This window comes from Delphinapterus leucas, chromosome 13 (assembly GCF_059928025.1).
Source record: "Delphinapterus leucas isolate spDelLeu-1000000601 "Yukka" chromosome 13, BTC_Dleu_Yukka2, whole genome shotgun sequence".
Lineage (NCBI taxonomy): Eukaryota > Metazoa > Chordata > Mammalia > Artiodactyla > Monodontidae > Delphinapterus > Delphinapterus leucas.
Window position 1 is genome coordinate 25,362,073 of NC_143141.1, and position 126,822 is coordinate 25,488,894.

The 126,822-nt window shown below is 37.0% G+C and overlaps 1 protein-coding gene and 1 non-coding gene across 9 annotated transcripts; both read left to right on the top strand.

The window, feature by feature from the left end:
- The first annotated feature begins 42,447 nt into the window (after nucleotides 1-42,447).
- On the top strand, nucleotides 42,448-115,600 carry GCFC2 (GC-rich sequence DNA-binding factor 2). 8 transcript variants are annotated; one of them, XM_022563029.3, is made up of 18 exons: nucleotides 42,474-42,813; nucleotides 47,137-47,262; nucleotides 63,607-63,828; nucleotides 64,737-64,837; nucleotides 77,992-78,107; nucleotides 87,070-87,256; nucleotides 89,500-89,623; nucleotides 90,621-90,702; nucleotides 91,159-91,271; nucleotides 92,035-92,234; nucleotides 93,925-94,075; nucleotides 99,870-99,994; nucleotides 106,026-106,102; nucleotides 106,728-106,829; nucleotides 107,588-107,654; nucleotides 109,606-109,752; nucleotides 112,816-112,940; nucleotides 113,772-115,600. In XM_022563029.3, exons 1-18 carry the CDS (start codon nucleotides 42,519-42,521, stop codon nucleotides 113,887-113,889), a joined length of 2,478 nt encoding a protein of 825 aa, XP_022418737.2. In that variant the 5' UTR covers nucleotides 42,474-42,518; the 3' UTR covers nucleotides 113,890-115,600. The 8 variants fall into 8 exon arrangements, with proteins under 8 accessions (XP_089779042.1, XP_089779044.1, XP_089779045.1 ...); XM_022563030.3 differs by having other exon boundaries at nucleotides 42,475-42,795; XM_089922916.1 differs by lacking the exon at nucleotides 109,606-109,752 and having other exon boundaries at nucleotides 42,448-42,813.
- Nucleotides 103,660-103,763, top strand: LOC115804167 (U6 spliceosomal RNA). Its single transcript, XR_004025020.1, has one exon. It is a non-coding gene; the product is annotated as a U6 spliceosomal RNA (small nuclear RNA).
- Nucleotides 115,601-126,822: the final 11,222 nt, after the last annotated feature.

Below are 126,822 nucleotides of genomic sequence, written 5' to 3' on the forward strand. Positions count from 1 at the left end.
GCAGGGTTTTTAATATGTATGGGTGTTGAATTTTGATGAAAGCTTTCTGTGCATCTATTGAGATGATCATATGGTTTTTCTCCTTCAATTTGTTAATATCATGTATCATGTTGATTGATTTTTGTGTATTGAAGAATCCTTACATTCTTGGAATAAACCCCACTTGATCATGGTGTATGATCCTTTTAATGTGCTGTTGGATTCTGTTTGCTAGTGTTTTGTTCAGGATTTTTGCATCTATGTTCATCAGTGATATTGGCCTGTAGTATTCTTTCGTTATGACATCTTTGGTTTTGGTATCAGGGTGATGGTGGCCTTGTAGAATGACTTTGCAAGTTTCCTTCCTCTGCTATATTTTGGAAGAGTTTGAGAAGCATAGGGGTTAGCTCTTCTCTAAATGTTTGATAGATTTCGCCTGTGAAGCCATCTGGTCCTGGACTTTTGTTGGTTGAAAGATTTTTAATCACAATTTCAATTACAGTGCTTGTGATTGGTCAATTCATATTTTCTATTTCTTCCTGATTCAGTCTTGGCAGGTTGTGCATTTCTAATATTTGTCCATTTCTTCCAGGTTGTCCATTTTACTGGCATACTGGCTTCTAGTAATCTCTCATGATCTTTGATATTTCTGCAGTGTCAGTTGTTACTTTTTTTTCGTTTCTAATTCTATTGATTTGAGTCTTCTCCCTTTTTTTCTTGATGAGTCTGGCTAATGGTTTATCAATTGGGTTTATCTTCTCAAAGAAAAAGCTTTTAGTTTTATTCATCTTTGCTATTGTTTCCTTCATTTCTTTTTCATTTTTTTCTGATCTGATCTTTATGATTTCTTTCCTTCTGGTAACTTTGGGTTTTTTTGTTCTTCTTTCTCTAATTGCTTTAGGTGCAAGTTTAGGTTGTTTATTCAAGATGTTTCCTGTTTCTTAAGGTAGGGTTGTATTGCTGTAAACTTCCCTCTTAGAAATGCTTTTGCTGAATCCCATAGGTTTGGGGTCATCGTGTCTCCATGTGTTTGTATTTTTTACAGATCTTTTCTTGTAATTGATATCTAATCTCATAGCGTTGTGGTCGGAAAAGATACTTGATACGATTTCAATTTTCTTAAATATACCAAGGCTTGATTTGTGACCGAAGATATAATCTATCCTGGAGAATGTTCCATGAGCACTTGAGAAAAAAGTGTATTCTGTTGTTGTTGGATGGAATGTCCTATAAATATCAATTAAGTCCATCTTGTTTAATGTACCATTTAAAGCTTGGGTTTCCTTATTTATTTTCATTTTGGATGATCTGTCCATTGATGAAAGTGGGTTGTTAAAGTCCCCTACTATGAATGTGTTACTGTCGATTTCCCAATTTATGGCAGTTAGTATTTGCCTTATGTATTGAGGTGCTCCTATGTTGGGTGCATAAATATTTACAATTGTTATATCTTCTTCTTGGATCGATCACTTGATCATTATGTAGTGTCCTTCTTTGTCCCTTTGAATAGTCTTTATTTTAAAGTCTCTATTTTCTGATATGAGAATTGTTACTCCAGCTTTCTTTTGATTTCCATTTGCATGGAATATCTTTTTCCATACCCTCACTTTCAGTCTGTATGCATCCCTAGGTCTGAAGTGTGTCTCTTTTACACAGCATATATATGGGTCTTGTTTTTGTATCCATTCAGCCAGTCTGTGTCTTTCAGTGGGAGCATTTAATCCATTTACATGTAAGGTAATTATCAATATGTATGTTCCTATACCCATTTTCTTAATTGTTTTGGGTTTGTTATTGTAGGTCTTCCCCTTCTCTTGTGTTTCTTGCCTAGAGAATTTCCTTTGGCATTTGTTGTACAGCTGGTTTGGTGGTGCTGAACTCTGTCAGCTTTTGCTTGTCTGTAAAGGTTTTAATTTCTCCATCAAATCTGAATGAGATCCTTGCTGGGTAGAGTAATCTTGGTTGCAGGTTTTTCTCCTTCATCACTTTAAATATGTCCTGCCACGCCCTTCTGGCTTGCAGAGTTTCTTCTGAAAGATCAGCTGTTAAGCTTATGGGGATTCCCTTGTGCATTATTTGTTGTTTTTCCCTTGCTGCTTTTAATATGTTTTCTTTGTATTTAATTTTTGACAGTTTGATTAATATGCCTTGGTGTGTTTCTCCTTGGATTTATCCTGTATGGGACTCTCTGTGTTTCCTGGACTTGGTTAACAATTTCCATTCCCATATTAGGAAATTTTCAACTATAATCTTTTCAAATATTTTCTCAGTCCCTTTATCTTTCTCTTCTTCTCCTTGGACCCCTGTAATTCGAATGTTGGTGCATTTAATGTTGTCCCAGAGATCTCTAAGTCTGTCCTCAGTTCTTTTCATTCTTTTTGCTTTACTCTGCTCTGCAGTAGTTATTTCCACTATTTTATCTTCCAGGTCACTTATCCGTTCTTCTGCCTCAGTTGTTCTGCTATTGATCCTTTCTAGAGTATTTTTAATTTCATTAACTTTGTCGTTCATCATTGGTTGTTTCATCTTTAGTTCTTATAGGTCCTTGTTAAATGTTTCTTGCATTTTCTCTATTCTATTTCCAAGATTTTAGATCATCTTTACTATCATTATTCTGAATTCTTTTTCAGGTAGACTGCCTATTTCCTCTTCATTTGTTAGGTCTGATGGGTTTTTATCTTGCTCCTTCATCTGCTGTGTGTTTTTCTGTCTTCCCATTTTGCTTCTCTTACTGTCTCTGTGGTCTCCTTTTTGCAGGCTGCAGGTTCGTAGTTCCCGTTGTTTTTGGTGTCTGTCCCCAGTGGCTGAAGTTTTTTCAGTGGGTTGTGTAGGCTTCCTGGTGGAGGGGACTAGCGCCTGTGTTCTGGTGGATGAGGCTGGATCTTGTCTTTCCGGTGGGCAAGTCCACATCTGGTTGTGTGTTTTGGGGTGTCTGTTGACTATTTTGATTTTAGGCAGCCTCTCTGCTAATTGGTGGGGTTGTGTTCCTGTCTTGCTAGTTGTTTGGCATAGGGTGTCCAGCACTGTAGCTTCCTGGTCATTGAGTGAAGCTGGGTGTTGGTGTTGAGATGGAGATCTCTGAGAGATTTTCGCCATTTGATATTATGTGGAGCTGGGAGGTCTCCTGTGGACCAGTGTCCTGAAGGACCAGTGTCCTCCCCCACCTCAGAGGCACAGCACTGACTCCTGGCCGCAGCACCAACAGCCTTTCATCCACACAGCTTAAACATATGCCATCTTTTAACAGATAAGAAAGCCACAACAGATTTTAAGACATTCAATTATTTTTTTTCTTTTCCTCTGTGCTCAGTCTAATTCCACTTGCTCATATGGGTCTGCATTCGAAGGCCTCATCCCCTGCACTTCAGGCCAGACTTTCACCAAGACACAGGTTAATCAATCAAAAATTAAATACAAAGAAAACATATTAAAAGCAGTAAGGGAAAAACAACAAATAACATACAAAGGAATCCCCATAAGGTTAACAGCTGATCTTTCAGCAGAAATTCTGCAAGCCAGAAGGGAGTGGCAGAACATATTGAATGTGATGAAAGGGAAAAATCAATAACCAAAATTACTCCACCAAGCAAGTATCTCATTCAGATTCGATGGAGAAATTAAAACCTTTATACAAAGCAAAAACTAAGAGAATTCAACACCACCAAACCAGCTTTACAACAAATGCTAAAGGAACTTCTCTGGGCATGAAACACAAGAGAAGGAAAAGACCTACAATAACAACCCAAAGCAATTAAGAAAATGGGAATAAGAACATATATATCAATAATTATCTTAACTGTAAATGGATTAAATGCTCTAAACAAAAGACATAGACTGGCTGAATGGATACAAAAACAAGACCCATATATATGCTGTGTATAAGAGACCCACTTCCGACCTAGGGACACATACAGACTGAAAGTGAGGGTATGGAAAAAGATATTCCATGCAAATGGAAATCTAAAGAAAGCTGGAGTAGCAATTCTCATATCAGACAAAACACACTTTAAAATAAAGACTATTACAAGAGACATAGAAGGACACTCCATAATGATAAATGGATCAATCCAAGAAGAGACATAACATTGTAAACATTTATGCATCCAACATAGGAGCACCTTAATACACAGGCAAATGCTAACAGCCATAAAAGGGGACATTGACAGTAACACAATCAAAGTAGGGGACTTTAACACCCCACTTTCACCAAAGAGCAGATAATCCAAATTTGAAAATAAATAAGGAAACACAAGCTTTAAATGATACATTAAACAAAAGTGACTCAATTGATACTTATAGGACATTCCAACCAAAAACAACATATACACTAACATATATAAAATGGATAACTAATAAAAACCTGTTGTATAAAAAAAAAATTAAAAAAACAAACCCAAAAACAAAAGAATACACTTTCTTCTCAAGTGCTCATGGAACATTCTCCAGGATAGATCATATCTTGGGTCACAAATCAAGCTTTGGTAAATTTAATAAAATTGAAATTGTATCAAGTGTCTTTTCCAACCACAACGTTATGAGACTAGATACGAATTACAGGGAAAAATCTGCAAGAAATACAAATACATGGAGGCTAAATAATACACTACTTAATAAACAAGAGATCACTTAAGAAATAAAAGATGAAATTAAAAAACACCTAGAAACAAATGACAAGGAAACACCACGAACTAAAACCTGTGGGATGCAGTAAAAGCAGTTCTAAGGGGGGAGTTTATAGCAATATAATCCTACCTTAAGAAACAAGAAACATCGCAAATAAACAATGTAACCTTACACCTAAAGCAATTAGAGAAAGAAGAACAACAACAACAAAAAACACCCAAATTTAGCAGAAGGAAAGAAGTCATAAAGAGCAGACCAGAAGAAAATGAAAAAGAAATGAAGAAAACAATAACAAAGATCAATAAAACTAAAATCTGGTTTTTTGAGAAGATTAAAAAAAAGTGGTAAACCATTAGCCAGATTCATCAAGGAAAAAAAGGAGAAGACTTAAATCAACAGAATTAGAAATGCAAAAGGAAAAGTAACAACTGACACTGCAGAAAGACAAAGGTTCACAAGAAATTACTACAGGCAACTATACACGAATAAAATTGACAACCTGGAAGAAATGGACAATTTCTTAGAAAAGCACAACCTTCCGAGACTAAACCAGGAAGAAATAGAAAATATAAACAGACCAATCACAAGTACTGAAATTGAGACTGTGATGAAAAATCTTCCATCAAACAAAAGCCCAGGAGCAGATGGCTTCACAGGCAAATTCTATCAAACATTTAGAGAACAGCTAACACCTATCCTTCTCAAACTCTTCCAAAATATAGCAGAGGGAGGAACACTCACAAACTCATTCTACGAGGCCACAATCACCCTGATACCAAAACCAGACAAAGATATCATAAAGAAAGAATACTACATGTCAATATCACTGATGAAAATAGATGCAAAAATCCTCAACAAAATACTAGCAAACAGAATCCAACAGCACATTAAAAGGGTAATACACCATGATCAAGTGGGGTTTTTCCCAGGAATGCAAGGATTCTCAATAGATGTAAATCAATCAATGTGATACACCATATTAACAAATTGAAGGATAAAATCATATGGTCCTCTCAATAGGTGCAGAAAAAGCTTTCAACAAAATTCCACACTGATTTATGCCAAAAAACCCTCCACAAAGTAGGCATAGAGAGAACTAACCTCAGCATACTAAAGGTCATATATGACAAACACACAGCCAACATCATTCTCAATGGTGAAAAACTGAAACCATTTCCACTAAAACCAGGAATAAGACAAGGTTGTCCACTTTCACCACTATTATTCCACATAGTTTTGGAAGTTTTAGCCATAGCAACCAGAGAAGAAAAAGAAATAAAAGGAATCCAAATCAGAAAAGAAGTAAAGTTTTCAGTGTTTGTAGATGACATGATACTATACATAGAGAATCCTAAAGATGCTACCAGAAAAGTACTAGAGCTAATCAATGAAATTGGTAAAGTATCAGGATACAAAATTAATGCACAGAAATCTCTTCCATTCCTATACAGTAAGGATGAAAAATTTGAAAGAGAAATTAAGGAAACGCTCCCATTTACCATTGCAAAAAGAAGAATAAAATACCTAGGTATAAACCTACCTAAGGAGACAAAAGACCTGTATGCAGAAAAGTATAAGACACTGTTGAAAGAAATCAAAGATGATACAAACAGATGGAGAGATATACCATGTACTTGGATTGGAAGAATCAACATTCTGAAAATGACTATACTACGCAAAGCAATCTACAGATTCAATGAAATCTTTATCAACCTACCAGTGGCATTCTTCACAGAACTAGAACAAAAAAACTCACAATTTGTATGGAAACACAAAAGACCCCAAATAGCCAAAGCAATCTTGAGAACGAAAAACGGAGCTGGAGGAATCAGGCTCCCTGACTTCAGACTATGGTACAAAGCCACAATAATCTAGACAGTATGGCAGTGGCACTAACACAGAAATATAGATCAATGGAACAGGATAGAATGCTCAGAGATAAACCCATGCACATATGGTCATCTTATGTTTAATAAACGAAGCCAAGATATACAATGGAGAAAAGACAGCCTTTTCAATAAGTAGTTATCAGAAAACTGGACAGATACATGTTAAATAATGAAATAGAATACTCTCTAACACCATACATAAAAATAAACTACAAATGGATTAAAGACCTAAATGTAAGGCCAGACACTATAAAACTCTTAGAGGAAAACATAGGCAGAACACTCTATGACATAAATTACAGCAAGATCCTTTCTGACTCACCTCCTAGTGTAATGGAAATAAAAACAAAAATAAACAAATGGGACCTAATGAAACTTCAAAACTTTTGCACAGCAAAGGAAACCATAAACAAGACCAAAAGACAACCCTCAGAATGGGAGAAAATATTTGCAAATGAAATGACAAAGGATTAATCTCCAAAATTTACAAGCAGCTCATGCAGTTCAATATCAAAAAAACAAACAACCCAATACAAAAGTGGGCAGAAGACCTAAATTGACATTTCTCCAAAGAAGATATACAGACTGCCAACAAAAACATGAAAAGATGCTCAACATCACTAGTCATTAGAGAAATGCAAATCAAAACTACTATGAGGTATCACCTCACACCAGACAGAATGGCCATCATCAAAAAATCTAGAAACAATAAATGCTGGAGACGGTGTGGAGAAAATGGAACCCTCTTGCACTGTTGGTGGGAATGTAAATTGATGCAGCCACTATGGAGAACAGAATGGAGGTTCTTTAAAAAACTAAAAGTAGAACTACGATATGACCCTGCACTCCCATTACTGGGCCTATACTCTGAGAAAACCAAAATTCAAAAAGAGTCATGTTCCAAAATGTTCATTGCAGCTCTATTTACAATAGCCAGGGGCTTCCCTGGTGGTGCAGTGGTTGACAGTCTGCCTGCCAATGCAGGGGACACGTGTTCGTGCCCTGGTCTGGGAAGATCTCACATGCCACAGAGCAGCTGGGCCCGTGAGCCATGGCCGCTGAACCTGTGCGTCTGGAGCCTGTGCTCCACAATGGGAGAGGCCACAACTGTGAGAGGCCCGCGTACCACAAAAAAATAAAAAATAAAATAAATAAATAAATAAATAAAATAATAATAATAAAATACAATAGCCAGGATATGGAAGCAACCTAAGTGTCCATCAACAGATGAATGGATAAAGAAGATGTGGCACATATATACAATGGAATATTAATCAACAATAAAAAGAAATGAAATTGAGTTATTTTTAGTGAGGTGGATGGACTTAGAGTCTGTCATACGGAGTGAAGTAAGTCAGAAAGAGCAAATACCATATGCTAACACATATATATGGAATCTAGAAAAAAATGGTTATGAAGAACTTAGAGGAATAAAGACGTAGACCTAGGCAATGGACTTAAGGACACAGGGAGGGGGAAGGGTAAGCTGGGATGAATTGAGAGAGTGTCATGGACTTATACATCCTACCAAATTTAAAATAGATAGCTAGTGGGAAGAAGCTGCGTAGCATAGGGAGATCAGTTCAGTGCTTTGTGACCATCTAGAGGGGTGGGATAGGGAGGGTGGGAGGGAGATGCAAGAGGGAGGAGATATGTTGATATATGTATATGTATAACTGATTCACTTTGTTATAAAGCAGATATTAACACACCATTGGAAAGCAATTCTACTCCCATACGATGTTAAGAAAAAAATAAACATCACATTTTTCACAGAACTAGAACAAATAATTCTAAAATTTGTACTGAACCGCAAAATACCCAGAATAGCCAAAGGAAACTTGGGAAAAAAGACCAAAGCTGGAGGTTTCCTACCTCCTGGGTTTAGATTATACTACAAATTCACATTAATCAAAACAGTATGGTATTGGCACAAAAACAGACACATAGGCCAAAGGTATAGAATTGAGAGCTCAGAAACAAACCCATACACATACGTTTAATTAATGTATGACAAAGGAGGCAAGAATATAAAACAAAGAAACACAGTCTCTTCAATAAGTGGTGTTGGGAAAACTGGACAGCTACATGTAAAAGAATGAAATTAGAATATTTTCTCACAGCATATACAAAACTAAACTCCAAATGGATTAAAGACATAAATGTATTATGAAACCATAAAACTTCTGGGAAAAAAAAACATAGATAGTACACCCTTTCACATAGGTCTTAGCAATATTGTTTTGGATCCATCTCATCAAGCAAGGGAAAAAAGAGCAAAAATAAACAAATGGGACCTGATCAAACTTAGAAGCTTTTACATAGCAAAGGAACCTGGAAACAAAACAGAGATGCAACCTACTGAATGATGTGTCTGATAAGGGGTTAATATTCAAATTATATGAAGAACTCATACAACTCAATATCAAAAAATCAAATAACGCAATTAAAAATTGGGCAGAAGACCTGAATAAGCATTTTTTCCAAAGAAGACATGCAGATGGTCACCAGGCACATTAAACGATCCTCCACAACATTTCATCAGGGAAATGTGAATCAAAACCACAGTGAGGGACTTCCCTGGTTGTTAAAAACTGGCCTGCCAATGCAGGGCACATGGGTTTGAGCCCTGTTCCAAGAAGATCCCACATGCCATGGAGCAACTAAGCCAATGTGCCACAACTACTAATCCTGTGCTCTAGAGTCTGTGAGCCACCGCAACTACTGAAGCCCATGTGCCTAGAGCCTGTGCTCTACAATAAGAGAAGCCACTGCAATGAGAAGCCCACACACTGAAACAAAGAGTAGTCCTCAATCGCCACAACTAGAGAAAGCCCGCATGCTGCAATGAAGACCCAAAGCAGCCAAAACTAAATTAAAAAAAAAAAAAACACACAGTGAGATATCACCACATACCTGTCAGAACGGCTATCACCAAAAAGACAAGAAATAACAAGTGTTGATGTGGATGCAGAGAAAAGGAAACCCTTGTACACTGTTGGTGGGAATGTAAATTAGTGCAGCCACTATGGAAAACAGTATGGAGATTCCTCAAAAAACTAAAAATAGAGCTACCATATGATAGAGAAACTCCACACCTGGATAATATCCAAAGAAAATGGAAACACTAATTAGAAAGATACATTTGCACCCCAGTGTTCATAACAGCATTATTTACAATAGCCAATATGTGGAAGCAATTGAAATGTCCATCAACACATCAATGGATAAAGAAGATGTAGGGTAGAGATATAAACATAGATGGAGATATAGATATATAGATACATAGATATGAAATAGAATATTGCCCATAATAAGGAGTGAAATTTTGCCTGTTGCAACAACACAGATGGACATGGAGTGTATTACACTTAGTGAAATAAGTCAGACAGAGAAAGATAAATACTGTATGTTTTCACTTATATGTGGAATCTAAAAAATGAAACAACAGAAGGGCCAGCCTATGGAGCCCACATAGGGGGAATACCTAGAACATATATCTCTGGTGAACGGAGGTAAGTGTGCTGTCGGTCTGCATAGGACATCTCCTACACAAGGTCACTTCTACAAGATTGTTAAATATAACCAAACTATCTAATTAATAGAAATAAATACAGAGAATTAAGCAAAATCAGAAGAAAGAGTAGCATGTTCCAAATGAAGGAACAAGATATAAATCCCAGAAGAACTATATGAAGGAGAATAAGCAATCTACTCAATAAAGGGATTAAGGTAATAATCATAAAGTGTTTAATGAATTTGGAAGAAAAACAGGTGCCACAGTGAGAAGTTTAACACAGAGTTAGAAAAGAACCAAACAGATCTAAATTAAACTGAAATTAAAAATACTATAGAAGGAACCAACAGCATATTAGATGGTACAGGTAAATAGATCAGTGAACTGGAAGACAAAATAGTGAAAATTACCTAAGCTGAGCAGAAAAAAAAAAAGAGGATTTTCTTAAAGGATAGTTTGAGATCTCTGGGACTATATCAAGCACACTAACATTTGCATGATAGGGGTCCCCAAAGGAGAATAGAGCAAGAAGAGGGCAGAGAACTTATTTGAAAAAATTAATAGCTGACAACTTCCCTAACCTGGGAAAGGAAACAGACATCAGAGTCCAGGAAGCACAGACATTTCCAAACAAGATGAACCCAAAGAGGTACACACCAAGACACATTATAATTAAAATGATAAAAATAAAGAGAATCTTAAAAGCAGCAGGAGAAAAGAAAAGGAAAAGAGTGCTCACGTGACACTATTAGTGACTTTTCAGCAGAAACATTGCAGGCAAAAGGGAGTGGAACAATATATTCAAAGTGATGAGAGGAAAAAATTTACAACCAAGAATACTCTATCTGCAAGGCTTTTATTCAAATTTGATGGAGAGATCAAAACTTATACAGACAAATAAAGTTAAAAGGGTTCAGCATACAAAACTATCTTTATAAGAAATCATGAAGGGACTTTTCCAAATGATAAAGAAAAGGCCACAAGTGGAAGCATGAAAATTACAAAAGGACAAATCTCACTGGTAAAGGCAAATAGAGATAGTAAATCAGCTACATATAATCCAAGTACTAAGGTAAAAAGGCAAAAGTAGTAAAATCATCTATATCCATAATACACAGTTAAAGAATACACAAAACAAAAAGATGCAAAATATGATGTAAAACACAATAAATGTGGGGGAGAGGAGTAAAAAAGCAGGATTGTTAAAATGCTTTTGAAATTAAGAGATCAGTAACTTAAAATAACCACATATATATAGATTGCTATATATAAACCTCATGGTACCCACAAACCAAAAATCTATAATAGATACACACACATTAAAGAGAAAGAAATGCAAAATAACAATAAAAATAGTCATCAAATCACGAGGGAAGGAAGAAAATGAAGAAAGGGGAGAAAAGGACTACAAAAACAGCTGGAAAACAATTTACAAAATGGCAATAAGTACAATCTATTAATAATTACTTTAAATGTAAATGGACTAAATTCTACAACCAAATGAAAGATTGGCTGAATGGTTTGTTTTTTTTTTTAATTTATATGTTGCCTGTAAGTCACTCACTTCAGATCTAAAGACACACACAGACTGAAAGTGAAGGGATAGAAAAAGGTACTCCATACAAATAGAAACAACAAGAAAGCTGGAGTTGCAGTATCTATATCAGACAAATTAGACTTTAATGCAAAGACTATAATAAGAGACAAAGGACATTACAAAATGATAAAAGGATCAACCATTCAAGGAGGTATAACAATTCTAAATATGTGTGCAACCAACGTAGGCAAAACTAATAATATAAAGCAAATATTAGCAAATATTTGGGGAGAAATTGACAGTAACACAATAATAGTAGGAGATTTTAACAGCTCAATTACATCAATGGACAGATCATCCAGACAGAAAATTAGCAGGGAAACACTGGCCTTGAATGATACATTAAACCAGGTGGATTAGTAAATATACATAGAACATTCCATCCAAAAGCAGCAGAATACACATTCTTTTCAATTGTACATGGGATATTCTCCAGGGTAGATCAGATGTTATGCCACAGAACAAGTCTCAATAAATGTAAGAAGATTGAAATCATACAAGGCATCTTTTCCAGTCACACACTATGAGATTAGAAATCAACTACAATGAAAAAAACTACACGAAAACCCCACAAGTGAAGGCTAAATAATGTGCCACTAAACAAGCAATAGGTAACTGAACAAATTAAAGGAGAAATCAAAAAATACCTGAAGACAAATAAAAAAAGAAACACAACAATCCAAAATCTATGGGGCACAGCAAAAGCAGTTCTAAGATAGAAGATTATAGGAATACACACCTACCTCTGGAAGTAAATATCTCACATAAAGAATCTAACCTTATTAGAAATTAATAAAATACAGACTAAAAAAACACTAGAAAAGATCAATGAAACTATGAAACTTTTCTTTGAAAAAAATAAATTGATAAAACTTTAGCCAGGCTCATCAAGAAAAAAAAAGAAAGGGTCCAAGTAATAAAATCAGAAATGAAAGAGGAGAAAGTACAAACAACACCACAGAAATACAAAAAAAAAAAAATCATAAGAGTCATAGTTATATGCCAGAAAATTGGACAACAAAGAAGATATGGATAAATTCCTATCCAAAAGGCCAAGACAGGACACCTTCACAAGGTGAACTCTAACAAACATTTAAAGAAGAGTTAACACTTATTCTTCTCAAACTATTCCAAAAAAAGAAAAAAACTAAAAACAAGTGAGAAAGGAATGCCTTCAAACTAATTATATGAGGCCAGGATCAGCCTGACACAAAGACCGGACAAAGATACCTTCTATGGCTATCAGCATAACTGATGCCTTTTTGGGCCCTTACTGTTTCTCCTATCCTTTTGTGAACCCTATCCAGGACTGTGCTGTGTGGCAAATCACTTCTCTGTCACCAAGAGCTTTGTAGTTAATAGATATTGTTCAATAATCATTAGGACCAGGTAGCCTCTATGTTCTGTTTGTCCCCAAGCAATGATGAAAACCTTCCATTATGTATCACCAGCCCCTACGAAACTAGTTACCTATTCATAAATCTTGTCTTAGGACAACACACTCTATATGAAAGAACCTACCCACATTCCCTAGGTTAACTAAAAAATTGTCCCAGTGACCTCTCAACAGTGTGGAGAACAGCTGCAAATGCTTCCAGATCATTGTCTGCCTAATCCCTAATCCACCCTGTGAGTAAATTATCCTATAATAAACTGATCCATTGATTATATGGAGCTGCATGACTCATTTTTTGGTCTCAAGATGCCTTCTGAGTTTGGTGGGCACTTTCTGTTCCCTCCATCCTCAAACATATCTCAGAAGGAATATTTATAGGCCAATACCACTGATGGACATAGATGCAAAAATCCTCAATAAAATATTAGCAAAACGATTTCAATAACACATTAAAAGGATCATCCATCACGATCAAGTGGAATTTCTCCCAGAGATGTAAAGCTGGTTCAATATCTGCACATCAATCAGTGTGATAGTGAGAACTTTCCAAGATGGTGGAGGATTAGGAGGATGTGGAGTTCATCTCTCCCCACAAACACAACAAGAATACATGAACAAATGGAACAGTTCTCACAGAACACCTGTTGAACACTAGCAGAGAACCTCGGACACCTAAAAGGACAAGAAAGATCCCCACATAACAAGGTAGGACAGAAGAAACAAGAAGGGAAAAGGAAGAGGATAGGAAGCAAGATGAGACCTGCAGGGAGCTGAAGTTGAGGACAGTTCCCACATCTGAGGAAGCACCCTCACTGGCGGAGAGATCAGCTGGGACAGAAGGGGAGCCTCAGGGGCTTGGAGGATAGCCCAGCAACTGGTCTGTGGCAGGCATGATAGAGTGAGACCTACACAGATGGTCCATGCCACAGCCCTGTGCACCCCAGGCTGAGATGGTGTCTGCCAGTGTGCACTAAGACTAGGTGCTGGAACGTGGGGTTTGGAGAGCAGACCCAGGGAGGTGACTGCTGTTGGCTGTGAGGATGCAACCTGAGGGGATGGGAGTGAGGAGCTCCACAACCAGGAATGCTTGTGGAGGAATCCCAGATCATCACAGAAGCAAAGCACCACTGTTGAGTGACATACAAAGGGCAGAGCCGCCATTGCAGCCTCTCTCTTCATGCACCAGCCCCTTCCTCTATGGGCATTAGGGAGGGTTCCCACCAAAGGCAGCTCACACACACCTGCCATTGCCTCCTCCTCTCCCCCAATCCCCAGCCTGGGCAACACGCTCGCCCTTATCACTATCTAACGGGCGCATGCATTCCAATCCCTACCCCCACACTCTCCTGCCCGGGCTGCTCACTTGCCCCAGTGGCTGCCTGAAGGGCTTGTGCATTCCAATCGTTACACCAGCACCCTCCTCCCTGGGCAGCCTGCTCACTCCAATCGCCTCCTCAGCTCCTTCCTGCCTGACTGGCTCATGTGCCCTGGCAACCTCTGGAACAGACTCTAGAGAGAGGAGCACATGCATCCCCTCTGAGGTGGGGATGAAACCACAACTGAGACCCAGGGGCCATATGACTAAGGAAGAAGAACTGAAGTCACTCCTCACAGCTGCACAAACCACAAAGTTACACCTCCACTGAATTTAGGGCTTCCTAAATTCAGCACCTGCAAAACATCCAAAAGGGCAATTGCTCCTGCCCTTTTGGTCAGGGTCTGGCTTTAGCAGCTATGGGCTTTGTGGGCACGTACGCACGGGAATTGGGCCAGGCCAAAGTCTGAGCTGCCTCCATAGTTCCCACAGCAGGTCCAGGTGCACAACCACTGCAGTCCTGGGACCTGACCTCAGTGGATCTGCACTGGTGACCTTGTGAAAACAATACCTGAGAGTCACCAGGGCCAATTGCTGGCATACCCACTGTTAAGGTGGGATCAAGAGCAGTGCCAGCACAGTGTATTTTGTGAGCCTGTACAGCAAGCAGAGGGGACACAACACAGAATATTCAGAGGTGCACAGCTCCAGAGGAGGAATACTCAATGGCTTCTCTCCCAGTAGAAATGCTCCAATCCTGCCTACCTCACACCACAGATCAGAATCACAGCAAAGAAACAGATCTGGTGGCCTCTACTCCAACAACTCGGGAGCAGACTCCACCCCTGAGAGGGCAGTGACAACCACAGAACAAATGGGAGGCCCCACTCAATATCTACGGCAGGATCTGGTCACCACAACACAAATCAAACCCCCTATCAAGGGGATAAAGACACAAGCCTCTGGACCAACCTTGCTCACCAGGGTGCAGACACCAGCAGTAAAAGGAAAGGAGACCAGAAACACAGTAAGTTTGACGAAATGAGAAGACAAAGAAATATGTTGCAGATAAAGGAACAAGATAAAAACCTACAAGAACAACTAAATGAAGAGGAGGTAGGCAATCTACCCAAAAAATAATTCAAAGTAATGATAGTTAAGATGATCCAAGATCTTGGAAAAAAAATGGAGGCATGGATAGAGAAGATACAAGAAATGTTTAACAAAGACCTAGAAGAACTAAACAAGAAACAGAGGTGAACAATACAATAGCTGAAATAAAAAATACACTAGAAGAAATCAATAGCAGAATAACTGAGGCAGAAAAATGAATAAGACCTGAAGGACAGAATGGTGGAAATCTCTGCCATGAAACAGAATAAAGAAAAAGAATGAAATGAAATGAGGACAGCCTCAGAGACTTCTGGGACAACATTAAATGCACCAACATTCAAAATATAGGGGTCCCAAAGAAGAAAACAAGAAACCATCTGAGAAAATATTTGAAGAGATTATAGTCAAAAACTTACCTAACATGGGAAAGAAAATAGTTAATAAAGTCCAGGAATACAAAGAAAAAATATTAAAATCAACAAGGGAAAGGCAACAAATAACAAAAAAGGGAACTCCATAAGGTTATCAGCTGATTTTTCAGCAGAAACTCTGCAGGCCAGAAGGCAGTGGCATGATATATCTAAAGTGATGAAAGGGAAAAACCTACAATGAAGAATACTCTACCCAGCAAGGCTTTCATTCAGATTCAAAAGAGAAAGCAAAAGCTTTACAGAAAAGCAAAGGCTAAGAGAAATCAGCACCACCAAACCAGCTTACAACAAATGCTAAAGGAACTTGTCTAGGTGGGACACACAAGAGAAGAGAACAAAAGATGAAGGGAAGGAAATAGACCTACAAAAACAAACCCAAAACAAGAAAATGGCAATAGGAATATACATGTCAATAATTACCTTAAATGTAAATGGATTAAATGCTCCAACCAAAAGACATGGACTGGCTGAATGGATACAAAAACAGGACCCATATATATGCTGTCTACAAGACAACTCACTACACGATGGAAAGTGAAGGGATGGACAAAGATACTCCATGCAAGTGGAAATCAAAAGAACCCTGAAGTAGCAATACACATATCAGAAAAAATAGACTTTAAAATAAAGACTGTTAACAAGACACAAGGAACGGCATGACATAATGATCAAAGGCTAAATCCAAGAAGAAGACATAACAGTTGTAAATATATATGCACCCAACATAGGAGTACTACAATATATAAGGCAAATGCTAGCGGCCATGAAAGAGGAAATCAACAGTAACACAATAATAGTGGGGGACTTTAACACCACACTTACACCAACGGACAGATCATCAAGACAGAAAACCAATAAAGAAACACAAGTCTTAAATGACACATTAGACCAGATAGACTCAATTGATGTTTATAGGACATTCCATCTGAAAGCAGCAGAATACACTCTTGTCAAGTGCACATGGAACATTCTCCAAGATAGATCACATCCTGGGTCACAAATTAAGCCTTGGTAAATTTAAGAAAATTGAAATCATATCAAGCATCTTTTCTGACCACAACTCTATGAGATTAGAAATCAATTATAGGAAAAAAAAAACACTGTAAAAAACACAAGCACATGGAGACTAAACAATATGTTACTAAACAGCCAGTGGATCACTGAAGAAATCAAAGAGGAAATCAAAAAATACCTAGAGACAAATAACAATGAAAACATAATGATCCAAAACATATGGGATGCAGCAAAAGGAGGTATGAGGGAAGTTTATAGCAATACAATCTTACCTCAAGAAACAAGAAAAATCTCAAATAAACAACCTAACCTTACACCAAAGGAACTAGAGAAAGAAAAACAAACAAAACCCTAAGTTAGTAGAAAGAAATCATAAAGATTAGAGCAGAAATAAATGAAATAGAGACAAAGAAAATAATAGCAAAGATCAATGAATATAAAAGCTGGTTCATTGAGAACACAAAACTGATAAACCTTTAGCCAGAATCATCAAGAAAAAAAAGGGAGAGAGCTCAAATCAATAAAATTAGAAAAGAAAAAGGAGAAGTTACAGTGGAAACCACAGAAATACAAAGGATCATAAGAGACTACTACAAGCAACTATGCGTTAATAAAATGGACAACCTAGAAGAAATGGACAAATTCTTAGAAAGGCACAACCTTCCAAGACTGAAGTAGGAAGAAATAGAAAATATGAACAGACCAATCATAAGTACTGAAATTGAAACTGTGATAAAAATCTTCCAACATACAAAAGTCCATGACCAGATGGATTCACAGGTGAATTATATCAAACATTTAGAGAAGAGTTAACACCTACCTTTCTGAAACTCTGCTAGAAAACTGCAGAGGAAAGAAGACACCCAAGCTCATTCTACGAGGCCACCATCATCCTGATACCAAAACTAGAAAAAGATATCACACAAAAAAATTATAGGCCAATGTCACTGATGAGCATAGACACAAAAATCCTCAACAAAATACTAGCAAACTGAATCCAAAAACACACTAAAAGGATCATACAATGTGATCAGGAGGGATTTAACCCAGGGATGCAGGGATTTTTCAATATCTGCAAATCAATCAACGTGATACACTACAACAACAGATTGAAGAATAAAAACCAGATGATAATCTCAATAGATGCAGAAAAAGCTTTTGGCAAAATTCAACACTGATTTATGATAAAAACGCTCCAGAAAGTGGGGCATAGAGAGAATCTACCTCAACATAATAAAGGCCATATATGACAAACCCACAGCAAACATCATTCTCAATGGTGAAGAACTGAAAACATTTCCTCTAAGATCAGGAAAAAGATGAGGATGTCCACTTGTGCCACTCTTATTCAACATAGTTTTGGAAGTTTTAGCCACAGAACTCAGAGAACAAAAAGAAATAAAAGGAATCCAAATCAGAAAAGAAGAAGTAAAACTGTCACTGTTTGCAGATGACAAGATACTATACATAGAGAATCCTAAAGATGCTACCAGAAAGCTACTAGAGCTAATCAATGAATTTGGTAAAGTTGCAGGATACAAAATTAACGCACAGAAATCTCTTGCATTCCTACACACTAATGATGAAAGTCCTGAAAGAGAAATTAAGGAAACACTCCCATTTACCACTGCAACAAAAAGAATAAAATACCTAGGAATAAACCTACCTAAGGAGACAAAAGACCTGTATGCAGAAAACTATAAGACACTGATGAAAGAAATTAAAGATGATACAAACAGATGGAGAGATATACCATGTTCTTGGATAAGAAGAATCAACATTCTGAAAATGCCTATACTGCCCAAAGCAATCTACAGATTCAATGCAATCCCTATCAAACTACCAATGGCATTTTTCACAGAACTAGTACAAAAATTTTCACAATTTATATGGAAACACACAAGATGCCAAATAGCCAAGTCAATCTTGAGAAAGAAAAATCAGGCTCCCTGACTTCAGACTATACTACAAAGCTACATTAATCAAAACAGTATGGTACTGCCACAAAAACAGAAATATAGATCAGTGGAACAGGATAGAAAGCCCAGAGATAAACCCACACACATATGGTCACATAATCTATGACAGTGGAGGCAAGAATATACAATGGAGAAAAGACAGTCTCTTCAATAAGTGGTCCTGGGAAAACTGGACAGCTACATGTAAAAGAATGAAATTAGAACACTCCCTAACATCATATACAAAAGTAAACTCAAAATGGATTAAAGACCTAAATGTAAGCCAGACACTATAAAACTCTTAGAGGAAAACATAGGCAGAAAATTCTAGGACATAAATCACTATTGGACCCACCTCCTAGGAAAATGGAAATAAAAACAAAAATAAACAAATGGGACCTAATGAAGTTTAAGAGCTTTTGCACAGCAAAGGAAACTATAAACAAGACAAAAAGAAAACACTCAGAATGGGAGACAATATTTGCCAATGAAGCAACTGACAAAGGATTAATCTCCAAAATATACAAGCAGCTCATGCAGCTCAGTATCCAAAAAACAAACAACCCAATCCAGAAATGGGCAGAAGACCTAAATAGACAGTACTCGAAAGAAGAAATATAGATTGCCAATGAACACATGAAAGGATGTTCAACATCACTAATCATTAGAGAAATGTTAATCAAATCTACAATGAGGTATCACCTCACACTGGTAAGAATGACCACTATCAAAAACTCTACAAACAATAAATGCTGGAGAGGGTGTGGAGAAAAGGAAACCCTCTTGCACTGTTGGTGGGAATGTAAATTGATACAGCCACTATAGAGAACAGTATGGAGTTTCCTTAAAAAACTAAAAATAGAACTACTGTATGACCCAGCAATCCCACTACTGGGCATATACCCTGAAAAAAACATAATTCAAAAAGAGACATGTACCACAATGTTCATTGCAGCACTATTTACAATAGCCAGGACATTGAAGCAACCTAAATGTCCATCAACAGAGGAATGGATAAAGAAGATGTGGTACATATATACAATGGAATATTAGTCATAAAAAAGAATGAAATAATGCCATTTGCAGCAACGTGGATAAACCTAGAGACTGTCATACTGAGTGAAGTAAGTCAGACAAAGACAAATATGATGTGATATCGCTTATAAGTGGAATCTAAATAATGTACAAATGAACTTATCTATGAAACAGAAATAGAATTACAGATATAGAAAACAAACTTATGGTTACAGGATGTAAGAGGGGGAAGCATAAATTGGAAGATTGGGACTGACATATAGACAGTACTATATGTAAAATAGATAACTAATAAAGGCCTACTGTATAGCACAGGGAACTCTACTCAATACTCTGCAATAGTCTATATGGGAAAAGTATATTAAAAAGAATGGATATATGTATATGTATAACTGATTCACTTTGCCGTACACCTGAAACTACGACAACATTGTAAATCCACTATAGTTCAATAAAAAAATTTAAAGTATTACCAACTGTAAGTGTGATAATTTTATTGTGGCTATTTTTTTAATAATATAGTCTTTATGTTTTAGACATACCTGAAATATTTTGGATGAAACACCATGTGTGTGACATATTTTGAAATAATGTGTAAAAAGACTAGATGGGAGTAGAGATGAAACAAGTTGTCCATGAGTTGAAAATTATCAAAGCTGAATAATGAGAGTTCATTAAATTCTTCTGTGTACTTATTATATATGTTTGGAAATTTTCCATTATATAATTTTTAATTAAATTAGGTCAATTGGATAGCCATATAAAAATTAATTTGACTGTCATCTCACTCCATACCCAAAAAATATCAACTCCAGGTACATTATAGATCTATATCCATAATATACTATCAGAGACTATATTTTTGACCTTGGGGTATATAGAAAGATTTCTAAAATAAGACACAAAAAGCACAAAAGATAAAGGAAATGATAATTAAATTGCTTTACATTAACATTAAAAATTTAAGAATTTCTCTTCACACACACAAAAAACCAAAAACCATTAAGAGAGTGAAAAAGCCAAACACAAGGTGGTAGAACATATTTGCAATATGTATAACAGTCAAAGGGCTCATATACATAATACATAACAAATAGCTATGTGCCATTAAGAAAAAAACAAGCAATAGAAAATGGATGAGATTTGAATAGGAAAGTCACAAAAGAGGAACTTTAGGTAGGATGTATGTGTGTGTGTGTATGTGTAATACATACATATATATTATATATATTATTTATATGTATATATTAATAAGGGCTCTTATTCATTAGTAATCAAGGAAATTCTAATTAAAGCCATTAGGACCCAGAGGACTAAAAGTAAGACAATTGACAATACCAAGTGTTAGCAAGGATAAAGAATCATGAAAACTTTTATACATATAAATTTATGGAAGTATAAATTTAGGTGGCTACTACCTTGGAAAGCTGGCATTTTCCACTGAAATTAAAGATATGCATAATCCATGATCCCAACATTTCACTCATAGGACAATACCCAACAGAACTGTGTGAACATTACCCCGAGACAGGTATAAGTTTTAATGACTATATTATTTGCAATATGGCTGTGAGATGATAGATATATATTTCTATTATAGGTCCCTATGGAGCCTTCCCAGGAACAGATCCCCATGTCCCCTGCCTCTTGTTTTTAGGAGAGCTTTAGCCTCCTAAAACCTTCCCTGAATGCCAATGAGCAAACTTAATCAGAGAAATGCAGAAACTAAGGAAAACAGTCAAGCAAGAAACAATAATAGTAGTTTAGCCATAAGACAAAGTCAAGCACTTCTAGTTCCTTCTTAAAGGTTATAGATAATATCCTGAGCCATATCCTTGAGTTGTTTTTCAGATACTAAAACCCCCAACAGGTGAAAGAAGTTAACTGCTGACCACCAGCATGTAGACCCCAGACCAGCTGGAACTAGAAGGTTGATGATGTTGACTCTGAAATACCACTCAGTTACCTCACCACCAACAAATCAGAATATCCATGAGCTGATCAAGCACCCTGCAACCCTCTTCCTCACCTTGCATTTTAAAACCTTTCCCTGAAAGCCAACAGGGATTTTGGGTCTTCTGTGTATGTGCCTCCCATTCTCCTTTCTTGGCCCTGCAGTAAATGCTGTACTTTCCTTCACTACAACCCAGTGTTGGTAAACAGGCTTTGCTGGGTGTTGGGCGAGTGGACTCAAGTTTGGTTCAGTAACAGTCTCTACTCCTGGTTCCTGGCACAGAGCTCCTGAAATCCTTGTACTTTCCTAAGTGATAAGAGCATGAGGAGCATTTTTGTTCTAATACTTGGTCTTTGACCCCAGTTCCTTACACAGGGCTCCTGAAAACCTGGGTTATAGGAGTGTCTTTTGTTCTAGTGAGGTGACTCTGGATGGGCTGCTGGATCAGGGTCAGTCACAGGGAAGACCAAGCCATGATTAGAAGTTTGAAATTTTTAGCCCTGCTCTCCTCATTCTCTTGAGAAAGGAGAATGGCTGAAAATGGAGTTAATAATCCATTGTGCCTATGTGATGAAGCCCCCATAAAAATCCCAATTATATGGGGTTGAGAGAGTTTCCAGGTTAGTGAACATATCCAAGTACTAGGAGAGAGACACACCCCAACTCCAAGGGGACAGAAGTTCCTGTACTCAAAACACTGCCAGACCTTTCCCTACATATCTCTTCATCTGGCTGTTCATCTGTATCCTTTATCATATCCTTTAGCAAACTGGTAAATTTTTCCCTGTAAGCTGTTCTAGCAAATAATTGAATCCAATAGGGAGAAATCCATGAGAACCTTTGATCTTAAGCCAGGTCATACAGAAGTTGTGGGTAACCTGGAGACCTACTACTTGAGATTGGCATCTGAAGTGGGGGATAGTCTCATGGGACTGGGCCCTTAACCAGTGGATCTGATGCTATCCCCAGGTAAACAGTGTCAAAATTTGGTTTAATTGTAGAATATCCAACTGGTATCACAAAATTGTTTGGTGGGAGAAACTCCCAAACACTTAGTGTTAGAGCATTGTAAGTGTGGTAGTAATGTGAGAGTAAAGGGAAATACAGGAGGATAACTGTGTTCTTCCTTACACAGGAGGGAAGGACTGGGCTCTTTTCCTTAAAACAGTGGTAAAAACCTAAAAACTACCAAGCATCAACATTATAATAGATAAACTGTGGTATGCTCATACAATGAAGTACTGCACAGCAATAAAAACCATTTTGGGTTTACAGTTACACAGAGAAATGTGGAAATATAATACAAACACTATTAAGCAAAAAAGAGAAAAAGTCCAGGCCCAAAACAATAAACACATGGTGATTCCATTTATGTAAAGTTCAAAAACACAGACAAAACTACACCATAGTGTTTAAAGACGCATGCTTAGGTGGTAAAACGTTTTTTAAGCAAGAAAGTGATTACTATAAAATAATAATAATGATTACTTTGAGAAGCAGTGAGAGGGAAATGGGGACTGAAAGGGGGGCCATAAAAGAGATTGCTAGAGTGCTAGCAATGTTTTGTCTCTTTAATTTGATGGTGGTTACAGAGGGACTTGCTCTGCAATAAGTCCATGACCTGTACATTTTTGTTTTGTGTATTTTTATGGACGTATTTCACAGCTCATTGTAGGAAATAAAAACTCAATTTAAAAAAACTCCAGTTGAGGCACTGAAAAGAAGCTTGGACTTAGAAAACTGATTGTTGGAATAGAAGCAAAGCTCTAGAATTTTTTTGTCTAGAATTAAGGGGCAAAAGATTCAAAATGAAGAAAGTCACTCATGATCACCCTTGACACTGTTCTTTGTTATATCTTTTCATCTTACTAAATTGCCATGTATATTGATCTTAAATTGATTGCAATGCATGAACAGGCTGTGGTCACCACAGCATGAGCTATTTCACATTGCTGCATTTCCTTGAGGAAAGTTGCCCTTGTGATGTGTCATGTAGTAGCTGAAACAAAAGGCTTCAGATTATGCTGCCTGGATTTAAATCACTGTCCCATGACTTTCTAGCTAGTACTTTAACTTGGGAACTTTTCTTTTTTAATGTAAGTCTTTTATTGAGGTAACACTGGTTTGTAACACTACATAAGTTTCATGTGTACAACATTATATTTCAACTTCTGTATACACTACAGCATGCTTACCAAAAAAAGTTTTTCCATTCATCAGAATACAGTTGACCCCTTTACCAATTTCTCCTTCCTCCTACCTCTCTTGCCCCCTGGTGACTACTATTCTGTTCTCTGTATCTATATGGGGGGGGGTTGTTTGTTTGTTTTGGTTTGTTCATTGATTTTCTTTTCTTTTTTTACAGTCCATATATGAGTGAAATCATATGGTATTTGCCTTTCTCTGTCCGACCTATTTCACTTAACATAATACCTTCAAGGTCCACACATGTTGCTGTGAATGGCAAGATTTTATCTTTTTATGGCTGAGTAGTATTTCACTGTCCATCCTTATCCACTATCCATGGATGGGCACTTAGGTTATTTCTAAATAGCTATATTATATATGTTATATATTATATAAATATATATGATATTAACTCCTTACTGGTTATGTGATTTGCAAAATTTTATCCCTTTTAGTAAGTTGCTTTTCATTTTGTTAATGGTTTCCTTTTCTGGGCGGCAGTTTTTCAGTTTGATGTAATCCCATGTGTTTATTTTTGCTTTTGTTTCCCTTTCCTAAGGAGACATATCCAGAAAGACATTGCTAAGACCAGTGTCAAAGAGTATACTGACCATGTTTTCTTCTAGGAGTTTTGTGGTTTCAAGTCTTACATTCAAGCCTTTAATCCATTTTGAATTGATGTTTGCGTATGCTGTAAGATAGTGGTCTAGTTTCATTCTTTTTCACTCTGTCCAGTTTTCCCAATACCATTTGAAGAGACTATCCTTTTTCCATCATATGTTCTTTACTCCTTTGTGCTAAATTCACTGAAAATATATGTATGAATTTATTTCTGGGCTTTCAATTCTCCATTAATATATGTATCTGTTTTTCTGCCAATACCATGCTGTGTTGATTACTATAGCTTTGTAGTATAATTTGAAATCAGGGAGTATGATACCCCCAACTTTGTTCTTTTTCTTTCAGATTGATTTCACTATTTAGGGTCTTTTATGGTTCCACATAGATTTTAGGATTTTTTGTTCTATTTCTGTGAAAAATGTCATTGGGATTTTGACAGGAATTGTATTGAATCTGTAGTTTGCTTTAGATAGTTATAGGCATTTTAACAATGTTAATTCTTTCAATCCATGTGCATGGAATATCTTTTCATTTCTTAGTGTTTTTTTTCAATTTCTTTCAACAATGTTTTATAATTTTCAGTGTATGGATCTTTCACCTCCTTGGTCAAATTTATTCCTAGGTATTTTATTTTTTTATGTAGCTGAAAATGGGATTGTTTTGATTTCTTTTACTTTCAGTTTGTTGTTAGTGTATAGAAATACAACATATTTTGTATATTGATTTTGTACCCTGTAATTTTACAGTATTTCTTTATTATTTCTAATGGTGTTTTGGTGGAGTTTTTAGGGTTTTCTACATATAAAACCATGTCATCCACAAATAGTGATAGTTTTACTTCTTCCTTTCTAATGTAGATGCTTTTTATTGCTGTTTCTTGTCTAACTGCTCTGATGAGGACTTCCAATACTATGTTGAATAAGAGTGGTGAGAGTGGGCACCCTTGACTTGTTCCTGATTGTAGAGGGATAGCTTTCAGTTTCACAATTGAGTATGATGTAAGCTGTGGGCTTAACATATATGGTCTTTATTATGTTGGGGTACATTCCTTCTATACCCATCTTATTGAGAGTTTTTATCATAAATGTGTGTTGAATTTTGTCAATGCTTTTTATGCAACTATTAAGATAATCATGTGGTTTTTACCTTTCATTTTGTTAATGTGGTATATCATGTTGATTGATTTGCAGATGTTGAAATATCCTTGCATCCCTGGAATAAATCCCGCTTGATCATGGTGTATGATCCTTTTAATGCATTGTTGTATTTGGTTTGCTAATATTTTATTGGGGATTTTTGCACCCATGTTCATTAGAGGCGTTGGCCTGTAATTTTTTTTCTGTGTGTTGTCCTTGGTAGTTTTGGTATCAGGGAAGTGTTGGATTCATAAAATGAGTTAGAAAGCATTCCCCCTTCTTCAATTTTTTGGAAGAATTTGAGAAGGATAGACATTAAATCTTTGAATGTTTGGCATAATTTACCTGTGAAGCTGCCTGATCCTGAACTTTTGTTTTGGGGGTGGTTTTTGATTACTGTTTCAATCTCCTTACTTACTTACTCTTACTAGTGATTGGTATATTCAAATTTGCTATTTCTTCATGATTTAGTCTTGGAAGGTTGTATGAATTTAGCTATTTCTCCTAGGTTGTCCAATTTGTTGTTGTGTAGCTATTCATAGTATTCTCTTATAACCCTTTGTATTTCTGTAGTATCCATTGTAATTTCTCCTCTTTTGTTTCTGATTTTATTTATCTGAAACTTCTCTCCTTTTTTCTTAGTGAGTGTAGCTAAAGGTTTGTCAATTTTGTTTACCTTTTCAGAGAACTAGCTCTTAGTTATATTGATCTTTTCTATTGTTTTTGTAGTGTCTATTTCATTTGTTTTCACTCTGATCTTTATTATTACTTTCCTTCTGATGACTTTGGGCTTCATTTGTTCTTCTTTTTCTAGTTCCTTTAGGTGTAAAATTAGATTGTTTATTTGAGATTTTTCTTATTTCTTGAGGTAGGCCTTTATCACTATGAACTTCCCTCTTAGAACTGTTTTTGCTGCCTCCCACAGATTTTGGTATGTTGTATTTTCATTTTCATTTGTCTTCAGGTATTTTTCAATTTCTCCTTTGATATCTTCATTGACCCAATAGGCTGTTGTTTAGTCTTCACATATTTGTGATTCTCCCAGCTTTCTTTTTGTAGTTGATATGTAGTTTCCTACCATTGTGATTGGAAAAGATGCTGATATTATTTCAGTCTTCTTAAATTTATTGAGACTTGTTTTATGTCCTAACATATGGTCTCACCTTGATTCTCAAGGTTCCATTGAGAAGAATTTGTATTTGCTGTATTTGGATGGAATGTTCTATATTTAAGGCCATTGTTTTCTTGTTGACTCTCTGTCTGGATGGTCTATCCATTGATGGAAGTGGGGTTTTAAAATCCCCTACTATTATTGTGTTGCTGTCAATTTCACCCTTTAAGTCTGTTAATAATTGCTTTATATATTATGGTGCTCCTGTGTTAGATGCATATATATTAATAACTGTTATGTCTTCTTGATGAATTGTCCCCTTTATCATAATATAATGTCTACCTTTGTCTCTCGCTACATTTTTTGGCTTGCAGTTTATTTTATCTGATATGAGTATGGCTATACTCACTTTCTTTTGGCTGCCATTTGCTTCGAGTATCATGTTTCATCCTTCTACTTTGCACTTATGTTTGCTTTTAGAGCTGAGATGAGTCTCCTGGAGGCAGTACATAGTTGGAGCTTGTTTTTTAATCCATCTATCAGCTCTGTGTCTCTTGATTAATGAATTCAACTCATTAGTATTTAGGGTGATTATTGATAAATGGGGACTTAGTACTGCCATTTTATCTTTTGTCTTCTGGTTACTCTATATCTCTGTTGTTTCTTTTTCCTTGTGTTTTTGTCTGCCATTTTGGTTTGGTGACATTTCTGTTTCCTCTCTTTTTATATTGCATGTCACTGCTTCAGATTTATGTTTTGTGATTACCATGAGGTTTGTATAAAATTTCTCATAGATAAAATAGTCATTTTTCTGCTGATGGCATCTTATCTTCATTTGCCTTTACTGGTTCTGTCCTTTTCTTCTGCCTCTTTTATGTTTTTGTTGTTTCAAATTATCCCTTTTTATGTTGTGAGTTCATTACCAAATTGAAGTAGCTATAGTTATTTTTTCCTGCTTTCTCCCTTTATCCTATAATTGTTTAACAACCTATTTGGATACAGAGTTGCAAGTTTCTGATTCTGTCTATTTATCACCCTACTCAAAGTTTTGTGTACATTTTTGCCTTTTCATTTCAGGTAGAAGAGCTCCTTTCAACATTTCATGCAAGGCAGATCTAGTTGTGATGAACTCCCTCAGCTTTTATTTGTCTGGGAAAGCCTTTATCTGTCTTTCATATCTGAAGGATAACATTGCTGGATAGAGTATTCTTGGCTAACAGTTTTTATCTCTCAATATTTTGAGTATGTCATTCCATTCTCCTAGCCTGTTGAGTTTCTGTTGAGAAATCTGCTGATAGCCTAATGAGGGTTCCGTTGTAGGTTACCCCCACCCCACCTGGCTGCCTTTAAAATTCTTTCTTTGTCATTGACTTCTGACAGTTTGAATATGTGTCTTGGAGAAGGTATTTTTGCATTAAGGCAATTAAGTGTTCTTTTAGTTTCATTGACTTATATACCCATTTCCTTCCCCAGGTTTGGGAATTTTTCAGCTATTACTTCTTTAAATCAACTCACTGCTCCCTTCTCACTCTCATCTCCTTCTGAGATACCTATTATCATTATGTTGTCCTTCCTAATGGAGTCAGATAGTTATTGTAGAATTTCTTCATTTTTTTGATCTTAGCTCTCTCTCCTTTTCTACCTGTATCATTTCTAGATATCTATCTTTGTTCTTGCAAATTCTGTCTTCCATATGGTCTGTTTGATTTTCGGTGCTGTCTAATGCATTCTTAATCTCATTTTTTGAGCGCTTCATCTCCAGAATTTCTGTTTGGTTCTTTTTCAGAGTTTCAGTCTCTTTGATAAAGTATTCCTTTGTTCATTAATTTTATTCTTGAGCCCATTGAACTGCCTTTCTGAGTTTTCTTAGAGCTCATTGAGTTTCTTCATGTTATTAATTAGATCAGAATTCTGGAGAATTGTCATTTTCTTTTGCAATACTCTGTTATTGTGTTTTTTCATGGTGTTTGATGGGTTGTTCCTCTGCCAGAGCATTTGAAGTAGTGAACACTTTTCTTCTTTAGGTAAAGTATTTTCTACTGGATTCTAACAACTCAACAAGTTAGTAATTAGAGGTCTTTATTTTCCTTTTCAGTAAGTGGCACTAGAGCACAAGCTTTTGATATCTCTTACCTGAGCTGCCTCTGGCTATATTTGAGAATCCACCTTCTTTCTACCCTCCACCTCCTCTTCCAGAGGTGTTGCCAATGGCCTCATTGTCACTGTTTGTGTCTCCAGGGTCACTGGTGCCTTGCTGCTGCCAGTGTTGCTGCTGTCAATGGTATCACCACCTAGGGCACTGGGATGGCAGATGCCTCCATCACATCCAAGTTTGCCTGGGTCACACAGAGGGAGATGAAGCGTGGCAGGTAGAGCCATGGTCACAGGCACTTCTGCCATATCCAGGGTTTTTAGGTTTGGGGGCGCCAATGCTGTGGGCAGGGAGCCAGAATTGTGGGCACCTCCACAGCTGGAAGGACAAGGTCACAGGCCCCACTGCTGCTTTTGCTTGGTTCCCTGTGGCCACAGATGTCACTGTGGTCAGGATGCTGGAGTCACATATGCTACCTCCCCTGCTGCTACCAGGCTCTCTGGGGCTCAGTCTCCATGGCCAGAGGGCCAGGATTACAAGCACCACCTCTACTTTTCCCTGGTTCTGTCTCTTCTATGTGTTCCAGTCCACCCACCTTTAGATGTACAGATGTGTGGAACTCTCCAGCATCTTGGTGTGTTGGGAAAAGAAACATTTGTTGAGTCAGGGATGTTTTATTGTTGTAGATTAAAGGGGGAAGATTAAAAGAGCATCTCACACTACCATGATGCTGACATCTGTCCTAGGGAGCTTTTCTTAATTTTTCTCTTTGTTCCTCTGTTTCCTCATCCAAGAAAGCAGGGATAATGCTCCAACTAGTAAGGATGCTATGAGTATAAAATGAAATAATATATGTTAAGTGCTTGTCATAATACCTGACACATAGTAGTTGCTCAATAAATTTTGGCTGCTATTATTATTTTATTGCCTACCAAAAATTAGTGCTTTTAAGATCTCACTCTTATAAGAAGTGAAACTAAAACAATTCCCTACTGAGATCAAATATGCTTTCTGGTCCCTAAGTTAAACAATTCTGAAAGAATTATATTTTCCTGTTTTTCATGCTAAATAATACTGGGCTGAACAAAGATATTTGTTACCAGAAGCACCCGCTCCTGGAAGTTAAGACTGTGAGCCAACTAAAAACAGCTTACTTGTCAAGATTAACAGCTGGCTCAAGAAGATTGAAATCATATAAAGTATCTTTTCTGGCCACAGTGGTATGAAACTAGAAACCAACAAGAGGAAAGCTGGAAAATTTATAAGTGGAAACTAAACAATACACTCCTAAACAACCAATAGTTCAAATAAGAAATAAAAATTTTAAAAAATCTCAAAACAAATGGAAATGGAATTACAACACACCAAAACCTACAGCATGCTGCAAAAGCAGTTAATAGAAGAAATTTTATTGTTATAAATGAATATATTAAGAAAATAGAGAGATCCCAAATAAACTACATATCAAGGAACTAAAAAAAAAGGACAAACTAAGCCCCAAAATAAGCAGAAGGAAGGAAATAACAAAAATCAGAGTAAATGAAATAGAGACAGGAAAAAATAGAAAATACTAACAAAACTAAGAGCTGTTGTTTTGAAAAGATAAACAAAATTGACAAACTTTTAGCTAGACTAACCACAGGGTGGGGGAAAGAAGACTCAAATAAATAAAATCAGAAATGAAAGAGGAGACATTACAAAAGGTACCACAAAAATACATAAGATCATAAAAGACTACTATGAACAATTATACACCAGCAAATTGGATAACCTAGAATAAATGGATAAATTCCTAGAAAAATATACCTTACCAAGACTGAATCATGAAGAAATAGAAAATATGAACAGACCAATAATAAGTGAGGAGATTGAATCAGTAATCAAAAACCTTCCAACACAGAAGTGTCCAGGATGAGATGATTTCATTAATGAATTCTATCAAACACTTAGAGACGAATTAAAGCCAATCCTTCTCAAACTATTTCAAAAAAAAAATGAAGAAGAGGGAACCATCCCAAACTCATTTTAAGAGGCCCTAATGCCAAAGCCAGCTAAGGTCACTACAAGAAAACTATAGACCAATATCCCTGATGGATATAGATACAAAAATTCTCAACAAAATATTAGCAAACTGAATTCAACAACATATTAAAGAGATCATGCACCATGATCAAGTGGGATTTATCCCCAGGATGCAAGGATGATTCAACATATGCAAATCAAAAATGTGACACACCACATTAAATAGAATAAAAGGTGAAAACAATAGGATCCTCTCAGTAGATGCAGAAAAAGCATTTGACAAAATACAACATCCTTTCATGATAAAAAAGCCCTCAACAAATTAGGTATAGAAGGAACATACTTCAACATAATAAAGGCCATGTACAACAAACCCACAGCTAACATCATACTCAACGGTGAAAGAGTGAAAGCTTATTCTCTAAGATCACAAACAAGACAGATGCCCACTCTCACCTCTTATTCAAAACAGTAGTGAAATTCCTAGTTAGAGCAATTAGACAAGATAAAGAAATAAAAGGTATCCAAATCAGAAAGGAAGAAGTAAAATTGTCATTATTTGACCTTATATATAGGAAACCCTAAAAATTATACATGCACACACATACAAACACACACAAATTATTAGAAAGAATACGTAAACTCAACAAAATTGCAGAATACAGAATCAACACACAAAAATCAGCTGCATTTATACACTCTAACAATGAACAATCAAAAATGGAAATTTGGAGAACAATCCCATTTACAATAGCATCAAACAGGAAAAAATACTTTGGAATAAATTCAACCAAGGAGGTAAAGACTTCTACACTGAAAACCACAAAACATTGATGAAAGAAATTAAAGAAAATACCATAAAGGGAAAGATATCCTGTGTTTATGAATTGGAAGACAATATTGTTACAATGTCCATACTACCTCCAAAGAGTCTACATATTCAAAGCAATCCCTATTAAAGTCTCAATTTTTACAGAAATAGGAAAAAAATCCTAAAATTCATCTGGAAGCACAAAACACCCTGAATAGCCAAAACAACTCTATGAAAGAAAACAAAGTTGAAGGCATCACATCTCCTGATTTTTAAACCTATTGCAAAACTACAATGATCAAAAGACTATGGTACTGGATGAGGGGAAGATGGCGGAAGAGTAAGACGTGGAGATCACCTTCCTCCCCACAGATACACCAGAAATACATCTACACGTGGAACAACTCCTACAGAACACCTACTGAACACTGGCAGAAGACCTCAGACCTCACAAAAGGCAAGAAACTCCCCACGTACCTGGGTAGGGCAAAAGAAAAAAAGAAAAAACAGAGACAAAAGAATAGGGACGGGACCTGCACCAGTGGGAGGGAGCTGTGAAGGAGGAAAGGTTTCAACACACTAGGAAGCTCTTTCGCGGGCGGAGACTGCAGGTGGCGGAGGGGGGAAGCTTCGGAGCCGCAGAGAAGAGCACAGCCACAGGGATGCGGGGGGCAAAGTGGGAGATTCCCGCACAGAGAATCGGTGTCAACTGGCACCCACCAGCCCAAGAGGCTTGTCTGCTCAACCGCTGGGGCAGGCGGGGCTGCGAGCTGAAGCTCGGGCTTTGGTTGGAGCGCAGGGAAAGAACTGGGGCTGGCAGCGTGAACACAGCCTGAAGGGGGTTATTGCGCCACGGCTGGCCGGGAGGGAGTCCAGGGAAAAGTCTGGACCTGCCGAAGAGGCAAGAGACTTTTTCTTCCCTCTTTGTTTCCTGGTGCGCAAGGAGAGGGGATTAAGAGCACTGCTTGGAGGAGCTCCAGAGACAGGCATGAGCCGCGGCTAAAAGCGCGGACCCAAGAGACGGGCAGGAGACGCTAAGGCTGCTGCTGCTGCCACCAAGAAGCCTGTGTGCGAGAACAAGTCACTATCCACACCTCCCTTCCGGGGAGCCTGTGCAGCCCGCCACTGCCAGGTTGCCAGGATCCAGGCACAACTTCCCCAGGAGAACGCATGGTGAGCCTCAGGCCGGTGCAACGTCATGCTGGCCTCTGCCGCCGCAGGCTCGCCCCGCACTCCGTGCCCCTGGTTCCCCCCGGCCTGAGTGAGCCAGAGTCCCCGAATCAGCAGCTCCTTTAATCCCGTCCTGTCTGAGCGAAAAACAGGCGCCCTCTGGCGACCTACACTCAGAGGCGGGGCCAAATCCAAAGCGGAGGCCCTGGGAGCTGTGAGAACAAAGAAGAGAAAGGGAAATCTCTCCCAGCAGCCTCAGAAGCAGCGGATTAAAGCTCCACAATCAACTTGATGTACCCTGCATCTGTGGAATACATGAATAGACAACGAATCATCGCAAATTGAGGAGGTGGACTTTGAGAGCAAGATTTATGATTTTTTCCTCTTTTCCTCTTTTTGTGAGTGTGTATGTGTATGCTTCTGTGTGAGATTTTGTTTGTATAGCTTTGTTTCCACCATTTGGCCTAGGGTTCTTACCGTCCATTTTTTCTTTTTTTTCTTCTAAATAATTACTTTTTATTTTAATAACTTTATTTTATTTTACTTTATCTTCTTTCTTTCTTTCCTTCCTTCCCTCCTTTAGACAACGAATCATCCCAAATTAAGGAGGTGGACTTTGAGAGCAAGATTTATGATTTTTTCCCCTCTTCCTCTTTTTGTAAGTATGTATGTGTATGCTTCTGTATGAGATTTTGTCTGTACAGCTTTGCTTCCACCATTTGTCCTAAGGTTCTATCCATCCGTTGTTTTTTTTATTAATTTTTTTCTTAATAATTATTTTTTAATTTAATAACTTTATTATATTTTACTTTATTTTATTTTACTTTATCTTCTTTCTTTCTTTCTTTTTTCCTTCCTTCCCTACTTCCTTCCTTCCTCCCTCCGTCCCTCCCTCCCTCCCCCCTTCTTTCTTTCTTTCTTTTCTTCTTTCCTTTGCTTCTTCCTTCATTCCTTTCTTTCTTTCTTTCTTTCTTCCTAATTCTACTAATTCTTTCTCTCTACTTTTGCTCCCTTTTATTCTGAGCCGTGTGGATGAAAGGCACTTGGTGCTGCAGGCAGGAGTCAGTGCTGTGCCTCTGAGGTGGGAGAGCCAACTACAGGACACTGGTCAACAAGAGACCTCCCAGCTCCACATAATATCAAATGGCGAAAATCTCCCAGAGATCTCCATCTCAACACCAGCACCCAGCTTCACCCAACGACCAGCAAGCTACAGTGCTGGACAACCTATGCCAAACAACTAGCAAAACAGGAACACAACCCCACCCATTAGCAGAGAGGCTGCCTAAAATCATAATGAGTCCACAGACACCCCAAAACACACAACCAGACGTGGACCTGCCCACCAGAAAGACAAGATCCAGCCTCATCCACCAGAACACAGGCACTAATCCCCTCCACCATAAGCCTACACAACCCACTAAACCACCTTAGCCACTGGGGACAGACACCAAAAACAATGGGAACCATGAACCTGCAGCCTTCAAAAAGGAGACCCCAAACACAGTAAGATAAACAAAATGAGAAGTCAGAAAAACACACCGCAGATGAAGGAGCAAGATAAAAACCCACCAGGCCTAACAAATTAAGGGGAAATAGGCAGTCTACCTGAAAAAGAATTCAGAATAATGATAGTAAAGATGATCCAACATCTTGGAAACAGAATGGACAAAATGCAAGAAACATTTAACAAGGACCTAGAAGAACTAAAGATGAAACAAACAACGATGAACAACACAAGAAATGAAATTAAGAATACTCTAGATGGGATCAATAGCAGAATAACTGAGGCAGAAGAACGGATAAGTGACCTGGAAGATAAAATAGTGGAAATAACTACTGCAGAGCAGAATAAAGAAAAAAGAATGAAAAGAACTGAGAACAGTCTCAGAGACCTCTGGGACAACATTTAACACACCAACATTAGAATTATAGGGGTTCCAGAAAAAGAAGAGAAAAAGAAAGGGACTGAGAAAATAATTGAAAAGATTATAGTTGAAAATTTCCCTAATATGGGAAAGGAAATAGTTAATCAAGTCCAGGAAGGACAGAGAGTCCCATACAGGATAAATCCAAGGAGAAATATGACAAGACACATATTAATTAAACTGTAAAAATTAGATACAAAGAAAGCATATTAAAAGCAGCAAGGGAAAACAACAAATAACACACAAGGGAATCCCCATAAGGTTAACAGCTGATCTTTCAGAAGAAACTGCAAGCCAGAAGGGAGTGGCAGGACATATTGAAAGTGATGAAGGAGAAAAACCTGCAACCAAGATTACTCTACCCAGCAAGGATCTCATTCAGATTTGATGGAGAAATTAAAACCTTTACAGACAAGCAAAAGCTGACAGAGTTCAGCACCACCAAACCAGCTTTACAATAAATGCTAAAGGAACTTCTCTAGGCAAGAAACAAAAGAGAAGGAAAAGACCTACAATAGTGAACCCAAAACAATTTAGAAAATGGGAATAGGAACATACATATGGATAATTACCTTAAATATAAATGGACTAAATGCTCCCACCAAAAGACACAGACTGGCTGAATGGACACAAAAACAAGACCCATATATATGCTGTCTACAAGAGACCCACTTCAGACCTAGAGACACATACAGACTGAAAGTAAGTGGATGGAAAAAGATATTTCATGCAAACGAAAACCAAAAGAAAGCTGGAGTAGCAATTCTCATATCAGACAAAATAGACTTTAAAATAAAGACTATTCAAAGGTACAAAGAAGGACACTACATAATGACCAAGCGATCGATCCAAGAAGAAGATATAACAGTTGTAAATATTTATGCACCCAACATAGGAGCACCTCAATACATAAGGCAAATTCTAACAGCCATAAAAGGGGAAATCGACAGTAACACATTCATAGTAGGGGACGTTAACACCACTCTTTCACCAATGGACAGTTCATCCAAAATGAAAATAAATAAGGAAACACAAGCTTTAAATGATACATTAAACAAGATGGACTTAATTGATATTTATAGGACACTCCCCCCAAAAACAACAGAATACACATTTTTCTCAAGTGCTCATGGAACATTCTCCAGGATAGATTATATCTTGGGTCACAAATCAAGCCTTGGTAAATTTAAGAAAATTGAAATTGTATCAAATATCTTTTCCGACCACAACGCCATGAGACTAGATATCAATTACAGGAAAAGATCTGTAAAAAATACAAACACATGGAGGCTAAACAATACACTACTTAATAACAAAGTCATCACTGAAGAAATCAAAGAGGAAATCAAAAAATACCTAGAAACAAATGACAATGGAGACACGACGACCCAAAACTTATGGGATGCAGCGAAGCAGTTCTAAGAGGGAAGTGTACAGCAATACAAGCCCACCTTAAGAAACAGGAAACATCTCGAATAAACAACCTAACCTTGCACCTAAAGCAATTAGAGAAAGAAGAACAAAAAAACCCCGAAGTTAGCAGAAGGAAAGAAATCATAAAAATCAGATCAGAAATAAATGAAAAAGAAATGAAGGAAACGATAGCAATGATAAATAAAATTAAAAGCTGGTTCTTTGAGAAGATAAACAAAATTGATAAACCATTAGCCAGACTCATCAATAAAATAAGGGAGAAGACTCAAATCAATAGAATTAGAAATGAAAAAGGAGAAGTAACAACTGACACTGTAGAAATACTAAAGATCATGGGAGATTACTACAAGCAACTCTATGCCAATAAAATGGACAACCTGGAAGAAGTGGACAAATTCTTAGAAATGCACACCCTGCCAAGACTGAATCAGGAAGAAATAGAAAATATGAACAGAACATTCACAAGCACTGAAACTGAAACTGTGATTAAAAATCTTCCAACAAACAAAAGCCCGGGACCAGATGGCTTCACAGGTGAATTCTATCAAACATTTAGAGAGCTAACACCTATCCTTCTCAAACTCTTCCAAAATATAGCAGAGGGAGGAACACTCCCAAATTCATTCTATGAGGCCACCATCACCTTGATACCAAAGCCAGACAAGGATGTCACAAAGAAAGAAAACTACAGGCCAATATGACTGATGAACATAGATGCAAAAATCCTCAACAAAATACTAGCAAACAGAATCAAACAGAACATTAAAAGGATCATACACCATGATCAAGTGGGGTTTATTCCAGGAATGCAAGGATTCTTCAATATACACAAATCAATCAATGTGTTACACCATATTAACAAATTGAAGGAGAAAAACCATATGATCACCTCAATAGATGCAGAGAAAGCTTTCGACAAAATTCAACACCCATTTATGATAAAAACACTGCAGAAAGTAGGCATAGAGGGAACTTTCCTCAACATAATAAAGGTCATATATGAAAAACCCACAGCCAACATCATCCTCAATGTTGAAAAACTGAAAGCATTTCCACTAAGATCAGGAACAAGACAAGGTTGCCCACTCTCACCACTCTTATTCAACATAGTTTTGGAAGTTTTAGCCACAGCAATCAGAGAAGCAAAGGAAATAAAAGGAATCCAAATCGGAAAAGAAGAAGTAAAGCTGTCACTGTTTGCAGATGACATGATACTATACATAGAGAATTCTAAAGATGCTACCAGAAAACTACGAGAGCTAATCAATGAATTTGGTAAAGTAGCAGGATACAAAATTAACGCACAGAAATCTCTGTCATTCCTATACACTAATGATGAAAAATCTGAAAGTGAAATCAAGAAAACACTCCCATTTACCATTGCAACAAAAAGAATAAAATATCTAGGAATAAATCTACCTAAGGAGACAAAAGACTTGTATGCAGAAAATTATAAGACACTGATGAAAGAAATTAAAGATGATACAAATAGATGGAGAGACATACCATGTTCTTGGATTGGAAGAATCAACATTGTGAAAATGATTCTACTACCCAAAGCAATCTACAGATTCAATGCAATCCATATCAAACTACCACTGGCATTTTTCACAGAACTAGAACAAAAAATGTCACAATTTGTATGGTGACACAAAAGACCCCGAATAGCCAAAGCAATCTTGAGAACAAAAAACGGAGCTGGAGGAATCAGGCTCCCTGACTTCAGGCTATATTACAAAGCTACAGTAATCAAGACAGTATGGTACTGGCACAAAAACAGAAAGATAGATCAATAGAACAGGTAGAAAGCCCAGAGATAAACCCACGCACATATGATCACCTTATCTTTGATAAAGGAGGAAGGAATGTACAGTGGAGAAAGGAGAGCCTCTTCAATGAGTGGTGCTGGGAAAACTGGTCAGGTACATGTAAAAGTATGAGATTAGATCACTCCCTAACACCATACACCAAAATAAGCTCAAAATGGATTAAAGACCTAAATGTAAGGGCAGAAACTATCAAACTCTTAGAGGAAAACATAGGCAGAACACTCTATGACATAAATCACAGCAAGATCCTTTTTGACCCACCTCCTAAAGAAATGGAAATAAAAACAAAAATAAGCAAATGGGACCTAATAAAACTTCAAAGCTTTTGCACAGCAAAGGAAACCATAAACAAGACCAAAAGACAACTCTCAGAATGGGAGAAAATATTTGCAAATGAAGCAACTGACAAAGGATTAATCTCCAAAAGTTATAAGCAGCACATGCAGCTCAATAACAAAAAAACAAACAACCCAATCCAAAAATGGGCAGAAGATCTAAACAGATATTTCTCCAAAGAAGATATACAGACTGCCAACAAACACATGAAGGAATACTCAACGTCATTAATCATTAGAGAAATGCAAATCAAAACTACAGTGAGATATCATCCCACACCAGTCAGAATGGCCGTCATCAAAAAATCTAGAAACAATAAATGCTGGAGAGGGTGTGGAGAAAAGGGAACCCTCTTGCACTGCTGGTGGGAATGTGAATTGGTACAGCCACTATGGAGAACAGTATGGAGGTTCCTTAAAAAACTACAAATAGAACTACTATATGACCCAGCAATCCCCCTACTGGGCATATAACCTGAGGAAACCATAATTCAAAAAGAGTCTGGTACCAAAATGTTCATTACAGCTCTATTTACAATAGTCTGGAGATGGAAACAACCTAAGTGTCCATCATCAGATGAATGGATAAAGAATATGTGGCACATATATACAATGGAATGTTACTCAGCCATAAAAGGAAACGAAATTGAGCTATTTGTAATGAGGTGGATAGACCTAGAGTCTGTCATACAGAGTGAAGTAAGTTAGAAAGAGAAAGACAAATACCGTTTGCTAACACATATATATGGAATTTAAGAAAAAAAAATGTCATGAGGAACCTAGGGGTAAGACAGGAATAAAGACACAGACCTACTAGAGAACGGACTTGAGGATATGGGGAGGGGGAAGGGTGAGCTGTGACAAAGCGAGAGAGAGGCATGGACATATATACACTACCAAACGTAAGGTAGATAGCTAGTGGGAAGCAGCTGCATAGCACAGGGAGATCAGCTCGGTGCTTTGTGACCACCTGGAGGGGTGGGATAGGGAGGGTTGAAGGGAGGGAGACGCAAGAGGGAAGAGATATGGGAACATATGTATATGTATAACTGATTCACTTTGTTATAAAGCAGAAACTAACACACCATTGTAAAGCAATTATACCCCAATAAAGAGGTTAAAAAAAAAAGAACACACAGAAGTTTCAAGTAAGATAAAAAAAAAAAAAAGAGTATGGTACTGCCATAAAGACAGACATGTAGAACAATGATACAGAATAGAGAACCCAGAAATAAACCCACACATATATGGTCAACTAATCTTTGACAGAAGTACCAAGAACACACAATGGGAAAGAATAGTGCCTTCAACAGATGGTGTTGGGGAAACTGGATATCCACATGCAAAAGAACAAAATTGTATGCTTATCTTACACCATATACAAAAATCATTTCAAAATATATTAAACACTTAAACATAAAATCTTAAACTGTAAAATTCTTAAAAGAAAATTTAAGGGAAAATCTTCATGACATTGGTCTTGGCAATGATTTATTGGATATGATGCCAAAAGCACTGGCAACAGAATCAAAAATAGACAAGTAGGATTACATCAAACTAAAAAGCTTCTGCCCAGCAAAGGAAATGATCAACAGACTGAAAAGGCAAACTATGGAAAGGGAGAAAAATATTGACAAACCATATATATGATAAGAGATTAATATCCAAAATATATAAGGTAGTACTACAACTCAATGACAAAACAAAACCAACAACAAAACCAAATAACCCAATTTTAAAATGGGCAAAGGATTTGAATAGACTTTCTCCAAAGAAGCCAACAGCTATGTGAAAGATGCTGAACATCACTAATCAGGGAAATGCCAATCAAAACCACAATGAGATATCACTTCACATCTGCTAGGATGGCCGGTATCAATCAATCAATCAATAGTCAACAAGTGTTGGCAAGGTTGTGGAGAAACTGGAATGTTTGCACACAGTTGGTGGGAATGTGAAATGTGCAGTTGTTATGGAAAACAGTAGGGAAGTTCCTCAAAAAATTAAAAATAAAACTACCATATGATCCAGCCGTCCCACTTCTGGGTATTTATCCACAAGAATTGAAATCAGGATCTTGAAGACATATTTGCACTCCCACATTTATTGCAACACTCTTCACAATAGCCAAGGTATGGAAACCACCTAAATGTCTATTGTCCAATGAATGGATAAAGAAAATGTGGTATATAGAGACAATGGAATATCATTCATCATTAAAAAGGAAGGAAATCCCACTATATGTGACAAAATGGATGAGCTTTGAGGACATTATGCTAAGTCACAGAAGGGTAAATACTGCATGATTCCACTTACGTGAGGTACCTAAAATAGCCAAACTCATAGAAGCAAAAAGGAGAATGGTGATTGCCAGGGGCAGGAAGGAGGAGGAATGGGGAGTTAAAGTACAACAGGTAAAAAGCTTTGGTTAAAAGGAAAAAGTTCTAGAGATCTGCTGTACAACATTGTGTTTATAATTAACAATACTGTACTGTACACTTAAAAATTTGTTAAGAGTGTAGATCTTACGTTAAGTATTTTGAGCATCATTTTTTTTTTTTAAGTAATTTCCAACAAGCCAAACTGTAGGGATAGTTTGGCTAATAGCACCTGACCACCGGGAGCATGACCCCCATGTATATCATGACCCTTTGGGCCCAGGACAAGAGACCGTCATAGTAAGTGCTCAAAAATAGATACTGAAAAAATGAAAACAAAATTAGGTCCATACTTTTGTGGATCTATTTCCACAATAAGTGTTTTTAATTCCCAAAGGAGAGAGTGATAACTTATTAATACGACTTCTCAATATTTGTTCTCTGAGAAAATCTGATGTAGGTTTGGCTAAAAAATGAAAATATATCTATTACTTATAACAACAGAGAATGAAAAGTAGCTCTATTATGAGAAAGGAGGCAATTTCCAAGATTGACACAATCCTTCTGTAAGTAGCACATTTCTCACTAGAGGGAGCTCAGAACCCACTGATCAATAGCTAGAGAAGCAGAATAAAATGTCACTTCACTAGGGGATAAACGATTTCCAAAAGCTGGGAATATTTCATATGCCAATTTTCTTTCAATTATTAACCTCTGTAATTTTAAATTATATAAAATATGAATAATGCAAAGTTTCCTAATAACCAGTTGATTAATTTAATAAGCTAGTATTGTAAATTAGTATAGTGGGTGCAAATAAGATATATGGCATTATTCATGTCATCTTGGGGGAAGAAATTCCTCGTATTCATGAGAAAGAGCAAATAATATAAAGTAGTGATGATTATGGGTACCTAAAAAGGCTTCTTGCTCTCTTGTTGCTCTTTACCTGTTTCTAAAGGTAATTCTGTGGGGCTGTCCTTGTTATCTCTGTGCTTCTTTTTAAATAACATCCCTATTTTTCAAATACATTTTTTTTTCTTATGGGCCAACGTATTTAACCAGGTTCGACTGAAGTCTTGATACTTGGAAGCAATCATTTGATTTTTGCTTACTTGTGCACCTATCATTTATGTGCAGATTTTACTGTGTAGATTTTACTGTTTCGCTTTCAGAGACAATCTCAAACACACACACACCTGCGGTTTTTTTGCTTGTTTTTTTTTTTTTTTTCTGTTTTAATTCTTGGTTGGAGAGAACTTCACTCTCTCCAGAAAGTAGAAGAGCAGATCCAGTCCCAGTCCAGAATGTGGGCATAACGCCTGATTCCCAGATAGGGTTTGCACAAGAAGAGCCTGTGAGTGCAGCTTTCCGTGGAACTCACCTCCGGAAGTCAGCGAGATTCTCTGCGACCATCTGCACAATCTGGCCTTGCAAAGTAAAAACGCTCTACATGCCTCAGCCCTGGGAACCGAACTCGGTCGAACAGATCGAAGGGAACAAAGCACGCATGCGCATGGCGAAGATGGAGTCGAAGACGCGCCGGTAGGGCACACGCATGCGGCGGAAAGGCGGGAGGCGGGAGCGCGCGCCTGGGTGACTGCTGTAGGCCTGGGTTAGCCAGAGCAGGAAGTGAACCTGCTATGGCTCACAGGCCGAAAAGGACTTTCCGGCAGCGCCGAGCGGACTCTAGTGACAGCGACAGCACCCATGAGCCATTTGCTGAACCCGGGGCGCCGGGGGAGCAGGCAGACCTGGGCCCTGCGGAGGAAGGGCTGTCGTCTGGCGGAGTCCGCGCGGAAGCGGCGGAACTACCCCGCCGGGCCCGGGGTCGGGGCCGGGGCCGCGGCCGGGTCTGGGCCAGTTCCCGGCACGCCGCGAGAGCGGCTCAGCGTTTGGACGGAGGCTCGGACGTCCTAGGTGACGCGGGGCAGCAGGGTGGGTACCCGGGGCAGCAGGGTGGGTGCCAGGGGCGGGGTGTGGGGAGGATGGGGAAAGAGGCCGCGGGATTCTCTAGAGGTTTCTACAACCCTTTGCCAACCACGAACAACGATGAATCGCGGAGATACCTGCCTGCGAACACTGGCCTACTGCCTGCATCTCCGTATTGGGCCCCTTGGGGGAGTAGAAAGGCTACTGCAAGGTTTGGGCTTGTCCGTGTTTGCACTGTCAGATAAACCCTCACTAATTATATATGGCTTTAGTGCTGCACTTTATGCTTATGAAGAACCTAAATCGTCACAGAAGAGTTTAAAAATTCCTAATACTCCTAGGTAGGTGAAGGTACTTTCTGTCCCCAATTCTTTTCCTCGAAAACAAGCAAAACGATACACTAGAAAAATTTAGGTGACAGGCTTTGGGACATTTTCTTTTGCGTTTTGTTTTTTAAGCGGTTATTTAAAGAAAAGATAAAAATAGCAATATATGCCACTAACAACAGATTGGTGACCCTGTAGAGTACCAATAATGGTGTTAAATACAATGTAGTAATTTTGAAGTACCTTTGCGTTCTTAAAAATAGAATTCAAGCAGCATAAACTTGTTTACATAAGATGTGTTCTAGTTTGAATTGGAGTTTAATAATAATATAGTTAAAATAAAACTATATAGTTAGGAAAAGTTAGAAATAAAAACACAGGAACAAGGACTTGGAAGGAACTTGTATAAATAGGGTCTTGAAGTTTAAATACATTAACTTCTGACTCAGACACACATAAAAATATTTGAGATTATGTTTCATTCTAAAAGGAACTTCTAAAAAAATTCAGTAGTGAAGCTCGTAGTAAAGGCCCTAAAAGCAACCAGCTTCTCCAGATAAATGGCACTTTGTACCTACTTTTGTCTGCAAACCATGTTTCTCCAGGATACCTAACACTCAGGTTTAATGAACTGAGGTAACCCCTGGTCTGTTGACATGAGTAGAATCTCCAGTTTGTCACCTGTGGATGATGCCACCAACAGAATGATGATTCAGCATTTCTGGCTTGTCACAGGATGAAATAACCATGTAGAAAACAAACCTATGTTGCTAATGATATGTTACATAATTTATTGTTATTTTGAAGACAGTATACATGGTATAATTTCAATAAATAAAAAAGTATCTGTAAAAAAATATATAGTTTTTGGTTAGTCTTGAGGTAAAAAAATTTTCTCCCATTTTTAGTCCAAGTGATTTTGGTGATTTCTTAGTCATTGTTATAATCACCTGTTTATCTGAAGTTCTGATGAATTTTAAAATATTTTTTGCTTTATGTAAGAGTCATCTGGTTAAACTTTAATGGGGGGGGGTCCCAGGAGTTGCCTCTTCTCTTGCCTTCTAAAACAGTGAAACAGTGGTTCTCAAACTTTTTGGTCTTAAGAGTACCCTTTTGGTCTTAAAGGTATACATACCCATTATACTCTTAAGAATAATTAAGGATCCCAAAGAGCTTTTGTTTCTGTGGATTATATCTATAATAATTCTGTGGATTATATCTATAATATTTACCATCTTAGGAATTAAGATAAATTTTTATTAATTCTTTTTAAAAATTAACTCATTATATGTACAGATAAACCTTTTTAATGAAAAATAACTTTTCTGAAAAATAGCAAGAGTGACGTTTTCAATTTGCAAATCTCGTTAATGTCTGGCTTAATGGAAGACAGCTGAATTCTCACAGATATTTCTGCATTCAGTCTATTGAAATATGTTGTTTTGTTTGAATGTATGAAGAAAACCACAGATAGATGATTAGGAGTACTTAAGAGCCTTTTTAGTTCATTGAAGATGTTCTGCTTTAATATTACAATGAAGCTCAAAAAGTAATAGGTTCTTAAAGGTTAGTTTGCAATGTGTGTCGACTGAAGAAAATGCACAACGTGAAAGTTTGTGAGTTAAGTTTTATTTGGGGCAAAATGAGAACTATAGCCCAGGAGACAGCGTTTCAGGTAGCTTTGAGAAACTGCTCCACAGAGGTAGGGGAGAGGTCAGTATTACATATGATATTAGTGAAGAGGGGTTTGTGCGGTCAAACACACATTTTGGCAGAGGCTTGCTGCTAGTCATGAGGCGCAGACATCACCATTAATGATTTTAGTGCTTTTCCAGATATGAGGAGATGTAAGGATTGGGCTCATAAAATCTTCTGAAAATATCTGTCTGAAGGCCTGTTCTGCCAGTTTTTCCCAAAGCACAGAGTACCTCATTCCTCATCTCTGCCCTGAACTCCTTTCAGGGTGTATTGAAAATCAGCAGCTACAGCAGTTTGTGACTTAATCCTTGTAGATGCAGAAGGCAAGTGCCAATTTTTAGTTGGCACGAGGAAGCTGAAACCACATCAGTCAGTTTTTTTGTACTCCACTAGATTAAAATCTGTCGGTGTGTTTTGCACTTTGAATGGCTTTTACCCATGCATGACTGGTAACATCATGCATTGACTCTTTGGAAAATAGTGGTTCACCGAGTTGCAGTTCTTGCAAGTGTTGGTACAATTTATTACAATGTCAAAAGAAAAACTCTCTTAATGCTACTACTGACATCATCAGTCTTTAAGTATTGGAAAGCTATCAAGTTCACAGTAGAGGGCATGTTTTCCCAAAATTATAGACTTCACTTGAAATTTCTAATTCTTGAAGTGATAGGCACAACTTTGCTCATTTTTAAGAAAATGTTTGTCAGATACCCGTGTCTGAATAACTAGAGTTTGTCTGTCATTCTTTCAAGTAGAAAGGTTTTCCTTCTCAAAGACAGTGGTTAAGTTCAACTTGCAGCTCATCACACAAGTGCTTTTCCTTGAGGCAACCATTGCATTTCAGTATGCGCCAGAAGTGCTTTATGCATGCTTCCATTTTGATCCACAGAATATTAAAAAGATGTGTACTCAGGGCCAAAATTTAATAAAATTAATTTTTTATTGTTTCATTAAGGACAATAAGTGAAACTATTTTTCTTGCTAGTACAAGGTGGAAAAGAATACAGTGGATGCTTCTGCAGATTGGTATCACTGTTATGATTCATACTAAAAGATTTGCAGTTTTACCCACCAACGGAGTAGAAAGGGCAAGTAACAAGTTAATGTTGTGATGAAAGTAGTTTGGCTTTTCCCTCAGACCCGCTGAAAGGGTCTGAGGGACCTCCAAGGGTTGATGGATCATACTCTGAGAACCACTGCTCTGGTGTAACTTTACTTCACTTTAAGAAGATGTAGGAGTTGTTATAAATAGCAGTAGCTAAGAAAGATGTAAGCTACAGCTATATTCCTTGTTGTGTTTTACACTTGATCTTAGCCAAATGGCCAAGAAGCGATATATTACTTTGTCTTTTAATTCTTGATTTTACTCCAGCTTTTTTGAAATTTATATAGGTTTTCTAATTAAGGAACGTTCTTAATATAAGAGTACTTATTTATGTAATCTTAAATCTTAAGGTTATTCACAACTATTACAAAATATTTGTGAACTAACAAGTCCTTTTTTGTCAATAATACCATAAAGTCCTTTACACTTTGCTCATTTGATTCTCACAATACCTCTGTGGGTGTTCTCTCTTAATGCTGTCTTTGTTTAATAGATTAATTGACTGTGTCCTTTCCAGAATCACACAATGGAAATAGATCCATGATTTGGTTTGAGGCTACAGTACTCATTATAGTACTTCTTACCACCAGCCATTGAAATGTAACTTAGTATTTATATTACAAGAGCCTAAATTCCAGAATTGGATGAAATTTGATTGAAAGCCCAGCTTCTCCATTTAGTAACTTTGTGACATTGGACATGTTATTTAGCCTTTCCAATCCTTAATATTCTCATCAGTAATAGCATTTACTTTATAGCGTTGTGAATGTTAAATGAAATAAATCTCGTAAACCAGACTTCGGTATGTCTAGCATATAGGAAATGTACGTTAAGTATTCTTTTCTTTTTCTAGTTATTCACTATCACTGTTTTTCTTTTTTCATTTAAATATCCTTTCACTTTTTGTCATTTTCTTTTTTCTCTTATGTTCCCTTTCCTCTTTTCGTTTCATTCTTTAATGAAGAGAGTATTTTACTAGTTAAGTAGATAACACAAATAGGATACGTCCTTGTACATTTATTAGACCATCCATTGATTTCAGAAAGAATGGAAATTAGGAAAGATCTGCATATCTACTTTAAATATGTGGAGTAAAATTAAAACACCATATTTTACATATGCCATGTGTTGTTCATAATTTCAATTACTGATTCCAACATCTTGACTCTTTCTTGTTATATTCAAAAAACGTCCTGTTAGAATCCAGAGCGGTTGATCTTTCAACAGACGAAGAGGACGGAACACATCGTTCTTCAGAAAGTAAAGATGATCAGAGTTCATCTTCCAATAGCTCTAGCTCTCTGGAAGAAGAGTTTACATCACTAGGTTGGTAACTTTTGAATATTGTTTAAGAACTTTATTTCTAATATTAGTATTTTTCTATAGCAGTGATTTTTTTTAATTTTTATTTTTTTATACTGCAGGTTCTTATTAGTTATCTGTTTTATACATATTAGTGTATATATGTCGATCCCAATCTCCCAATTCATCCCACCCCACCACCACCCCACTTTTCCCCCTTGGTGCCCTTGTGTTTGTTCTCTACATCTGTGTCACTGTTTTCCTTGCAAACCGGTTCATCTGTACCATTTTTCTAGATTCCACATATATGCGTTAATATACGATATTTGTTTTTCTCTTTCTGACGTCGTTCTGTATGACAGTCTCTAGGTCCATCCACGTCTCTACAAATGACCCAGTTTCGTTCCTTTTTATAGCTAATATTCCATTGTATATATGTACCACATCTTCTTTATCCATTCGTCTGTCGATGGGCATTTAGGTTGCTTCCATGACCTGGCTATAGTAAATAGTGCTGCAGTGAACACTGGGGTGCATGTGTCTTTTTGAATTATGGTTTTCTCTGGGTATATATATGCCCAGTAGTGGGATTGCTGGGTCATATGGTAATTCTATATTTAGTTTTTGAAGGAACCTCCATATTGTTCTCCATAGTGGCTGTATCAAGTTACATTCCCACCAACAGTACAAGAGCGTTCCCTTTTCTCCACACCCTCTCCAGCATGTGTTGTTTGTAGATTTTCTGATGATGCCCATTGTAACTGGCGTGAGGTGATACCTCATTGTAGTTTTTATTTGCATTTCTCTAATAATTAGTGATGTTGAGCAGCTTTTCATGTGCCTCTTGGCCATCTGTATGTCTTCTTTGGAGAAATGCCTGTTTACCTCTTCTACCATTTTTTGATTGGGTTCTTTTTTTTTTTAATATTGAGCTACATGAGCTGTTTATATATTTTGAAGATGAATCCTTTGTCCATTGATTCATCTGCAAATATTTTCTCCCGTTCTGAGGGCTGTCTTTTCATCTTGTTTACAGTTTCCTTTGCTATGCAAAAGCTTTTAAGTTTCATTAGGTCCCCTTTGTTTATTTTTGTTTTTATTTCCATTACTCTAGGAGGTGGATCAAAAAAGAACTTGCCGTGATTTATGTCAAAGAGTGTTCTTCCTATGTTTTCCTCTAAGAGTTTCCCGTCTTACATTAGGTCTTTAATCCGTTTTGAGTTTTTTTGTGTGTGTGATGTTAGGGAGTGTTCTAATTTCATTCTTCTACATGTAGCTGTCCAGTTTTCCCAGCACCACTCATTAAAGAGACTGTCTTTTCTCCATTGCATATCCTTGCCTCCTTTGTCATAGATTAGTTGACCATAGGTGTGTGAGTTTATCTCTGGGCTTTCTATCCTGTTCCATTATTCTGTATTTCTGTTTTTGTGCCAGAACCATATTGTCTTGATTAGTGTAGCTTTGTAGTATAATCTGAAGTCAGGGAGTCTGATTCCTCCAGCTCCGTTTTTTTCCCTCAAGATTGCTTTGGCTATTTGGGGTCTTTTGTGTCTCCATACAAATTTTCAGATTTTTTTGTTCTAGTTCTATAAAAAATGCTATTGGTAATTTGATGGGGATTGCATTGAATCTGTAGATTGCTTTGGGTAGTATAGTCATTTTCACAATATTGGTTCTTCCAATCCAAGAACATGGTGTATCTCTCCATCTGTTTGTGTCATCTTTGATTTCTTTCATCAGTGTCTTATAGTCTTCTGAGTACAGGCCTTTTACCTCCTTAGGTAGATTTATTCCTAGGTATTCTTTTTGTTGCAGTGGTGAATGGGATTATTTCCTTAATTTCTCTTTCTGATCTTTTGTTGTTAGTTTATAGAAATGCAAGCGATTTCTCTGCATTCATTTCGTATCCTGCAACTTTACCAAATTCATTGATTAGCTCTAGTAGTTTTCTGGTGGCATCTTTAGGATCCTCTATGTATAGTATCATGTCATCTGCAAACAGTGACAGTTTTACTTCTTTTCCAATTTGGATTCCTTTTATTTCTTTTTCTTCTCTGAGTTCTGTGGCTAAAAATTCCTAAACTATGTTGAACAATAGTGGTGAGAGTGGACATCCTTGTCTTGTTCCTGATCTTAGAGGAAATGCTTTCAGTTTTTCACCATTGAGAATGATGATTGCTGTGGGTTTGTCGTATATGGCCTTTATTATGTTGAGGTAGGTTCCCTCTATGCCCACTTTCTGGAGAGTTTTTATCATAAATGGGTGTTGAATTTTGTCAGAAGCTTTTTCTGCAGGTATTAAGATGATCATATGGTTTTCATTCTTCAGTTTGTTAATGTGGTGTATCACATTGGTTGATTTGCATGTATTGAAGAATCCTTGCATCCCTGGGATAAATCCCACTTGGTCATGGTGTATGATCCTTTTAATGTGTTTTGGATTCTGTTTGCTAGTATTTTGTTGAGGAGCTTTGCATCTGTATTCATCAGTGATACTGGTCTGTAATTTTCTTGTTTTGTAGTATCTTTGTCTGGTTTTCGTATCAGGGTGATTGTGGCCTCATAGAATGAGTTTGGGAGTATTCATTCCTCTACAATTTTTTGGAAGAGTTTGAGGAGGATGAGTGTTAGTTCTTCTCTAAATGTTTGATAGAATTCACCTGTGAAGCCACCTGGTCCTGGACTTTCATTTGTTGGAAGATTTTTAGTCTCGGTTTCCATTTCATTACTTGTGATTGGTGTTTTCATATTTTCTATTTCTTCCTGGTTCAGTCTTGGAAGGTTATACCTTTCTAAGAATTTGTCCATTTCTTTCAGGTTGTCCATTTTATTGGCATACTTTGTATTTCTGTGGTGTCCATTGTAACTTCTTCTTTTTCATTTCTATTTTTATTGATTTGAGTCCTCTCCCTCTTTTTCTTGATGAGTCTAGCTAAAGGTTTATCAATTTTATCTTCTCAAAGAACCACCTTTTAGTTTTATTGATCTTTGCTATTGTTTTTTTGTTTCTATTTCATTTATTTCTGCTCTGATCTTTATGATTTCTTTCCTTCTGCTAACTTTGGGTTTTGTTCTTCTTTCTCTAGTTCTTTTAAGTGTAAAGTTAGATTGCTTGGGATTTTTTTTTTCTTAAGGTAGGATTATATTGCTATAAACTTCCCTCCTAGAACTGCTTTTGCTGCATTCCAGAGATTTGGGATCGTCATGTTTTCATTGTCATTCATCTCTAGGTATTTTTGATTTCCTCTTTGATTCCTTCAGTGATCCCTTGGTTATTTAATAACGTTTTGTTTAGCCTCCATGTGTTTGTGTTTTCTGTGTTTTTTTTCCTGTAATTTATTTCTTATCTCATAGCGTTGAGGTCAGAAAAGATGCTTGATATGATTTCCGTTTTCTTAAATTTACTGAGGCTTGATTTGTGACCGAAGATGTGATCTATCCTGGAGAATGTTCCATGCGCACATGAGAAGAAAGTGTAATCTGCTGTTTTTGAATGGAATGTTCTATAAATATCAATTAAATCTATTTGGTCTATTGTGTCATTTAAAGCTTGTGTTTCCTCATTAATTTTCTGTCTGGATGATCTGTCCATTGGTGTACATGAGGTGTTAAAAGTCCCCCACTATTATTGTGTTGCTGTTGATTTCCTCTTTTATAGCTGTTAGCTTTTGCATTATGTATTGAGGTGCTCCCATGTGGGTGCATATATGTTTATAATTGTTATGTCTTCTTCTTGGATTGATCCCTTGATCATTATGTAGTGTCCTTCCTTGTGTCTCGTAACATTCTTTATTTTAAAGTCTATTTTATTTGAAATGAGTATTGCTACTCCAGCTTCTTTTTTTTTCCATTCACATGGAAGATCTTTTTCCATCCCTTCACTTTCAGTCTGTATGTGTCCCAAGGACTGAAGGAGGTCTCTTGTGGGCAGCATATATTTGGATCTTGTTTTTGTATCCATGCAGCAAGCCTGTGTCTTTTGGTAGGAGCATTTAATCCATTCACATTTAAGGTAATTATCGATATGTATGTTACTATTACCATTTTCTTACTTGTTTTGGGTTTGTTTTCATAGGTCCTTTTCTTCTCTTGTGTTTCCCACTTAGAGAAGAGAAGTTCCTTTAGCATTTGTTGTAGAGCTGGTTTGGTGGTGCTGAATTCTTTTAGCTTTTGCTTGTCTGTAAAGCTTTTGATTTCTCCGTTGAATCTGAATGAGATCTTTGCACGTAGAGTAGTCTTGGTTGTAGGTTCTTCCCTTTCATCACTTTTAAATATATCGTGCCCCTCCCTTCTGGGAGGGTTGTCCATTTTATTGGCATACTTTGTATTTCAGGTTGTCCATTGTCACTGCTCCTTCCCCCTGGATGAGGCTATCTACATTTTCTGCTGAGAAATCAGCTGTTAACCTTACGGGAGCTCCCTTGTATGTTATTTGTCATTTTTGCCTTGTTGCTTTTAATAATTTTTCTTTCTCTTTAATTTTTTTCAATTTGATTACTATGTGTCTCGGCATGTTTCTCCTTGGGTTTATCCTGCCTGGGACTCTCTGCACTTCCTGGACTTCGGTGGCTGTTTCATTTCCCATGTTAGGGAAGTTTTCTACTATTATCTCTTCAAATATTTTCTCAGGTCCTTTCTCTCTCTCTTCTCCTTCTGGGACCCCTATAAGGCAAATGTTGGTGCATTTAATGTTGTCCCAGAGGTCTCTTAGGTTGTCTTCATTTCTTTTCATTCATTTTTCTTTAGTCTGTTCCATGGTAGTGAATTCCACCATTCTGTCTTCCAGGTAACTTACCCGTTCTTCTGCCTCAGTTATTCTGCTATTGATTCCTTCTAGTGTATTTTTTATTTCAGTTAGTGTATTGTTCATGTCTGCTTTTTCTTTAATTCTTCTAGGTGTTTGTTCTTTCAGTTCTTCTAGGTCTTTGTTAAATATTTTTTGCATTTTCTTGATCTTTGTCTTCATTCATTTTCTGAGGCCCTGGATCATCTTCACTATCATTATTCTGAATTCTTTTTCTGGAAGGTTGCCTATCTCCACTTCATTTAGTTGTTTTTCTGGGGTTTTATCTTGATCCTTCATCTGGTACATAGTCCTCTTCCTTTTCATTTTGTCTCTCTGTGAATGTGGTTTTCGTTCCACAGGCAGGATTGTAGTTCTTCTTGCTTCTGCTGTCTGTCCTCTGGTGGATGAGGCTATCTAAGAGGCTTGTGCAAGCTTCCTGATGGGAGGGACTGGTGGTGGGTAGAGCTGGGTGTTGCTCTGGTGGGCAGAGCTCAGTAAAACTTTAATCTGCTTGTCTGCTGATGGGTGGGGCTGAGTTCCCTCCCTGTTAGTTGTTTGACCTGAGGTGACCCAGCACTGGAGGCTACAGTCTCTTTGGTGGGGCTAATGGCAGACTCCGGAAGGGCTCATGCCAAGGAGTACTTCCCAGAACTTCTGCTGCCAGTGTCCTTGTCCCCGTGGTGAGCCACAGCCACCCCCCACCTCTGCAGGAGACCCTCCAACACTAGCAGGTAGGTCTGGTTCAGTCTCCTATGGGGTCACTGCTCCTTCCCCCCTGGGTCCTGATGTGCTCACTACTTTGTGTGTGCCCTCCAAGAGGGCACTGTTTCCCCCAGTCCTGTTGAAGTCCTGCAGTCAAATCCTGCTAGCCTTCAAAGTCTGATTCCCTGGGAATTCCTCCTCCCATTGCCAGACCCCCAGGTTGGGAAGCCTGACGTGGGGCTCAGAACCTTCACTCCAGTAGGTAGACTTCTGTGGTATAATTGTTCTCCAGTTTGTGAATCACCCACCCAGTGGTCATGGGATTTGATTTTATTGTGATTGCGCCCCACCTCCCGTCTCATTGTGGCTTTTCCTTTGTCTTTTGATGTAGTTTATCATTTTTGGTGAGTTCCAGTGTCTTCCTGCCAATGATTGTTCAGCAGTTAGTTGTGATTCCAGTGCTCTCATAAGAGGGAGTGAGCGCACGTCCTTGTACTCCACCATCTTGAACCAATCTCCTATACCAGTGATACTTATTATTAATAAACTCTAGCGAAGTGTGGGGCAAATAAGTCATTACTAATGATTGTCAGGGGACCAAAATTGGCTGCTCGGTTCCATTACATAACATGCCCACGGTCAGATGGCTTATAAGAGGCAGAGTTAGGATTCCAACCCAGGGAATCTGCTCCAGAGCCTAGGTTCTTAACCACTGTGCTATAATGGGTGATTCATGACAGTATCTAAACATGGTAAGAATTTGTCTGTGAGGATGTTTCAGGTGTAGGATGTAGCATATATAAAACTCTAGGGAAGGGCTTCCCTGGTGGCACAGTGGTTGAGGGTCCGCCTGCCGATGCAGGGGACACGGGTTTGTGCCCTGGTCCGGGAGGATCCCACGTGCCACAGAGCAGCTGGGCCCGTGGGCCATGGCCGCTGAGCCTGTGTGTCCGGAGCCTGTGCATCCGGAGCCTGTGCTCCGCAACGAGAGTCCACAGCAGTGAGAGGCCTGCGTACCGCAAAAAAAACTCTAGGGAAGATAACATAGCATGTGCAGAGAACTAAAAAGTAGTTGTTGGACTGAAAATACTTGGTTTAAGTTTAATAAAGAAGAACAAAAAGAAAGCAGAGGGACTGACTGGAGTCAAATAATACAGGGTTTTAAGGGAACTACTGAAAATTTTATGCAAATAGATGACATGACCATTTTTTCGTTTTAGAAAGATAAATCCAGTTCAGGGGTTGGCAGATTACCACCTGTGGGCCAAATGTGGCCCACTATTTGCTTTTGTGAATGAAATTTTATTAAAGCCATGCTCATTCAATTATGTATTGTCTTTGGCTGCTTTTGCACTACAATGGCAGAGCTGAGAAGTTGTAACAGAGACTTTATGGCCCAGAAAGCCAGAAATATTTATTGGCCTTCTACCTAGCTCAGGGGTTCTTAACTTGTCTTGTGCTGTGGACTCTTTTTTCAGTCTCATGAAGCCTAAGACCCCTTCTGAAGAAAACAAAGTAAAATGTATAGCTTTATAAAGGAAACATTAATTTGAAATATAATTGTTAAAATATTTTTTTAAAGATTTGTAGTATAGTAGTAAGTGCTTTATTAACATGTGAAATAACAGGAACCAGAAGCTCTTCTAATTTTTTTTCTAAAACAAGTTCATAAGCTACAGAAGTAATTAGTGATGAAGCCAGTATTAAGAATTGAAGCCTAGTAGACAAGTGAAGCTTTGTCTAGACTCTAGGTACAGTGCTGTCCAATAAAACTTTCTGTGAAGGTTCTGTATCTTCACAGTCCCGTACATTAGCCACTAGCCACATGTATCTATAGAGTTCTTGAAATGTGGCTAGTGTGACTAAGGAACTGGACTTTTAATTTACTTAAATTTAAATAGTCACATATGGCTGGTGGTTACAGTACTGAACAGTGGTGCTGTAGAAGATGGCAGATTAGACAGTGTAAGGCAGTAATTGTAAAGTGTTGGTAGCATTGGGAACCTAAGGAGAAAATGCAGTGTTTGGAAATATGTAGGATAGTTTTAAATTATCATAGTGCCTGAGGTGTTGCTGGCATGTAGTGCCCTGAAGGCAAGAGATGATAAAGATAAAGAATGTGGGACAGTTTACCAAGGTGAAGAATTGTCCCTCCTCTGATGCCCCTTTGAGAAACACTGATTGAAAGATGAAAACTTGTCCTGTAAGGAACACTTCGTGTTTTGTTTTGTTTTTTTCTTTTTTTCTGGAGAGGAAAGGAGGAAGAAGGAATGAGATAAGTGTAAGGACTGGTATGTAGAAGATGGAGTGCATTTATTTTTTTGTTCAGATGATAGAACTATTAGAATGATCCAGTACTGGAATATCGGCCTTGAGATGTGCACTGTTGCAGAGACTGCTTACCAATTGGGCATGATATTAACCTTTATTCTTTTTTTTTAATTGAAGTATAGTTGATTTACAATATTGTATTAGTTTCAGGTGTATAGCAAACTGATTCAGTTATATATATACTTTTCAGATTATTTTCCATTATAGGTTATTATAAGATATTGAATATAGTTCCCTGTGCTCTACAGTAGGTCCTTGTTGTTTATCTATTTTATGTATAGTAGTTTGTATCTATTAATCCCATACTCCTAATTTATCCCTCCCCCTCACCCTTTCCCCTCTGGTAAACATAAGTTTTTTCCTATGTCTGTGAGTCTTTTTTTGTTCTGTTCTTGCCTCCTTTGTCATAGATTAATTGACAGTAGTTGTATGTATTTATTTCTAGGCCCTCTGTTGTTTTCCATTGATCTATATATCTTCTTTCGTGCCAATACCATGCTGTTTTGATTACTGTAGCTCTATAGGACTGTCTGAAGTCTGGGAGAGTTATGCTTCCAGCTTTCTTCTTTCTCCTCAGGATTGCTTTGGCAATTCTGGGTATTTTGTGGTTCCTTATAAATTTTAGGATTATTTGTTCTAGTTCTGTGAAAAATGTCATGGGCAATTTGATAGGGATTGCATTAAATCTGTAGATTGCCTTGTATGGCCATTTTAACAATATTAATTATTCCAATCCAAGAGCAGGTGATATCTTTCCATTTCTTTGAATCATCATCAATTTCCTGTATCACTGCTTTATATACAGTTCTTAGCATATAGGTCTTTCACCTCCTTAGGTTTCTTCCTAGGATATTTTTTTTTTTTTGGAATTTTTTTTTTGATGTGATTTTAAATGGGTTTGTTTTTTTACTTTCTCATTCTGATATTTCATTGTTAAAGAAGTGGAACAGATTTCTGTATATTAATCTTGTATCCTAGCTATCTTGCTGAATTTATTTATTCTAATAGTTTTTATGTGAAAGCTTTATGGTTTTCTGTATAGAGTATCATGTCATCTATGTATAATGATAGTTTTATCTCTTATGTTCCAGTTTGGATACATTTTATTTCTTGTCCAATTGCTGTGGCTAGGACAGCCAAAACTATGTTGAATAGAAGTGGTAAGATATTTGTCTTTCTCTGTGTGACTGACTTCACTTAGTATGATAATCTCCAGGTCCATCCATGTTGCTGCAAATGGCATTATTTCATTCTTTTCAATAAATGTCACAAATATCATATGATATCACTTATATGCAGAATCGAAAAAAATGATACAAATGAACTTATTTACAAAACAGAGTCACAGACTTAGAGAATGAACTTATGGTTACCAGCGGGGAAAGGTGAGAGGGAGGGATAGATTGGGAGTTTGGGACTGACATGTACACACTGCTATATTTAAAATAGATAACCAACAAAGACCTACTGAATAGCACAGGGAACTCTGCTCAATGCTCTGTAATAACCTAAATGGGAAAAAAATTTGAAAAAGAATAGATACATGTATATGTATAAGTGAATTATTTTGTTGTATACCTGAAATTAACACAACATTGTTAATCAACTATACTCCAGTATAAAATAATAAATAAATAGAGACACAATTCTTATTTGCATTCCTTGTAGAAAAATCAAGTACACGTAGCACTGCTGCCTAGAATCATTACATTTCTTTAAAATGTAAGCAGAATTAAATCTTTCATGATTATTTTATGAGATGGTAATATATTTTTCTCCTTTGACCCATGTACTTGGTAATGTATTGGAATAAATTCTGGAATGTATACTGACTAAGAAAAAAAATGGTAAGAGTGACATCCTTGTTCAGAATTTAGTGGGAAGGCATTCAGCTTTTCACCATTGAGTATTATATAGGCTGTGGGTTTGTCATAAATAGCTTTTATTATGTTGAGATATGTTCCCTCTATACCCACTTTGGTGAGAGTTTTTATAATGAATGGATGTTGAGGTTTGTCAGATGCTTTTTTATGCATCTATTGAGATAGTCATGTGATTTTGGGCTTTCCTTTTGTCAATGTGGTGTATCACATTGATTGCTTTGTGTATGTTGAACCATCCTTGTGAGCCTGGGATGAATCCAGCCTGATCATGGTATATAATCTTTTTTATGTATTGTTGGATTTGATTTGCTAATATTTTGTTGAGGATTTTTGCATCGATGTTTATCAAAGATATTGGCCTATAATTTTCTCTTTTTTTTTGTAGTGTCTTTCTCTGATTTTGGTAGCAGGGTGATGGTGGCTTCATAGAATGAATTTGGGAGTGTTCCCTCGTCTTCAGTCTTTTGGAAGAGTTTGAGAAGAATAAGTATAAGTTCCTCATTGTATGTTTGGTAGAATTCCCCTGTGAAGCCATCAGGTCCTGGGCTTTTGTTTGTAGGGAGTTTTTTTATTACCAGTTCTATTTCACTTCTAGTGATCAGTCTGTTCAAAGTATCTGTATCTTCTTGATTCAGTTTCGGCAGACTGTATGTTTCTAGAAACTTGTTCATTCCTCCTTGGTTGTCCAATTTGTTGGCATATAATTGTTCATAGTATTCTCTTATGATTTTTCGTATTTCTGTGGTATCAGTGTTATTTCTCCTCTTCCATTTCTTATTTTATTTATTTGGTTCCTCTCTCTTTTCTTCTTGGTGAGCCTGGCTAGAGGTTTGTCGATTGTGTTTATCTTTTCAAAAAAACGGCTCTTGGTTTTATTGATCTTTTCTGTTGTTTTTTTGATCTCTATTTTATTTATGTCCTCTCCGATCTTTATTATTTCCTTCCTTCTGCTGACTTTGGGTTTTGTTTGTTCTTTTTCAGATTCTTTTAAGTGGTAGGTTAGGTTGTTTATTTGAGAAATTTCTTGTTTCTTGAGGAAGGATTGTATCACTATCAACTTCCCTCCTAGAACTGCTTTGCTGTATCCCATAGATTTTATATGGTTGTGTTTTCATTGTCATTTGTCTTGAGGTATTTTCTGACTTCTTTTATTTCATTGTTGATGCATTGGTTTTTTATTAGTGTGTTGTTTAGTCTCCATGTGTTTGTTCTTTTCCCATTTTTCTGTCTGTGGTTGATTTCTGCTTTCATACCAGTATGGTCAGAAATGCTTAAAATACTTTCTATACTCTTAAATTTTTTGAGGCTTGTTTTGTGCCCCAGTATGTGGTTAACCCTACTGAATGTTCCATGTTCACTTGAAAACAATGTGTATTCTGCTTTGTTTGGCTGTAGTATCCTGTAGAAATCAATTAACTCCAACTGGTCTGTTGTGTCATTTAGGTCCTCTGTTGCCTTATTGATTTGCTGTCTGGAACGTCTGTCCATTGATGTCAGTGGGGTATTAAAGTCTCCCACTATTATTGTATTCCTGTCAATTTCTCCCTTTGTGCCTGTTAGTATTTGCTTTATATACTTAGGTGCTCCTATATTGGGTACATATATGTTAATGGGTGTAATACCCTCTTCTTGTATTGATCCCTTTATCATTATATAATGTCCTTCTTTGTCTTTATGGCCTTTGTTTTAAAGTCTGTTTTGTCTGATATGAGTATTGCTACTACCACTTTCTCGTCGTTTCCATTTGCATGGAATATCTTTTTCCATCCCCTCATTTTCTATCTGTGTGTGTCTTCCACCCTGATGTGAGTCTCTGGTAGGCATCATATTATGGGTTCTTGTTTTCTTATGCAACCTGCCCCTCTGTGTCTTTTAATCAGAGCATTTAGTCCATTGACATTGAAAGTAATTATTGATAGGTATGTATTTGTTGCCATCTTAAACCTTGTTTTCTAGTTATTTTTGTAGTTCTTTTCTGGTTCTTTTTATTTTTCCTTTTGTAGTTTGATGGTTTTCTTTTATATTATGCTTGAGTTCCTTTCTTTTTGGTTTTTGTGAATCGATTGTATGTTTTAAATTTGTGGTTACCATGGGGTTCAAGTATGTTGACCCATAACTATACTTGCTTTAAAGTGATAGTCATACAAGTTCAAACACAGTAAAAAAATCTACATCTTTAGAGTCCCCCTCTCTCACATTTTTTTATTTTGATGTCATATTTTACATCTTCATGCTTATTCTTTTGCTGTTCATTGTAGTTATAATTGCTTTTACAAAAATATTTGTAATTATTTTTTAATCTATGTACTAGCTTATTTAAGTGGTCTTCAATCCTTTTATATATTGGCTTTCCCATTGTGATTTTCCCTTACCTATAGATTCTTGTTTCTCTTTTATTTAGAGAAGACCTTTCAATATTTCTTCTGGGGTAGGTTTAGTAATACTGAATTTTTTTAGTTTTTGCTTGTCTGAGAAATTCTTTCTCTCACCTTCTATTCTAAATGATAATCTTGCTGGGTAGAATATCCTAGGTTGCAGGGTTTTCCCTTTCAGGACTTTGAATATATCATGCCACTCCCTTCTGGCCTGCAGAGTTTCTGCAGAGAAATCAATTGATAGCCTTATGGTGGTTCCCTTGTAATTAACTCTTTGTTTTTCTCTTGTTACCTTTAGAATCCTCTCTTTAACTTTTGCCATTTTAATTATGATGTATCTTGGTGTGGGTCACTTTGGGTTCATCTTGTTTGGGACCCTCTGTGCTTCCTGTGCCTGGATATCTGTTTCCTTCTTCAAGGTTTGGGATGTTTTCAGCCATAATTTCTTCAAATATATTTTAAATCCCCTTTTCTCTCTCTTCTCCTTATGGAACCTCTGTTATGCATAGTTTGGCATGCTTTATATTATCGCATAGTTCTTACATGTTATCTTCATATTCTGTTCATTTGTCTTTCTGTCTGCTGTTCTGATTGAGTGATTTCCATTATTCTGTCTTCCAGATCACTTACACGTTCTGTGTTATTTAGTCTGCTATTCATTGCTTCTAGATTGGTTTTTATTTCAGCAGTTGAGTTGTCTAATTTTGATTTGGTTCATCTTCATAGTTTCTAGTTCCTTGTTACAGTGCTCTGCATTTCTATTGATAATCTTTCTTAATTCCTTTAGCATTTTTATTACCTTCTTTTTGGACTCAAGGTCTAGTAGACTGGTGAGGTTTGTTTCAGAAATTATTTGTTCTTTCAGGAGATTTCTCTTGTTCTTTTAATTAAGAGTAGTTCCTCTGCTTTTTCATTTTACTTAACTTTCTCTCTATGAATTTAGGAGAAACATTTATCTATTGTGGTCTTGAAGGGGTGTTTTTATGTGGGAGCATCCCTGTGTAGACTCTGTGAGTCAGATATTTTTGGTGTGTGGGCTGGTTTTGGTGTGGGTGCCAGCCATGTCTTTCCTTAGCATTTGCTGGCCATTAACCCCTTGATAGGGGGTGTGATTGGTGTTGAAGCGTCTAGAACCTGGGCTCTATGGTGGGCAGGAACTCCTCTTTGCTCTGAGGCTATCACAGCTCTGTTGGGAGTGGGGTCTGCTCCACAACTGTTGGAGTAGAAGCCCTGAAGTTTGTGTTTGATGAGATTTCATTGCCATTGAGTGCATGCCCTGCCCCAAAGGAGGCGACTGTTGGTGCAAGTGGGGCCTGTATGGTCACATTGAGCCCATGCACTGCCTAGGCAGGCATCTGCAGTTCCTCTCAGACTCAGTGCAATGTTGTGTCCCTTTCTCTGTTGTGTTTCACTCCAGACCTAGTGGTAGGCTCTTTTGTGGCGTGGGCTGTGGCTGGAGGCTAGGGTACTGTGGCTGCAGGATCAAGGTTGTTGTGCTGCTGCCTGGGACCTGGGCTGCCTCTGTGGCACACCTCTCCCAGGACCTGTCCACCCCAATTCCAGCTCCAAGCTGAGGTGTGGAGTGGGCAGGGCTGGAGCATTCTCACCAGGAAATGAACCACTGCATGCTGCTGCCCAGGGCCTTTCCACCGAACCTCAATGCCCAGCCACTGTGCATTTCTGTGATACCACCTGGTGTGCTCACTGACAAAGTGTGCCACAGCTGGACTCACCCCTCCCTGTGTACATTGACAGTGGGCTCCATGTTTCAGCCTGGACCACACCCCAGGCCGTCAGGGCTGTCTCTACTGTCTCCACACAGGTAAATGGAGTCCTCTCCCACATCCTGTCTGCCCAAAATTCAGCACTTAACGTGTTTGTGGTCCCACTTGGCACATGGTTCGGATTGGTAAGTGAGGTGAGGCTTGGGAAGTGCAGCAAGGCATCAGCCACCAGCACTGGTCCCCTTCCATCCTGATTGTTAGGAAGCCAGCATGCCTGCACTCCTCACAAGTATAGTCTAGGCTTCCGCAGCCCCTCTGTCTGTCCCAGCAGATTTCCCAGCTGGCAGGGGGCTCCCCAGGCAAGGGTCTGCCCGTGTGGACCTTCTCTCCTTTACAGATCTCTCCCGGGGCACAGGTCCTGTCGCTTTTTTTTTTTTCCTGTCCTACCCAGTTACATGGAGATCCTTCTTGCAGCTTTGGTTATGTGGGAGATCTGCCTGTTTCCAGTTGGTTTTCTATGAGAATTGTTCCACATGTAGATGTATTTTTTATGTGTTCGTGGGGAGAGGTGAGCTCCTACTCTGCCATCTTGATCCCCCTCGTAACCTCTACTCTTCAGATAGGATGATCTATGTGAAAATTATTTTTGAGTTATAAATCTACAAAAACATGATGTTTTTATTATTATAAAGCAATATGCTGACATTAATTCATCTCATGTCTGACCAACATCTGCTATGTGGGAACCCTTGAGCTAGGTGTTAGATGTAGACAGGACAGGATAGAATTCTCTTCCTTGAACTTATATTTCTTTATTGTAGTTTGAGAGAGGATTAGCTTTATGTAACACTAGTATCTCACTAGTGAGTCCATTGCTTGTGATTTATTAATTAAACCCCACCAAATCACTTGCTGGTGAATTGCTTCAAGTATTTCTGTTTCTGTATTTATACACTTGAATATTTGAACCTAAGTGTATCATCTTAACTCTGGTGACCCATTAAAATCCCCTAGGGGGCTTCCCTGGTGGCGCAGTGGTTGAGAGTCCGCCTGCCGATGCAGGGGACACGGGTTCGTGCCCCGGTCTGGGAAGATCCCACATGCCATGGAGCGGCTGGGCCCGTGAGCCATGGCTGCTGAGCCTGCGCATCCGGAGCCTGTGCTCCGCAACCGGAGAGGCCACAGCAGTGAAAGTCCCACATACCGCAAAAAAAAAAAAAAAAAAAAATCCCCTAGGGGGCTATAAAAACATACTGCTGCTCAACTCCACCTCAGATCAACTGCATTTAGATCCCGTGTTTTGGATGGGAGACTAGTTATCAGATTATCAACCTTCCCAGGTGATTCTAATGCATATAGCCAGGGTCAAGAAATGCTGCCATTATCCTGAGTGTTTTGGGAGGATGAAGAGACACCTTACCTGCATCATTTTCCTGGTACTATTCTGCAAGAAATTCTAGTCTATAAAAAGTAAATCACTTATTTAATATTCCTTGTTTTTAATGAGCTTATGTTGCTTTCTAGTGTTCATCACTTACTGCTTCATAATTAATTCAAGCACTACTTGTTTTCCTTAGTTCTGGTGTCAAGTATATTGATCTATAATTTCTGAAATCTCTCTATCTCTTTCAAAAATCAGAGTATTTGTGTATCTCCTGGCATATGGCGTCTTTTCTATTTATTTCTCAAAGGATTTGGACCAATTTGTGGGAAAGGTTAGAAAATTTTACTCAGTGGCTTGGTATCCCTAATTAATATCTTGAAGTGCTTGAAACAATGATTTCTCTTGCTATTTTGTTTACCTTAGTATTTTGCTTAAGAAACCATTTGTTTCCAGAGTGTAAAGATAAATTTCAGCTTAGATCATGCATGAAGAAACTTGTTCTGAGTGAGAAGAGCCTATATTAATGAAGTTTGTACTGAATAAAATGAAGAAAAAATAAAACAATCCTCTATTAAAAGATGTTGTCCCCTAAGTATTTTAAACCTGGTAAATTACCTGATTATTTCTTTTATACTGTTTAACTTATGTTTATTCATGTGAGAATCGCCACAGGACCTTGGAGGCTGATTTGAATGTGTGCTGGATTTTAGTCTGTTTCTCATTTCCTATGTGCCTGGATGCCCAAAGGCGAGGGGCAGGTCATAGTAGAATGTCCCTGTTACTTTATAAGGCAGACTGCTCTACCACTTATCATTCTACCCTCCATGCTCCAAGAGTAACTCCATGCTCAGCCCTCTCCACATCCCTACCCTGATAATTTCAGAGCTTCTAGAAATGAGAAATAGCCCTCAACAAAAAGTCAGCAAAAACACCTGATGAAGAAGGTAGAAAAAAGATAAATTGGAGTCGTTTCAATATTTTCTGATACTTCTAGATTTGTTTCATTTCTTTAATTTATATTTAATCTCTATCAAAATAATTATTTTCTATTGAAACAGATTTTGAGTCATTATATCAAAATAGTGAAAAAATTGGAAAAACGGTGCTCTTTTCCTTTAAATATGAGGAATATTTCTCTCTGTTAGTATTTTGTTTTCAATGTCCTCCTCTTTGTTTCTTTCAGTAAATATCCCTGATGCAGCTTTTATTCAGGCAGCCTACCAAAAACGTGAATTGGCCAGGGCCCAAGAGGACTATATTTCTTTGGATGTAAAACATGCCTTCACCATCTCTGGTATGAAGAAAAACACTGAATATCCTGAGAGTGAGCCTGATGGTCATGAAAATATAATACCATTTACCCCAAAGCCTCAAACACTTAGACAAAAGATGGCTGAAACAACAGGTACATATTTAATTTATTTATAATAAATGAAAATTAAGGCATTTTTCATTAGAATATAATTTATGATAAAAATATCCATAAAAACATAATGTAGTATCTCCTATTCTAAAGGTTGTTTAAGTTATTTTTTAAATACCAATTTACTGACATCATGGCTTCTAAAATACATGTCTGTATCAAAATGTTATCAAAGGGTACATGAAATAATAATGTTTACTGTTATCTGATCTCCACTTGATCTTTCTTGACAGGTTAAAAAATTTGTAGAGTTTCCTATTTTTGATATTGAAAACTTTTGTTGTCACCTTTATAAGATTTTTTTTTAACATGGAAACATCGGTAGGATTTTGGTGTCATGTGTTAAAATCTCCCCTGCTCTAGTAAAAAGTTTTCCTCAGTCAATAATCCTTAGGTATCAAAGAACTATTTTCACGTTTCTCATTTATAAACAATAATGTTTTACCAAGTTTTTGTCATTTCAAATAATACTATTTCAGAATGAGACTTTTGGTTCCTATTAACCCAGAAATTATTTTTGCATGTTTAGATTCTCAGGTAGAATTGAGAATCTCTGATAAAACCAAATATTGCATTTTTTCCAAGCTTTTTCATATGTGAGACCATCATGTTTTGAGTGAGACAGTTTGGTGATAAATGCAGATTCTGAAGTCAGATTGCTAGATTCAGGTCCTAGGTTCAACACAGTCCTTAGATAGAGGACTGTGTTATGTAACATCCTGATATCTTAGTTTCTTTATTTATAAAGAGAGAGTGAATTATGAATTGTGAAGAAAAGGTTAACACATATAAAGAGCTGCTAAGCCATTTATAAGCTCCCCAATTGCTAATTGCTGCTGCTATTAGAATGGAAAAATATGGAATATTTATACATGAACTTTTTTTTCAAGCAACCAGAAATGAAGAAACAAGTGAAGACAGTGAAGAAGATAAAAAATATCAGGATATTTGGGAACAGCAGCAGATGAGAAGAGCAGTTAAAATCACAAAGGTAATAATCTTTTATGCCATATGTATTAGTTTCCTGTGGCTACTGTAACAAATTAACCACAAACTTGATGGCTAAAACAACAGACATTTATTCTCTCACAGTTGTTGAGGCTAGAAGTCTCAATTCAAGGTGTTGACAGGGCTGTGCTCCTTCTGAAGGCCCTAGGAAAGAATTCTTTTTTTTCCTTTTTTTCCCCCCTTTTTCTTTTTTTAATTGAAGTAGAGTTGACATAACAGTATTATGTTAGTTTCAGGTGTACAAGACAGTGATTGACTTTTAAATACATTATGAAATAAATCACCATGATAAGTCTAGTAACAATCTTTCACCATGCAAAATTATTACAGTGTAATTGACTATGTTCTTTATGCTGTATATCATATCCCTGTGACTTATTTTATAACTGGAAGTTTGTACCTCTTAATCCCCTTCATTTATTTCACCCTACCCCCGTCCACCTCCCCTCAGGCAACCACCAGTTTGCTCTTTGTGTCCATATTGTCTGTTTCTGTTTTGTTTGTTTCATTTTTTAGATTCCACATATAAGTGAGATCAAAGAGATTGTCCTTCTCTGTCTTGTTACACTTAGCATAATACCCTCTATGTCCATCCATGTTGTTGCAAATGGCATGATTTCATTCTTTTTTATGGCTGAATAATATTCAGTTGTGTATATATACCACATATTCTTTATCTATTTGTATGTCAATGGACACTTAAGTTGCTTCCATATCTTGGCAATTGTGAATAATGCTGCAATGAGCATAGGGTTGCATATAACTTTTCAAATTAACATTTTTGTTTTCTTCAGGTAATTACCCAGAGTGGAATTGCAGGATCGTATGGTAGTTCTATTTTTAATATTTTGAGGAATCTCCATGCTGTTTTCTGTGGTGGCTGCACCAATTTACATTCCCACCAACAATGCACAAGGGTTCCCTTTTCTCCACATCCTTGCCAACCCTTCTTGTTTGTTGTCTTTTTGATAATAACCATTCTAATAGGTGTGAGGTATCTTATTTTGGTGTTGATTTGCATTTCCCTGATGTTTAGTAATGTTGAGCATCTTTTCATGCTTCTGTTGGCCATTTGTAAATCTTCTTTGAAGAAATGTCTTTTCAGATCCTCTGTGTATTTTTTGATCAGATTTTTTTTTGATATTGAGGTATATGAGTTCTTTTTCTAATTTGAATATTAACAATTTATCAGATATATCATTTGCAGATACCTCCTCCCATTCAGTAGAGTGCCTTTTTGTTTATTGATGCTTTCCTTTGCTTGTGCAAAAGGTTTTCAATTTGTAGTCTGATGTGATTATCTTTGCTTTTATTGCCCTTGTCTGAGAAGACATATCCAAAAAATACTGCTGAGACTCATGTTGAAGAGCATACTACCTATGTTTTCTTCTAGTTTTATGGTTTCAAAAATGAGTTTTGTATATGGTATAAGAAAGTGGTCCAGTTTCATTCTTTTGCATGTAGCTGTCCAGTTTTCCCAGCACCATTTATTGAAGGGACTGTCTTTTCCCACATTGTATATCCTTGTCACCTTTGTTGTAGATTAATGGACCATATAAGTATGGGTTTATATCTGGGCTCTCTATTCTGTTCCATTGATCTATGTGTCTGCTTTTGTGACAGTAACATACTGTTTTGATTACAATGCAGTTTGAAATATATAGTGTGAAACCAGGGAGCTTGATATCTCTAGCTTTGTTCTTTCTCAAGATTGCTTTGACTGTTTCAGGGTCTTTTATAGTTCCATATAAATGTCAAAATTATTTGTTCTAGTTCCATGAAATATTTCATTGGTATTTTGGTAGGGATTGCATTGAATCTCCCAGCAGAGAATTCTTTCTTGCTTTTTGTAAGTTCTGGTAGCTCCAGGTATTCCTTGCTTTGTGACTACATAACTTCTATCTCTACCTCCTTCTCCACATGTCCTTCTCTATGCCTCTACTTTGTGTGTCTCTTATGAGGATACTTGTCATTGGATTTAGGATCTACTTGGATAATCCAGGATGATCTCATCTTGAGATTCTTCACTTAAATATAACCACAAAGACCCTTTTTCCAAATAAGGTCATATTCAGAGATTCCAGGGGTTAGGATATAGACCTATCTTGGGAGGCCATCATTCAACCCACTATACCATGTACATTATGTTCTTTTCCCACTAGATTATAAATAGTTTCTACATATTGCAAGTCCCTTCAGGGAACCATCTTTTTTACTTTTAATTTTACAGTTATATGGTAGATGCCTAAATGTGAAGTTCAAACAAATAAATAGTGAGGGTTAAAACAAAACTAACAAACAAAAAAAAGTATTATACTTGGGGTGGAAAGTCCTAGATTTGGGTTGTGGCTCTACCACTAAAATACACTCTCCCTGAAGTCAAGAATTATTAACTACGTTTTTCAGTGTTATATCCCATAGTGCCTAATATTGTGAGAGCTCAATAATTATTTGTATGACTTTGAGAAAATAATTTCATTTTTCTAAATCTCAGTTTTCTCATCAATAAATTGGGAATAATAAAGTGGGAATGATAATGTTACCTACCTGAGTAGGTGGCTGTAAGGCTCAAAGTTATAATGGTCTAATCTAAGTCAAAGTGCTTATAAATTGTATAACAAATGCAAGTTTTATTTTTAATCTTTTTAATAGGAGTACTTTGAAAGATTTTTTGTTCTTTTAAGCAAGAAAGTATTGTACGATCTTCATGTTATTAAAACTAAAAAGCTAAGTAAAAGTAAGCCTTCAGTTACAATTTAGAAGTCTTTGAGCCATTTTTTTTGTTAGTTATTTGCAATCTGAATTTTTTTGCTATTAGTAAGAACTGGTAAATATTTGCTTGGTTTTTTTCCTTCCTTTTTTTTTTTCTTTCTTTTTTTCAGATGTGTGTTTTTTTGAACTTTTCTCTTAAGGTAATGGCCAAGCATGGTATTACTAATAAAGAAGATGAACATTTTTATGGCACTTACTACATTTTTCTCTGTTGTCTTCTAGAGAAAATTTAGATCACTCTGTAACACCACTGTTATTATGGGAATGTTTTACCCTAATCTTGCCAGCTTTAGGTATAAGTTCCCTTGGTGAAAATGGAATCTCAAGTTTATTTGATTTGCATTTTTATTACTGATGTGGGTGCATTTACTGATTTCTTTATTAAAGATTTACTGCATGCCACTGTACTCATTTCCTGTGACTGCTCTAAGAAATTACTACAAACTGAATGACTTGAAACAACCAAATTCTATTTTCTCACACTTTTGGAGGCCAGAAGTCTAAAATCAAGGTGTTGATATGGCTACACTCCTTCCAAAAAGCTCTAGAGGATAATCTATTCCTTGACTATTTTAGCTTCTGTTGGCTGTTGGCGTTCCTTGGCATATAGCTGTATCTCTCTACTCCATCTTCACGTCACCTCCTCTTTTTGCATCCCAAACTCTCTCTCCTTCTTTTCTATGAGGCTACATGTAATTACAGTTAGGACTCATTTAGATAATCCAGGATAAGCTCCTATTCTCCAGAACCTGAACTTAATCACATCTTTTGCCATATAAGGTAATATTCATTCACAGGTTTGGGATTTTAGAACCTGGGCATATCTTTTGGGGATCACCGTGTAGCCCCTATAACTACTTAACAGTGGTAGACAAAAGCATGTACAATCTTTGCAGGGGAGAGACAGCTAAACAAAATAATTATAGTAAAATCTTACAAGGTTCTGTGACAGAATTCTGTACAGGGTTCTGAAATAGCACAAAGGAACAAGTGAGTGGTCAGTTTTGTAGGCGAGAGGGTGGATGGGAAAAGCCTGTAAGTAAATGGTCAAATTTGAATGAGTCTTTGAAAGATGTTTATGATGTAAGGGATTTGAAGCAAAAGAGGATATCAGGGGTGAAGACATGAAGTTTGAAAAGGTCTGGTTAATTTGGGAATTTGTAGGTATGATTCGACCTGGATAGGAGACTTGGTAAGAACTGATATGAGAAATGATGGAGTCTCGTGGAAAATATAAAAAGTATAGTTTAGCCATTGAGTTGACTAATTATCTGGTCCACTTCTTCACATATCCTTTTCTAAAAGAGGTTCTTCAGAACCTTTTCAGCATTCTAAGCATGATGGTGATGAGTGAGTTACGATGAGCCAGAGGACAGTAATATGAAATGTACTGAGTTACAACATGTATTAGCTAGGAATACATTCCTCTGCAATTAACAGAAAACCCAAATAATGGTGGCTTAAAGAAAATTAAAAGCTTTACCTAGAAACCCACCAGCAGACTTCCATTTGCTTTCCTTTCATTAGACTGGAGTTAGGTGGCAACATCTATCATGAAAAACCAGTATTTGGTTTGTTGTTTTAATTTATTTTACTGAAGTATAGTTTATTTACAATATTGTGTTAATTTCTACTGTACAGGAAAGTGATTCAGTTATACATATATATACATTCTTTTTCATATTCTTTTCCATTATGATTTATCACAGGATATTGAATAGAGTTCCCTGGGCTATAAAGTAGGACCTTGTTCATTATCCATTCTGTATATAATAGTTTCCATCTGCTAATCCCAAACTCCCAGTGTACCCCTCCCCCACTCCCCCTTGGCAACCACAAGTCTGTTCTCTATGTCTGTGAGTGTGTTTCTGTTTTGTAGATACGTTCATTTCTGTCATATTTTAGACTCCACATATAAGTGATATCATATGGTATTTGTCTTTCTCTTTCTGACTTACTTCACTTAGTATGATAATATCTAGGGCCATCCATGTTGCTGCAAATGGCATTATTTCATTCCTTTTTATGGCTGAGTAGTATTCCATTGTATATATGCACCACATCATCTTTATCCATTCATCTTCAGTGGACATTTAGGTTGTTTCCACATCTTGGCTATTGTAAATAGTGTTGCAATGAACATTGGGGTGCATGTATCTTTTTGAATTATAGTTTTCTCTGGATGTATGCCCAGGAGTGGGATTGCAAGATCATATGGCAACTCTATTTTTAGTTTTTTGAGGAACCTTCATACTGTTTTCCACAGTGGCTGCACCAATTAGCCTTCCCAACAACAGTGTAGGAGGGTTCCCTTTTCTCCATACCCTCTCCAGCATTTGTTATTTGTATACTTTTTAATGATGGCCATTCTGACTGGTGTGAGGTGATACCTCATTGTAATTTTGTTTTGCATTTTTCTAATAATTATCAGTATTCAGCATCTTTTCTTGTGCCTGTTGGACATCTGTATGTCTTTTTAGAGAAATTTCTATTTAGGTCTTCTGCCCATTTTTCTATTGGGTTGGTTTTTATTGTTACTGAGTTGTGTGAACTGTTTGTAGATTTTGGAAATTAAGCCCCTGTCGGTTACATCATTTGCAAATATTTTCTTCCAGTCTGTAGGTTGTCTTTTCATTTTGTTTATGGTTTCCTTTGCTGTGCAAAAGCTTATACGTTTGATTAGGTCCAACTTGTTTATTTTTGCTTCTATTTCTGTTGCCTTGGGAGACTGACCTAAGAAAACATTGGTATGATTTATTTCAGAGAATGTTTTGCCTATGTTCTCTTCTAAGAGTTTTATGGTGTCATGTCTTATATTTAAGTCTGTAAGCCATTTTGAGTTTATTTTTTTGTGTATGGAGTAAGGGTATGTTCTAACTTCATTGATTTACATGTGGCTGTCCAACTTTCCCAACACCACTTCCTGAAGAGACTGTCTTTTCTCCATTGTATATTCTTGCCTCCTTTGTTGAAGATTAATTGACCATAGGTGTGTGGGTTTATTTCTGGTCTCTCTCTTCTTTTCCATTGATCCATATGTCTGTTTTTGTGCCGGTACCATGCTGTTTTTATTACTGTGGCTTTCTAGGATTGTCTGAAGTTTGGGAGGGTTATACCTCCAGCTTTGTTCATTTTCTTCAGGATTGCTTTGGCAATTCTGGGTATTTTATGGTTCTATATAAATTTTATGATTGTTTGTTGTAGTTTGGTGAAAAATGGTATGGGTAATTTGATAGGGATCAGATTAAATCTGTAGATTGCTTTGGGTAGCATGGCCTTTTTAACAATATTAATTATTCCAATCCAAGAGCATGGGATATCTCCCATTTTTTAAATCATTTTCAATTTCCTTTATTCATGTTTTATATTTCTCAGCATATATCTTTCACCTCCTTGGTGAGGTTTATTCCTAAGTATTTTCTTTTTTGATACAATTTTAAAAGGGATTGTTTTTTTTCTTTCCCTTTCTGGTATTTCATTATTAGTGTAAAGAAATGCAACCAATTTCCGTCTGTTAATCTTGTATCCTGGCTACCTTGTGAATTTGTTTATCAGTTCTGATAGTTTTTCTGTAGGTCATTAGGGTTTTCTACATATGTCATATAATGACAATTTTACCTCTTCCCTTCCAATTTGGATCCCTTTTATTTCTTTTTCTTGTCTGATTGCTGTGGCTAGGACTTCCAGTACTGTGTTGAATAGAAGAGGTGAGAGTGAACATCCTTGTGTTGATCTAGATTTTAGCGTGAAGGCTTTCAGTTTTTCACCACTGAGTATTATATTGGCTGTAGGTTTGTCATAGTTTTTATTATGTTGAAATATGTTCTCTCTATACCCAGTTTGGTATGAGTTTTTATCATAAATGAATGTTGAATTTTGTCAAATGCTTTTTCTGTATCTGTTGAGATGATCATGTAGTTTTTGTCTTTTCTGTGTCAATGTGGTGTATCACATTGATTGATTTGCATATTTTGAACCATCCTTGTGACCCTGGGATGAATCCAACTTGGTCATAGTGTATGATCTTTCTTATGTGTTGTTGGATTCAGTTTGCTAGTATTTTATTGAGATTTTTGCATCTGTAATCATCAAAGATACTGGCCTGTAATTTTCTTCTTTTGTAGTGTCTTTGTCTGGTTTTGGTATCAGGGTGATGACGGCTTCATAGAATGTCTTTGGGAGTTTTCCCTCCTCTTCACTCTTTTGGAAGAATTTGAGAAGGATCAATAAATATGAGTCCTTTTTTGTGTGCTTGGTAGGATTCGCCTGTGAAGCCGTCAGGCCCTGGACTTTTGTTTGTACAGAGTTTTTTTATTACAGATTCTGTTTCACTTCCAATGATTGGTCTGTCCAAAATATCTATTTCTTCTTGATTCAATTTTGATGGGATTTTTCTAGAAACTTGTCCATTTCTTCTAGGTTGTTCAATTTGTTGGCATATGATTGTTCATAGTATTCGCTTATGGGTTTTTGTATTTCTGCAGTATCAGTTGTGATTTCTCCTCTTTCATTTCTCATTTTGTTTATTTGATTCCCCTCTCTTTTCTTCTTGGCGAGCCTGTCTAGAGGTTTGTCTTGTTTATCCTTTCAAAGAACCAGCTCTTGGTTTTATTGATTCCTTTCTATTGTTTTTTTAATCCCTATTTCATTTATTTCCTCTCTGGTCCTTATTATTTCCTTCCTTCTGCTTACTTTGGGTTTTGTTTGTTCATCTTTTTCTGATTCTTTTAGGTGTTAGGGTAGGTTTTTATTTGAGATTTTTCTTGTTCTTTGAGGGAGGCCTGTATCACAATGAACTGCCCTCTAAGAACTGCTCTGCTGTAGCCCATGGATTTTTGTATGATTGTATTTTCATTGTCATTTGTCTCAAGGTATTTTTTAATTTCCTCTTTGATTTCATCATTGACCCATTGGGTTTTTTGGTAGCATGTTGTTTAGTCTCCAGGTAATCTTTTTTTTTCTCGTTTCTTTTTTTGTGGTTGATTTCAGTTTCATGCTGCTGTGGTTAGAAAACCTTGAAAAAATTTCTATGCTCTTAAATTTGTTGAGGCTTGTTTTGTGCCTCAGTATGTGGTCAACCCTAGAGAATGTTCCATGTGTACTTGAAAAGACTGTGTATTGGGTTTTTTGGATATAATGTCCTGAAAATATCATGCTCTAGTGTATCATTTAGGATCTCTGCTGCGTTATTGATTTTCTGTCTAGAAGATTTGTCCATTGATATGAGTAGGGTGTTTAAGTCTCCTACTATTATTGTACTCCCATCCCTTTTTCCCTTTATGTCTGTTAGTATTTATGTTTTTGGGTGCTCCTATATTGGGTGCATATATGTTGACGAATGTAATATCCTCCTCTTGCATTGATCCTTTCATCATTATATAGTGTTCTTTTTCTTTATGGCCTTTGTTTTAAAGTCCATTTTGCCTGATATGAGTAGTGCTACCCCTGCTTTCTTGTCATTTCTGTTTGCATGAGTTATCTTTTTCCATCCCCTCACTTTCAGTCTGTGTCCTTCACTCTTAAGTGGGTCTCTTGTAGACAGCATATGGTAGGCTCTTGTTTTTTAATCCAATCTGCCACTCTGTATTTTTTGATTGCAGCATTTAGTCCATTGACATTTAAGGTAATTATTGAGAGATATGTATTTATTGCCATTTTTAACCTTGTTTTCCAGTTGATTTTGTATTTTTTCTTTGTTCCTTTCTTTTTCCTTTTGTGGTTTGGCGATTTTCTTTTGTATTATGCTTGTTCTCTTCTTTTTGGTTTTTGTGAATCTGTTGTATGTTTTTTGATTTGTGGTAACCCATATGGTTTTCAAATGTTAACCCATTACTATATCTACTTGCTTTAGACTGATAGTCATATAGGCTCGAACACATTCTAAAATTTAAAAATCTACATTTTTTTACTCTCCTACCTGGCATTTTATGATTTTGATACCCTCTTTTACATCTTCATGTTTATCCTTTTTCTGTTCATTTTGCTTATCATCCCTTTCACAAAAATGTTTGTTTTTTACTTTAATCTGTATACTGGCTTAAGTGATTTACTTTCCATTTTTGATTTTCTCTTTTATACAGATTACTGCTTCTTTTCTATTTAGAGAAGGCCTTTAATTATTTCTTTTAGTATAGGTTTAGTATTGCTGTTATTCTTTTAGTTTTTGCTCTTCTGAGAAATTCTGTCTCTCTCCTTCTATTCCAAATGATAATCTTGCTGAGTAGAGTATCCTAGGTTGCATATTTTTTCCTTTCAGAGCTTTGACTATATCTTGCCACTCCCTTCTGTCCTGCAATGTTTTCTATAGGAAAATCAGGTAATAGCCTTATGGTGGTTCCCTTGTAATTAACCCTTTTTACTCCCTCCTGGCCTGCAACATTTTCTATAGGGAAATCAGGTAATAGCCTTATGTGGGTTCCCTTGTAATTAATCCTTTTTCTCTTGGTGCCTTTAGAATCCTCTCTTTATCTTTAACTTTTGCCACTTTAATCATAATATGTCTTGGTGTAGGTCTGCTTGGGTTCATCTTGTTTGGGACCCTTTGTGCTTCCTGTGCCTAGATATCTGTTTCCTTCTTTAGGTTTGGGAAGTTTTCAGCCATAATTTCTTCAAATACATTTTCAATCCCCTTGTCTCTTTCTTCCCCTTCTGAAATTCCTATTATGCATAGATTGGCACGCTTTATATTTAAGATTTTTAAAACTTTTATTGTGGACATATAATAATATAATGAATCCCCCTCTGTGGACCATCATTCAGCTTCAAAAATTGCCAACTATTGGCTAATTTTGTTTCATCAATGCCCTCATGTACTCACCCTGCCCGTATTATTATTTTTTAGCTAATAGACTTTTTTTTTTTTAGAGAAGTTTTAGGTTCACAAAAAATTAAGCAGATAATGTGCAGCATCCCCACCTCTCCCTCTTCACCCAGTTTCTCCCATTATTAACATCTTGCAGTAGTGTGGTACATTTGTTACAATTGATGAACCAATACTGAGACATTATTATTAACCAAAGTCTATAGCTTATATTACAGTTCACTCTTTGTGTTGTACAGTTCTATGAGCATAAGTTGTTTTTTCCACAGTTTATAGAGTCGATTATCCCTAAGACCATAAATGTCTGGACTAAATCTAAACTGCCTTCTAAATCTTTAGTCCAGGAACCAGTGAAGTGATAAAAAAAAAGCCCTTGGAACTAATTGAAAATTGTAAAGTTGAGAAGACAGCAGACCATACTAAAAATCACCACTCTTGGTACATAAAAGCAACCGTAGTGCAAGTCATCTTTGCCCAAAGTGTGGGTGGGGCTGTGGGCTGGGGAGGAGCCTGTATCCTGCCCTGGCCCTTGTGGGCCTGGAGGAGACAGAACCCACTCTTCAAGGAACAGTAACTTTAATTGAAGCAACATTGTGGAGGCAGCAGGAGCAGGAAGGAGAGTGTAGAACTTTCCACAAGCATGACTGGAGTCAGAACATCCGAGGTCCTTGCGGCAGGGAAGAGAAGCCTTTGAGTCAAGTACTGCAGCTCAGTGCTTTGGCCTGGGTGCTATATATGTCACTTCTGCTCAGACTTCTTTAGCTGCAAGGAGGCATGTGGCTGTGCCCGGCTTCACGGGAGTGCGGAAGTATCACCTACCTTAACGGCAGTGTCCATGTACTCCAGTTGCTGGGGCCTCCATGGACTGTGACCCGTGGAGACTGCTACTGCCGTTAAGTCCCAGAGGTGGGGATGGGGGAGAGGTTCGGGGCTGCTTCAAGGCCTGGGTCCCACCAGTGGGTGGCCCTGGCGAGGGCTCTGGAGCTCTGCAGGACACAGCCCTCAGCCTGTCCCTGAGCCCCCAGCTCACCCCCCAGCCTGAGGCCAGAGGGCCTGGAGGGCCCCAGGGAGAAGGCTGCGATCCTCTTCTCACTGCACTGTCTGCAGCGAGGACCACTGCCAGGCTGATTGTTGGCAGAGCGGGACCTCTAACCACTGGCAAGCTTTATATTATCCCATAGATCTTTTATATTGCTTCCATTTTTTTCATTTCTTTTATATTGGCTTTCTGTCTGCTGTTCTGATTGGGTGATTTACATTATTTTTTCTTTCAGAACACATTCATTCTGCATTATTCAGTCTGCTATTTATTGCCTTTAGCTCAGCTTTCATCTGGGCAACTGAGTTTTCTAATTTTTCTTGGCTCCTCTGTATAGTTTCTAGTTCCTTTTTACAGTAATATGTATTTCAATTATAGCCTTTCTTAATTCCTTCAGTATTTTCACTATCTTCTTTTTGAAATAAATCAGTATCTATTAGATGAAGATGTCTATTTCACTGTTTGTTCTTTCAGGGCAATTCCCTTGATCTTTTAATTGGGAGTGGTTGTTCTGCTTCTTCATTTTACTTATATTTCTCTTACTCTATGAGTTTAGGAGAAACAGTTAACTACTGTGGTCTTGGAGGGCTATTTTTATATGGGAGTATCCATGTGTAGCCTGCATGGGTTTAATATATTTGGTGGGAGGGCTGTTTTCAGTATGGCTGCCTCTTTCCTCAGTGTGTGCTGGCCGTTATCACCTTTAAAAGGGGGTGTGACTGGTGTCGTGGTGACCCGAGCCTGAACTGAATGTTGAGCGGAGCCTCCTCTTTGCTCTGTGGTTGTCACAGCTCTGCTGGCAGCAGCGTCTACTCCCTAGTTGTTGGAGTAGAAATCCTCAGATCTGTTTCTGATGTGCGGTGTGAGACAGGTGGAATTGGAGCACTCCCACTGAGAGAGGAGCCACTGAGTGTTCCTCTACCAGAGCTATCCACTGTGAAGTGCGCTCCATGGTGTCACCTGAAACCCACTGTGCAAGCTCACAAAGTGTACTGTTGGTGGCATGCCCTTGGCCCCACCTCAACTTTGGGAATGCAGGCAGTAGTCCCTGGTGTCCCTCAGGCCCTGTTTACAAAGCCACCAGCGCAAATCAACCAGTGCAGATCCACTGAAGTCAGGTACCACGACTGCAGTAGTTGCACACCTGGACCCTCCATGGGAGCTATGGAAGCAACCCAGACCCTGCCCCAGCCTGCATGTGCATGCGCCCACAGAGCCCACAGATGCTAAGGCCAGACCCATCAGAGCTGCAGGAGCACCCATTGTCCATTCAGATATCATGAAGTCGCTGAGTTTTTACAAAGCCAGTGGCCGTGGCATAAATCTGCAGATCACACAGTCGTGGGGAGATGGCTTAGATTTCAGCCCTGCTTCCTAAGTTGTGTGACCCCTGGTAATCACCTTGGATTTCAGCCCCGCCTCCACTTGTGGGCAACCCCATGGCACTTGCGTGCTCCCAGAGCTTGTGGAGGTGGTCCCAAGCCAGCTGAGAGTGTGCAGAGAAAGAGGCTGCTATGGCGGCCCCGCCCCTCCCTTCACTCACATGCACATTAACAGTGGGGTTTCAGCGGCAGCTCCACTCCCTCTGTGAGCATGCCAAGTGTGAGGCTGCTAATGGCAGGCACCGCCCCTCCCTTCTCACACCCCCTTAACAATGACACTTTGCTTCTATGGCGGGCCCAGGCTTCTTCCATGTATACCTACCAGTTGTCGCTGTACCACACTCCAGCCCCTTCCTGCTGTCTCCACACAGCCAACCCCAGTCCTCCCCTTGGATCTGTCCTCTAAAGCTGGAGTATCAGCACCCAGCCCTCGTGTGCACCAGCCAATGTGCATCTCAGGCTGGGGAGTGCAGGGCAGTGGCCCAGACCATCTGTTCTGGCCTCTCTGTGCAAACTGGCTGCTGCTGTCTCCTCTGAGCCTCTGAAGCTCCCTTTCTGTCCCACCTGAGGGGGCTTCCAAGGTATGGGAACCTTTTCCTCTTTCATGACTCCCTCCCAGGGACACAGGTCCCATCCTGCTTCCCTTCTTTTTCTTTCATCCTACCCGATTACATGGAGATCTTTCTTGCACTTTTAGGTTCTGAGATCTGCCAGGTTCAGTAGGTATTCTGTGAGAATTGTTCCACAGAGATGTATTTGTCATGTATTTGTGGGTGGAGGTGACCTCCATGTCCTTCTATTCTGCCACCTTGATTGGAGCCTCCAGTATGTGGTTTTTTTGAGAGTATATTAGATCATAAACAGAACTAGCTATATAAACACTGAGAACAAAGCTTTCGTGAAAAATAAGATTTTGTAATTTGCCTCTTGCACGTGAATTTAAAGTTCTAAATTTTAAAACTGTGTGCAAATTTTAAAAACATTTTATTACAACCATAAAAAATGTCAGAGGCATGGAATTTTGAGCTGGTGAGACCTTGGTGTATCCAGTCTGCTTTCATGCTATTAATATTTGTAAGACTAATGAATGTTGAAAACAATATAAACTTTCATATTATTTTTAGGGACAAGACATAGATCTTTCTCATAGCACTGAATCTCAAACAGTGAAGAAGTTTGATGCTTCCATTTCATTTCCACCAGTAAATTTAGAAATTATAAAGAAGCAACTAAATACTAGGTAAGTAATATTAATTTTAAAATTTACATTTGTGATAGACATTTAATAGTGAAAAAAATTAGCACTATAATCTTTTTAACTATTAAATATTAGTATTAAACAGATTTATAGGAAAAAATTAGCATCACCTGTATTAGCACATTAATATAACTGATTTCCTTTTTTATATGTCTTTTAGTGTTTATAATATATATCGTATAGTTACAATCAATAAAATCAAGTTCTTATTTTTTCACTTACTATTTTTGTTAGCACTTATCTGCATTGTTAAATAGCCTTTAATTTTTAAAAATAATATGCCGGGAGTGATGGCAGCAAGATGCCAGAATAAGAAGCCCTAGACCTCGTTGCCTCACAGAGATACCAACTTAACAACAACATACTGTCCAAAAAGCCTTTATGAGTACTCCAGAAATCAGGAAGTTGTAGTACCCCAGGCAAGCTCAAAGCCCAAAATAGCCACATTGTAATGGGTAAGAAAAACCATTTCATTCCAACTGCATCTAGCCCCTCTCACAAGCCAGCACTGCTTTTGATGGAGAGAAAAAACCCAAGTCATAGTTTTTCCATTGGGAAGGAGAAAGAAGAGTGGAACACTGTCTTTTGGAGGTACTGCCCAAGGGACTTGTTTCTGTCTTGTCTGTCTCAGAGCACTGATGGGGAACCATCATACGTTAGATGCCTGAGGGCCACAGAGGACAAGAAAGAGCTAAGCAGCCTGTTGCAGAGCCGGAAAGTCTGCAGTACTACAAATACCAGAGGGAACAAGAGACTACAGAATCCTGAAAAAGAAACCCACAAATCTCTATAATTAGGAAATTTCGTATAGAAGCCCAGAGAAGGTACATCCCCCAGGAAAGGTTTGAGAAGACACTCTTCCCCACACACCACCACTGGGAATCTCCAGTCAGGCTGATTGAAATGCACTTAAGGGAAACAGCTGCATATGGGGGAGAAACTCCCCTTAAGTGCATTTTCAAATACACAAAACACAACAAAAAGATAACCAGATACATGAAGAAACAAGGAAACATGGCCCAATCAAAGGGCCAAAATTAATTCCAGAACTAAAAGAAACAGAGGTCTATGAATTACCTGACAGAGAATTCAGAATAATCTTCTTAAAGAAGCTTAATGTCTTCTTAAAGAAGCTTAATGTGCCATAAGAAATCACAGACAACTAAAGAAATCAGGGAAATGATACATGAACAAGGTTGGAATACCAACAGAGATGGAAACTAAGAAAGAACCAGAGGTTCTAGAGCTGAAAGTGTAATAACTGAACTAAAAACTTTACTGAAGGGGGCTTCCCTGGTGGCACAGTGGTGAGAGTCCACCTGCCGATGCAGGGGACACGAGATCGTGCCCCGGTCCGGGAATATCCCACATGCCACAGAGCGTCTGGGCCCATGAGCCATGGCCGCTGAGCCTGCGCGTCCGGAGCCTGTGCTCCGCAATGGGAGAGGCCACAACAGTGAGAGGCCCATGTACCAAAAAAAAAAAAAAAAAAGAAATTTACTGAAGGTAGCAGACTATATCAAGCAGAAGAAACAAATGAGACCTCAAAGAGTGATCATTTGAAATTACCAAGTCAGAGTAACAAAAAGAAAAAAGAAAAGTGAAGAAAGCCTAAGGGATTTATATGATGCTATCAAGCAGAACAACATATACATTATGGGAATCCAAGAAGGAAAAGAGTAGTAGAATGGGACAGAGAACTTATCTGAAGATATAATGGCCAAAGACTTACCAGCCTGAGGAAGGAAATGGGCATTCAAATTCAAAAAGTTAAAAGGACTCCAACAAGGATGAACACAAGGAGGCTTACACTGAGACGATTATAATCAAACTTTCTAGATACAAAGAATTTAAAAAGCCGCAAGACAAAAGCACCTCATCATGTACAAGAGGGCCCCATAAGATTAACAGGAGACTTCTCAACAGAAACATTACAGGGGCCAGAAGGGAGTAGGATGAAACATTACAGGGGCCAGAAGGGAGTAGGATGAAGGAGAAATAAAAAACTCAGGTAAACAAAGCTGAGGGAGTTCGTCACACTAGACCTGCCTTAACAAAAATTGCTGAAAGATATCCTTCAAGTTGAAATGAAAGGACACTAGACAGTAGCATGAACCATACAAAAATACAAAGTTCTCTGGTAAAGGTAAATATATATATAAATATAGAATCCTGTAATACTGTAAGAGTGGTGTAAAAACCACTTTTAATATAGAATTTTAAAGGTAAAAGCACAAAAATAACACGTTAGTGGATACAAAATTTTTAAGTGTAATTTGTGATATCAATAACAAGAGGTGGAGGGGGAGATATAAAGAAGTAGAGTTTTTGTATGTGATTGAAGTTAAGATGGTGTCAGTTTAAAATAGATTACTAGAATTATAAGATTTTTTTTGTAATCCCCATGTAAACATAAAGAAAATACCTATAGAAGATATGCAGAGGAAAATGAAAACGGCCTAGAGCACATCACTCCAAAAAAATCAACAAAACGCAAGGCAGCAACAAAGTGAGAGAGTGGCGTGGACATATATACACTACCAAACGTAAAATAGTTAGCTAGTGGGAAGCAGCCGCATAGCACAGGGAGATCAGCTCGGTGGTTTGTGACCACCTAGAGGGGTGGGATAGGGAGGGCGGAGGGGAGGGAGACACAAGAGGGAAGAGATATGGGAACATATGTATATGTATAACTGATTCACTTTGTTATAAAGCAGAAACTAACACACCATTGTAAAGCAATTATACTCCAATAAAGATGTTAAAAAAAAGAGAGAGGGACAAAATAACTACAAGACAGACAAAAAACAATTTAAAAATAACAGTGGTAAGTCCTTCCATATCAGTAATTACTTCAGATGTGAATGGATTATATTCTATAATCAAAAGACATATAGTGGCTGAATAGGTTGGGAAAAATAAAAGAAGCAAGATCTGGGAATTCCCTGGTGGTCCAGTGGTTAGGATTCTGTGCTTTCACTGCCTAGCACCTGGGTTTGATCCCTGGTCAGGGAACTAAGGTCCCACAAGCTGCACAGCCAAAAAATTTTAAAAAGCAAGAGCCAACTATATACTATCTGCAAGAGGCTCACTTAGGTTTAAGGATGCATATAGGATGAAAGTGATAGGATTGCAAAAAGATTCCATGAAAACAGTAAACAAAAGAGAGCAGGAGTGGCATTACTTAGAGAAAAGAATTTTAAGTTTAAAACTACAAGAGATAAGGATATTATGTAATATAAAAGGGTCAATTTGTTGGGACAATATAGCAACTATTTATATATATATATGTACGCAACAGTAGAGCACCTAACTGTATAAAGCAAATATTGACAGAGCTGAAGGGAGAAATAGCAATATAATAATAGTATGAGACCTCAATACCACACTTTCAAATAATTGATGAAATAGACAGAGAATCTTAAGGAAACAGTGATCTTGAACAAAGCTAAATGAACCTAACAAATATATGGAATGTTCCACCCAACAGCAGCAGAATAGACTTTCTTTTCAATCACACAGACCATACTCTGCAGGATAGATCCCACATTAGGTCACAAACAAGTCTTAACAGATTTAAGGTTGAAATCATACCTTTTCCAAGCACAGTGCAGTGAGACTAGAAATCGGTTAACAGAAAGGGAAAGGGAAAATTCACAAATGTGTGGAAACTAAACACGCTCTTGAACAGCCAATGTACCAAAGAAGAAATCAAAATGGAAACTATAAAGTATCTTGAGGCAAACGAAAACAAAAACAGCAAAAGTTATGGGACGCAGCAAAAGCAGTACTAAGAGGGAAGTTTATAGCAATGAACACATTAAAAAAGAAGAAAGATATCAAATCAACAACCTAACTGTACCTCAAAAAACTTCAAAAAGAACAAACTGAGCCCAGTTATCAGAAGGAAGGAAATAGTAAAGATTAGAGCAGAAATAAACATAATAGAGCATAGAAAAACAACTGAAGAAAAATCAAAACTGAATTTTTTTTTTAAGATCAAAAAAATTTGACAAACCCTTAGCCAGGCTAAGTGAAAAAGAGAATAGCTTCAAATAACAAAAATAAGAAAGAGAAACGTTACAGCTAATGCCACAGAAACAAAAAGGATCATAAGATACTATAAACAATTATACACCAACAAACTAGATAACCAAGAAGAATGGATCAATTTCAAGAAACATACAACCTACCAAGACTGATTTATAAAGAGATGAAAAATTTGAACAAATCTGTTACTAGTAAGGAGATTGAATTAGTAGTCAAAAACCTACCAACAAAGAAAAGCCCAGGACAGATAACCTCACTGGATAATTCTACCAAACATTTTAAGATAAATTAACACCATTCCTTCTCAAACCCTTCCAAAAAACTGAAGAGGTGATAACATTCCCAAACTCATTCTATGAGGTCAGCATTACCCTGATCCCAAAATCTGAGACAAAGATAGTACAAGAAAAGAAAGTTAATAAGCCAATATCCCTGATGAATATTGATGTAAAAACCCGCAATAAAATACTAGCAAATGTAATTAACAATACATTAAGAGGATTACACACATGACCAAGTGGGATTTATTCCTGGAATACAAGAATGAGTCATAAGAAAATCAGTGTGGTATACTACATTAACAGAATGAAGGGCAAAAACCACATGATCATCTCAATTGATACAGAAGACACCTTTGACAAAATTAAGCACACTTTCATGATAAAAACCCTCACCCAACTAGGAATAGGAAGAAATTACTTGAACATAATAAAGACCATATATGAGTAGTCCACAGCTAACATCATATTCAGTGCTGGAAAACCAAAAGCTTTCCCTGTAAGTTCAGGAACAAGGCAAGGATGCCTATTCTTTTTTTTTTTTTTTTTTTTTGTGGTACGCAGGCCTCTCACTGTTGTGGCCTCTCCCATTGTGGAGCACAGGCTCCGGACGCGCAGGCTCAGCGGCTATGGCTCACGGGCCCAGCCACTGCGCGGCATGTGGGATCCTCCCGGACCGGGGCACGAACCCATGTCCCCTGCATCGGCAGGTGGACTCTCAACCACTGCACCACCAGGGAAGCCCAGGATGCCTATTCTTGTGCCTTCTATTCAAAGTATTGGGAGTCCTAGCCAGAGAATTCACGCAAGAAAAATAAATTGATAAATAAATAAATAAAAGACATCCAAATAGGAAAGGAAGAAGTAAAATTATCTCTGTTCACAGATGATATGATCTCTTATGTAGGAAAGCCTGAAGACTATGCTTACACACACACACACACACACACACACCCTGTTAGAGCTAATAAATCTGGCAAATTGCAGAATGAAATATCAACACACAAAAATCTGTTGTTTCTATGCACTAACAATGAAAAGTCCAAAACTATATATTTAGAAAACACTAATTTACAATAGAATTAAAAAGAATAAAATTTAGGAATTAGTCAAGGAGGCAAAAGATTTGTACATCAAAAATTACAAAAGATTGCTGAAAGAAATTGAAGACATAAGTAAATGGAAAGACATCCCATGTTCATGGATTAGAAAACAATACTGTTAAAATGTCCGTATTGGGCTTCCCTGGTGGTGCAGTGGTTGAGAGTGTCTGCCTGCTGATGCAGGGGACACGGGTTCATGCCCCGGTCCGGGAAGATCCCACATGCCACGGAGTGGCTGGGCCCGTGAGCCATGACCGCTGAGCCTGTGCGTCTGGAGCCTGTGCTCTGCAACAGGAGAGGCCACAACAGCCAGAGGCCTGCATACAGCAAAAAAAAAAAAATGTCAGTATTACCCAAAGCAATCTATAGATGCAGTGCATTCTCTATCAAAATCCCAATGACATTTTTTGCAGAGATAGAAGAAATCCTGAAATTCATAGGGAATCTCAAAGGACCCAAGAAAGAAAATGCACAGGCAACAAAAGCAAAAATAGACAAGTGGGACTACATCAAACTAAAATGTTTCTGCCTAACAAAGGAAATAATCAACAGAGTGAAAAGGCAACCAACAGAATAGGAGAAAATATTTGTAAACCATATATAAGATAAGTGGTTAATACCCAAAATATATAAGTAGCTCATGTAACTGAACAACGGACTATCCAACTGAAAAATGGGTAAAGGACTGGAATAGACCTTTCTCAAAGAAGACATACAAGTGGTGAACAAACCTGAAAAGATGCTCAACATCACTAATCAGGGAATTAACAAATCATAACCACACTGAGCTATCACCTCATACCCATTAAGGTGGCCACTATGAAAAATACAGAAATTGACTAGTATTGTCAAAGATATAGAGAAAAGGGAACTCTTATACACTGTTGGTGGGAATGTAAAATGGTCAGCTGCTATGGAGAACAATTTCTGAAAAAGTTAAAAATAGAATTACCATATGATCCAGCAATCCAACTTTTGGATATATAGCCAAAAGAATTCAAAAGAAAACAGTTCAAGAGATATTTGCACATTACAGCCTTATTTACAATAGCTTGGAGGTAGAAGCAACTTAAATGTCCATCAGCAGATGAATGGGTAAAGAAAATGTGGTATTTACACGCAGTGGAGTATTTATTATCAGTGGTAAAAAAAAAAGAAATCCTGTCATGCCACAACATGGATGAACCTTGTGGACTAAGTGAAATAAACCAGTTACAAAAAGATAAATACTGCATGATTCTACTTATATGAGGTATCTAAAGTAGTCATACTCTTAGGAACTGAAAGTAGAATGGTGGTTGCCAACGGTGGGGGGAGATGGGGAGTTGTTGATCAGTGGGTATAGAATTTCAGTTCTGCAAGATGAAAAAGTTCTAAAGATCTGTTATACAACAATGTGCATATCGTTAATACTACTGTAATATATACTTTAATGGTTAAGTGTAAATTTTGTTATGTTTTTGACTACAATAAAAAATAAGTATATTAGTAATATTTTGTTCATCGATACAGTTAGTATATCATGATTTATTTAAGTATTTCTGTGTTGGACATTGACATTTTGATTTCTAAATGTGTCTTATAAATAATGCTACAGATGTTCATTATGAACGTTTTGTTCCTATAAGTCACTTAAACTGTTATTTTCTTTTTTTTTTATAAATTTATTTATTTACTTTTGTCTGTGTTGGGTCTTCATTGTGGTGCACGGGCTTCTCATTGTAGTGGCTTCTCTTGTTGCGGAGCACAGACTCTAGGCGCATAGGCTCAGTAGTTGTGGCTCACGGGCTCCAGAGTGCAGGCTCAATAGTTCTGGTGCACAGGCTTAGTTGCTCCGCGGTATGTGGGATCTTCCCTAACCAGGGCTCAAACCCATGGCCCCTGCATTGACAGGCGATTCTTAACCACTGTGCCACCAGGGAAGTCCCAAAATGGTTATATTATTTCTTAAGATAAGTTTCCAGGGAAAGTTAACTGCAGCAAAAGTTAGGCATATTTTTATGGTTCTTGATACAAATACATTTCTAAAGCACAGCTAACCATTCATTATCTATTGCTATTAATAGTTATCTCTTAAATAGTATTAATCTCACGTTTATAAATGGTATTTTTTGTCAAAAATAAGGCAAACCCCGTAATAGGTTGTTTTGTTTTAAATATTTATATATTTTCTGTTTTACTACTTAGGATCTAGCGTGCATCTTTAGATATATGAAAGAATAAGTATGACAGTAAAAGTCTAATTAGTCCTTACAACATTTAATACAAGGAGAGAGCTTGGTTCTCCTGCCACCAAAGCAAGTATTCTTAAAGAACATTTTCATTGCTTTTTTTTTTTTATACCTGGGAATTTTTTTCTAATACCTTGGAATAGGTTCAGAATTTTCTCCCCCTGTATCTTTTGTATAAATCAGGTTTACAGTAGCTTCATTCCTTGATCACATTGCAACTAAAATATGTTGGTCATGGTTTATTTAAATAGTTTGATGCAGAAAAGGACCTTTTGTAACATTTTATTGTGAAATATATGAAAATTTTAGATGTACCATTTTTTAGATTTCAGGTTATCTCTGTTTTCTAGGAGGTTGGCAAACTACCATCCTACTGCCCATTTTTGTATATAAGGTTTTATTGAAACATAGCCACGCTTGTGCAGTGTATTATCTATAGCTGCTTTTGTGCTACAACATAAAATTGAGGAGTTACAACAGCAACCATCGAGCTTCCAAAGCCTAAAATGTTTACTATCTGGCCCTTTACCAAAAAAGTTTTTTTTTTTTTTTAATGCTTGGCTTATTTATTTATTTATTTATTTTTAGCTGTGTTGGGTCTTTGTTTCTGTGCGAGGGCTTTCTCTAGTTGTGGCAAGCGGGGGCCACTCTTCATCTCAGTGCTCGGGCCTCTCACTACCGCAGCCTCTCTTGTTGCGGAGCACAGGCTCCAGAAGCGGAAGCTCAGTAGTTGTGGCTCACGGGCCTAGTTGCTCCGTGGCATGTGGGATCTTCCCAGACCAGGACTCAAACCCGTGTCCCCTGCATTAGCAGGCAGATTCTCAACCACTGCGCCACCAGGGAAGCCCTCAAATGGTTTTAATACCAGCTCAGATACCCATATTGCAAGGAAGACCACAGACTGATTTAACAGTAACTCCACATGGACTCCTGTGTTTCAAATATAAAACCACTGATTATTGCAGGAACTCACCTTGTTTATAAAATCTGATCAATCCACACTTACTAACTTCTCCTCTAAGACTAACTTATGATTAGCTCCAGCACCTAAAAATCTTTAAGTGTCCTTTCCTACCTTTCCCTTTGAAACCTCTTTTATCCTGGTGTTTTCCTTTGCTCTACAAGTCTTATAAACCCAGGTTTATGTGATTGTCAGTTTCCTTGGTGGTCTTTGTAAGGTAGATTTGAAAAAGTTTTTCATTAGACCTCTACTTACTATAATAGAAATAAAAGTTTGTAATATAAAGCGATTTTTATTTATTTTTATTTTATATTTATTTAGATTAACATTACTACAGGATACTCACCGCTCACACCTGAGGGAATATGAAAAATACATACAAGATGTCAAGAGCTCAAAGAGTACCATCCAGAACCTAGAGAATTCATCAAATCAAGTTCTAAATTTTAAATTCTATAAAAGCATGAAAGTTTATGTGGAGAATTTAATTGACTGTCTTGATAAAAAGGTACATGTCTATAAATATGTAATCATTTCCTTTTTATGGAGAAATTCCCTTACAATGTGATTTTTTTTAAAGTCTAAATCCCATAAATAAATATTTCATCTAGGACTCTTCCTACACATTTTTGACATACTGGCGTATTAAGTATTCCCTCAATGTTGGACAATTAGGTGTATTTTGTAATCATTTTGCAACTTATAAATAGCAGTATAAACTTTTTAAATTCCATCTGTTTAAGAAAAGTTCCTAGAAAGTAAATTATTAAGTGAAAGGGTCTAAATATTTTTAAGGCTTACGAAACATTGCTAAATTATCCTCCAGAAAGGTTGTATCAGTTTCTAGTTTACTACATTAAAAAATGGCTTTTGTTTTTACATATTTATTTTGATCTCAAACAAACCCTTTGTTTTGTTAATGTAGTTTTTCTTCTTTTGAATTATTTGTGTCCTTTGCACTGCTATCTTGGTTTATATGGAGGTTTTTTGTGTTTTTTTTTTTTCCTTTTTTTCTTTTTCCAGTATATGGTGAACAGTTCTTTATTGCTTAAAAATTTTAGTGCTTTATCCTATTTGATGTTGGTAAACATTCCAATTTGCCTTGTTTGGTTTTGTTTGCAATGGTTTTTTCACATTAGATGTGTTTTTTGTTTTTAATTTTTTTTATTGAAGTATAGTTGATTTACAACGTTAGTTTCTGGTATACGGGAAAGTGATTCGGTTATATATATGTATGTTCTTTTTCATATTATTTTCCATTATTGTTTATTACAGGATATTGAATATAGTTCACCATGATGTACAGTAGGACCTGGTTGTTTATTTTATATATAGTAGTTTGTATCCACTAATCCCAAACTCCTAATTTATCCCTCCCCCACCCCCTTTCTCCTTTGGTAACCATAAATTTGTTTTCTGTGTCTATGACACAGAAATACGTTTTCTGTGTTTCTGTTTCGTAAATAAGTACATTTGTGTCATAGTTTAGATTCTGCATATAAGTGATATCATTTGGTATTTGTCTTTCTCTTTCTGATTTATTTAGTGTGATAATCTCTAGGTTCATCCATGTTGCTGCAAATGGCATTATTTCATTCTTTTTTATGGCTGAGTAGTATTCCATTGTGTGTGTGTGCGTGTGTGTGTGTGTGTGCACGTGCGTGTGTGCACCACATCTTCCTTATCCATTCATCTGTCAGTGGACATTTAGGTTGTTTCCATGTCTTGGCTATTGTAAATAATGCTGCTGTGAACATTGGTATGCATGTATCTTTTCGAATTAGAGTTTTCTCCAGATACATACCCAGGAGTGGGATTGCAAGATCATACAGCAACTCTATTTTTAGTTTTTTAAGGAACCCGCATACTGTTTTCCATAATGGCTGCACCAGTTTACATTCCCACCAACAGTGCAGCAGGGTTCCCTTTTCTCCACACCCTCTCCAGCATTTGTTACATGTAGACTTTTTGGTGTTGGCCATTTGGGGTCTTAAGTTGTCCTTTTTTTAAAGTAGACTAATCATTTTAAAAATATACTCTACTTTCTGCATTACTTTTAATTTACTTTTAAAATATTACCAAGTAATTACATTTTCTCCCCTATTGTTTTAAGTTGACTACCTTTAATATCACTTGGTAGTTACTTTTCTGAAATATCTATTACAATGTAACTTTCTTCATTCATCCTTGAAGAATTACACTATCAATGTATTCCATAGCATTAGCTATGGAACATCATTGGAGTGGGGGGGATTGTTGCCCAAGAAATGTAAAAATGCCGATTTCAACTAATCACTCAATTTTGCTTGACATCTTTCTTACTTGTCTGGTTAGGTCTCTTCCGTTCTCTATTTTTTTCAAATTTTACCAGTTTCCTCAAGTGTTCCCTACGGTCTGCCCCCGCTCAGTCTGTGAAAAATAGCTGCAGTCATCATTTTCTCCTCTTTTAGCTCAAAAAAGAATCCTTCTTCTTATCTATCCACTGTTACCATGTTCCTGACTCCAGCCCATTAGGTTTTATTATTTATGATATTTATAGCTGTTTTAATACAGTACGTTGATTTTCTAATTTTATTAGTATTAAAAGTATTGGAAGCTAGGTCTGTTCCTCACAGTGTTCTTTTAATTGAGATGAGATGGTATAAAAAATGTTTCTGTATATGAGAATTGAGCATGTAATGTGCTTATATATAAATATTTTATAATTCATTAAGGATGACCCACAAAATGTTACTTATATATGTATTTCAGATTATCAACATCCAAGAAATAGAATCAGCCATGCATGCACTCCTTGTAAAACAAGCCATGATCTTTATGAAACGCAGGCAAGATGAATTAAAACATGAATCAGCGTATTTACAACAGTTATCACGTTAGTGTTTTTCATGTTCAATGTGATTTTTTATTCATTAAGCTAAATTATCAGCTAAAAGATAAAAATATTTTTATTCCTGTATAAAAAATGTTTTTTGAGTATTTTCCCACTAACCTTTCACCTACCCCCTTCCAAAAATCCCAAACCATTTAAGCTAGGGCTTCAAAACGTCTTAAATGCAGTCTAAAACTAAAAAATGAAAATTATAACTTCTAATCACTTAGTATTTGAAACAAAATATTTATAGGACCATTTAATGACTGTTTGGAGATGACTTGAAATAAATATATAGACTGTGTCAGAAATATAACTTTATAAATTTTCCATAGCCCGTCCACAGATTGTTTGTGGAGGTTAAAGAAATTCTGGTGGGTTCAGCATAGAATCATCTGTAAGATCTCATTATATTAATAAAAGATTTGGATGCTTCCCTTTAGTTCTCACACTGGTTTTGTATTTTCAGAGATGTCTTCCATTGATTAAGGTGCTGTCAGGGTATAGTGAAAGAAATGGGACCATAGCATCAAGTAGATGATAAAAGCAAAATCAGAATGACTCAAATACATGACATTCAGTTGGTCATAAATTACGGTACATGCTAAAATAGGAAATAATATGAATGATGTATTGGTAATGCAAATATTTCTAACATTTGACTATAGGGACAGAAAAAAAACTGGTGAAAACTGCTGAAAAAGAATACTAGGGAAAGAAACTTTATATTAAATTTTGTTAACTGTTCTCAGGTGCTGAACTATATTCACCAGACAAGGTACATTTTCTTAGACTAGCAAACTCAATGACTGTTAATATTGTGATAGGGTAACATTGCAATTTCATTGCATGATGAAATATGCAATTTAAGCATATTCTATTTGTGTGTGTTTATATATACAGATATGTATATATACCTAAGATATAACTTGTTTTCAAAGTGTTTCACTGTATTTCTTTTGAGAATTTGCAGTATGAAATCAATTTTATTCATTAACAGGCAAAGCTGAGACGTCAACAAATACAAGCTTGGCTATAGATGAAAAAACTCAATGGATTTTAGAAGAGATTGAATCTCGAAGGTAATTATATAAAGGCTTAAAGCATCGAGCAAGTATTTTTTACTACTTAAATACAGTTAACCATATAGTATAAATAACCATAACCTAGCATATTAATTTGTGAGAATGATATAAAACCAAAATTTATGGTTTAAAGATGCACTGGTATATTTGGATCAGTCAGAGGAATGGGTAAAATGGCATTTATCAGGCTGGGAATGGCTCATACCTAAGAAGCCGGTCCTAATTACATTGTTACCTGCTCTTCCAAATCTGGGTAGGCTATGGAAAAAAGAGGGAGAACCAATTCAGATTAATGAAGCTAAAATGTCAAAAATATTAACATAAAATTGCATGCAAATGTGATCATTTATTTCTGGGTATTTTAAGTAAATGATGACTTTTTGTTTTAAAGCATTTCTTTTCAGCAGGAGCTATTTGTTTTTTTATTTATTTTTGGTTTATTGCAAAATACAGGGCACAAAGAAGACAAGCAAGGGTTCTTTCTGGGAATTGTACTCATCAGGAAGGAACATCTAGTGATGATGAACTATCCTCAGCAGACATGATGGACTTCCAAAAAAGCCAAGGTCAGTTATCCAGTTTCTAATGTGTCTTGAAGTATTGAAATGATGGAAAATGCTTTGCTGTGATTGCCCTTAATTATTTAAGCCATGTAAAATAGTTGGTAAAACTCAGGAAAAAAAGGAATACATTTTTTTTTCCATATAAGACCTGTCCTTTCCTCTGAAAAAATGGATAAAATGGAGGAGCATGATGAGTATTCCTTTTTCATCTCCTGTTATAAAGGAACCATGAACATTTTTGGCTTCATTTCTCTACTGCATACTTTCTATATTATAATTTTTAATTTAAAATAATTGAATTTAGTAAAGCCCAGTTTTAGCATTATAAGAAGGTAAAATATGTATAGTTGAGTGTGGACTTTACAGTCAACCAGATGAGTTCAAAGAGGGGATCTAGTCTGTGTGATCATTGGCAGATTCCTTGACTTCACTATATCTGATATCGTTGTTTGTTTGCTTGTTCTTTGTCTGTAAATAGGTAGGCTAGAAACACCTACCTTATAGGGAACATAGTTATGATGATGAAATGAGGTAATGTATTTATAATGTTTTGGCATATAGCAGGGGCTCAATAAACGGCAGACTTTATTAGTGTCAATTGTTACTAAAGTGTTTTTTTAATAAAACCTAATTTATATGTTAACATCAAAGGATAGTTTTCAGCTCAGTTGATTACATAAGTTATACATAACTATGTTTATAGGAAGCAAACTTCAAGATCACAAACTTAAAATGCATAATATACAGAGACTCATTTTCTTCACAGGTGACATTTTACAGGATCATAAGAAGATTTTTGAAGATGTACACGATGATTTTTGTAATATCCAGAATATTTTATTGAAATTTCAACAATGGCGAGAAAAGTTTCCTGATTCTTATTATGAAGCTTTCATTAGTTTATGCATTCCGAAGCTTTTAAATCCCCTAATACGATTTCAGTTGATTGATTGGAATCCTCTTAAGGTACATAAGCTTAACATGTGAAAAAAATAATCCTGATCACATTTAGTTACTTAAACCCTCTAGTTATCAGGTTAACTATAAAGTACCATTCCTTTAGAGTTGGAATTGATAATTTGTGCTTTGGAGTAATAGTCTGCACTCATCTTTCCTTGGTTCTCACTCTGTTTTTAAGGCTGAGTGACACTTAACATCAGTAAAGGAAACACTTTTTCTTTTAAATCTTCTTCTATGATAAGTTTAAGATCACCCAAAAAAGTAAAGGTAGTATTAGACCTTAATTATTTTACAGTCTGTTTGAGTGAAATTCAAAATAGGTACCAAGAGTTCTGAAGTTGGAGATGACATAATGGGAATACTTGGCTAGGAAAGCTACAATGAAGGTGAGGAATTTAAATGAGGATTTGAAGGATATATAGAATTTAAACAGGAAGACAGAGGAAGGAAAAGGTATTTTATGAAGGTACATAGGGAGAAATATTAGTTTAGTAGAGACTGCGTAGATCCTAAATTAAGAGATATGAACTTGTTTTGATAGATAATGGGAGGCATGACATGATGAAGGTAATGTTTTAGGAAGCCCTGAGCAACAGGCTAACTTGGAGGCTAGGGAGAAAGAGTTGAAGGTATATACTGAAAGGCTATTGCTGTAGCCCAAGTGCAGGGTGAAGAATTCCTCACGTGGGGTGATAGTGACAAAGGGAAGAGAAAGAAAGTGTTGATTACAAGTGGCGTTATGAAGTAAGAATCAGTAAAATACTGAGAATAAACCTAACACAACATATCAGAAAGATGACCTCAAGATTTGGAGTCTGAGTTATTAGTACAATGGTAGTTCCATTCATAAAAATGGTGACTTTTCAGAGAGGAAAACGGTTTTGATGGAAGTTTTACTTTATAGACAATGAAATGATTATGGGACATCCATGTGGATATGCCTGTTAAGCAAACAGAAATGAGAAAATGAAACTTTAGGAAGAAAGGAGAGCTGAAAATAAAGATTTAACAAAGTAAAGGATGGATCCTTGTCGTTTTATCTTCCTCTGCTCTAGTCATGCATGCCTTTAGGCTCTGTGTTAGGGCCATGCAGTGTTCATAGTTTAGGAGCCAAGCTTATCCCTAAGAAAGTGGTAGAAAGTTGGTCGGAAAGCAGCCTAGTTGTTAACCACTCCAGCTGAACTGAGTACTCTGTTACATCTAGCAAAGATCTGTTCATTCAGTTATTCAACAAATAATAATTGGCCATCTGCTGTTTGTTTAATAATAAGCTAAACCACATGCAAAGTATATATTTGTGCCAGTGAGACTCGAGAGAGCCAGAAGTGAATTTTGCGTGAGGTAAGTGTATTTTTATAAATAAATTCCGTGGCTATTTTAACTGCTGTTGTTATAAATGTATACTTTGCTCCTAACAGTACCTGCCATGTAGTAGGCTCTGAACACATAGTGGACATTTCTGGATATGAATGAGTGCATGAAACGCAGTGTTCTGTCCTACTGCCTAGACATCATGTCTTAGTCATGTCATCCTGCCTAGCCTTGGTGGTCTAGTACTGTATACATTGGGTTAAAATACGGAATTATTCTCCTTTGATCCTTAGAGAAGCTCTGGTAATTACTGAAAAAGTTAACTATTTAAGAATAAACTAACGTTTAAGAATTTATTTATAACTTAGATAATTTTATTTATAAGTTTGATTCCATAGGTTTAAAACAGATGCCATGGTTCACAGCTATAGAAGAATTTATAGATGGCAGTATGGAAGATTCAAAGAAGGAAGATAGTTCTGATAAGAAAATCTTGTCTACTGTCATCAGCAAAACAATTATTCCTCGACTTACAGGTACTGTTTTGTAATTATCTTGATAAAATTAAATTGTTCTTTGGCAAAGTGTGAGATCATTAATTTCTGTTAACAGTCACAAATTTTTTTGGACGTTTTTGAACACAACAACTGTAATATGCAGTAAAAAGCAATAGATGTTATAATTTAAGCTGATTAAAAAATGCTTGTTTGTGCAAGTGATTGGCTATCAAAACTCCTGATACTTTTGGATCTTTAGTATTTGTGACATTAGCGTTACTTTTATTTTTTTTAATTAATTAATTTTATTTTAGGCTGCGTTGGGTCTTCATTGCTGCGTGCAGGCTTTTCTCTAGTTGGCGGCGAGCAGGCTCTAGAGTGCAGACTCAGTAGTTGTGGCACACGGGCTTAGTTGCTCTGCTGCATGTGGGATCTTCCTGGACCAGGGCTCAAACCCATGTCCCCTGCGTTGGCAGGTGGATTCTTAACCACTGCACCACCAGGGAAGCCCTAGCATTACTTTCATTAGTTACTTTTTTATAAGTCATTTATTAGGGGCACACTTTCATCTCTACTACATGTATTTCTTTCTTTCCCTTAACTTCTCCCCTTATGTTTCTTTTTCTTTTTTTAATTTTTATTGGAGTATGGTTGATGTACAATGTTGTGTTAGTTTCAGATGTACAGCAAAGTGAATCAGTTATACATATCCACTCTCTTTTTGGATTCTTTTCCGATATAGGCCATTACAGAGTATTGAGTAGAGTTCCCTGTGCTACAGCAGGTCCTTATTAGTTATCAATTTTATATATAGTAGTATGTACATGTCAATCCCAATCTCTTGATTTACCCCTACCCCCCATCCCCTGGTAACCATAAGTTTGTTTTCCATATCCATGACTCTACTTCTATTTTGTAAATAAATTCATTTGTACCCTTATTTTTAGATTCCACATATAAGCGATAACATGTGATATTTGTCTTTGTCTGACTTACCTCACCCAGTATGGCAATCTCTAGGTCCATCCATGTTGCTGCAGATGGCATTATTTGTTCTTTTTTATGGCTGAGTAATACTCCATTGTATATATGTACCACATCTTCTTTATACATTCCTCTGTTGATGGACATTTAGGTTGCTTCCATGTCCTGGCTACTGTAAACAGTGCTGCAGTGAACATTGGGGTGCATGTATCATTTTGAATTATGGTTTTCTCCAGGTATTTGCCCAGGAGTGAGATTGCTGGGTCATATGGTAGTTCTATTTTTAGTTTTTTAAGGGACCTCCCATACTGTTCTCCATAGTGGCTGTACCAATTCACATCCGCATCAACAGTGTAGGAGGGTTCCCTTTCCTCCACACCCCCTCCAGCACTTACTGTTTGTGGACTTTTTGATGATTGCCATTCTGACCGGTGTGAGGTTATACCTCATTGTAGTCTTGATTTGCATTTCTCTAATAATTAGTGATGTTGAGCAGCTTTTCATGTGCTTTTTGGCCATCTGTATGTCTTCTTCTTCGGAGAAATGCCTATGCAGATCTTCTGCCCATTTTTTGATTGGGTTATTTGTTTTTTTGATATTGAGCTGCATTAGCTGTTTGTATGTTTTGGAGATTAATCCCTTGTTGGTTCCTTCATTTGCAAATATTTTCTCCCATTCTGAGGCTTGTCTCTTTGTTTTGTTTATGGTTTCCTTTGCTGTACAAAAGATTTCAAGTTTAGGGAATTCCCTGGCAGTCCAGTGGTTAGGACTCCATGTTCTCACTTCTGATGTCCTGGGTTTGATCCCTGGTTGGGGAACTGAAATCCCACAAGCCATGTGGCGTGGCCCAAAAAAAGATTTTAAGTTTAATTAGATCCCATTTGTTTATTTTTGTTTTTATTTTCACTGGGAGGTGGATCAAAAAAGATCTTGCTGAAATTTATGTTAGAGACTGTTCTGCCTATGTTTTCCTCTAAGAGTTTTATAGTGGCTGGCCTTACATTTAGGTCTTTAATCCATTTTGAGTTTATTTTTGTGTATGGTGTGTTTTTTCTTTCTTTAAAAAACATTACTACATTTCCCTCACATCTGCCACCAGCACTCAGAAGCCCTTGGGCATTGATGCTTGAAGACTTGTTTTATCTGAAATTGTACTTGATAAGGATCTGTTCTACCATGTCACTGAGAATGAATTCTGACTACAAAGTCTGCAGAACTCTTAAAAGATGAAGCAACTTACTTTATAGTGCTTCTCAGCCAACTTGACTATACTTTAAAGATTTTTTTTCATATAACTTGTAGTGCAATCATGGGTATCTTAGAAAGATAGTACTTTTAACTATTTACTTTTAGCTATTAAGCACTATTAATGATAGCATAGAATATATGTGCCTCATTTAAGTACTCATCTGGAAACTCCAGATATTTCACTTACAATTAAACAGTTCCTCAGGTAAGTAGCATTATGAGAAATTAATACTGTATATTTATTCTCAAGTCCTATCCTGGACCTTCTTCATGAGCTCCCTGGGTAATCCCTGGCATACTCTCCTCTAGTGCCATCTATACCCGTGTTGCTCAGTATGGTAACCACTAGCAATATGTAGCTATTAGAATATAAATTTCAAATTAGTAAAATTAAAATTCAGTTCTCAGTCACACTAGACACATTTTAAATCTTCAGTAGCCATATATCACTCATGGCTATCATATTAAATAGTGCAGATGTAAGATGTTTTTTTCCATCATCACAGAAAGTTCTTTTGGATGGTACTATTCTGCTTCATTTTAAATCAAAAAGAACTGGAAGAACAAGTCCAGATGTCTTCTTAGAGCACCAGATCTCTCTTATCAAAGTATCTTCTGAGTACATCTACTTGACAACTTAAACTCCACATGCAAAATCATACTTGCCATCTTTGCTGCAGACCTGCTCCTCTTATATTCCTTGTTTGGAAAATGGTACCTCCATCTACCCACATATTCAAACCAGAACTTTCAAGTCATCCACTCCTCCCTTTTTCTTACCTCCTTATATAAGCAATTGCCAAGTCTGTTTTTTTTTTCCTTTTTCTAACCCATTTTCTATACAAAAACCATGGTGATCTATCTAAAATATGTCTGATTCTGTCATACCTCACGTAAAACACTTTAATTATTCTTAACTGTCTTTAGGATGAAGTCTAAACTCTTTAACATGCTTTCCAGGCCTTTCAGGATTTTGTCTCTGTTTAGTAGTGCTTTAGCCCCATCTCCTGCCATGCTCGGTTCCTTCTTCCCCTCATTTCCACCTCTACTGGACTTAAGCTATATTCTCCTTGGCCTTTATACCTTCTGCCGTCCATCCACTTGACAAATCCCCTAACTCTACCTCTTTCATCTAGCTAACTTCTCCTCATCTTTCAGAACTCAGTATGGACATTGCTTCTAGGAACTGGATTAGGCATACCTTTCAGGGTTCCTGTAGCACTCTGAACTCATACTTAAGGTGGCATCTACACATTAAATTATAATTGCTTACCTAAATGTTTGTATTTGCCATTAGACAGAATTGTTCAGAGGCAGTTACCTAGTCTTACTTATTGCTTTGTTTCCTGTCGTTAATGTTAGGCGCATAGTAGGCTCTCAGTATTAGTTGACCAAATATTTCTAAGATTATTACAAGCCTAACCTTCTAGATGCCTGAGAAATCACTGTTTTATATTTGACTTGGGATGTTTCTTTTTAACCTATTTACATTTTTAAAAGTTATTTAAGGGCTTCCCTGGTGGCGCAGTGGTTGAGAGTCCGCCTGCCGATGCAGGGGACATGGGTTCGTGCCCCGGTCTGGGAAAGATCCCACATGCCGCGGAGCAGCTGGGCCCGTGAGCCATGGCCGTTGAGCCTGCGCGTCTGGAGCCTGTGCTCTGCAACAGGAGAGGCCACAACAGTGAGAGGCCCGCGTACCGCAAAGAAAAATTTTTAAAGTTATTTAACATGTATTTTACAAGGGTCAAGCACAGTTGTTACTTCAGTGTATACAACAATGAACAAAATAATAATCCCTGCTCTCATGGAGCTTACATTCCATGAAGAAGACAAAGGATAAACAAGATAAATAAATAAAATCTAGAGTATGTTGGTTAAAAGGGCCAAGGAGAAAAATAAAGTAAGGGAAAGAGATACAAATTATGAAAGAGTAGTGCAATTTAAAATAGGTTGGCCAGGGAAAGCTTTCCTGGGAAGGTCACAAATGAGCAGATTCCAAAAGGAAGTAAAGAAGTGGGCCATGTGAATATCTGAGGTAACAGCATCCAAGGCAGCAGAAACAGCAAGTACAAAGGCCCTGAGGCAGGAGCTAGCCTGATTTGCTTGAAAAACAGCACATAAGCCAGGGTAACTTTAGTAGAGTGAGCAAGGGGGAGACTAAGAAGAGGTGAGCAGGATGACTGGCTGTGTCATATGGGGCCTTATAATCATTTGTAAGGACTTTTACTTAAGTGAAAGAGTGAGAAGCAGTTGGAGAGTTTAGAGCAGAGAAGTGACGAGATCTGCCTTAACATTTTAGCAGAATTACTCTGGTTATTGTGTTGAGAATGAACTGTAGGCAGACCAGTTAGGAAGCTTTTGCAGTAATCCAGGCAACAGATGATAGTAGCTTAGGCTTGAGTGTTAAAAGTGGAGGTGGCTGGAAAGTGGTTGAATTCTGTATAAAGTATAAATATAAATAGGAAAGAGAAGGCAAGTGACCAGAGTCCTGAGGTACTCCAGCATTTAGAAAGTCAACAAGATGACAAGCAGACAGTAAAGGAGACCAGAGAGGTAGGTGGGAAACAGGAGTAGTATCCTGGAAGCCAAGTAAAGAAAAGTGTTGCAATTGTTGCTGATAAATCAGATGGGGAGTAGAATCAACCATTAGATTTTACAAATGGTGAAGGTTATCTGTGACTTGGTAAGAGTAGTTTAGGAGAATAGTTGGAGGTAAGGCCTAACTGAAGTGAATTCAGGAGTTTGAGGAGAGGAATTGGAGATAGGAAGTTTTTTGAGTAATTTTGTTATAAAATGAAGGAAAGAAATAAGGCAGCACTGGAGGGGAAAGTAGGGTCAAGAGAGGGATTATTTTTAATACAAGAGAAATAATTGTATAGTGATAGAAAAGATCCAGTGGAAGTGAGAGGGCAGAATTCCGGGAACAGGATCTTCAAGAAAGCCAAAGGGGTTGGGGTCTTTTGTACAAATAAAGGGTTGGCCTTGGCAAGGAGTGTAGTGCTTCGTCCATAGGAATGGGAGACAAGTTAGAGTTTATGAGCACAGGTGCTGGTAGTTGTGTACATGCTGTAGGAGGACCTTGTGGAGCTTCTCTTCGGATTGATTCTATTTTTCTCATCAAATGGGGAAGAAATCAGCTGAGAGTGAGAGCAAGTGTGGAGAAAAGAAAACGTAAGAAATAGTCATCTGGAAGAGTAAAGTCCACTAACTGAGAGCAAGGAGGAAGGATAAGGCAGGAAATAATTGTCTAGGCCAGAGGGAAGGAGAATGGGCCAGGGAAACAGAATGTGATTGCTGGGCAGCATTAAGGTCTCACTGGAGTTTCATGGTGATCAATTTAAAGTGTATTTTTTTCCAGCCATGTTTTAGCCGCATGGCTGCAGGCACAGATGCTGTGACAAGGTGAATTAACTAGGGTTGCAGTTGAGCCAGACTGCAGCAACAGAGAGTGTATGCAAATACATAATGGTACTGATTGTCATGGATTTTAAACCACATAAGGAGGGAAGTAGTGTTTGCTAAAGGCCTCAATTGTTTATATGTGACAAGCAAAGCTCAGTCTAGTAACTAAACTGTGCACCACCAAAAATTTTTGTTTCAGACTTTGTAGAATTCATTTGGGATCCCTTGTCAACCTCACAGACAACAAATTTAATAACACAGAGCAGAATGATTTTTGAAGAACATTCCACTTGTGAAAATGAAGTTATTAATAAAGGCAAACAGGTAATAATTTCTAGAATTATGAATTTCTTGATATATTTGTAAATCAATATAATTTATTATAAATCTTTGTTTACGGAAGATGCAGAAGAAGTGATTATCAGAAAGCTATTTAGGGAAAAATATTTAGGATTGACCATTTTTTGCTCTTTATAATTAATAAGATGAAAGAATACACCTTGATATTTCTGAACACTCTTACAGGAATGGTAATGCTTATAAAAGGATACACATACATTCAATAAGATCCAGATTATTACTTACATTCTTATTAGCTTATTTCTCTCTGTTTAGTGGTCTGATTTGTGTTCTCATGGCCCAGCCAGCTGTCTTTCAGGTTTGTGAATACACATTGGCCCTGCAGAGACGAAAAGGCATAAATATATTAGTGCAAATTCATTCCTTCTAAAAGAAAAAAATAGTAATTACCTTTGTTTTTTGGCAAAAGTGTAGTAGTGTTATGACCTTACTTTAACAATGATTTTAAAACTAGGCTAACATTCATTATACTAACTAGTTTTCTATAATCTGCCAAAGTTGAGAACAGTAATCTCTTTGAGGATTCAAGCTTCAATAGGATAGATTCTCATCTTAGCATAATTTAGAATTGAGTTTCACTGAACATAAGACATAAAGAGGAAGGAACTTTTTAGAGGCTCTTTTGAGAGTGTTGAATCTTACTCTTATTGTAGTACTCTTTTTTATCACTCTGTTTGTTGATAATATTGTATACGCATGCAGTTAAATAAGTAAACCAATTTTACGTTGAGTTTTAAGAGAATTAAGAGAGAGATTGACAGACTGGAGGGTACCCAGAGTGGAATAACCAAGGTGGTTGAAAAAGCAAGGAGACATGTCGTATTCATATTCTGAACACCAGTAAGTTTTAGCACTTGGAATTGCTGTCATGAAGGAGGGAAGCTGTAAGAAATAAGAGGGAGAATAGGGATACCAGCATGATTCTGCCTTTAAGAAGCATGTTATCTTAGAGGAAACAAGATGTACATAAACTGTTATTTCAAATAGGAAGTAAGTGGGAGTGACAAGGAGCACTTGTTTATCTAACTCCTGCTGTGTACTAGGCACTCTGTTAGGTCTTATTCCTGTATCATCCCACTTAGTCCCAGCAATCCTATTAACAACGGTGAGAGCTTAATCTTACAGTTGAAGAATCTGAATCTTGAAAGGTTGTTCACAGTAAAGCCTTGAGTCAGAACTAGGATTTGTACCTTGGTTATTAGTCTTACTTTAAAGCCCAGGCTCATCTCACTGACCACATTGCCTCCCCATGAGTGGCCCAGATAAAGGGCTATGAACCTCAAAAGAGAGGCAGGAGAGAGAATTTACTTTCTGCAGTGAAAGAATTTTTGTTAGATGTGGCATTTGAGCAGGGACCTGAAGGAAGGAATAGGATTTGAACAGTAGCAACTGATGGAGAAAGGGCATTTTCCACTTACCCCCAACAGGATAAAAGCATGTGAAAATCATGCAGGAATTAGAGAGATTCAACTAAAAAGAAGATGTGCATAGAGATAGTGTTTATATTTGAAGAAGGAATAGATTTATTCTGTGTTGTTATAAAGCATAGAACCAAGATTAGTAGGTTAGAGCTACAAGGAAGCAGCTATATAGTCCTGTATTTGCTCTCCATGTGGGATTATTTAACTATAGCCCAAATGTAAATAGTGCTTTGCCATTTTTTAAACACTTTCACATTTTCTCATTTGATCCTCGCAACCTTGTAAAATGTGTGGACTTTAATTGCATTTTACAGGTGAAGGAGCTGGGGCCCAGAGTTCCAAGTCACTTTTAAAAGATTAAAGTGGCAGGCCCAGCACTTTGTAACCACTGAAGTCTTTCAGTGGTGTTATGGATTCACTCATGAAGTCTTTATACTGGTAATTTTAATTCTGGAAGCCCTCCCACTCTGAATGTTGAAAATGGGGTCTTTGCATTCGTAGGAGACTAGAACTACATCAGGACTTTCAACTTTGGCACTCTTGGCATTTGGAACAGATAGTTCTTTGTGGGAGGCTGTCCTATGCATTAAGATCCCCTGGTCTCTACTCACTAGATGCCAGTAGCACTTCCCCATCTTGACAACCAAAAATATCTCTAGACTTATAAACTATTCTGAGGCATGGCAAAATTATCCCTACTTGAGAATCAGTGTACTACGTAATATTCCAGGTTAGTAACACAGTTTGCCAGTGATTTTTTTCAGTGATATTTAAGAATTGAAGAGAATGAGAAAGGTTCCAGAAGAACAAGTCAGCATAGTTCCTGATTTTGAAGTGAAAAGCAAATGATTCTGTAAACTAATGTCTGGTGAGAATAGTTTTGATTCTGGTTAATGTTCTAAAATAGATTATTACAGAGATGGATTACGAGCACTTAAAATAAGAAAGCAGTGTTTACTGTAATCTTTCATTGATGGGGTTCCTAAATACAAACAACTGTTTATCAAAGCATATTCCTCCATATTATCTCAGTTACTTTCACTGATAAATAAGGTACTGTACAGGTACAGTAGATAATGTATTTAAATATGTTAAGATTTTCTTACGGATCAAATGGGAAAAGATATGGTATAGTCAGATATACAGAAAACTGGTAGAGTATACCTAAAGAATACTGACCCATAGGGCCAGAATCTTCTCAGCTTTGTCCTGTTCAGTATCTTTATTGAACTGGATGAAGATGTAAAATACATGCTAATAAAATTTCTCAATGGCAGAAAGCTAGGGATTCTGTCATAAATCTATGGATAAAAGAATTAGAATCCAAAAGAATTTCAAAATACTGAGAAAATGGAGTGACTCTCAAAACATAAAATGTAAAAGGAATATACATATGTCCTACCATTGTGTTCAAAAATTCAACTGCATAAATACAAGATGGGAGAGGCACAGCTTTGAAGCAACCATAGGTAACACAGAGAGGGATTATAATCAACCGTAAACCCAGTATGAGTCAACAATGTCACTTGAGTAGCAGAAAGACTAATGGGAGTTCATCCTACTAGGTGTCTGCTCTTTTGAGTAAAAATGTTGTATGTGCTTTCCTCACAAGTAAGACTTCCCTGGGTATTTTGCATTTAATTTTAGGTTAAAGTATATTAAATGGAGAGTGTCTAAGATGGTATGGGAAAGAGAAAATGTAGAAAAGTGAGATATCAATCTTAAACCTGAAGAGTTTTCATAGAGAAGGATGATTAGATTTGCTCTGCATGATCCTGAGAAGTAACCGGGACCAACGTATGGAAGGTGTAGGGGAGAGAAGTTTGTTTCTCATTAACTGAAATCTAATAGTCAAAAGATACCCGAAGTTATGCACAGCCTCAGGGGATAGTGCATAGGTTGGGTGACCGGTTAGTGGAAATGTGAAAGTGACATCAGATGAATGCTTAGATAGATTGGTAGTTTTCAAATTTCTTTTTCTATCCACAGAAACTTTTTCAAATAAAGTCTTACACACCCCTGTACACAGACACACACAAAAGTAATGCTGCTCTTGCTGTGGTGAGCACCTCCTCTCATTCTCCCCTGAGGGCCTCAACATCTGCCCATGCCACCCAGGATTATCACTATGGATATGCAGAGCATCATAAAAACTACTAGCCAGAGCTTTTAAGTGCCTTTTCAGAGCTGTTTTAGAGTCTCTATACAGTGCTCACTTCGGCAATACACATACTAAAATTGGAATGATACACAGATTAGGATGGCCCCTGTGCAAGGATGACACACAGATTCATGAAGCATCCCATATTTTTATCATGTGTGTGAAACTTTGAAAATTGTAAAGCATTGTAGAATTTAAAGAACCTTTCAATAAGAAAATAATAAAATAAAAATAAAGTCTGTGTACAGAAGTGTGTGTAGTTGTTAAAACTTTACGCTTTAGAGAACTTTGTTTTTCCACCAAAGGTATTTTACTACTTGGAAAAGTTAATGAGCTTCGAGTTACAAAATATGTGAATTTAAGTTTTCTTTTGTTTTAAACAATTATTTGGAAATAATGGCAAACTTACAGAAAATTCTCATGAATAAAAATAGCATATTCATAGGCCTTTTACCCAGATTGACTTGTCGTTAATGTTTTGCCCCATTTGCATTAGTGTTTGCTCTCCCATTAGATATACACACACACACACACACACGATTTTTTTTCTCCTGAACACTTTTTGAGAGTAAGTTGCGTATTTGCTAAGGATAGTCTGTTACATAACCATAGTACAGTTAGCAATTTCAGTAAATTTAACAGTACTTAATCTACCATCCATATTCTACTTCTGTCATTTGACTCAATAAAGTCCTTTATAGCATTTTTTAGAGAACTATTTTTAAGAAACAAAAATTAATATGGAAATATTTATCAAGGCTGAGATTCAAAATCATTTACATTAAGTGGAAAAAAATCAAAGCATAATTGTATTTTAAAAGAATTCAAGAGGGCTTCCCTGGTGGCACAGTGGTTGAGAGTCTGCCTGCCGATGCAGGGGACACAGGTTCGTGCCCCAGTCCGGGAAGATCCCACATGCCACGGAGCGGTTGGGCCCGTGAGCCATGGCCACTGAGCCTGCGCGTCAGGAGCCTGTGCTCCACAGCGGGAGAGGCCACAACAGTGAGAGGCCCACGTACCGCAAAAAAAAAAAAAAAGAAAAAGAATTCAAAATGTTTAAGAGAGTAAAAGAAAATTGAGTTTTTGTTTTTAATGTTAATATTGATATGCAGCCATTTGAGGAATATGTTACAGATATTTAAGTAAAAAGAGAAACAGGACTTCAGTTAGATACACCTTTTATGAAAAAATATATTCGGTTGAATTCTACATTTATGAGTAACTTGCTTAGTATAGGCTATATGACAGCTTAATTTGTGCTACACACATTGTCACTGACTTAAAAAAATAACTTTCCCTCTAGTATGTAGTATGCCATTTCCGTTTTTCAAATATGGATTCCTTTTTTAAGTGTAAGACCAGTATCTTATTATAGAAATTTTTATCCTAGTACAAAGACTGATACCATTGTAGGATATTTTCAGCCTACCTTTTATTTCAGAATTTTAATACTAATGGACATGTACACTCGTATCCTACTTCTTCCACTTAAATATTAAACATTTAAATTTGCATGTTACTACAGTCTTCATAAACTTTAGCTAAATATTTCATGCACTGGATGGACATAACATGATGTCCTTAAAAGTTACCATGATTCGATGTTTTGGTTATTTTCCAATTTTGATATACAAACAATAAAATGAATTTGCCAAAGTGAATATACTATGTCAAAGGATATTGACAAACCAGGGAAGAAACCATATTTATAAAGCATCTACAAATCAATAAGAGATAGAACCTAATTTAAATTAAAAAAAAAAACATATGTAGACAAGCATCTTAATTGTATACTTTGCAAAGGGGCATGTCCAAATGGTAAATAAGAATATGAGAAGATGCTCAACATCAGATTACTCAATAGGAAAATAAAAATTAAAATATGACTATATACTCACCAGAACTGCAAGTATTTAAAAACTCTAAAAATACCAGGATTTAGTAAGGGTGTAGAGACAGGATTTCTCATACATGGCTAGTGGGAATATAAATGGCATACCGCTATTTCAGAAAACAATTTGGCATTCTGTACAAAGTTGAACATATAAACATGAACTGTATTCCAGCAGTTCTATCTCTACATATGCCCATTAGAATTGTATGCCCATGCATACTAAAAGACATGTTCTACAAGAACTTTTCTAGCAACATGATTCATAGTAACCCCTAAACTGAAGACCATCTAAATAAATGTTCCATCATGCAACGGAATATTGTGCTGCAGTGAAAAGGCACCAACTACTGCAACGTGCAACAACATGGATGAATGCAGTTCTCTTGTACCTAATTGATAGTTATTTTAACACCTGAGTCTGTGAGTGTGTACAAATTTGCACTGTTCTGTTAAAATTGCTTCTTTTGGTAAACACATTTCTACCTATATCAGTGATGCTTTTAAATTTTTTAAAAATAGGATTTACTTAAACCCATTGTTTCAAGAATGAAGAAGGCAATAGATGATGATGTTTTTATTCCTCTATATCCAGAGAGGTAAGAGTTGCTAATTTCTAGATTTTATGAAATAGTTACTCCTGCAATACAGATTCATTTAAGAGTGTAATGTAGAAGAAACTAAATGTATTAAGTGTTTACAAAACACACATACGTATTAAGACGCAAATTGAGATTTCAACAAATATTTTTCAGTCACCTTTTATATTGCCGTGTATGATGTCTGGCACTTAGACATAGGTTTTAGGGGGGTTTTTTGGTTGGGGGTGGTGGTTAATGATATACCTAAGAACATGACAGTCGGCATGGCAGAGTGCTTAGGACCACAGATTCTGGAGCCCAGATTCACCATTACTAGATATTTGACCTTGGGCCTTTCTGTGCATCAGTGTCCTTGTATATAAAATTGGGCATTAAATTAATGCCTACCTCACAGGACATTGTGAAGATGAAGAGAGTGCTCAGAACAATGCCTGACACGGAAAGCCCAGCATAAGGCCTGGAACATCACTGAGGGGCCAGAAACTGCATCTTTGAATTCTATATTTACCTTTAAATGATCAAACAAGTAGTATTTGATGCATATTCTTACATTTGTTAAGAAGGCATCAGTTATATCAGTTATAGTAATGGATCATGAACTGAAGCTGTAGAGTACTTACAGGATGGAAGAGCTGTATGGAAAGAAAAGAAAGGAACTTCTAAGCTTGCTAGTTAATGTGAATCCTGAAGAGATGCCTGCATGTAAAAATTCCCCCCCAGTAAGGTTTGTAATATTTTAGATAAGTAATATAGTCCCATGGTTAAAAAGTATGAATGTGTATTTTTAAACTTTGTTTATGTTTAAAATGAAAAGTCTTACTCCCTCCCATTCCTGACCTCCATCCACCCAGTTTTTGCCCTTCCTTCTCTGTACACATACATGCATGCAAGAATGCTCAATGTTGGTAATTTTTTTTACCTTTCCAGAATTTCTTTATGCAATTAGAATTAAATACTTACAGAATTTTAATACTTATAATGCAATTAGAATTAATCTTATTTTCCTCTCCTTTTTTATATATCTACTTATAAAGTAAGTATATTGTAGTCATAACCATTGTTTTGTACCTTAGTTTTTTGACTTAGTACATCTTTGAGATCTTTTTATGACATCACATAAGTTGTTTCCTCAGTCTTTTTTAAGCTGCACAATATGCCATTATATAGATGTACTGTAATTGACGAGCATGTAAGCAGTAAACCATTACTAACAATGTTGGGAATAATTTTATGGACATATTATTCTGTACATGTGGAAATGTATCTACAGAAGGCATTCTCAGACATGGGTTTATTGAGTCAAAAGTGTGCATGCATTTGTAATTTTAGTAGATATCACCAGAGCACCTCCTTTTATATTCTGTTAAGGCTTAGTTTGGTTGATTTTAAAAAAACAAAACCATTCAGGTTTTTAAACTCTGTTTCTGAAAGATGAACAGTCATTTGCATTTTCTTCTTTCTCTTTCTTTTGCTTCAAATTAGTGCTGTAGAAAACAGAATGTCACCACATTCAAAGTTCCAAGAAAGACAGTTCTGGTCAGGTCTAAAGGTAAGCAGAAAACGGCAGAAATAAAAATAATTGTTTTTATTTTGTAAAAAGTTTACTATAGAGTGAAGATCAGCAAAATTCTGTAAAGGACCAGACAGTAAATATTTTAGGCTTTGTAGGTCATATGGTCTCTGTTGAACTGTTCAGCTCCGCCACTGTAGTACAAACAGTCACAGACAATATGTAAACAAATGAGCGCATGTCTTTGGTTCAGTAAGCTTTACTATCATTTAAAATTACAAAAACCATTCTTGGGACTTCCCTGGCAGTCCAGTGGTTAAGACTCCACGCTCCCAATGCAGGGGCCTGGGGGTTTGATCCCTGGTCAGGGAACTAGATCTCCCATGCCGCAACTAAGAGTCCGCATGCCACAACTAAAAGAGCCCACGTGCCACAGTCCCGCATGCTGCAATGAAGATCCCTCATGCCGCAACTAAGACCTGACACAGCCAAATAAATAAATATTTTAATACATACATACATAAATAAATAAACATTCTTAGTTCACCAACTTTACGAAAACAGGCAATAAGCTGTATTTAACTCACAAGCCATAGTTGTCTCACCCCTGGTCTAAATGATACAGGATGAAGTCGGTGCTAAGTCAGTGGCAAAGGAAGGTAAGGAAAAGATGGATTCAAAAGATATTAATTACGTATGAAGAATGTAGGGTGTTAGTCAAGTTTTTGAATTTGGCAACCTGGTAACTTATGATGACATTCTTTGAGGGCGTTGGAGGGGTTACAGGAAGAAGAAAAGGTTTGGGAGGAGAGATAAGATCTGTTTTGGACATAGTGAATTTAATATCTATGGGACAAATGGAGGCAATTGGATATATGATTCTGAATTGCACGGACAGATCTGAGCTGGAGATTTGGGAGTCAACCACATATAGGCAGTATTTGGAGGCATGGTCATGAATGACAACCTCTGAGGAGATTGCATGAAGCATGAGAAGAAGGCTAAGGATACACCCTTAGGAGATACTGAGATAAGAGGTGGGCAGAGAAAGTGGAGTCTTCAGAGAGGCCTTAAGAATGAGTTGTGAAACTAAGAATGGTCATAAGAGAGTGGCATCAGGGAAACTAAGTGAAGGGCCTTCAAGAACGAAGACAGAGTGTTAATGCCACTGAAGAGAATTAGAAGACAAATTTTTTTACTGGATTTGATGATGATAAGGTAATGGGTGACCTCAGCAAGAACAATTTTGATAGGGTGAATCAATACTTGTCATGTGGTTGAGTCAGGGAAAAAGGCTTTTCAAGAAGAGGAAGCAACATCAAAAATGACATTGTGAAAAGGCATTGCATATTAGTACAATTGGATGTAGTTTAGCACCTAGCGTGATACATATATTACTGGAAAGAAAGTGGAAGATACCATAAAATTCACAGAAAGATCTGCATTTAGAGGAGGGAAATGCAACCCATGTTACTTTTATTAGATTTTCTTAAAAGTATTTTACCCAAGGTATCTCCAAAGTCACAGGTTATTATTAATCTTATTTTCTATATTAGAGCAGTGAGGTTCTCAGGTTTGATTGATTTCTCAAGGTCACACATTGGTAACAGTAGCACTGGCTTTAACAGCAGTGCTTTTATGAATCCTGAGGTCCTGTGGTCTTGTATCTGATGGCCCGAGCCTCCAGGAGAGTACGGATTGAGAAGGAAGACTATTGATCAGGAAAGGCTCCAGCAAGGTAATTTGAAATAGATTTTGAGCGGTTGTCCTAAAAAAATGAAAATAGGATGAACAAATATATGGAGGTTGGAAAGAATCAAGTGTTTATTCAGAAATGTTTTCTGTTGATTCTAAAATTTATGGTTCCAACAGTGCCAATTGTAGTGAGAGTTTAAAAGAGTTTGACCAACTTTTTATGTTTGTTGGATACTATTACAGTTTTCCTTTGGAGAAAAGGTACATAGTCACTTGATATTTTATTGTGTTTTAGCTCTTCCGCAATATTCTTCTTTGGAATGAACTCCTCCCAGAAGACACCTTGCAAGAGCTAGGACTAGGGAAGCTGCTGAATCGTTATCTTATTATAGCTCTTCTCAATGCCATACCTGGGCCAGATGTTGTTAAAAAGTGCAACCAGGTAAATTGTGTAGAAACTGATTCTAATTTTATCATTTTTAAAATTTAGTTATTAAAATCAATTTTGTAGCAAAATAATTAAAATTATGGTACTCACATTAACAACAAATTAACAGACTAGAAACCCAGAAGAACCCAGTATTTTAAAAAAGTATACTGGTTAACTGTTTACAAAATGAATGTTAGATCCTCACCTCTCACTACATACCAATGTAAATTACAGGTGAAGTAAAGAATTAAGTGTAAAAAAATGAAACTATAAAATATTGTACTAAGAAGATAAATGACTATACCTGATGTTAAGGGAGTCCTTTCTGAACTTAAAAGCAAAAATGGTGAGAAAAAATAATAGATTTGACAAAAATGTAAAACTTCAGTAAACCAAAAATGTATCAGGATTATTTGATTATTGTTAAAACTGGAAGATGGGTTCATTGGGCTCACTATACTTATTCTTTCTCCTGTTGTTTATGTTTGAAATTTTCTATAATGGAAAGTTAAAAAGAAAGTTGAAAAACAGAAAAATAAGTTACAATGCATAACGAGGATAAATACCCACATTTTTAAAAAGCAGTAAACAATTCAAATATTCTTATTGAAAATGACCAAAAGACATGCAACATGGTGAATTGCCTAATTCACCAAAACAAGAATATGCAAAGATAACTTCTAAACATGTGGAAAATATTAACAGTACTAATAATCAGAGAATTGCAAATAATACAGTAAGGATATTGTTTTTACCTGTTATGCTGGCAAATGTTTTGCTGTTATTTCCATTATAATTTCCAGTATTGTCATAAGCACAGGGAAACAACAGCCCCACATCATTCCAGGGATACCATTCATCTAGAACATATGGAGTGGCAATTCTGGGAAATAGTTTCTGCACTATGGAAAGAGGAATACAATTCTGGAAACTATTTTGGCATGATTGCTATAAAACCTTTAAAGTTTATACCCTTTTACTTAGCAGTTTTACTTCTAGGAAATTATCCTATGTTAAAAAATCAGATGTGCATAAAGGTTTCTACGTACAAAGAATATTATTGTAGCATTATTTATAATAGATGACAGTTGGAAAGAACCTAAATGTCTAAAAACATTAGTGTCTATCCATAAGATAAAAGTCATGAGGAAAACTTTCTAAGAATGTGGGAAAATATTTACATTCTTAAATAAAATTTTTAAAAATATAAATATATATGTAATGTTAGATAGCAGTTCCTAGACAACCTCCATTTTTCTAGCTGTGGTTTTTATTTCATGTAGTTTTAAACTACATTATCTACCAGAAATTTCAATCATCATCCATCCTATGTGTGTTTCAGGTTTCAGTTTAGTCCTCTTTGACCATAGGCTCTACTATGCAGAAGTAAGGAAGAGGATATATGACATTCTCTCCACAGCTTGTGGCCAGAAAACCAGGCCAAGACAATGTGTTTATAAGTCCCAGGATCATTTATGGAAAAGCTAGATAGTTCCTTCAGAATTTTATTGAGACTTGTGGTACAAAACAAGGGGAAAGCAAGGGCAAATGACATTAAATTCCAAGCCAGTAAGGGCTGGTTTTTAAACTTTAAAAAGATACAGTTTGCATGATAAGACTTATAGGACTTTCTGCCTTAGGCAATCAGTGTGTCTGTATTTTTTCTGGATAATTGAAAAAGGTGATTAAAAAATAGGATAAATCATTTTCCTCAACTGTGTTTTCAGTGTTGACCAGTCAGATTTATTTTAGAAAGAGTGCATTCCAGAACTTTCATTTAACATATTTTATGATATATATATGGTGCAACTTTCTACTTTCTAGAAGTACGTACTGATCTTGATCTTACCAACTATAGCAAAACCAAGAATTTCTTTAAATAGTATGATCTCAGATTTTTCCTTGCTCCCATTCTCTCTCCTTTTTTAAAAAAATTCTTCCTTCTGCTATGAGGACGTTTTTCTTTTCTTTTTTATTTTGTTAACATTTTTCTTTTCTTCCAAAACTTTTCCCCAAATCATGTATTACCTTTAACATGATGATGATAAGTGTTGTTTGGGGTTATTTTCCCTCCAAAAGAAAAAAAATGAATGCACATACATTGACTCTTTATGCTGCCATGGACATTTAAAGAAATGTATTAAATTACAAGAAAATCAAAACCATAATTAATTTTTTTCACTCAGTGTATCTTAGAATGACCTTGATTTATTTCTTCATGTAGATTATACACAAACTCACCCAATTTCTTACTGTGAAATCATATTAAATGTACCTATTTTGGGCTTCCCTGGTGGCACAGTGGTTGAGAGTCCGCCTGCCAAGGCAGGGGACACGGGTTTGTGCCCCCGTCCGTGAAGATCCCACATGCCGCGGAGCGGCTGGGCCCGTGAGCCATGGCCGCTGAGCCTGCACGTCCGGAGCCTGTGCTCCGCAATGGGAGAGGCCACAGAAGTGAGAGGCCCACGTACCACAGAAAAAAAAAAATGTACCTATTTTATACAGTTGACCCTTGAACAACACAGGTTTGAACTGCATGGGTCCACTTCTACATGGATTGTTTCAATAAATACATACTAGAGTACTACACAATCCACAGTTGGTTGAATCCTTGGATGCCGAACCACAGATATGGAGGGCCGACTGTAAAGTTAGTACACTGATTTTCGACTGCGAATGGGTCACTGCCCGTAACCCCCTGCATTGTTTAAGGGTCAAATGTAGGTATGTTAACTAAATGTGTTTTGTGTCTACACATTTCTGGTGTTTAGTTATAAATGTTTTGTACAATTTAACTGCTCAGAAATACAGAGTATTGAAAGTATTACAAGTACTAGGAAGTATTTATAAAGAGTAGTCTATTTTAAGCTCTCAGTATCAAAATATGATTTTTTTTTAAGTATAAAACCTTGACAGAAAGCGTGGAAATTCTTAAAAGTTATTTAACCATGAACTATAAAATGGAAGAATAATACTCAAGCAACATGAGTACTATGAGGATTAAATGAAATTATGTTAGCTAAAGTCCTTAGATAATAACTGTCATTATTAAAAATAATGTGTTTTGATTATCAGATAGCAGCATGTTTACCAGAAAAATGGTTCCAAAATTCTGCCATGAGAACATCTATTCCCCAGCTAGAAAACTTCATCCAGTTTTTACTGCAGTCTGCACGTAAATTATCTACAAGTGAAATCAGGTAATGCATATTTTATTTGTACCTCCATAAGCATAGTTTAGGGTTCCATTCTCATCAATTTTTAGAAAGATTTGTACTTTACTTTTAAAAATCTAAGACTGTCACTGAAGAGTTAGGAGATATTTTCCTGTATGATCTTTAGAATCACTCAATATTTTATATTCACACCTCATGCATATTAGTTCATATTTTTAAATGTAAATCTCTTCCAAAATAAGCACTTCCAGAAAACTGTATCACAGGGGAATTTAAAATTAAAACTATAAATCAAAAGCCTCTTATCAAGCATGTTTTAAATGTCTTCTTAATTTTCCTAGCCATTTCAAAATCTCAACATTTGTTATGTACAGGTCTGCAACCTGGCATTTACCCAGCAGTAGCTAGATCTCTTGTTTTGGATATCTCATTCACAGCACTAGATGTTTAAGGACTTAAATACAGTGGTATTCTGGTAAACCACCTCTACAAAAAGAAAAAAAGTTAAAACCTCAAATTGTAGCATTTGATGATATCTGTGGATAAATACTGCTGCCAGGATAGCCCATATAAGCTGCTGGTAGCAGCAAACCACAAGTCAGATTTCTGATAGATTTGATCTATGCTTTTCTCCTTTTTTATAGTCATTCACATTAAAATTTGCCAGAATACATCCACTAATAGTCTGTATTGGAACTTCATGATTATGTGGAGAAGGTAGCATCTAAATATTTTATGCTATCTTAGATATTGGCATAAGGTAAAGTTTTTGTTTCAGATTAACTACTCATGATTCACTGTGCCCTTACACATTGCATTTCTAAAAGGGAAAATGCTTTTTTGTTTTTTTTTCAGGGATGAAGTCAAAGAAATAATTCTTATTCTGGTGAAAATAAAAGCTTTGAATCAAGCAGAATCCTTCATAGAAGAATATCACCTAGACCATCTTAAATCAGTAATTAAAGAAGTTTGAGTGAACTTTATAGGAAACTACTAAAATGAGGTTTTAATATAGGCACACTTGGCTCTTTTGCTTGGAGAAAGAAGGAAAAAAAAAAAAAAATGTTGCCACTTCTTTATTCCCAGTAATGGAGGGGAGGATTTGCAACACCCAAAAAGCAGGACTCTGCCTTTCCATTCCTTCCACCTTCTACCTTCTGGTATCATGAAAGGCTGCCCCTTTTTTTTGCAGTGTTTGCAGGAATTAGACACACAGTAACAGTAAGAGTTTAACATATTTCCATTTCCATTTGATTTTTCCATCGACTTTTCCAGCTTAAGAAAGGAGTTGAAGGAAGCTTGTTATAGCTGTTTTGGCCTTGGTTGGTCTTCTGTCCTGAACCATAAAAACCTCTTTTAGTTCTCTTCATTTTAACTATCTCTGTTTACAAACCTCTTTTAGTTCTCTTCATTTTAACTATCTCTGTTTACAGATGAGTTTAAATGAAAATCTTAATCGGGATGAATTACTTGTTAAGTATTCTGATTAAGGCATTTTAGGGCTTTTGATAACTAATGCTTGTCAAATTGTTCTTCAGAAATGTGTACCAATGTATTGTACCAACAGAACTCTAAGAAAGGTCAATGAATCTCTACCAGCAATAGGTATTATCATTTTTTTTTAACTCATTTGCACTTAATAGGTGAAAAAAATCTTATTTTAATGATTTGTTTTGGCTATTAGAGAGTGACTACTTGTTTTTTGGCCATTTGTAATTCTTTTTGAAATATCTATTCATCTTTTTCTTATGGATTTGTAAGAGCTTTATATTTTAAAGATACTGATGTCCTGGGAATTCCCTGGCATCCAGTAGTTAGGACTCTGCACTTTCACTGCCGAGATCACAGGTTCGATCCCTGGTCGGGGAACTAAGATCCCGCAAGCCACGCAGCACGGCCAAAAATAAAAACAAAAACAAAACAAAGACACCCATGTTTTGAATGTGCTATGTTATAGTTTCCCTCATTTGCCATTTTCTTTAAATTTGTGTATGTTTTTGGTGTACTAAGTTATCGCGTGTTACGTAGTTACTATTTTTTGTTGCGGTTTTTTTGTCATTGGTGGTAGGCCTAGACAGGAAACAAATTTTATTTTTGACATCTTTATTGGGGTATAATTGCTTTACAATGGTGTGTTAGTTTCTGCTTTATAACAAAGTGAATCAGTTATACGTATACATATGTTCCCATATCTCTTCCCTCTTGCATCTCTCTCCCTCCCACCCTCCCTATCCCACCCCTCTAGGTGGTCACAAAGCACCGAGCTGATCTCCCTGTGCTATGCGGCTGCTTCCCACTAGCTGTCTACCTTACGTTTGGTAGTGTATATATGTCCATGCCTCTCTCTCGCTTTAGGAAACAAATATTTTAAATATTCAGCACAGGGACTTCCCTGGTGGCGCAGTGGTTAAGAATCCACCTGCCAATGCCGGGGACACGGGTTCAATCCCTGGTCTGGGAAGATCCCACACGCCACAGAGCAACTAAGCCTGTGTGCCGCAACTACTTAAGCCTGCACACCTAGAGCCTGTGCTCCGCAACAAGAGAAGCCACCACAATGAGAAGCCCCCACGCACCACAATGAAGAGTAGTCCCTGCTCACCGCAACTAGAGAAAGCCTGCGTGCAGCAACGAAGACCCAATGCAGCCAAAAATAAAAATAAAATTAATTTATTATAAATAAATATTCAGCACATGTGATTCATTTTCTAATAAAAAATTTGTGCGATTAAGAAAGTGAGGCAAGGTCATTGAATCAAAAAGAAATTGAGGGACTTCCCTGGTGGTCCAGTGGTTAAGAATCCACCTTCCAATGCGGGGGACTCGGGTTCGATCCTGGCTGGGAAACTAAGATCCCACATGCTGTGGGGCAACTAGGCCTGCATGCAGCAACTAGTGAGAGCCCCTAAACAAAGAGCCCTGCGCACTGCAATGAAGACCCAGCGCAGCCAAAAAAAAAAAAAAATCTTTGTGGGACTCTCAATAACTATAAAATAAAAACTTTGAAACATGCTATGTGTATGAGAATTAATTTTTAAAAACAGAACATTTTTCAAAGAGTTTACTAAAATAATTTTTGTCAAATCTATTTGTTTAAATAACTTGAGGGCCATCCTAAATGTATTATGCAAATTGTTGCCCAAAAGACAATCAGGAAAAAATTGATTATGTGTAGGATTTGAGCATGTGGCCTCTGACATTATCACCCCTAGTTTTGAAGCTGCATGTAATTTATTTTAGCAGATTGGTGTGTGATTTCTACTACAGTGAAGACTCATGATTCACTGGTATGAACAGTTTTTTAAAGTTTATTTTGGTTACACAAATTATGAAGAGTAGAATCTCATCTAGAAAATTCAAGCCATTGCTAAAAAGGATTTAGCATTCTTACACAGTTATGTTCCCAGAGGTAACTGCTGTTTTCATTTTGTTATCCTTTCAGACCTTTACTTAAAAAGTACGTATGTGTGTATACACACACAAAGACCTTTGTTTTTTATATAAATGGCACTTTATTGTATATGAAATTTGTAACTTTTTAATTGTTAAAGTGTACATTTGAAATTTCCCTATAATTTTTGCATTTGTAATTAAAGGTGTGTTAGATGATCCCTTACATTTTTAACTTGGGCAGAGAGATTTCTCTTGCTTTTTGTAGAGTGGAAAATATTAGAACTGCTTTTAAAACTAAATTGATTTAAATTCCCAATAGTTTTCAACTAAATTTCATTATGCTTGGAGTTTGAATCTCAGTATTTTTATCCATCATATACCATATCTGAGGATATTCAAAAACATTTGTGAAGCTTGCCTAATCCTCAGTGCAGAGTTCCCTTTTCCAACACCCCCCCCCAACTTTTTTCCTGTTACTGTGAAATGGATGGAATGAAGGAGAGAAAACAACTAGCAAAAACAAATCTTTGAGTTAGCAGTTTATCTCACATCTCAATTCTTTCCCTGGATTTTTTCAGCTTTTCACTTAAAGGATGTAAAATTTTTACAGAATCAGACAGATGACCTTTTTGTTTTTACTTCTTTCATATGGCTTTTAGGAACCTTTCAATGGCCATGAAAACATACCTCAGAACAATTGAGTTTTGGATTTGTTAGGCTTGTGATGAAATATTTATATAGATGACTTCTAAGAAATACCGTATGTGGTACAAAACCTGAAAAAGGTATTACAAGAAAAGAAAATAGACCAATATTCCTCATGAATATAGAAATAAAAATCCTTAAAATATTAGCAAATTGAACCCGGCAACGTATAAAAAGGAAAATACTAATACATCAAGACCAAATAGGGTTTATTCCAGGAAGGCAAGTTTGGGTCAACATTAAAAATTTAATCAGTATAATTCACCTATGAACAGAATAAAAGAGGAAAACCATACAATCATCTTAATGATTACAGAAAAAGCACTGGACAAAATTCAACACCCTCCCACAGTACAAAAACAGGAATATAAATTCTTTAATAAAGAGCATCCACACTTAACATCATACTTAATGGTAAAATATTAAAGCAAGGATGTCTGCTCTCACCATTTCTGTTCATCCTTGTTCTGTAGTTCCTAACCATGCACAGTCAAGAAAAAGGCATAAAGATTAAAACAAAAGAGTCGACATTCACAAATGACAAGATTGTTTATGTAGAAAGCCTTATGCACTCTACAAAAAAAAAAAAAAATTCAATCAGAACAAATAAGTGAATTTACCAAGATCTTACAAATATCAAAGTCCAGGGGCATGCTAGTGATTTAACTGGAAACAAATTTTTAAAACAACACTTCAGTAGCAGTGAAAAACATCAAATTCTAGGAACAAATCTATAGAAAGACTTGGCACTGAGGAGTACAAAAATTGCTGAGGAAAAAAAAAAGTGTTTAACGTAAATAAAGGCTTTCCTTGTGGCACAGTGGTTAAGAATCCACCTGCCAATGCAGGGGACACGGATTCAAACCCTGGTCTGGAAAGATCCCACATGCCGTGGAACAATTAAGCCCGTGCACCACAACTACTAAGCCTGAGCTCTAGAGCCCACAAGCCATGACTACTGAGCCCATGTGCCACAACTACTGAAGCCCGCATACCTAGAGCCCGTGCTCTGCAGCAAGAAGCCACCGCAGTGAGAAGCCTGCACACCGCAATGAAGAGTAGCCCCCACTCACCGCAACTAGAGAAAGCCCACACACAGCAATGAAGACCCAACGCAGCCAAAAATAATTAAACCTAAATAAAAAGACGTATACTCATGAATTGGAAAACTCAGTTATTGTTTAAGGTATCTTCTCCCCATATTGATTAATAGTTATGCAGTCCCTGCCAAAATTCTATCAGGCTTTAAAAAAAAAAAAAAAAGAACAAAGACTGGTTGATTAAAATATATTAAAGTTTATGGGACTTGCCTCGTGGCTCAGTGGTTAAGAATCTGCCTGCCAATGCAGGGGACATGGGATCGATCCCTGGTCCGGGAAGATCCCACATGCCACAGAGCAACTAAGCCCGTGCACCACAACTACTGAGCCTACCCTCTAGAGCCAGCGAGCTGCAACTACTGAAGCCCACACACTCTAGGGCATGCATGCTGCAACTACTGAGCCCACATGCTGGGACTTCCCTGGTGGCACAGTGGTTAAGAATCCGCCTGACAATGCAGGGGACACGGGTTCGAGCCCTGGTCCAGGAAGATCCCACATGCCACGGAGCAACTAAGCCCATGCACCACAACTACTGAGCCTTCACTCTAGAGCCTGCGAGCCACAACTACTGAGCCCACGTGCCTATAGCCCATGCTCTGCAACAACAGAAGCGACCACAATGAGAAGCCCACGCATCGCAACAAAGAGTAGTCCCCGCTTGCCGCAACTAGAGGAAGCCTGTGTATAGCAACCAAAAAATTAAAAAAAAATAAAGTTTATGTAGATGTACAGTGACCTTAAAATAGCCAAACCGATCTTGAAATGGAAGAACAAGTTGGAAGACTTGCTCGTTCTAGTTTCACGACTTACTATAAAGCTACAGTAATCAAGACTATGATGTTAGGATAAGAATAAATTAATACATCAATGGAACAGAATCAAAAGTCCAGAAATAGACCTAAACATATATAATCAATCTTTGACCAGTGTCAAGTTAATACAGTGGGAAAAGGAGAGTATAACAGTTATTGGTGGAACAACTGAATAACTATTAAATAAGATGAGCCTCAACCCTTAACTTTCCACACACACACACAGGTGAATCATAGATCTAAATGTAAAGCCCAGAAACAAAAGCTTGCAGGGAGAAACATAAACTGTGTTTGACCCTGGAGTAGGTAAAGATTTTTTTGGGGTAGGACACAGAAGGTACCAACAAAGAAAGAAAAAAAGGATAAGTTGGACTTTATCAAAATTTTAAATTTATTCAAAAGTATTCTATATCTTAGGTCAGCTGGGAAGTACAAATTAAAAGCACAACGATACACCAGTTCACATCCACTAGAATGACTGAAAAAGACTAATATCAACAAATGCTGCTAAGAATATGAAGCCATTGGAACACTCCGTTTGCTGATGGAAGTGTAAAATGGAACAACCACTTTGGAAAACTGTTGATCAGTTTCTTATTAACGTTAAACATTTACTAACCATACAACTCAGCAATACCACTCCTACATATTTACCTAAGAAAATAAAAATATGTTCACAACAAAAGCTTGTACAAGAGTGTTGATAGGAGCCTTATTAAAAATAGCCCAAAACTGTAACCAAAATTGATAAAGTGGTGGATTCATACAATGGAAAACTACTCAACATTAGAAATAAACTAATGTATACAATAAGTAAACCTCAAAAGCATCATTAAATGAAAGCAGTTAGGTAAGAATACATTATGACTCAATGTATGTTAAATATAAGAACAGCCATAATTAAAATGATGGAAGAATGAAAAAAGACAAGGTAACTTTCAGTAGTGATGGAAGTGCTCTATGTCTTGATTTGCATGATGGATACATGGGTATACTCAGTTGTTAAAAATTCAAAGAGAAAACCCAAGATCTGTGTATTTCATTGTACATTAATTATGCATCAATTTTTTAAATACCTTGTTAAGTCAGACAAGTGTCTGGAATAGTGAACTATCTCTGGTAGTGTTACAGATGGGCTGAGCACCATTGAAGACCTTACTTCATGAGACTGTCTTCAAAGGTCATCAGTGGAAGTTAATGGAGGAAAACTGATAGTGATATTCAGAGACATTTTTGCTTTTAACATGACACAGTCCATTTGACCAGTGGTTCTTAACCTCTTTTCTGCCCAAACCGAAACCTAACAAGTTTCCATCAAAAATAGTGCTTTAGAATCACTGCCCTGGATATTTCAGTATGATCTGCTAACCAGAAGTGCCCCAGGAAGATTCTGTAAGATAGTCATAAACACAACATTTTTGATGATATTCTCTTAAACTTGAATAAGTTTCATGGAGTTAGTCCAGAGAAATGTGAATTAATGTTTGTTAACACAGGTTTTACAGGCTTCTTACAAAATGTCAAAAGAGCATTAAGGTTGACTATTCATTTGAATATTTTCCTGTAGTGGTTGCATGACAGAATTAAATATCTATGGACCCACAGTTCCCAAACTGTCATCTGAGATGCCCTGTGGCACCACTGTGAACTCAAGAGGCATTGTGGGACATTTATTTTTAATTTTTATTTATTTATTTATTTTGGCTGTGTTGGGTCTTCGTTGCTGTGTGTGGGCTTTCTCTAGTTGTGGTGTGTGGGCTTCTCATTGCAGTGGCTTCTCTTGTGGAGCATGGGCTCTAGGCATGTGAACTTCAGTAGTTGCAGCACGTGGGCTCAGTAGTTGTGGTGCACAGGCTTAGTTGCTCCGCAGCATGTGGGATCTTCCCAGACCAGGGATCAAACCCATGTCCCCTGCATTGTCAGGTGGATTCCTAACCACTGCACCACCAGGGAAGCCCCTGTGGGACATTTTAAATTTTCAAGGAAAACAGCAGTACCTGTCAGAACCACTGGAGATTACAGCCCAAGGTTGTTCAGTTTCAACATTAGATCATGTGACATTACTTTAGAAGATGATATGTATTTATGAAGCTGGTTTTCAGAAGTTGCTGTGATAAAAAGCAAATACCACCTGAAATTCTATGTGGAAATGAGTTGGTAGTGTTCAATATGATTCCAAGATTTGGCAAGTTACATAGTGGCCAGCAGATGAACACAACCCCAATTAGTAATTATGATTTAAGGATGCAATAAAATTAATTTACATGTTTTAAAAAAAGAAAATATTTGGATCTAAATGGTTAAAAAGGGGCACTAAGTATCTTTTGGCAGGGGTGTGGGGAGAGATAAGGGATGGGGCACCCTTTTAAAATTTCTGCAAAACTAAGGGCTCTATGAAGTGAGAATGTGAGAACACTGATACCTTGTTCATTGGAAAGCAAATAATGTTCCTGGACATATTTGGGTTTCTTATGCAAAATCATAAAGGAATACATAGGAATACCACCTCCCTACTGTGCTTTAATTTTCAGGAACACATCTAGGATTTTTAAATTATAAAAGGCTATTACAGGGACTTCCCTGGCAGTCCAGTGGTTAAGACTCCATGCTTCTAGTGCAGGGGGCAAAGGTTTGAAACCTGGTCGGGAAACTGAGATCCTGCATGCTGCATGGAGCAGCCAAAAAAAAAAAGGCTATTACAGATAATTAAATTCCATAAATATGTGGCTGGTAGGATGACCAGCCATCTTGGTTTGCTGGGACTAAGACGTTTCCCAAGATGCAGGACCTTCAATACTAAAATTGGGGAGTCCCCAGCAAACGAGGACAAGTTAGTCACTCTACTCCCTTCACTGAAAATAGTATGTGGACGTTTTGGTTAGCTGCCTAATTTAGAACAAAATGACCTGCCTTGAATTTCACCTGCATTCTGCTGTTCCTTAGGAGCAAGACGTTAAGTGCAGTGGTTCTCAAAACTAGCTGTACATTAGAGTCACAATGAGAGATTTTTAAAAAATGAATATCCATCCCTCACCTTCCCCATCATAATCTAATATAGTCTGGAGATATTTTTTTTTTAACTGAGTTTAAAACAGTTTTGAAAACTCAGACATTTCTGTGTTTTAACAGTAGCCTCATCACCTATCTCCTGAACCACTTTAGACAAGCTACTTTCCTCTCCCAAGCTACCTCATTTGTAAAAATAGACACCTATCTCACCAGGTTTTTGTGAATGTTAGAGACAGGAAATGCCTTGCACAGTGTCTGAAACATAGGAACCCTTCTACTGGGACACAGACTAGCCTGTCCTTGAACACTGAATTTATAAATCATTTTTCTATGTATAATAGGAAAACCTAACTTTTTGAACTCCGAGTTATACAAAAGACTCAGGGAATTATTTCTTTTAAGATAATAATTGTCCTACCACAGTGCTAAAGGGAGGTTTAAAAATAGCACACACTTGAGAAAAATGATGGACTGGGCACATCCAAGATCTTGATGTCCCAGAGAAACATTGAAAAAATGAGGAACATTCACAACCAGCTTTTCCAGAACTCTGGAAAACAGTCAAAACTTTATAGCAGCCAAGTAAACACTGAATCCAAAAAAAAAAAAAAAGACAACTTTTAAATGGTAGGAAGTCATCAAGATAGCAACATAGGACATGCCAGGCTTTGCTCCTGACTTCACTCCTCTTCACAAGTTAAACTAACAGCTATTCATAGACCAGACACCACTGAGAAAATCTTAGAACATGGAGGTGAGGCTGAAGTACTGAAGCTTCTATCTCTGAAGCACCACAGAGGCTGAGACAGACTGCATATGAAGGGTAAGAGAAGCAACTGCATTCAGAGCACGTTGCCCCTCCCCCAGGCAAGGGCAACACCACACCAAGAGGGTTCCACTGAGCCTACAATTCCTCCAATGGGAACAAAGAGCGCAGGGTGGACATCCAGCTCCCCCAGCATTGTTGGCTGCTTCTTGGGAGTTCCACTCTGGCCTCACCTCACAGGGAAAGCATGGTTGGAACACCTGGAAAGCTGTGTAACCCAACAATGCTTGAGCAGAGATTACAGTAGGCAGAGCTGATCATCCACAGAGCAAAGCCAGGGACACCACTCAGCCAGGCAATTGCGAGTGAGGGTTACCTTGATTCAAGACCACAAACAGAGCTTTTCCAGAGTCGGAGCTGGTTCCCTCTCTCTGCCCAGGCAGAGGAGCTAATTCATAGCCTCACCCACTGCTGAGTATAGCTCCCAGCCCCTCTGAACCACAAATCCTGGCTGGAACACCTGGAAAACTGTAGCCCAGCAATAGACTGTGACAGGCACAGATGATCATGTGCAAATCCAGTGGCCCCATTTGGCCAGGGAACTTGGCACATGGGTAGGCCTGAGTCAAGACCACAGATATCCTTGCCAACCTTGGATCTGATTATTCCACTCTGCCTGACAGGAAAATTAATTTGTAGCCTTGCCTACCCAACCAGGGAACTTGGGAAGCTGCATAGCTTATCCAACAGCTCTGCTTACAGTGGCACTTGAACACAGAGCCAGCCGGTGGTTTCCCTGTCTGCAGAACAAAAGGAGTGGCCCCATCTGGCCAGGGAATTCAGTTTACAGTCTTGCCTGATTCAGGTCCCCAAACAATAAACCATGCAGGACCTGGGACCTGTTCTATTGCCCTGCCAGTTCAGGCAAGCTAACTGCTGAGTATAGTACCCAGTCCTGATCATCTAGTAACCCTAACCAGAGAACCCATACAGCCTTGCTTGGGCAGGGAACTAAGCCAGCAGTCCTTTCCAGCTGTTCTCAGCCACCAGCATTCCCCCAACCTCAGATCTCAGGCTGTGACCTCACCACAAAATAGACCCTGATAGCAAGACCCACCTGCCCTAAGATGTTACCAGTTGACAGGTCCAAAAACCCAAACTGAGCTGACTGCCAAGGCAAACCTAAAAAGTCTGGAACAGGAGATTGCTAACTCAGATGCACAGATACCAATGTAAGGAGTCCAGGATCACAATCAGGTAAACAGGACAGCACCAAAGGAACTAATAAAGTTCTAATAGCTGACCCTAAAGAAATGGCGATCTATAAACTGTCAGAAAAAAAAAATTCAGAATAATGCACTTAAAGAAATTTAGTGGACTACAAGAACTAAAGGAAATTAGGGGGAAAAATACATGAAAAAGAAGTATAAGAAAGAAACAGAAACCATCAAAAAACAAAGCCAAAGAAAATCCCCAGAAATCCTAGAGCTGAAAAATACAATGACTGAAGAAGTCAACAGAGAGCTTCAAAAGCAAACTCAACCATGCAGAAGAATCAATGACTTATAAGACACTTGAAATTATCTAATCAGAGGAACAGAAAGAAAAAAAAGAGTGGAAAAAAAAACCTATGGGACTTATGTACACAATCAAAAGAAACAATACCTGCATTATAGGAACTCCAGAAGGAAAAGAGAAAGGGGAAAAGTATATTTAAAGCAACAATGGCTGAAAACTTTCATAACCTTGGGAGAGAAATGAGATTCATATCTATTCAGAGCCATAAGCCCCAAAGGACAACAACACTGAGATAAATTGTAATTAAATTGTCAAATCAAAGACAAAGAATTTTGAAAGTAGAAAAAAAAAAATAACATACAAGGGAACACCGTAATAGTATCGGTGGATTTCTCACAGCAACGTTATCAAGCCAGGAGAGAATGAGATAATATTTTTAAAATATCAAACAAAAAAACTGTCAACCAGGAATGCTATACCTGGAAAAGCTGTCCTTCAGAAATGAAGGAGATAACTTTCTCAAACAAAAGCTTAAGGACTTCATCAGCATTACCCTGCCTTACAAGAGAAGCTAAAGGGAGTACTTTGAATAGAACTAAAAGGACACAAAACAAGGTAGTGTAAAACTCACTGGTGATGATATATAGTTAGAGTCTGTAATATGGTATGGCGGTATGTAATTCACTTACAGCTCTAGTTTAAAAGTTAAAAAATAAACATAGTGAAAATAACCATAACTACAATAACCTGTTGTTGGCTGTTCAATATAAAAAAATATATAGAAACTATAACATCAATAACCTAAACTATGAGGGGGAAAAGTCAAAGTGTAAATTGTAGGGATACTATCAAAGTTGTTATCAGTTTAAAATAGGGTGTTATAATTTTAAGATTTTTATGTAGGCCTCATGATAACTACAAGGGGGAAAACCTGTAGTGATTACACAAAAGAACAAGATAAAGAAGTCAAATACTCTGATACCAAAAGACCTCAAAACAAGAAAAACAAACAAACAACACAAAACAAAAAAAAAAAACAGGAAAAGAAGCAAGGAACAATGTATCTACAAAACAGCCAGACAGCCAGAACACAAACAATGAAAAGTCCATTGTAATTCTCACCTATCAATAATTACTTTTTTTTTTTCCATGGGAAGACTTTTTAATTTAAAAATTCTTTAATAGATACAGGACTGTTAGATTATCCATTTCTTCTTGAGTGTGTTTTTTTTTTTAACATCTTTATTGGGGTATATTTGCTTTACAATGGTGTGTTAGTTTCTGCTTTATAACAAAGTGAATCAGTTATACATATACATATGTTCCCATATATCTTCCCTCTTGTGTCTCCCTCCCTCCCACCCTCCCTATCCCACCCCTCCAGGTGGTCTCAATAATTACTTTAAACAAAAATAGATTACTTCTTCTGTCAAAAGACAATGAATGGCTGGAAGGATAAACAAAAAGACCCATTGATATGCCGCCTACAAGATACACATAGATTGAGTATGATGGGTTGGAAAAGGATATTTCAAGTAAATAATAAGAAAAAAAAAAAAAAGGCAGTAGCTGCTGTACTTATTTCAGACCAAATAGATTTTAAACTAAAAATGGTAAAAGAGACAAAGAAGGTCATTTATATAATTATAAAGAGGTCAATCCATCAAGATATATAACAATTCTAAATATTTATGCACCTAACATCAAAGCAACTAAATATATAAAATAAAAACTAACAGAGCTAAAAGGAGAAGTAAACAGCAATACAATAATATTTGGGAATTTTAATACCTGACTCAATAATAGATAGATCATCCAAACAAAGAATCAAAGAGAAAAGAGTGAATTTGAACAACAGAGACCAAATGAACCTAACAGACATATATAGAACATTCTATCCAAAACAGCATATTCTTCTCAAGCACACAGGAACATTCTCTAGGATAGGCCATATATTAGGCCACAAAACAAGTCTAAGCAAATTCAAGAAGATGGAAGTCATACCAAGTACTTTCTCTGACCACAGTGGTATGAAACTAGAAATAACAGGAGGAAACTGGAAAACTCACAAATACAGGGAAGTTAAATAACACTCTCCTGAACAACCAATGGATCAAAGAAATTAAAGGAGAAATAAAAAAATTATCTTCAGACAAATGAAAATGGAAACACAATATGCCAAAAGTTATGGGATGCAACAAAAGAAGTTATAAGAGGGAAGTTCATAGAAAAAAACACCTACATTGAGAAACAAGATCTCAAATAAACAACCTAACTCTACACCTCAAGGAACTAGACAAGGAAGAACAAACTGAGCCCAAAATTAGCAGAAGGAATGAAATAATAATATCAGAGCAGAAATAAATGAAATAGAGAACAGAATAACAACAGAAAATATTAACAAAAGAGTTGGTTCTTTGAAAAGATAAACAAAATTGACAAAACTTTAGCTAGCCAACCAAGGAAAAAAGAGAGAGGACTCAAACAACAAAATTATCAATGAAAAAGGAGACATTTAAAACTGATATAACAGAAATACAAAGGATCATAAGAAGCTACTATGAACAATTATATGCCAACAAACTGAAAAACCTTGAAAT

Coding starts and splice junctions, on each gene's coding strand:
- GCFC2 (XM_022563029.3), top strand. CDS start 42,519: ATGGCTCACAGGCCGAAAAGGACTTTCCGGCAGCGCCGAGCGGACTCT. Junction 106,103..106,727: donor ATTCCTCTATATCCAGAGAG/GTAAGAGTTGCT, acceptor GAGTACTTACAG/GATGGAAGAGCTGTATGGAA. Junction 107,655..109,605: donor AGTTCTGGTCAGGTCTAAAG/GTAAGCAGAAAA, acceptor ATTGTGTTTTAG/CTCTTCCGCAATATTCTTCT.